This window comes from Leucopleurus acutus (assembly GCF_964270905.1).
Source record: "Leucopleurus acutus genome assembly, chromosome: 10".
NCBI lineage: Eukaryota > Metazoa > Chordata > Mammalia > Artiodactyla > Delphinidae > Leucopleurus > Leucopleurus acutus.
In genome coordinates, this window is record NC_139153.1 from 37,057,861 (window position 1) to 37,199,431 (window position 141,571).

Here is a 141,571-nt window from a genome sequence, read left to right on the forward strand (position 1 = left end):
GGACTGTTTCGGCCTCCATCCCTACTATTGGGGGTAAAGTCTTGAGGCCCTCTTAAGTTTTACCGGGCCCTGAACTATTTAAGGATTCTTAGTTCTTCTTCCTGTATTTGTTAGGATTAACGGTTCAGACTGTGCAGACAGACAGACTTGGGTTCGAATCCTGGCTCCCCATTTAGTAACTCTGTGCATCAGTTTCCCCATCAGTAAAATGGGCATAATATTGTACTACTCCTGGGGTTGTAGTTAAACCTTCACATGGCTTTTGGTGTACAGTGACCTTTGGTAAATGAAAATCAGTTATTTTATAGCTGGCACTATTCCAGGCTGGTTCACCACACCACAATTCAGGGCTCCCTGGAGGAGGGAAATCTGATTATCCTCTGGTTTCATGGGTACCTGGCCCTATCTTCCCACTCCAAATGCTCTGGGGGCAGGCAGCAAAATCTGCAAGGGGGCCTGAGGAGCTGTGGCCTGCATTCTTCTAGCTTGACCAATTTCCCTGGGTTTGGGCTGGTGTCACCAAACCCCCCTCAGGTGGGCAGTGGGACATGGGGACCAAGATTTGCTCTGGCTACTGTGGACAGGACACTGAGTTCCTTACCGGCCTCACCAGGAGACTGAAGTCCTAGAGGCTCCATGACTTGCCCAGGGCCACAGAGCCAGTCCATAGCCTAGGGCTGTGCAGTCCAATACGGTAGCCACTAGCCACATATGGCTGTTTACATTTCAATTAATTAAAATTGGATAAAATTTAAAATTCTGTTCCTTAGGCACGGTAGCCACATTTCAAGTGCTGGATAGTCACATGTGACCAGTTGGTCAGTGTGATTACAGAACATTTCCATCGTCACGGAAAGTTCTCTCGGTCACACTGATCTACAGGGGCTGTTCTCAGCGTTGGCTGTGCACTAGACTCACCTGGAGAGCTTTTAAGAAACGTTGGTGCCTGGCCCCACCTGCAGAGGTTCTGAATGGCAGCCAGGGCTGAGAACTGCTCCGAAGCCCTGTTTGCATTGTCTACTGGAAAGGTTTCTCTAAACGGTTCAAATTGAATTCAGACTTTTTGTGAGTGTCTGCATCCCGCTTCCAGCCCATGTGTGCAGAGCCAAGGTTGGGGGGTGGGGCTCAGTTTTGTGGAATTCCCTCTCTTACCACAGTTGGGCTGCCCTGGCCCCTTCCCGTCTCTCTGGACAGTGTGAAAAGGAGGCCCAGCATCTCTCACGGGCTTGCTTGAGGCTGTGGGAGAGAGGCCATGCATCTTGCCTGTCATGCTTATGGGAGGTGGGTTGAAGTACCCAGAGGCGTCCCTATCTGACTTCAGTGGATGGTGTGGAATGTGGCTACTGGCCAGCTCTGTGTCTTTCTGGAAACTGGTCCCAGGGACCCCTGGGACCCTTGACATCACTGTCCCAGGAATTGCTATGGCAACTTTAGTCATGCTACCCACTGTTTGCAACATGCAAGGACAGGTCCAAGCTGGATGCTTACTCAGACTGGCCACTGCTATGGGATGGAGGAGCAGGACTAGGCGAGGTTGAAGGCTTGGGGCTCCATGGGACCTCTCCCCACTTTGGGGTGGGCCTACCATATAGACGGCTGACCTGCAGGGGCACGCTAATTTCACAGCGGGTTCTCCTGAGGCCCAGAATTACAATGGGTCTTCCTGGGGAGGGTCACCCTGCAGGGGTCACTCCCACAACAGGGAGACCTGGTACCAGAGCTCCATCTATGAGCAGTCTCTTTTGGCTCACCTCAGCCCTAGGAGGGGACATGTGGCCCTTGGGCAGGGAGTCTGGGAGTGATGACAGGGTGAGAGGCCCTCACAGGGGGCCCTGAGTGTGGGCTTTGTACCAGGATAGAGACATCTCTGCCATAGGGGGGCTTGGAAAAGAAGCTCTCTTTGAGCCGCCTCAACATGGAGCCCCCCAGTATTAAAGCTCTTCCAGCACTGAGTGTTCCCCCCTCCATGGAGGCCCCAGTCAGAAATGGAGTTCAATCTGGTCGAGGTGGCATGGGGTGGGGACTGCTCCATCAGAACATGGAGGCACCAATCTTGGTTTATGCAGGCTGTGCCAGTGTTGTATCCTAGGTTGTCTATGTGGTTTTGGCAGAGCTGAACTCTGCGTTCTTATGGCGAGTAAATGAGCAAGAGGGAGTGGGGCATCCCCAGCTGCTCCTCCCTGAGGGGTAAGGATAGCAGACAGTGGGATCTGGAAAGACCAGCAAGGATGAGTAAAATCTTCCAGTGCCTCTCGCTTTGAGCAGACCTGACATTTGAAAATCATTTTACAGAAGGGTTTCATAAATTTAGTTATGTAGATTATGAACTCCTGTAAACCATGGGTGTTCTATAGCTAAAATTGACAACAAAACAAAACAAAACCAAAAACACCACCCAACAACAAGAATGATTGAACCCTTATGTGTAATAGATATATTTTTCTGTATTTAAATTTTTTTCTTCCTTAATGTTTTCACTTTAAATATTTGTCCAGTAGGCAAGAGAATAGCTGAATAAGATGCAAACATTGGTGGGAAGGCTTGAAAATTGTCATTTGAACAGTGCTGAACAATTTCGGGTGTGTGTAAGCGATACTATACATGTTTTAAGTGGAATTTCATATTGTATAAGTTATGTGAGCCTGACAATTTCTAACATACAGGAACCAGTTTTAAGCCAAACCACAGCGAAGATGGGATTAAATGTGTCTATTTCTTGGGTCTGGCCCCAAACCTTCCAGGTCCAAAGAAGAGACTCACTCCTCCACATGCCAGCTCCCCCCCACTGCCAGTCTCTGAGTTCACTGAATCGGGCTCTGGTTTGCAGGTCTAGGGACACACCATCTTAGGTCTCAGGATGTCCTGAGAAACCTCAGGGCCTGGCCAAATCTTAATCAGTGTTGAAGTATGGCCAATCCACACTTAACCAGAGAGGTGACACAAGGTTCCCAAATCTTGACAAATGTCCAGTCCAGATCAGGTCCAGGTTGGGAAGATGCCGGGGGGGGGGGGGGGGGGGGGGGGGGGAGGGGAGGGGAGGGGAGGGGAGGGGAGGGGAGGGGAGGGGAGGGGAGGGGAGGGGAGAGAGAGAGAGAGAGAGAGAGAGAGAGAGAGAGAGAGAGAGTGTGTGTGTGCGCGCGCGCGCGCGTGCGTGCTGTGGCGAGGGCGGGGGTGGGTGGGGTGGGCGGTCGAGCAGGAAGGTCTAGAGACCCAAGAAAGTGAGCAAGGACGACCTCTGGCGGCCAGGCCCTTGGATTGTCTCCTCTTTTAAACTTGTAATTTATAACGGCTGCTCAGGGCTGAGGGTCCTGAGAGGGCCAGGCTGCGTCACACCCTCTCATGTCACAAATGGGGAAACTGAGGTCCACAGAGCAGGGTTATTTTTCCCGAGGTCACGCAGCGAATCAGGGCAAGAACTGAGAATAGAACCCAGGCCTCTCCACTCCAAGGGTGTGATTCCGAGTGACTAGTGTTCTTTTAAATCGACACCTGTTTTAAGCGCGTTCGGAAGAGCGAACTACTTAAAGAATTCCCGAAGGGTGAATAATTGGCTCTTAATGGGGTACTGAGAGAAAAGCCGGCCTCGTGGGCGCTTGAAGAGGACTCAATCACAACGAGCCACAATTAACCCAAACAGAACGGTTTAAGCATCTCCACTTCCGGGATCCTTAAAGCGTTCACTTCGGGTTATTCACGGCCCCGCCCTCGTGGCATTCTGGGAAATGTAGTCCTACTTTCCTCCAGACACAAGGATGAGGGCGTCTTGGAACTGCATTTCCCAGAAGGCTGTGCTCGCCGTCTCGTTAGCCCGGCTACGGGTCGGTGGGGCGAACCTCTCATCCTGGACTTTTTAATTTCTCAGGGGGAATGAGTGACGGTGGACAGAGGCCTTTGGCGGCGCCGTCTGTAGGCTGCCTGGCCTGGGGGCGCTGGACGCAGAGACCATGGAGCCGGCCATACAGCTCTCCTTCCAGTCGGGGGGCAAAAAGCCGAGGCGCCGCGTCTCCTTTAACCGCGGTGGGCGGGGCGAGGCGAAGCCACCCGCGTTGCTATTGGCGGCGGTTGGGGGCGCGGAAACTGAACGGGACGAAACTGCAGCCGCTGCTTCTTCGGGCTCCTCTGGCGCCTTGGGCACTCCTGGCCCCGCCATGGCCGCACCCTGCCTGGTAAGTTCCTGCCAGCTGCGGCCGCCCGGGCTTTAGTCTCCCCGCCTAGCCGGACGGAGGGTTCCAAGCCGGTCTTCTCTGGCCCCAGTTTACCGTCTGTGCAGGGGGCACTTGAGTACGGGCACCTGGTGAACGCCTCCTGCGAGCCAGGCTCTGTTCGGGCTAACGGGGCTAAGAAACCAGCCTCTGCCCCCAGGATTTGCATCTACCCCTAGCGGGGGAGACACTTGTATGGCCCGACTGGAGGTGTGACCTGGGGCCAGCGCCGGGCCTCTCTGGCTTCTGTCTCCTTATCCTGAGCAGTGGATGGCTGAATGGGGGTTTGTTTGAGGGTGCACCCTGTTCCGACGTGTGGGAACAGCAGGCCTCCGGGATGCCCGGGACGGCCCAGGCCTGCAGTGTGACCTGGGCCAGACTGCCCTCTCTGAGTCCCAGGTTCTTCGTGAGGCCAGAGGGGAGCACTCCAAAGCCTCTCTTTTTGAGAGGTTGTTTTAAATCTGAACCTGCCTGGTCCTCTGGCTGGGTTGAAAGTCAAGGACGCTGGGTGGTGGCCTGTTGGCTTCCTTGGGTGTCTGGGCATGTGAGCAGAGGGCTCAGACTAGGAACTAGGCCTTTTGATCTCTAGTGGTGTTTGACCCCCCCACCCCAATATATAAACCACCTTTGGGGGAGATGAGGAACCAACAAGCCTGTGGGATTGGAAGAGAGGGTGTTGGGAGATTTCAGGCGTCCCCTGGTTAGGGGCGGATCTGAACTTGCCTCTAGAGGGTGCACTATTTTACCCTTATTCTTCCAACAAGTTCAGGTGGAGCAGTTTCTGCTCAGTTCTCTGCCCTCCTCCAGCTGCCATTCCTTCTCTTGTTGAAAGGAGGACTCAGGCTGGTGTGTTGGGGGGTGGAGCTGGGCAAGGGGCCACGGGAGCCTTTGTTCTGGTTACAGCTCCCTGCAGTCCTTGTTCTGCCCCAAGGCTGTTTTTTCCTCAAGAGGAGGCTTTGCTGGGCTCCCTGGTACCCCCAAAATGCTTCTTTGAGGTTTAAGATATTTGGGGTAGGGGGAGATGTCTGCATGGCTGGACTATAACTCTTCAACATGAATTGCTGTTGGATGGAGAGAATCTCTGGAATATTATCTCCATGTCTTCCTAAGCTACTGCTTCTCTGATGTTGGGTGGAGTGGAGATGGTCGTAAAGCCACTGGGGGCTTATTCAGGGCTGACCTTTGGGTTCACTGGCCGGTCCGCAGTGGGACTGAAGGTATAGGATCTGATTCCTGAGATGGGGGTGCTGAAAGTCCCCATTTTCTCTTGGGTCTTTCGAAAAATAACTTTATTGAGATATTATTCACATACCATAAAATTCACCCTTTTGAAGTGTAAAATTTAGTGGTTTTTAGTACACTCACAATATTGTGTAACCATCACTGTCTATTTCCAGACCATTTTTGTCACCCCAAAGAGAAACCCATACCCATTAAGCAGTTGCTTCCCTTCTTCGTGACTGCCCCCCCTCCGCTGCCCCCGCCCAGTCCCTGTCAACCACTAATCTATTTTCTATCTTTATAGATTTGCCTATTCTGGACATTTCATATAAATGGAATCAGACAAAATGTGGCCTTTGGTGTCTGGCTTTTTTCACTTAGCATAATGTTTTCAAGGTTTATCTGTGTTGTAGCATGTGTCAGTAGTTCATTCCTTTTTATGACTGAATAATATTCTGTTGTATGGATATACCACATTTTGTTTATCCATTTGTCTGTTGATGAACATTAAGGTTTGTCCACTTTTGGGCCATTATGAATAATCCTGCTATGAACATTTGTGTACAAGTTTTTGTGAGAAAATGCTTTCAACTCTTATGGGTATTTACCTACAATTGCTGGATCATTTGATAACTCTGTGCTTAACTTTTTGCAGAACTACCAAATTGCTTTCTACAGTGACTGGTTTTTGTTTTTATTTTTAAACATTGTTTTCTATTCTGGCTGTTTTACATTTTATGTGAATTTTAGGATGAGCTTGTCAATTTCTGCAAAAAAAAGGCATCTGAGATTTTGAAAGGGATTCTGTTCACTCTGTAGATCAATTTGAGGAGTGTTTCATCTTAACAATATTAAGTTTTCCAAACTATGAACATGGGATGTCTTTCCATTTATCTAGGTCTTTCTATACTTCTTTCAATGATGTTTTTTAGTTCTCATATGTCTTGCACTTCTTTTGTTAAGTTATTCCTAAGTATTTTGTTCTTTTTTATGTATCATAAATGGAATTGTTATCATACTTTTATTTTTCACATTGTTCATTGTTGGTGTACTTGATTTTTGTATATTGATTTTGTATCCTGTAAGCTTGCTGAACTTGTTTATTAGTTCTAATAGATTTTTTAGTGATTCCTTAGGATTTTCTATATACAAGATCATGCCTTGAGCATTTTTTTTTTTTTTTTTTTTTTTTGCTGTACGCGGGCCTCTCACTGTTGTGGCCTCTCCCGTTGCAGAGCACAGGCTCCGGACGCACAGGCTCAGCAGCCATGGCTCATGGGCCCAGTCGCTCCGCAGCATGTGGGATCTTCCCGGACCGGGGCACAAACCCGTGTCCCCTGCATTGGCAGGCGGACTCTCAACCATTGCGCCACCAGGGAAGCCCATGCCTTGAGCATTTTTAAATGCTGCTGGCTGTTATAGGAAGAGTCTTGGCCCTGGGGAAGCCCCTTCCTCATCTTGGCTTCACATATTTGACCCTGGCTCTCCCTCAGGAGGACCCCTCGCTGGAGAGGCATTTTAAGGGCCACCGGGATGCAGTTACCTGTGTGGACTTCAGTCTCAACACGAAGCAGCTGGGTAAGAAGAGGCATCTTATTCTAGGCACTAGGTTATGAGCTGAGAAGGTCACGTTTCTACCTGGGAGGTGTGGCGTGGGGGGAGCAGGGCACAGTGAGGACCCAGGTGCTTTGTCTAGACCTACCTCCTGCTTCAGCCGGCCTGCTCTCTGGGCGCTAGGCTTTATGAGCTCCATTCTGCATGTGGAGTGTGAGGCTCGGAAAGGTTGGGGGCCTTGCTAAGGTCACACAGCCTTTGAGGTTAGGACCCGGCTCTGGGCTTTTCCGTGCACACCCCATCCACCTCTCAGGCCTGGCCTGCAGAATGAGCCCTAAACAGTGGCTTTTTCCTTGGGTCTTCATTGATTCTGTTGTCCACAGTACCATGGGCACACCTCCTTGTTGAAGACGCCCACCACTGAGAAGGATGGGGGGCAGAGCCGGGTGCTCCCCTCCCCCCACTGCCCTTATGCTGCAGCCGAGTGCTCCCTCCTTGGCCACCTGGGGGTTCATACACAGCTGTCACGGCTGCAGCTTTCTTGTTTCTATGGACGAGGCTCCCCCTTCATCCAATGGTCAAGGTCCCCTGCCAGAAGCTGCTGGTCTCGTGATATACGCTGGAGATTAAGAGGAAACAAGTCATTTTTGGTCTGTTCTGGGGACCTCCGCTAGGCTTCTGATGGGTCCTCTTAATGGTAAAAAGGCCACTGGATTGAGCTGGCTCCCAGTTTTGCGAGGACTTGCTCTCTCGAGCCGCAGAGTGTGTCTGTGGGGAGACCCGGGACCCTTGGTTACAGCCCAGGTCTGGTTGCTGTGTGGGTCCGCTGCCTGGAGTGGTGACAGGCCCTAGGCTCTCCGAACTCCTGCTCAGCAGTCACTGGAGGTGTGGCCTGTCCCCATGGAGAAGGCAGAGCTGGGCTGTCCCTGCTGCCCGCACCCCACCCCCGCCCATCTCCAGCATCCTGGTGGAGGCTCCAGGCCTGCTTGAGCCGAGCGTCATGGCATCTGCTCTCTCCTCAGCCAGTGGCTCCATGGACTCATGCCTTATGGTGTGGCACATGAAGCCCCAGTCACGTGCCTACCGCTTCGCCGGCCACAAGGACACCGTCACCTGTGTGAACTTCTCCCCTTCGGGACACCTGCTTGCCTCAGGCTCCCGTGACAAGACTGTCCGCATCTGGGTACCCAACGTGTGAGTTAAAGACTTGGAGGGGCTTGTCTGAGTCTAGGCCCTAGTGCTGGACTGGTCACAGTGGGACATCTGCCCCACTTCCGAGGAGGTAACATCAGAAGCTGGGGCTTCAGTCGGGGCCCTCCCCTCAGGGCCAATAGGGAGATCCTGGGCTGACCTCAGCAATCCTGGAAGGGATCCCACCTGACGCTGCCTGCACGTGGGTGAGGCTCTGGCTTCCCTTTTTGGGGACTGAGGCACTCAAGCCTGGATTTACTTTGGGAGGGTTCTGAGGGGTGGGGAGGGCTTCGATGTGCCCTTCTGTTGCTCTTATGGGTTTATGGGTTTCCTGACTCTGGATACCCATCCCTGCAGCAAAGGCGAGTCAACCATGTTTCGTGCACACACGGCCACAGTGAGGAGCATCCATTTCTGCAGCGATGGCCAGTCCTTCGTGACAGCTTCCGACGACAAGACAGTCAAGGTGTGGTCAACTCATCGCCAGAAATTCCTGTTCTCCCTGAGCCAGCACATCAACTGGGTCCGCTGTGCCAAGTGAGTAGTGTCCTACCTGGAGACCGCTGGAGGGACCCCGGGGGTTGGAGGGCACAGAGGAGTTGGCAGGTGCTAGCACCATGACCTTGGACAAGTTATTAGCCACTCTTTATCTTCCTGAACCTCAACTTCCGTATGTGTGAAAAAGAACAGTAATAGTTCTCACATTGTAAGTTGTCCAAGCTTCACTGAGCTAATGCACGACAAGTAAGTTAGTCCGTTGTCAGCCACGACTGACCCCGACGTCTGTGCTGATGCAGCCCAAGGTGAGTCATCAGGGGCCACTTATTAGCAATAGCAACAACAACAAGGTAACGTCAGTACCACCACTAGACGTTTTCTTCTAACTCCTCATGGCAGTCCCGCAAGTAGGTGGCATTGTTGCCATTTTGCAGATGAAGAAACTGAGGCTCAGAATAGTGTAGTATCTTGCCGTGGGGCACATTGGGAGTAAGTGGCAGAGCTGGGGTTGGAAGCCGAGTGTCTGGCACTAAGCCTTGCCTACTTTCCTCTGAGGACGTTCTGCTCCTCAGAGGTTGATTTTGCTTCAGAGCTGCCAGATGGGGGCCCAGGCTTCTGAGAGGGGTTGGTCTGGAAGCCGGTTCTCCCTTTGGTGTGGGGGCCAGTGCCGTGGGGATGGGGGCCAGCTGATTCAAAGCACCTTTCAAGGTCTAAGAATTGCAGACACAGCTGTGCCTGCTTCTAGCTTATTCTGTTCCTTTCAACAGAGATCTCACGTGTCGAATCTCTGTGCCCTGGAGGAAGAAGATGGGGTGTCTGGGGACACTGGGAAACCATGGGAGTCAGAGGTTGGGGACTGTTGAGCTGTGTTCTTCTGGGGACCCCATGAAGTTACTTGTTCTCCAGGGCCCTCGTTCCTCTGTCCTGGGAGCTCCCTGATTACTCTGAGAGGCCCTCACCATTGGGCTCCTGAGAATAGGAGGGGCCCCGCCAGCAAACAAGTGTTAAACTCACACCAGGCCTTTGGTGGTGGGTCCCCAGAACCTCCACTCCTTTTTTGTTAGCAGGTTGGTTTTGCTGACCCATTCTCAGAGTTAGATGTGGATTCAGGGCACTTGGGAACAGGATAATGATGCCAAGTACCAGCAGTCAGCACGCATGTTGCCATGTGCAGTGCTGGGGGCCTCGTGTGCGACGCTACTGCCTACCTGCTTACCAGGAGGTAGGCACCCTTCTGACCCATCTTGCAGAGAGAAAGGCATTTGCCCAGGATCACTCAGGGTCAGAGCAGGGCATGTGGCCCAGGTGGGTTCCTGAGGTCAGGTGGTGGGCAGCTCAGGAAGGGTGACTGTGGAAGATGGTGTGTGGTGCCCGTGATGTCTGTTGACTGGTGATGTGACTTGTGCCCCGCCTGGTTCAGGTTCTCCCCGGATGGGCGGCTCATCGTGTCTGCCAGTGATGACAAGACTGTCAAGGTGTGGGACAAGACTAGCCGGGAGTGTGTCCACTCATACTGTGAGCACGGCAGGTGAGTCCCCAGACCCTGTCCTCCACCTGTAGGCGCTCGAGAAAAGCATAGACCTGGGCTCGAAGAGGCCCTAGTGGCCTCCAGTGGCGGCACTTGGGGCCCACCGCCATGTCTCTGCTGCTCCCTGGCTCTGTATCTTTTCGCTTGTGGGTGGAAGTTTCTGCCTCATCCCCATCCCCACAAACAGTAAGAGTGCTTAACCTCAAGGCATGAAACTCTTTTTGAACATCTTTATTGGAGTATAATTGCTTTACAATGGTGTCTTAGTTTCTGCTTTATAACAAAGTGAGTCAGCTATACATATATCCCCATATCTCCTCCCTCTTGCGTCTCCCTCCCTCCCTCCCTATCCCACCCCTCTAGGTGGTCACAAAGCACCGAGCTGATCTCCCTGTGCTATGCAGCTGCTTCCCACTAGCTAGCTGTTTTACATTTGGTAGTGTATATATGTCCATGCCACTCTCTCACTTTGTCCCAACTTACCCTTCCCCCTCCCCGTGTCCTCCAGTCCATTCTCTATGTCTGTGTTTTAGAGAAAAACAAATACCGTATGCTAACACATATATATGGAATCTAAAAAAAAAAAAATGTTTATGAAGAACCTAGGGGCAGGACAGGAATAAAGATAAAGATAAAGGCATGAAACTCTCGAGGCCTCTCTTTTCCCTTCACTTTCTAGTTCTCAAAATTGTGACACGTCTGTCTAAAGAAGTTGAACCCAGACCCCCAAAAGGATGTTCTCCTTGGTGATGACTTTATAAATGAAAGGCTAATCAGGTTCTTGTAGTGGATGGTGACTGTTCATATCATGCTGCATCACTGAGAGGGATGAGCCTGCATTTGAGCAGGGACCCACCCAATCTGGGTTCCTAGATGAACCTCAGCGTCTGCCCCTTGTTAGGCTGGGAGCCCCAGGTAAGGGTCCCTCCTGAGGGCTGGCCACGATACCAGCCTGGGTGTCACATATGAGTATATCGAGGGCCCTTGGCTTGTCTTCTAGAAATAGGTGAGCCAGTGGTTCTGGGACCCTGCTGGCCCTTGATGTCTGGGCCTCAGGTGGCAGGGCCTGCCCTGCCTCCTGCTCTGGTAGGGGCATCAGCTCTAACTGAAAGCACCCGAGCAGCTGGCTGACCTTTGGTCTGAAGTCCACTTTCTCTGCTCGCATTTAGAAATTGATGCTGAGACTTGCTCCCTGGTAAGTGCCCCTCAGGTCACTGCTAGCCTCTGTTCTCACCCTCTCCTTCTTGTTCTCCCTTGGCCGCCTGGTAAAGATACAGGGCAATAGGGAGGTATTCTGGGCTGAGGGAAGAGTGTGAGCAGGTGTGTGGGGATGGGGATGTGCTGGATGTTTGGGGGTCTGTTCTGAGCCGGGGCAGACCTCCTACAGCATGCGGTGGCCCCCTTTCCAGCTTTGTCACCTACGTGGACTTCCACCCCAGCGGCACGTGCATCGCCGCCGCCGGCATGGACAACACGGTGAAGGTGTGGGACGTGCGGACTCACCGGCTCTTGCAGCACTATCAGTGTGAGTGTCCCCGAGCGGCTGCAGTGGGACTGTGCCACGCCGGGTGCCCGGCTCTTGGCTGTGGGGCTTAAATGGGCCTGAGGACAGCTGTGGCTGGCTTGGGGTTAGGGGGGGAGTCCTGGGTCTGTTGGGATCTTCAGGGGTGGGTAGTCTATGGCGTGGCTGTCCTGGAACCTTGGCCTGGAGATAGAGCGTGGTGCTAACTGGCATCCACCAGCCCTTTGGTGCCCACTTACGAGGTGGCAGAACCTCATGCACACTGCGGTCCAGATGGGGGCTCTCAGTGGGGCTCTGGCCAGGGCTCCTCTTGAGGGGCACTTCTCAGGGGCTGCCCATGCCACTCACCTCCCCCTGTAATGGAGGCTCTGTCCTCCAGGGCCAAGGTGACAGCCCTAGGGTGGTGAAGGAGACAGGTCTGTCAAAAGAGGTCAGTGTTGGTGGGACCTTGGCCACCTCTGGTTCCACAGTGTCCTCCACAGATGTGGAGCCATGAGCCATATGGAGGGTCGACTTGGTAGGGGGCCAGGCTTGGAAGCCAGCCCTGGTGCTGTGCCCCCTTATTTATGTATATATTTAATTATAGCCCTTGGAAGGCAGGGCAGCGGGCTGTCTACGTGGGCTGGTATTGGGCTGCAGGAGGGAGGTGGGAGTGGGGGCAGACTTGGGTGAGCTTACGATGAGAGAGCTGAAGGTACTGGGATATGGAACTGGCCTCAGAGCAGGTATGACTGGGCAGAGTCCTAAGTCACCCCAGTTGTGGGGATGGGGCCCAGGGAAGGGAGCTGGTGAGGGGGTCACCATCAACTGGGAGTTGTGCAGGGGGCAGAATGGGTGGGCAGGCCTGGGGGCTCAGGGCTGAGACCAGGGAGAGTGAGAGCTGGCATTGTTTAAAGAACTCTGGTTGTTGACTTGGGATTAAGTTTCAAGCCCATGGGCTCACTTCCAAAATTCACACCTGAAAATGGGAAGGACATATCTGGAGAAAAGTGTGGGTCGTGGGGTTCAGAGCTCTCCCCTTAACACCCCCCACAAGCCCTTCCAATTCTCAGATGTTTGAGGCCAGGACTTTCTTGGGGTAACTGAAGGAACAGATCTTCCAAGAAGGGGGAGTGGATCCTGGTCTTGAAAAGCACATGGTGGAGGGTGGCTCTGCACCCAGCTTCAGCATTTTTAGCAGTGTGACTTTGAGCAGGTTACTTGACTTCTCTGGGCCCCTGGCACAATGATAAGGCCTGTTTCTCAGGTGATGTTGGGAGGGTGATGAGTTGGTCCATGACAAGAACTTACAGAGTGCCTCACACAAAACAGGAACCAGGCACAGTGTTAGTGACAATGACAGTGATGCTGGGTCTCAGTCAGGAGGTCTGGTCTCCCAGCAAGGTGGGCCCAGTTGGTCCAGGCTTGCAGTACTGTACACCACCACTAGGTGGCAGGGGCCAGCCATGAGAATGGTTCTTTCCTCAACAGGGAGTCCTGGGGTTTGTCACTGATGCTGTTTCAGACAGAGGCTTCCTGAACAGAGCCCCAGCAGGGTCTGCCCTCTACTTGGAGACCACGCCTCTCCCTCCTCTCCTTCACACTCAGAGGCCTTTCTCCTCCTGCTCTGGGCCAGGCCTGAGTTGGAGACTGGGTACATCTGCATAGCTGACTGGGCGGAAGGTGGGAGGTGCAGAGGAGTGCTGGGCGGAAAGGCCACCTCTGAGTGTGGGGTCAGGAGGGAGGACTTGGACAGGGAGAGATGGGAAGGGAGGTGATGAGGCAGAGCAGTAGTTAGGAGTATGGGCTCTGTTTCCTGTCTGTGAAGGGCTGGTGGTAGCCTGCCTTATGGGGTTTGTGAGGATCTGATGGGAGAATCCACATGAGGATTACAATACATTACTGGGTACATGGTTTGTACCACATAAATCTTGATACTGGTGAAGAGAATCTCCAGGTGACCCTGGGAGAGTCCAGGCCCACCTGTGATGGATCAGGAACCTAGGTCTGGTGTTGGTGAGGTGCAGCAACAGGTACCTGTGGGGGAGGGCCTTGAACGCCATGCTCTAGCCCAGGGTCTCGAAGATGCAGCCTGGCTGGAAGTGCTGGGACAGGTGAAAGGGTGAGGGGCATCTGAGAGGACAGCAGTGCTGAGAGCCTGCTTGGGTAGGAAGCCACGTGCCTAGGTGACTGGTGGGTGGGCTGTCAATGCCCGATGTCGGGTGAAAGCTGGGCATCAGAGTGGGGCAGAGGTCAGGCCCAGGGGGTGGGTTTTGGAGATTGAATAGAGGCAGAAGCTGATGCTATGGGGTGGAGGGGCCAGCTGGGCCTAGGGATCTGGGGTGTGAGAAGGCCACAGCCTGCATCCCTGTGATTGAGGGGCTGTGGAAGAAAAAGGTCCACAAGCAGCCAGAGTGAGCAGGGGCAGCCCGCTTAGAAAACCGTGATGGAGGGCTGAGGAGAGCAGAGCCAGGGGACTGAAGGAAAGCAGGGTCTCCTAAAGAGGGTGGTCAGGGGGCGGCATGATGCAGAGCAGTTGAGAGTGGAGGGTGCTGGGGAGAGATTCCTGGGGGGAGCAGGCTTGGCAGTGGGTGGGGGTGGGAGATCAGTGACTGGCAGGGCCCAGGGGTGGGGGTGGACTCGGATAGCATCAGAGGTCAAGTCCTGAGGGGACCTGAGGTGCATGAGGCTGACAGGCTCCACGGTGAGATTTCAGTCTGTTTTTGCTGCTGTCCTTTCCTCTTGTGATAGAGCCACTCAGCGAGCCTGCAGCATCTTATTCCTAAGCCACCCCTAATAGAGACCAGAGGCTTCAGGGGGCCTGGAGTACCCCATAAATAACCTGGTTCCCCCTGAGCTCCCTGCCCAATGCATGGCACACGGTGGGTATTCACAAGGCAGCAGACTCACCCACCACCTCTGGGCTCAGCCTCCGGGGCTCAAGGAGAGCCTGGCAGGTCTGAGCTCCTTGGTTGGGGGGGACAGCCCTCACCCTGTTTGCTGGGGAGGGACCTGGTCAGGTGTGCTCAGCAGCTCCCCTAGAGAGCTTCGTGGCAGAACCTTCTACCTGAGAGACCCTCCTAGCCCCTGAGTAGCAGCTGTCCCCCCACCCAGAAGAGGTGCCAGGGGATCTCTTGGGAAGCTGATTGCCCAAGTAGGGCTCCCAGCCCCCCAGTAGCAGGCACCTGAGCTGTTTTCTGTCCCTGACCCCTAGGACACCCAGGGGGAAGTGTTTAAGGACAGTGACATCCAGTGTCTTCCCTGATTGGGCTTTGGGCGCATAAGGCTGTTGGGCTCTCCTGAGAGAAATTGGTTCATGATACTGCAAACGTGTGGCCAGCAAGCGCAGCCAGCCTGTGGCCAGCCGCCATGGTCTTGCTCCGTGGAGGGCACTTCCGGTCCCATTTTGGGTTGTTGGCATCACTCTGGGCTACAGCAGGCAGCTGGCACCATTTGTCTCAGGCGAGGAGTTTCTTGCTCTGGCCTATCACTGCAGGGAGCAGTTCTGATTTCCCAATTCAGCAAGGAGTTGGTGGGGCACTGGAGCCCCGGGAGTGCCAGTCCCCACGGAGGTGGGTTAGGCTCCGTATGCTCTGAGCCCACATTAAGACTGTTCAGACATCTGAGCAGCAGCAGCTCTGTCCCGGATCCCTTAATGTGCTTTGCGGTTTCCAGGCACGTGTGGGTTCATTATCCAGGGACAGGCCTGAGTGGTCAGCAGGGCAGGGCTACTCCCCATTTCACAGATGGGGTGTTTGAGGCTTGCCCAGGTCAAGCAGCTGGGAAGCTATGGGTTCCTCTCACCGTGTTGATTCTAGTCATTTACTTGCCTATGGCCCCCAAGAGGGCTTGGCTTGGCTCTCTCCAGAAACTCCAGTTAGAGCTCAGAGTCCCAGCTTCTCTGTCCACTGGTCCTTAGCACGTCCCTGGACCCCCTCTCTACCCCAGACATGGTCACGGAGGGTTTTAAAGCCGCTGTGCAACCAGCAGGGCAGGCCTGCACCCTTTTTGGCGTTTGGAGACCGAAAGGGTTGATCAGGAGCCAGTGCACCGTCCCACCTGCTCTGGCCAACTCAGCAGCTCTCGCCCACCATCCCTGAGCGGGTGTTCCTACGACATTCGCGAGATGACTGTTTGGAGTGTCCTTTGCTGCTGGTGTCAGGGCACCTTCACTGTGTGAACCCACAGCCTCTCGTGAGCCCACAGCCACTGTGTCACTAGTGATGCCAGTTGTGCGTTGTGAGGGGCCACCGTGGCAGAGCGAGCCGAGCCCCTTGTGGTGGGCATGTGGTGGGGCTCGGCGCTAGCATGGCCTGCCCCAGAAGGAGACCTCCTGCTTGGGCACCTTGGACACCTGTGGGTCTCTGTGGGCCCCATGGCCAGTTTGGAACCCATTGGGCAGTGGGCCAGATTTGCTGAGGGTTCTACAAGCAGAGCTGTGCGGGCAGCTTGTGGATAGCCAGGTCTCTCCTTAGGCCACCTGCTGCCCGCAGGCTGTGGCCCGTTCCCAGTACTTGGGGGCAGGGTCTGCAGTGGCCTCAGTCCCACCCTCCCTGGCATCCTGGTGACCTATAGAACATTGACGCTGGTACATCTCTGACCCTGAGCTGGAGTCCCTTCTTTGGGGTCGTGGTGGGGGTGGGGTGTAGCCCACATCGTGCCCAAATGGCAGCCTGCCATCAGCTGTCACCCATGTCTGCCATGGAGATAGGCAGAGGGCCTGCAACTTTGAGCTTGGTGAAAAGTGGATTGTTTGTGTGCCGTCACTGCTCAGGGCTTCGTGACGGGAGGCTCACCCCCTCGTGGGGCAGCCGGGCCTCCGTGGGAGACTGTCATGCAGCGCTGATTCTATGAGGCCTCCCTGGTACAGCCCCACCCTCGGCAGAGCCAGAGAGGCTGCTCCAGGCTGGTGGGGCCGGTGGGTGAGGCAGGAGAGCGAGTGGGGAAAGGTGGGGCTGGCACATTCCCAAAAGCCTGGCTTGCCAGGCTGAGCCCTGTTTTGGAGTAAGTGGTTCCAGATATTTCTACCCCAGCCAAGAGGCCTTAGCTATTTCTGCCATTAATAGTGGAGCAGGGCCTCGGGCACCCCTCCCTGGGCCGGTTGGGGGGATGGGCGGCGGTTCCCTCCCTTGGGTGGGCTTGACCAGGTGGGAGAACCTGGCTGGTAACCACGCTCTGCCCCTGCCGCCCTGCTGGTGCTGGGCAAGCCCTGTGTTTCCTGAGCTTGCCTCCCCCGATCCACGCTGCTGCTGGCTGTCCCCTGCCAGCTTTGTCTCGGGGAGGGGCTGGGGGGCGTTCATGCCAGCACAGGCTGCCAGGAGCTGCAGAAGCAAGAATAGCACGCCCTTCTCCAGGCTCAGCGAGGCAGATGCGCCAGGAGCAGCATCTAAGGAGGCCCAAGGGGAGATTGGGGCGTGGTGAGATAGATGGAGGGCAGCTGCCTCTCAAAGCTGTCCTACTGTGGGCTGAGGGGCCAGGGGTGGGCGGGACTCCTCAGGGGGATCTCGCAGTGTTTGTGCCCGTCTCCCACCCCCACTCACCAGCGTGAGTGTGAACCAGCGTTCTGGCGAGCACAGCCAGCCCCTCAGGAGCACACACTAGCTCGCAGCCTATAGAAGCACAGCCTGAAGTGCCTGCAGAGCCTGGGTCTCCTCCCCAGGCGTGACACACTCGTTTGGGGGGAGGGAAGGATTCACTTTTTATCATTTGCTCAGTTGTATAATGATAGTGACTATATTCTAATGCTGAAAAAATATTTTCTGGAAGTACGTAGAGTAATAATTTGAAGTCCCCCTATTTCTGTCCTCCCCAGAGGGCACCCCTGCTCTGTGTCTGGAGCTTCTGTCCACACCTTCCTCTGGGTCTGCACACGTGGGTGTGCCCCCCACACGTGGGGAGTCACGGGCACACCCTGTGCGCCACTAACGTTCTTTCTGCTGCTGCTTGTGGCCGGTGCCTGTTCAGTTCTGCTGGGGTCGACTCTGGCTTTTTTTTCTCTCCTCTCCATGCCCCCATTTCTGGTAAACACTGAGGGTGCCGCCCCCTGCCTCATGGCCCTGAGTGTGGGAGAGTGTCTGGCCGTGGGGCTCTGGACTCCGCCTCCAGGAGCTGGCTCTGGAGACCCCATCAGCCCCACTCCAGGCCGTCTCTTGGAGTTCCTGGTGCTGAGAGAAAGAGTGTTTAGACCTAAAGATCGTATTATGTAAAGCCCTAGTGTCTCCCCTAAGTATGCTTGGGAACCTGAATCCACACTTCCCGACATGTCTGCACATCGGCTGACCTGGTGTCTGAGGGGCTCTGTGTACCTCTGTCAGCTCTACTGAGGGCCGTTTCATGGTGGGTGTGTTTACTGGTCCAGCAGTGGTTCTTGCAGTCTCACTCAGTGCCAGGATGAGGGGTTGATTTTAGAATTTGCCTTTATGTTTGTGGCAGTTCTGACTTGGCGGGGTCATGGTTATCCTAGCCCCTGTGGTTTTGCTCACGAGGCCTGTGTTAATGGGTACAAAGGCACCTGGGTCTTCCTCAGCAGCTACTCTACATTGATGTCCCCATGTGGCCTGCCTGGTCCAGTTCACCTACTGACCAACTGCTTTTTGAGTCCCGCTCAGTGTCAGGCACTGAGCCAGGAGCCAAGGACCCAACACAGCCCCCTGCCTGATGGAGCACATGGTCTCATGGGGGACCCAGCCGGGAACCAAAGAGCTGCACATAAATGTAAAAACCCTGCTGTGAAGAGACTCACGGTGCTTCAGGAGGGACCACAAGGGGGTGACCCTGATGGCGAGGTCAGGGGAGCCTTCCCTGAGGAGGTGACTGAGCAGTGAGTGAGCTGCAGGGTCTAGGGAAGAGGCGAGCAAGAGTCTTCCCGGGCCAGGGAGAACAAGGGCTGGGAAGGTCCCACGGCCAGGGAGCTGACAGGGCTGGTGTGGCCAGATCTTGGCGAGCGAGGGACACCAGCATGGATGGTGGGGCTTGGGCTGGAGCAGTGGGGAAGAATCGTGGATGGGCTTGAGCTGTCGAGTGGGTTAAATGGCAGGACCTGGAGTAGCATGGGATGCCTGGGGTAGCGGAAAGGGACATCAGGGCTCACTCTGTACAGAGGCCTCAGGCTTCACCTGGCAGCATGCCTGCAACACCCTAACTTGTGGGTGCTGTGCCACAGAAGGAGAAACGGGCTCAGTGTGTGAAGATGCTCGCTCAGGGTCCCAGGGTGGGTCAGTCAGGAGGCTGGGATTGGAACCCGGGCCTGACTGGCTCCTGAGAGCGGGTCTTAAGCTGTTTTCTTGCCTGCTCCCATGCCCATCCTTTCCCCCAGGGCAGGGGCATCATATTGGCATTTCCAGGGGTTTTCTTTTCCATTTGGTTTCCCTGACGTAGCAGCATGTGAGACAGATTGAGCGTTATGTTTGGGCACTCTGTTCAGCTCTAGCTTGACTGCTTGGTGAGGAGGGAGAGGCGGAGGAATAGCTTGATCTCTCTGGCCTTGCCACACGTGCTCCCGCCTGCCCTGCGTCTCCCGCTGCCTGCCCTCATCTCTGGATGAGTCTCCTCCTGTCCTTTGTTTGTGCTGCTCTCCTGGGAGGTCCTTGTGGGGCTCTTCATAGCAGCTCTGGGCAATGGCCGCCCCGGCCCAGACCTGTGCCGAGCCTTCTGGCCTGTCTTCTGGCTTCGTGGGCCTCCCAGCCCATCTGAGTGATGTCTTTCCTCCAGTGCACAGTGCGGCGGTGAACGCCCTCTCCTTCCACCCGTCGGGAAACTACTTGGTCACGGCCTCCAGCGACTCAACCCTGAAGATCCTGGACCTCATGGAGGGCCGGCTGCTCTACACGCTCCATGGACATCAGGTGAGGGCGTCAGCCTGGGCTGAGTAGCATGGAGTGGGGTGGAGGCGCTGTCTTGAGGTGGCCCTTCCCTTGGAGCCCGATGGAGGGGTTCTGTGGTCCCCTCGCAGCCTGCACATTGGGGTGAGGTGCAGAAGCAGGTTTCCCACCCACAAGACCTGTGACCTCTGGCAGAAGTGCTGGGCCTGGCACTGCAGCTGAGAAGGGAGTACAGGGGTTCAGTTGGGTAGGGGGTCGGAACGGAGGCCTCTGGACAAGGTTGACAGACTTTTCCCAGGGGCTGAATGGAATCTGTCCCCAGTGACCTCAGGCATCACTTGGTCCAGCAGTTGAGTAGAGCCCTGGAACTCGTGCCCTGAATTGCCATCAGGCCTCCTGGGGCCCTTTGGAGGCAGAAACAACAGGTGTCTTGCAGAGGCGGGTGTGAAGGAGGGAAATCTCCCCGCACATTCATGGGGGAATTCCTAGAATTGAAACGAGGGAGAGAGGCCTTCTCTCTGAGCATCTTTCACCAACACATCCGGTGCCCTGGCCCCCTATGTGGGCAGTAGCTGGGCACGGGGCCCAGTGGGCGGTGGACTGCTTGCGGTTCTCCCCTGCAGCCAGCCTGGGTATGGCTGAGCTGTCTCCTGCTGGGACGTGGTTGCCACACCCAAGTGGGTCACAGGTGCAGAGACCAGAGCATTTCAGTTTGTCCACTTCTCCACCCATGAGCAGGGGCAGATGGGATGGAGAGTGGGGACAGGCTCTTTAGGGCTGAGGGAGGCCCTGGGGTGCTCATGTCTCTTGGGCCAGCAGCTAGGTGTGAGGCTTCTAGCCCAGGGCTCTCTGGATCCCACTGCCATCTGAGTCAGAGCACAAGGGCCCTTGGCCATGGCTTGGAGTGGGGGCATGGGCCTTTTCTTCTGCTTCCTTGGGACCTGGAGGCCGCTTGCCCTCAGCCCATGGTGACCTCTGGTCCTCTGTCAGAGAAATGTCTGGTGTGCAGGACCAGCAGGCCTGTTCCCCTGGTGTCGACACATCTAGGTGTCATGTATGGCCATTGCACTGGCGTGATTGCTGCTCCTATTGTCAGCCTGTGGGGGCGCCACCTTTGTTAGCCCTTTGGCAAGTAGTTACTTAGATTCACACGTAACCACTTTCGGATCTTATAACCCAGAGGGCGTTTGAAAACCACATGAACGCTGCTACCTCTCCTGCTCCCACGGAAACGAAGGAAAAGCAATGCACAGAAACACCGTGCGGGCAGGTGCATACCAAGTGATCACCGAGCACTTTCTTCTTTCTTGTGGACGTTCTTTAGACAGCTGACTCACCTCTCAGCCTGAGAAGCCTTGAATGCGGCATCTAAAAGGCCATTCCTGTGTTCAGGCCCAGCATCAGCACATATGGGAAACCTGTGGACATTGTTCTCCAGGAGAAGTGAGACAGGGGCCAAGAGAAACCGCGCAGTTGCCTATCTGCTGTTGAACCTGGAAATGTGGGAGACAGGATGAGAGACAGCGGTGGTTTGGGGGTGTGGAGAACGGGAAATGGCTTCAGAATTCACTTCTTCCTCAGGGCACCAAACTCGCAGTGCCCAGAGGAAGGGGGAAGAAGGAGAAGCGAGCTCACCTCTGTTCATCTTGCCGTCCATTTGTCCATTCATCATCCGCTTTCCAGCTCACCAGGCTGGGTACCAGGGGTATGAAATGGATGTCGTGGTCCCACCCCCTGGGGCTCATGGCCTGGGAAGCAGGGGACTCTCTGGGGACATCAGCAGAGCCGAGGTGGCATGAGATGTGTTAGGAAACCAGGAGAGGCAGGTTGAGTCTTGGATTGTACTTGGAGGGTTGGGTGAAGCAGGTTAGGCTTCTCCCCGCTCAGATGAAAGTGGGAGTCAGAGTGTGAGGCTCACATTTGTTTCTGTTTTGACCCCCCAAAGTCCCTATCAAATACAGAAACTTAGCATTGGTGTGCCATGGGTCTTAGGGGCTCTTCTTCCTGGAGTACCCATAACACAGCCCCACTGTGGGGTGCAGGGTGTGGGAGCCCCAGGGCCTGGCTTCCTTGGGGTTCCGCAGACCGATTCTGGGAGGAAGGAGCTGGCCAGAGCCCCATGCTAGCTTTAACCCCTCTCCTCTTCCTGGAGAGCTGATCTCTCCCTTTCTCCTCCTCCTCTTTCTCAAGACCTGTAGTGAGACCACTGTGCACTCACCGGTGGCAGCTCAGTGCTGGGTTCTCCAACGGGCCACGTGGGCAGACCTGGCCCACTTCCTTTGCCCTCTCTGCCTCCAGGGCACTTTCTTTTGGGCACAGAGTCTTGAAGAGTCTGGTCTCTGGGCTGATGTCGGAGGGCAAGTACGTGGTGTGTGTGTGTGAGGGGAGCTGCAAAACCGAGCCCCGCCTCTGTGCCCCAGTCTGCCAGGGTTTGCTGTGTCTCCTTGTTGGGTCTGACTCTGCCCCTGGGTTTGGGGCGATTCAAAGTCAGCTAAGGGTGGCTTCCTAAGGAAGGAGAGTGCGGTTGAGCAGCTGATTCGGGCAGTTGTTAAAATCAGTCCGCCAGCTGGACCAGATACCTAGTGTGGGCGGACATCTGGGCCGGGAGCGGCTTTGCTCTCCCCGAGGGGACAAGTCTGTGGAAGTTGGGCCTGTGTTGTCACTGGGAGCCAGTGTGCTCCGAAAATGTCCCTGACCTACGAGGGTTTGTGACATGCTGTCGGGCCAGAGTGGCTCAGCTCCAGGAAGAAGTTCTTTGACACCCCTTTGGAGGATGTATTGACTCCTTTGGAGGATGTATTGCCCCTGCCAAGCCACAGGGAGAGGGCCTGCACCACGGGCTGAGGAGTGGGCTGAAGCCCCGCCCAGATGCTCTGTGCCATGTCTGGTCCTTTTAGGCTCCCCCGCTCGTGAAGTCCCCTCCCTGTCCCATCCTTCCAGGAAGATGCACAGCTGCACTCCTTGGTGACTTGAGCTTCCACATTCTGTTCCAGGAGGTAGTGAGGGCCTCACCAAACACAGCTGTCACCAGCCACTTCCTGAAGCCTGTGGCACCCACAGCTCCCAAGTGGTCCCAGATGCCCAGGGATTCTGTTCCCCAGATGAGAAGACAGATTTGAAAGCACTTTTGAGTCCTGGCGGGGGAACTGAGGTCCAGAGAATGATCTGGACTTGTAGGGGGTCTCATGCAGCTTAGGGTTGTTGACCTGGAACGAGTACCCACATCTGCAGTTTCCACCACACCCGTTGACCTCATATGTATGGCTTTTAGAAGTTGTGATCTCACTCTTGTTTTCAGATCACTGGTCTGTGTAGGAGGCCAGCGGGCCTCATAGCTTCTTGTGTTCCAGCCTTGCTGCTAGGTGATGGCGTTCTGGTCCAGCAGGAGAGGGATCCCCAGGAAGCTTTGGTTTGGACTTGGAGGACCTCCTTGTAACCGCCCTCAGGCATAGCCCCGAGGGAGCCGTAGAGGGAGGGCTATTGAGTTGTTCTGCCACGTGGAGCAGCCACCCCTTCAGGCCTCCAGGTCCACGCTTATGAGAAGAGATAGTGCAGGCCAGGGGTCAGAGGCCAGCCGAGAGGAGCCTGCCACAGGGAGCTGGTGCTGCGGGGAGCCAGACCTCGAGCAGGAGAGGGGGCTCTGTGTGTGGCAGGGAAGTGTCTCCGTGTTCTGTGAGAGGGCCGGCCTGAGCCAGCCCCACTGGGGGAAAAGTGAGGAAGGGTCAGGGGAGGCCATGCTGTTGGGTAGAAGCTCTCTTGCCTGAGTTGAGGCCAAAAGTCTCTCATTGTTTCCTAAAGGCGTAGGGGCACCAGGACAGGCACATGCCAAGTGCAAAGCTGAGATCAGGATCACCCAGTGTGGCCTGGGTCTCCTGGGCTGGGCCCACGTGCTGGCACTGAGGACAGCTTGTGCCCCCAGGAGTCTGACCATGCCGGCAGTTTGGTGGTTCTCTGGCGTGCATGTGATTGGTCACACTTCCATCGGCCCATGTGAGGCCGGCTTACCTGTGGGGCTGGGGCTGGACGGCAGTTACAAGTTTATTGTGAGCCTGAAGGATTCTGGTGCTTCTCCCCTGCAGTCCTGGCTTTGGGACTCTGAGCCACAAAGGGCCATTCAGGGGGTGTGGCTGGCGGCTGAGTGAGGCTCCTGCCCCGTGGGAGCTTGACGCCACGTGTGCTGTACCCGAGAAACAGCTCCTCGGCTGCAGCTGGGGCTCGTGTGGCTCTTCAGAGGCTTCCACAGGGTGGATGTCTCCAGGTGATTTGGGGAACAGGCCAGAGAGTTGAGCAGGCCCTTTGCTGGCTCCAACCCCACACGGGCCCTGGCCCCTCACCGCCCTGCTACCCCTGCTGTGCAGGGGCGGCAGGTTTCCAAACTCAAGCCGAGCAGACACTGGCACCTTTGCCGGGGCAGGGGGGTGGGACAGGCTGAGGAGCCTGTTGGGGCTGAGACGTTGGGTAGCCCTCTGCTTCCAGACAAATCTGCCCATCCGGGTGGAGAGTGGACAGAGCAGGCAGGCGCTGCCAGCCTGGATATGGTGCACTGTCTTCCTTCCTCCGCCACTGGGGACACTGGGGTGATTTCTCTCTCAGTGATTGGGCTGGAAAAGAGCCTGCACCGGTCACCTTTGCCAGCTGCTTTGACTGAGACCACCTGCTGGATACGTTCGGTTGGGGAGGGTTCACAGCCTTGTCTGATGCCCAGCTTTCTAAGGAAACACCCCAACATTTCCAGGGATGAACAGCTTGTACCCACCTGTTTCTGGTTTAGAAAAATGGTGGACACTCTTCCATCTTGTTCAGCCAGAAAAGCCTGAGCCTTGGGGGACCACAAATGGGAGGAAAGGGTTTGGACGTTGGGGTCAAACCATTCTGGCTCTACCTCTTAGCCTGTGACAGTGGGCAAGACCTTGACTTTGCCAAGCCTTTCCTCCTCTGTAAGAACGACGCCCATATCTGTCATAATGGGAGAAGACATGTCCTCACAGATGCCGGTCCCTGTCCTGCGCAGCTCTTGGAAAATGACCCCATGCTGTTCTAGATGAGAGCTCTTTAAAAGGCTGTTTAAAGTTTCTCTTATGGGCATGGTCCTGGCATCATGGATGGGTAATGTTTGTTAGGAAACTGAGTACATATTAGGGGGCTCTGATGACTTAACACCACTGATGGGCACAGGGCCATAGCCTTCGGCCCCTCCCCCTCTGGGTTGGGGCTCACCCATTTCCCCTCCTCCCACTTACCCACAGAGTCTCTGAAGGGTTTCCCTGGCTTCTTATTTTATTGAGGGTTGTTCTCATCTGCCCCAGAACATCCTCTTGCTCTGGCTTCTCTTTTGTCACACAACTCCTAAAATCCGTCCCACAGTGGGTGGGCTGTAGTGATTCCCCGACAGCTTGTCCCCACCAGCTGTCCTGAGTGGGTTCGGCCTGCTGCTGCCTTGGTCTACAGGTCTGCTTCCGTTGCCCGTTATTAGTCCCGCCCATCGGGTCTTTTCCAGGGCCTGACTCCTGGAGGACAGGCCGGGTATCTGATGATACTGGACTGGGTAGGGGTGCCAGCGCCCTCTCTGAGGCTCTGGGAAGTCTTGCTGTGGGGATCTGCCATGACCGGGACAGTTAAGCAGGAGGAAAGGGAGACCCTGCTTCTTGCTGGATCCTGTACAGACTTAGGGCGTCAGCTGCACGGGAGCTTCCTTACCCCGCTCACCCCACACTTTGCCGCAGGGAAGACCAGGAGAGGGGAGGGCTTTTCCACCAACAGCAGCTGTCTTTCGAAGCCTTGCGCCCCGAGCAAGGCCCCCATAGTTTTGTGTGGCAAATGTGGGGGCATCGTGCTAGAAATACAGATTTATTTTTCTGTATTTTCCGAAACATAATCTCGAGACATGCTCATTTGGTTTTAGTCCCCAGAGCTATTTGGGAGAGGAGGGTAGGCGGGGCGTGGGTGGGGCGTTAAATCTGGTGTTTGCGGCTGTGCAGTTGGCGTTCGTGTCTCTGTGGAGTGACTGAACCGCACAGGGACCAGTGGGCACGTGGTTCCCCGAACCTCAGCTGGCCCGCAGTGGAGCGAGCACCCATCACCCAGGGCCCAGAGCCCCAAACCCGGGGCAGCTGTGTGAGAGGCTGTGCTCGGTTGTCGAGAAATCACAGGCTCGGAGCACGGGGTCGGCCGATGCTACTGGTAGCTTGTGCCACGCCGGGGGCTGGGGCTGGGGAAGTGGCAACAAGGGGGACTCGCCCTCTAGGAGGAGAGACAGCAGGGGGACAGAGCGGCCTGGGCACGTGGGCCGCCCCTGGCTGCCCCAGGAGGAAGGAAGCTCTCAGAATGGGCCCCTCCCACCTCGTTTCTCTGCGCCCTGTGGCCCTTGTGTAGTTGTTCGTTTTGGAGACTCGCTTTGCTGCTTGAGAGGCTTAGATCTGCCTTGGATGGTTGGGCAGCTCCCGGGAGAAGTGAGGGGACATTAAGAGGGAGTGGAGCTCACTTACTCCAACTGAAGTAACCAAGAGCTCAGCCTGACCCCCTGTCCCCTGCCGGCAGCCCAGAGTTCAGGGCTGGGAACGGGTGTCCTTGGCCAAGGTCAGGAGCAGCCTAGGTGGTCGCTCCTTGTCTGTGGGGCCGCACAAAGGGACATAAGCACCAGCCCACAACAGGTCTAGCGCGTGAGTGCCAAGCCTCCCTCGCGGGGATTTGTGGAAGAATCGTCCTGGTGGACTGGGTTGCGGTGTCTTTGCCTGAGCACGGGCGTCAGAGTCCAGAGCACCCATGCCAGAGGCCTCCTTGGTCTCCGTGTATCTGTTTGATGGCCGCTCTTCTTTTACCTCTGACGTGGGGCAGGTGGTGTGACGTTGCTTTTTGTTCGCTGGCAGCCAGTGAAAAACATATCAAAACCCTTGCATGGTGGGGGTGGGGGTACCTGGCTGGGCCTTTGCCCCTGTAGCTGTTGTGGCCATAGCGGTCAAAGTTCAGGTGTGCAGGGACTCAGGGAGTCAGGCCGGAGGGGGTGAGGCCAGCGGAGAGGTCTGGACAAACTGCAGGGTCTGTGGAGTGAGAGTCGTCAGGAGCTGTGGGATCTAAACACCATGGCATCCTTTGTTTTGCCTTTTTTTCCCCCCTCCATTGACACCTTGCTGTTTGAGAGTGAAGGAACCAGCCAGTATGGGTCCCTTGGGTCTGGAGGTTGGCAAGGCAGAGGCGGTGTGTGGTGAAATGACTGGGTGTGAGTCCAGCTGAGCTCGAGGGCCACGTGCAGCTGGGTCAGGGGGGAGAGAGAGGTGGGGGACCGTGCTCACCATGATCATCTCACAAAAGGCTCCAAATGGCCAGATCCAGAGAGGGAGGGGGGAAGGATCTGGTTGAGGCTAGGCAGCGTCCCTGCCAGTGGACCTGGCCTGGAGCCAGATGGGGACCAGGGCTTCAGGCAGGTGGGCACCCCTGGCGATCAGGGGCAGGTCAGACCCACGCTGCCGAGGGCCCAGCTGAGAGCTGCTGCTCGGAGTCCTGCTCGGGAGGCGCTGCAGAGGCCCCGGGCCTTGCCTGTGGGAAGAAACAGCTTGGCCACATGCCTGGCCCTAGCCGGTGAACGAATGCATCAAGAGTGACTAATTGACTGAAAGGAATCAGCCACTGTGAAGGCGGGACAGTCTCAGAGAACACTCCTGATCACAACTGGTCCCTGCCGGTGATAAAGGAGACTCCCCCAGCCCGCAGGGTTTGGAAACTAGAACTCACTTCTAAATAACTGCTGGGCTAAAGAGAAAATCCCAGTGGAAATGGAACATTTGGAGATGAAGGACAGTGAAAATACTGCATATGGGAAACTTTGGGGATCCAAGCTCTAAGATGGCAGTCAGAGGCAAATTTGTAGCCTTAAATGAATTTATTTAAAACCAAGAAAGATCAAAAATAACCAAATTCAGAGCTCAATGTAGGAGGCTGCAGAAAGAACACGGAAAGAGGCCTTCTTGAGCTCACAGTTTTGCGGAGCGGCGAGCAGTTCAGTGGGGCCAGGGTGCTGATGGGAAGGGCAGAGGAGAGGGCCTGGTGAGGTCTCTGGGGGTCTGGGTGGTCTGGTGCCCCGAAGGCCCACCAGGGGTTGGGTTGAAGATTGTCAGCAGTGAAGAGCCGAGTCTGCATTGCAGTCCATGATGACTTTGGCCCACAGCAGAGCCCAGGGCCAGCCATTCTCTGGGCTGTGCTTTGAGTGCCCTGGACTGCTTCTGTGGGCCCCAGGGTGGATGGGTAGGAGCCTTCATGGAAACCAATCTTTCCAGGAACACCGAGGTACCTGGTCCAGGAGCCATGCAGTCCTCTTGGTAAACGGGCACTGTTGGGGAGGACTGTAGACCTCAATGCTCAAGAGCTCCTCTGAGCGCCCTTGTCGCTCATGCCCTCCCTGGAGTTTTCTGGGACTTGGACGCTGGGGAAGGCTCTAGTTCTTCTTGCCTGGAGGGCTCCTAGCACCTGCTTTCTGGTCCTGATCCCCCTGCCAAACTGGGCTGCCGGCCACATTCTTCAGTGGTCCTGCTGCTGCTTGGCCTCTAACATCTTGTCCCCAGCTTGGCATCTGGTGTTGAGTGTCAACAGGAAAGGAGACTGACCCACGAATATTTGTTTGGTTCCTTAGTTGCTGTGACTTCTTGGAAACCTGCCATTCCTCAATGAGCTCTGGGCAGCCAGAGAGCCTGGCTTTTTTGACACTCCACGTACTATGTTCCTTCCCTTTTCTGTCTTCCCTCTTTGTTTTTCCTCAAAATGAGAACAGTTTTGTTTTGTTTTTGTATTAATGTAACGGTGCTCTATACTCGTTAAAAAATTCAAAGTATGGGAAATTACAGAGATTTCTAAGACTCAAGTAAGTCACCTGAAATTGCCTCCCCCCACTTAAGTCCTGTCAGTGTGTGGTGACTGTCTGCCTGGGAGGGTATCTGCGTGACAGACGACCTGCTCCCATCCTACCCCCAGGCCCTGCGCCTGCAGCCCGTGATGCTGCGCTCCTGGTATTGCACACTCACCTATGCAGGTGGACATTGTTCCCCATCAGTGAGAATGGATCTCCTTTGTCCTGATGGATGGCTGCAGAGGACCCCCGGGCTGCTGTGAGCCCAGCCCCTTCGGGCCCCTTGTACTTCTTCGTCACCCCCACTATGGGCAGCTCAGAGAGGAGGAGCCGTGGGTAGATTCCAGAAGCATGGGCAGACGTGCTGCCTCCTGCCCAGTGTGCCTGGGCCCAGGGGGCAGCTCTGTCTAACCTGCCTGTCTCTTCTGGGCAGGCAGAAGCTGGCCTTGCTCCGTGTTGTCGGGTCCCTTTCCAGCCCACAACCTGTCTAGTCTTTTCTGCCACCGAGTGGAAGTGCTTCCCAGTATTCCTATTGTCCACGGGTCCACCGCTGTGTCAGCCCTGCTGCTGGAGGCCCCTCATATTTGCTGTTGGAGCTCCTGTTGCTCCCTGTCCTGCTCTGGAGGAACTGAGGTGGCCTTTGATGGAGCCCGCGCTGTCATCATCTAGGCGAGAACCTCTTCTATCTGGCTTTGCTTGGGGAATGCCAGGTGTTGCCGCATTAACAGTTTGGCCAAAAGGAAGCAATGGTTCCTTTTGGCCAAACTTTTAACGTGGTGGTGTGCCGAGCAGACTCTTGCTCTGAGCATCTTCCTGCAATGGGTTTCAGGCGTGTGGGGAAGAGCCCCCGCCCTTTACCAGGAGATCATGCCCCCTGCCCCAAGCCTGAACATGCGCACTGGTGTGGCCAGGTGCAGGCCTGACATCACCCTTCGGACAGTTCAGTGGACCTTCAGCGCGTGAGAAGCCAGAGTGGCATGTCTCCTCCCAAGGCCCCAACATGAAGGAAGTGATGTGCCCGTTAGAGGGAAACGTCACTTTGCTCCCCTGCCCAGGCACCTTCAGTAACCCCACCCCATCCTCCTCCTTGCCCTGGTTCTGGCCTTTTGGTTCGCCTGAGCTCCCCAAGTGCCCTGCCTCTGCTCGTTGGCTCCTCCACGGGGCTCCGTGCTTCTCTGGTCAGCTGCAGTGTGGTGTTGGTGGTGGGGGGCATGGTCTGGGTCAGGGGGACCTAGTTCTGGCCCCAGTGCTGGGCCTGGGATAGGTCAGTGCACCTCTCTGACTCCTTGGGAAGTGAGGACGTGATGTCCGTCTGGTAGGGCTGTCAGCGTGGCCTTTCCTGCTCATTCCTTTCGGCCCAACCCTCGACCTCATGGCCTGGCTTTTGTCAGTGGTGCTTGGGACCAGAGTCTCAGCAGTAGTGCTCATGCTTGGGCACCTGCCAGTTCCTCCGCCAAAGGTTGGGGAGGGCATGGGCTGGATGAGGTGCTCAGCCCTGAGTCCTGCTGCCACTCTCACTCACGAGCTTCTGGTTTCTTCCTGTGCGTTGAGAATCTAGAGTGACCTTTGGCGTTTGCTCTTTTTGGCTTGTTCTCCTAGGGTCCAGCCACCACTGTTGCCTTTTCAAGAACGGGGGAGTATTTTGCTTCTGGAGGTTCTGATGAACAAGTAAGTAAAGAATGATTTGAGGGGTCTCAGCTGATACTGAGCAGAACAGAACAGGGGGCCGAGGTGTCTTGGGGATGGACAGGCTGGGTTTCACCAGCTTCCTTGGTGGCTTTCAGCAACCTTGAGGCCTGGATCTTGGGGTGGGGCCCCCAGAGCTGGGCCCTGGCCTCCCCAGAGCAGGAGTGCTGCAGGTGCCAACGCGTGGCAGCATCTCAAAACCCTTACAGCTCAAACCAGAGTGGGTAGGAAGTCTGGGTTACTGTTGCCGTGAGAAAGTTAAAAGGTTTCTTTAGGAACTTCTTTCTCCTGCTTATAGGTGAATAATTAGATGACTCTTGGATGCTTACTGCGGGCCTGGTAATGAGGGCAACATGGCAAGAGCGTCACCCCTCATTCAGTCCTCAGGGCAGCCGCGTGGGGCAAGCCTTCTCTTCAGCTGTTCTGTGGGTGAGGAAACCGCGCCTCGGCTGCAGCAGAGCTGGAGCCTGCGCTAGAGCCTGCACTCTGTCGTCTGCCGTCCTTTGCTCCGGTGCTGTCTGAGGGGGCAGCATTTTCCAGCTCCAGGCTGTGGAGCGAGGACATGTGTGAGGAGGTCCTGTCCTGCCTTGTCACCCTGTCAGCCGCCCTGGTGCCTCCTGCCCAGACTGCTCAGCCCTGGTTACCTGCCTCCTGCGGGGCACCCTGTCCCTGGGGTCTGGCCCAGAGTCTGGCACCTGGGAGGCTCCAGGGCCGTTGAAGTGTCCACCCATTGGAAATCTTTCTCCGGGTTCTGGTGCAGTGCTACTTGTCCAGAAAACCACACTTCCCTGAGGCAGGGAGGAAGGGGTGGCTGTTCCGAGCCACTGGTGACCTGGTGTGTCACCTAGAATGTTCATCCCACTGCTCCCGGGCCTCACAGCTCTGACAGCTCTGCCCAGGAAAGTGCTGCTGGCCTCCCAGTGAGCGCCAGCCCCGGCCTGATGGACCGATTCTGGTTGAGTCTCTGCCAGTAAAGCAGAGGGCGGTTGGAGGCACAGCACGGCTAAGAGATGGCAGGCATCTTCCCATACCAGCACCGGTTCCTGTGCTGACCACACAAGGCAGGAGGAGGGCAGAGGGAACCCCTGAGCCTTCCCCGGGCATGGAGGCCTGGCTCCTTGCTCAGAAGACTGGGGAAACTAGTACAGTAAATTCACACCATAAATAGAGTCCTGGCAAAAGAAATTCACATAGCACAAGAGGCAACCTGGTAGGAAGTAGGGCTTCCCCCACCCTGGCCCCTGCTTGGGCAGCCGCTGCTGTCGGCTCCCTGGCTGCCTTCTGATTGTCTGCTCCGAGAGCCTTTTGGGAATGACATTTGATGTTCTCTCTTCACATTCCTGATAGCCATTCCCCGGCTCAGGACCATTCAGCAGTTAGACTTGTGCAGTACACAGGACCCTATAAACAAGGGGGTGTGTGCCGATGTTCTTTTTGTAAAGGGGACAGATGAGAGACCCCAGATGCTCATCAGTTGGGGAGCAATGAACAGTGGTGCTGCTCTGGGAGTGGCGAGCAGCCTCCCAAAGAACCAGGCTCGTGGCTGCATCCCGATGGGTCATGCATCCAGGGCACGTTGAATTTCCATCCTATGTGGATTCGTTGGTTTTTCTGTGGCCTCAGTTGACTACTGGCCACGATTCACAATTCCTGCCATCCTGGAAGTGGCCCTAGAGGAGTGCAGCCGCGGGTGGCCCGCACCCTCCAGCAGGGAGCGCTCTTGCCCAGCTTTTGTTGGAGGAGCCTCAGGGCATGAAGATCCCCCCAGTGGGATGCAGAATAATGGACATGTTACCGACTTCTCCCTGGGGGCCAGTGTCTGTGCCAGACTGTCTCCTGTGAGTTTCATTGCAGCCCTGTGAGGTGGGAACTATGACCATTCCCTTTTCACAGATGAGGAAACTGAGGCACAGAGAGGTTGAGTCCCTTGCCTAGAGCCACACAGTAAGGGGTGGAGCCAGGATCTTAACCCTAGTTATCTGGCCTGGAGTCTGTACCTGAACCACTTCTCACAGTGAAGCCAGCCAGGCCCCCACCCTAAGGAACTTGTATTTTAGTGGGGAGACAGATGGTAGACAAGGAAAAGGGACAAAGATTAACTAAATACCGACTCTGATGCCTTGAAGGAAAGAAGTAGAGGGCTATGATGACAACCAGCAGGAGGGCCAGGGAAGGCCTCTCTGAGAAGGTGGTATTAGAGCAGACACTTCAGCCTGAAGTGCCAGCTACACAGAGCTTGGGCCTGGGACATCCAGGCCCGGGGAGCAGCCAGTGCAGAGGCCCAGTGGTGATAGTGACTCTCCATCCTGGTGGAGCACCCGATCCTCTCGGGGCCTGTTCAGAGATGGGGCAGGTCCCGGAGGGAGTGGGGTGCCAGGTGGGGATCACAATCCCACCACTGGCCCAGAACTTTGGGGGTGACCTCTGGGCCCGTTTTCTCCATGGAGAAGGACTGGTAAGGGATTTTTCTCCCCCTGATTCTGTGTGCTTATTGGTCTCGGCAGGTAATGGTTTGGAAGAGTAACTTTGATGTTGTCAATTACGGAGAAGTCCTAAGAGTGCAGAGGCCCCCGGCCACGCTGGCCAGCTCCTCCAGGACTCTGGTAAGTGGCTTGACAGGCATATCCTGAGCCCTATGACTGGTGGGCTGGGTCATGGTGAATAGCACTGGGCTCGGGGGTGGTAGGGGTGCTGCAGGCTTAGGCCGGTCCCAGGGAAGAGACCCTGGTAAGATCTCATCATTTACCAAAAACTTAAGTGCTTGTGGTGCTTTGTTTCAAATCTGGAATGAACACATAAGACATGAAGAGGCTGTTAGCGCACACTGCTGGGTGCCTAGGCCCTGTACTGTCTGGCGGGGGACTATTTCCATGCTGTAAGCCGTTGGTTATTTGAGGCCTGAGGAAAGGAAGGACCCATCGTTTGCTGATCCTTGAGCTCGATGTCGGGTTCCTAGAGGGTGTGGGGCCTGAAGCCACAGCTGGGACAAATGGGAAGGGCCCCAGCCCTGTTGTTCTTACTTCCTTTTTTTTTTTTTTTTTTATTTTAACCATGGAAAGGAAGTTCCTCAGCCACAAACCATTTTTAGTACCTTTGTTGGTAAAAGGGCATTCAGTGTTCCTGAATTAAAATAGTTAATATTTTTTGGACAAATATTTGGGGGAAAAAAGATAACTGATACCATCTCACTGAATAAGGTCACATTCAGCTTTGGCTAAAATAAACGGTGAAGCCAAGGAGGTGGAACTGTGAGGCTTGTAAGCTCCAGTGGCCTCAGGCTGCTCAAATCTCTCCCTCCTGGACCTTAGAGGCAGTGTGGCCTCTCCCACACGCGGAAACTGGCCTGAACAACAGGAAGCGGCTTGCCCAAGGTCCCCAGCAAGTCAAGGTTGGCCCAGAATAGAACCAGGAAGCCTCTGAGTCCATCCCGGGGCTTTCTTTGGCTCCAGCAGAGGGCTCTGCCCCGCCCACACCCCATCCTGTGTGTTGGGGCTCCCTCTAGGAACATGCAGGTTGGGATTTAAAGCTTTTCTTCCAAGGGTTGCCCTTGGCCCAGAGGTTTTGTTCTCCCTCCGCATTTGCTAAGGAGTGGCCGGTTCTCAGCGTCTGGGTTTGCTGGGGGTGCGGGGAGGGGGTGGCTGGGGTGCACGGTGGTGTGCTGCCATTTCATCTCCACCTGGAAAGGCATCTTCCAAACTGGCGTTGGGATCCTCTGGGGTCCACGCCCACTCCCCGACAGCTTCCCGTCTCTTGGGTATTTACGGCGAGCCAGGCCCTGCCGAGGCCTTTACGTGTACTGCCCTGTATATTCCTTACCTCATTAGGATGAGTGGGTAAAGTTACTGCTCTCATTCACAGAGGAGACACCTGGGGCTTAGTTGTCTGCCTGGTGCCTGGACCTGGGGACCCACCATGCTGGTCCCTCTGAGCAGGGCTGAGTAAGCTGGAAACTGCAGGTGGCAGAGGGCTGCCTGGAAGCTCTTTCCCACCCTGGGGGAGGGCCCTGCCACCTGTCTCTTGGGAATGGTTAGTAATCACCAGCAAGGGGAGAATCCCATGCTCCTTTTCTTGTAGCTATTGAGAAAGTAACTTGGACCAGCTGCCTCTTGTCCCTTCAGCCCTAGCTCAGAGACGGGGTGTGGGGCACCCTTGCTTCCCATAGCTGTGGGGCCTGATCATCTAGGATGAAGGATGTGGGGTGGGGAAAGCCAGCAGGACAGGGCAGGGTAGGGCCTGGGTGCTCGAACCATCAGCCGCGCTCAGGAAAACCATTTGTTCCCCTCAGGCCCTCTGCCCAGTGGGCATCACCACGTGGGGCTCAAATTGGGGAAGGGGTGTGGGCCCTGGCTGTGTGGTCCCAGGTAAAGCACCCACTCTATGCAAGCCTCCGTTTCCACGATGGGACCCGAATACGCTCACAGGCTCTGAGGACCCCATGTGTGATGTAGGTGACCTCTGCTAACCTATGAAGTGACTTGACTTGTTAATGCTGAAATCATTCTTCATTTGGGGCTTTTTCCTCATTTGTCTCAGGCCCCTTTGAGACTCTGACGTGACCTATAGGTCCTCCTCCAGACGCACTACGTCCACACACGCATACCACTGGTGTACCCTTTCAGGGGCTGCTCTGATCTCAGGACTCCCAGGTCAAGAGGAGAGTTGGGGAGGCTGTTTTGTTTTGTTTTGTTTTATATACGTAACATAAAATTCACCATTTTGCCTATTTTTAAGCATACAATTGAGTGGCATTAAGTACATTCGCACTGTTGGGCAACAATCATCACCATCGTACACAGAATTTTTTCATCTTCCCAAACTGAGACAAGCTAGTCAGTATAGCACGGCTCAGTGGCTAGGTCTTCCCCTGAGTTGGGAAGGCAAGCTGACGAGTATGGTCTCGCCCGTCCTGCACCAGGGCTTCCCTGGTGCCGAGATAGTACTGGTGACCGATTCTGTGGCCGGCCGGGGTGTCTCAGCTCCTCAGGGAGCCCAGGAGCTGTAAGTTCAGGGAGCCCCCACCCGTCTAGCTCTGTCCACATTACCATCCTTCCAGCAACCCAGGGGTTCTCAGCCTCGGCACGTCGATTCTTTGGGCCAGATGAATCTTGGCCCAAAGAAATCCTGTTCATTGTAGGATGTTTAGGAACATCCCACTAGCTGCCGGTAGCATCCCCCGCCCCCAGTTGTGACAGTCACAAATGTCTTCAGACGTTGCCAAATGTCTCCTGGGGAGCAGCATTGCTCCCAGTTTAGAATCACTGCAGTAACTCCTGCCTCGGAGTGAGCCCAGAAAGGGGGCTGCTGCAGCAGCAGGAGGAGGGTGGGAATGCGGGCATGGCTGTCATGGTGGGAGGAGCTTAGGGGGGGCACTGAGGACTCTGGAGCCGTGCTCCTGCTTGATGGGCCAGATCTGGGCTCCCCCCCAGCAGCTGTGGCCCAGGTCTCTCAGCCTGACTTTCTAACACAAGCCCATTTTGTAGAAATGTCGTTTGGCTTATCACACTGTGGAATCTTCCATGGGTGATGATAAACAACAAAAAAGACCTTGAGCAACTTGGTTTTCTTCACTACACTTGGAGTGTATTCTTACCCTTCCTGCCTGCGGGCTTCCCGGGCTCTACGGTAGTACCTCGTGAGTGATTTGGTGGCTTGGCTTCTCAGAGAGCCCACGAGCACCACCACCGTGCCCAAGGAGCTCTCAAACCTGAAGGCCCCTACCCCTTCAGCTCTGTCTGCACGCTGGGTCTCGGATTCTAATGCCGCACGAGTCACTCCTGCACGTTTGGGGATTTTAGGAAGCACATTGGACCAGGCGCTGGATCTTGAATTCTGGACCACATGCCTATTAGAGTTTGGCAGTTTAAAGCCAGAGGGGCAGACCATGGCAAGGGCAGCCCTGTGAGCCTGTGACAGCCCCTGCCCTGGACCCCTGCCCTGACTGTGGCATTCAACTCCCACTCTTGGAATGAAGGCCATCCTTGAGCCCACTCTGAACAGAGCTCTGTTCACTGCCGGAGCTATTTTCAACCTCTGGTTGAAATTCACAGCTTATTTTTAGACACATTTCATGTTGAAAAGCAAAAGCCATTTCCCAGCCCTTCAGAATGAGAATAATGGGTTCCATTTTCCCTCTATTCTTGGCTGAGTTGCGATGAGGAGGGATTTCAGGGCTGTGGCTGGGGAGCTTTCTCTGCTTAGAAGCCTGCAGAGGAAGGACTCCAGCCCGTGCACTGGGCTGAGGGTGGGCAGGAAACTCCGTGGTCTGCCCCACGACACGCTGCGTGGCTGGAGGAAGGTTGCAAGGTTCCAAGCAGATGAGCCGCCTCCCAGAGGGGCTTGTGTGGGGCCCCATGAGCTGTCTGTGGCAGGGGCTTGTGCCGGCGTTTTCAAGGGGCTCCTGTTTAGCTCTGTTCCTGCTACAGCCCTCGTCCTCTCGCCCTCTCTGCACTCATCCTCACCATTCTCACTCCCTCCTACTGTCTCTGCTTTTTGGTCTGTCCCTGAGGCTATGGACCACTGTGTCTTGGCTGACCTTGGATTTGGCATGTGCCCCCCAAGTCCCAGCCGCTATAGCTGACTTCTACCTCAACCACAGAAGCATCGTAAAACCATTTTTAATAGCAAAGATGCATCTATTCTGATATAATCTTATTCTTGCCCTCTCTTCAAACATCTGAGAGCCTGTTATGCAATTGAGAAGGAAGGTTGTGCTGGGTGGGGCGGGAGCGGAAGAAGGCCGAATTCTAGGTAATTCAGTAAAACTAAAAAACCACTTCCTGAGTTCTCTGGGCTGGCTGCCCTCCAGTTCAGAGAACCTTGAGGTCTAGGGCCGAGGGCTTTTCTCCACTCACCTCAAATGGGGAGATGCCAGGTCCTCCTTTGGGAGATTTCACGAGGTGGTACGTGCCAAGCAGGCACTTGGAACCGTGCCCGGCATGTGGCAAGTGCTCACCAAGCTTTAGCTATTTTTAAAATGTTCCTTTTCCTTCCTCTGTCCAACAGAGCTAGGCGAGTCCCCTGCCCGGGCAGGGGGCTTAATGTGCTCCAAACCTGCTGCGGTGAGGGACAGCAGGCGGGGGTGGGGGCCCTTCTGACCGGGTCACATTTGAGGTTGACTCCGCTCAGCAGACTGTCCCTGTGAGGTCCACTGTGGCTTCTGGACTCTTGCGGGCGTCAGTTGTGCTTCCTGATGAGTAGCCCAAGTCCTCTCTGCTCGCAGACACAAAAGCAAATCCATGAGGTGGGTGGAAATAGGCCTCTTTTCCCCGCCCTCACCCCCTGCTCCTCAGGGCGTGCTGCCCAGGACCCCCTGAGCCTCAGTGCTAGGACTGTCCCCAGGAAGAGGAGGTCAGGTTAGCCGAGGATATCTGGTCCAAGGCCTCAGCCTTCCCTAAGGATGGCCTGTTTCTTCTTCCTAGTTTCTCTGGTTCTGAAGGGGGAGCCCCAGACACCCCCTGTGCCCCCCTTCAGCTCCCACATTTCCATTCTGGGGTGCTATACAGAGTGGACTTGACTTAGGGATTCTTGGGCCCTGACCCCTGGCCCAGAGAGGCTTGGCACTGGATCTTGCCCCACTCTGAGGATCTGGGAGTCCCAGGTGGCGTTTGCTCAAGATCTGGGTTCTCATGCAGGCACCTGGACTGAGAAGTCATTGGGTCAGGTTTGGGGAAGGGACCCGTTTCCACCTGCCTCATAGATTTGCTTTCTCGCTTGGGAACTTGGATGACTTGGGTCTTTTACTGAGAACACACATTTCTGGCTGGCATTTGCTTTTCGTAGTGAGGAGAAGTGTGGGTTGGTAGATGGGGCATTGTGAACCCCAAGTGTCTTAGAGGGGAGCCACTCATTTCTCCACTTGAGGCCAGTTCTGGCTCTGAGTTCTCCAAGCTGTTGCAAGGGGCTCTTGGCAGCAGATCCTCAGTCAGAGGATGCCAGGCACACAGGCATCTTGGAAAAGTGTTGGTTTCATGGGACCCAGACTCCTAACACATCGCTGACCTTGCCTTGGGCTCGGGGCATCTGTGGGGGTCGAGATTTGCTTCTTAATGTGCTGGGGGCTCTCACTCTGCTGCACCCTCTGGCTGAATAGCTGGCCTTCCACAGTCTCCTTCATCCATGTGAACGAGAGCCTGGTGAGAAACACAGGAAAGCAGATGCTCCCTGGCCCCTCCCAGTACCTTCTTGCCTGGTTTGGCCATTGTTGGGCCTGGCAGGGCCTGGGCCTTGGGGGCTGACTTAGGAACAGTGGGGACTTTGTTTTCATGTTTCCTGGGACCTAGTGGATGACTCCCATGGGATAATTCATTCCTGCCCGCTGTGCTGCACAGAGGAGAAACCTGAGCCCAAAGGTCACCTGCTGGTGAGTGGCCCAGGTACCAATCAAGCCTGTGCCCTTGGGTCCAGCCCTTTTGTTAGCAAAAGTAAGAGACCCTAGACTGGAAACGATCAAGAGGTATTCTCCCCATTTCTCAGTGGGCATCCTAGCCTCCTCAGCCCCTGGGACAGATATGCAAGCCCAGCACAGGACAGACCCTGGTGACTCAGAAACAGCTCTTCGTCACTTTTGTGTTTGTGCAGTTGTGTTGAGTCCTGGCAGCACCGCCTTGGGGCCTCTGGTGTCTGCATGCCCCTCACCCTTGGTGAAATTTGACTCCCCGTTGCTGGTCCCCATTATTCCCCCCACTAAGACCCCGAGGTTCCTGTTCTGTGAGGTGTCTCCAGATCACCTGGAATGGCCTGGGGCTGGGCACAGTACAGGGGAACAATAAGAGACCTGGCTGGCCAGGTGCTTCCCGCGGTGAGGACAGCAATCTTACGAGGATGGCTGTACTGGAGAGGATTCTCGGGCAGCCCTACTAGGGAGGTGGATGGTGCTGGAAACTTCTGGCTCTGGGAGCCACTTTAAGAGCTTGGCTGACAGTATTGCCCCTGTATCCTGTTCCAGGCTGAGGCTGGGGCCCGGCTGGATGTGGCACATCTCTCCTGTAACCTCAGACAGGTCATCTGGATTCTCTGTATCGTGATTTCTCCCCCCCTGAGTACATTACTTCTCTGGGCATTTTCCATTTCACCGGCTCACTCTGCAAAAGACCATCCTGCAGGGGTGAGGGCAGAGCAGGGCAGCCGCCACAGCCTTTGCTGACCCTGGGCGATAGAGGTGCTCAGACAGATGCCTCACTCCACACTCAGATTGCATTTTCCCCACCTTTACCTGAATGGAAGTCATGGAAAGTGCTCTAGGTTTCTTAGTTTCCATGGGAAGACAGAGGAGACTAGAAATATAGAAGATTCAATATTTGTCACCAAACTGCGATGTTTAAAGAAAGTTTCCTGCTTGAAAGAGAGCACCCTTGGACAGTAGCTGATGGGTAACGTGGCTGTGCATAGTCGAGGAGCACCAGATATTCGACGCCCTTAGCAGAGGGGCTTCCTGGGCCCAGGGATCAGAGTGAGGGGCTGAGCCCTCCCCGCTGACCTGTTGTATCCAGTACTGGGAGGCAGGAGGGACGCCCTCTCCTTTCCTTCCAGAGACTACAACTGACTTACTGGGAGGTGGGTCAGGGCTGCTACCAGGCACATGTTAAATAATTACTGTGTTTACAAGAAGGGAGGGGTTGCCTTTGACAAGCACGAGAACAATGTTTGCAGAAACGCATCAGGCAGAGTTACTGGGCTTCCTGGCAGTGGAGTGAGGAGAGGTCTTTTAACATTTGACATTTATTGCAGCAAGCCTCTTGCAGTGGTTCTCAAACTTTGGTGTGCATCAGAATCACTCTAAGGGCTTGTTAAAATTCAGCTTGCCCCATCCCCAGAGTGTCTGATTCAGTGAGGAATTTACATTCCTAACAAATTTCTAGGTGACGCTGATGCTGCTGGTTGGTTGGAAAACAGTCTAGCCAATCGACACCTTGGCATCGCGGGCAGGGAGGTGGCTGGAAAGAGAGAGTGAGTCTCTGTCCATCTTAGCAAGTTTCTATGGCTCACGGGGCTGCAGCTTGGGAGAGGCACCTGGAGAATTGGTGTCCCTTCAGCCCAGTTTGGGGCATTATAGTCCTCGTCCTTCCAGAAGAGGAAGAGCGGTGTGGTTGGTTCTGATCTTGGTGCGGTGTTCAAAGAAATCCCAGTGCTGCCCTTTAGGCTCTTTAGACCTGAAGGCACTCTTTAAACCCACTGAGCTCTGTTTACAACTGGGCAGGCAGATGTGTGGTTTTATTCCCAGCCAAGGACATCAGTTAGAGGATGGGACCCAGGGCAGCCTTCCGTGGGCCTCCGCCGGGCCTGTCATCCTCTCTCAGCTCCTGTCCTGGCCATTAGTGCTGCTGCATCAGTTCAGTCATCAGTGCTTGAATCCATGTTCTCCAGGCCACCTGCCTCCTGCATTGTCCTTAGTGTCCACCTCTTACCCTGCAGATGGCCGTGCCTAGGTCACCTCCCATCCTCCAGAGTCTGCTGGGTCTTTAGGGAAGCTGGCAGGTGAGTCTCTGACACTTGAGCTTGAGACGGCCTGGGTGCTTGTGGCCCAACATTTTAACCCCCAGGTGGAGGTCTTCTTTGTAGAGCCTTTTGGGGAAGTGCCTTCAGGTAGCAAGAGCAGGAACAAGCCCTGAAACAATGATGACAGCAGTGGCACCAAGAGGATGGGGCTGTGGGATGGGGCAGTAACTGAACTCCCTTCTCTGAGCTGCCCTTTTGAGGGGCTGATGGTAGTTTCCCGCCACTGGAAAATTCCCATCCCTTTCACAAGGTCCCTATCCAGAGGAGAATGGCACAATTCTTAGGAAGGAAGGCCTATGAATGACTTAAACCAACAGGGGAGGTAGTCTCAGAAATCCAGGGCAAGATGTATTAAGCTAGTCACAGTGTGGAACCCAGACAAAGCCTGGACGCCCTTGTGTCCAGCTCTGCGTGCATCGGGACACACCCGGTGTGTGAACCTGTTCGCTCACACACACCTGTGAGAGCTCTCATCCCTTTCAAGGGACTCAGAGCTGTTTTGCATTTCCTTTCCCCCTGGCAGCCAAAGCATGGGTTCAAGGTCAGTGGAGATTCCACAGTTGCACATGGGGAATCGAGCCCAAATCACAGGACAGTGGGGTCCTGACATTGTGGTGCTTTACTACAAGGCACACACAGCCCTGGGTGGGGCACACCGCATGCCTCAGAGTGCCTTTGTTTCAGCCCTGGGGCCACTGCAGTGATGCTACCATTTTGGTGACAGCGATGATAAACATCCACAGCCTGGTTAGGCCATGCTGACAAGTCCCCTCTCCACAGAGAGCCAGCAGGGGCCATGCATGCGAAGTAGAGGGTGGCATCTGAGAGCTAGCCTGCCTGCCTGCCTGCCTGCCTGCCTGCCTGCCTGCCTGCCTCCCGCCCTCCCTCCCTCCCTTCCATGCTGCTTTCAAACCTAGAAGCCTGAAAATGGAAGAAATGAGCCACAGGTGGAAATAGACCCAGCTGCTTAAATCTGACTGTGATTCTTTGGCTCCACCCCCCTGTTCCCCAGCAGAGCCATGCTCCTCCTTTTAGTCTCTTTGCAGATGGCACCTCCTCCGTGCAGCCTTCCTAGGAAGGACAGCAGCTTGTGAAATCTTCCTGGTCCACCTACCCAGAGCGCTATGCCCCTCTCTGCCACGGTCAGTTTTTCACAGGCCGAACTTGTTGCCCTGGAGGCCCGGGACCTTGGTCTCCATGTGGTGCCCAACATGCATCTGTACACCTGAGCAGAATGTTCAGGAAATCAGAGTTCAGTGGACACATTCTGCTGTCTGTGGGCAGCGTGGGTTGAGCGTGTGAGGCTAGAGGCAGGCTCTGGCGCTTTCCTTTCGCCGTGTTTGATGGTCCCAGGCTAAATGAAGGAAACCACTTTCTCACCTGGTTTGTCAGTTTGGGGGCAGGTGGCAAGGGGTGGTATGGGCAGTGGAGGGTGGGAGAATCTACATGTCTGGACTAGAAGTTTTAGTCCTTCTTTTCATTTTCAATGGAAAAAAATCCCTTTTCAGCTTGTATTTTCCAGATTGGATGGCAGCGTTGCCCATGTGGTGTAAGGGTGTTGGATAATGTGTGTGTTTATGTTCTCATTGGTTACCATGGAAAAAATCAGAATAGATGGTTTCCATGGAGATTATCTTAAAATTAGTTTCTTTGAAGGTCCGGACATTGCTGCAGGGTTCACTGAATGCTCTTGGTGCCATTGGGGCTTTCTCTATGGCAGGGCCAAAAGCTGGTCTGAACGTTTGTGGATTCAGCCTAATTTGCCTCCTGTGCTTGAAACACCAGAGTGGGGGTGATCCTGTGCCTCACCTTCCTCCTGGGGTCCCGCTTGCCTGGCCTCAGCTCCACAGCTCATTCAAGTAGCCTGGAGCTTTTATTTTTTTACCAACAACAAAAAATACCCTTTGTATTGTGGAAATTTTCAAGCTAGCACAAAAAGTAGAGAGAATAATATAATGAACCACCCCCCCAACGTGTCCTTTACCTAGCTTTAGCATTTTGCCGATCTTATTTTGTTCATCGCCTCCCACCCTTTTTTAGAAGAGTTGGAATATTTTTGTTTAATCCAGATATGTTACCCTAAATAAAGACTTTTCTGGGTTAAATAACTGCAGTGCTCTTATCACATCCAACAAAATTAATATTTCCTTAATACCAGATTCCTAGTCCATGTTCACATTTTTCTGCATTGTGTCAAGAATATTGTTGTGTGCTCTTTGTTCAAATAGGGACATGGGAGCCTTTGAGAGCCCACGTCTCCCCTTCTCACCACGGTCCTGCTACGTGGAGAGGTTGAGCGCTCTTAGCTTAGAGCTGCAGTTGGGCCGGGCCAGGCGGAGCCTTGGGGCTCCACCCTCCCACCCTCCCTCCCTCCCTCCCAAGGGAGAGTTGTGTACTCTGAGCTCCAGGACGCCCTTGTCCCAGCGTGGAGATGTGTCAGCGCAGGTGGGCCAGCTACTGCCAGCTGTCCTGGGGCAGGCGTCCGCTGGGGTGCGCTGTCCGTCTTCACAGCCTGCAGGGGGAGGGAGGGAGAGGGGTGATGTAACCTTGATTCACAACAGCTGTGTGCAACTTCATTTTTCCAGGAAAGGGAAGCTGTGAGACACCGGGGTTGGGGTGGGGGGAGGCAGCCTCCCTCAGCTCCTCCCTGGGCAGCACCAGGGTGAGGGCTTTGGCTCATCGGAGGCCCGCCGCCTCTGCGGGGTAGGCAGAGCCGGTCCTGGTTATCTGTCTTGACGGGCTCTGCTCCTGTCCTGAGATGCTGCACAAAATATGAATTGCCGAGTGGTGGGAGTGGTGCCCGGGGATGGTTGGTGCCTCTAACACTCTCCATTGAACTAAGTGCAAGGAGAGTTTAAAATAGCCAGCCTTTGTTCCCGAGGTTTTAAAAATTCAACTCCAGTAGTTACAATGAGCTGTCTTCAAGTGGATCTATAAATAAACTGCTACTGTTCCTCTTTGTCACCGAGAGCTTCGGCGGCTTCCAGAGACGTCGGCTCTGCCGCTCATCTTCATTAGATGCCTCTCATCTGTGGGGCAGCTGCGGCCATCAGCAAGCCGGGCTGACACGCAGAGTTTGTAATGACAGCCACACGTTCCCTTTTAAAGAGCCACAGTGCCAAGCCACAGTGCCCCATGATTGACTACACAGGGAAAGATGTAACTTTGCATTGGAGAAACCTGGCAGGGAGGTCAACATCACCACTGATTGAGGTCAACATCACTGATATATAAGACCTGTCCGTGTGAGCCCTGTGGTGTCATGCATATAGCTTTTGTGGTGCTCTTGTCAAAAATGCATAACCTCACCCCAATTGTGAGAAAACATCAAACAGATCCAAACTGAGGGACATTTGACAACAAAACTGACCAGTACTCTTCAAAAAGGTCAAGGTCATGAAATACAAGGGAAAACTGCAGGGCTGGACAGATCGCAGGAGACTATAAGAGAAAACTGAATGCAGTGTGGGATCCTGGATAGGATTCTGGAACATCAGGATCCAAGGACATTAATGGGTAAACTGGTGAAGCTCAAATGGAGCCCTTCCTTGGTTTGGTTAATGGAAAGGTCCCAATGTTAATTTCCTGGCATGACCATTGTACTAATGGTTATGTAAGACGTTAACACTGAGGGAGCCTTGGGGAGGGATATATGGAAATTTTCTGTACTATTTTTTGCAACTTTTCTCTAAGTCTAAAATTAGTTCAAAGCAGTTTAATTAAAAAAAACAAAACAAAAACAACAGTCAACACTTAAGCTTTATCAGAAGCCTTGATCTCCCGCCTAGGGTGTCTCGGTTCAGGTGTTTGTGGTGGGGAGGGCAGGTGTTTCTGTCTCAAGGTAGGAGGTAACAACCTGAGCTACTTAGCACCCAGCCTGGAGTGGGCCCTTAGTGACGTGTGTGGAGCTGAACTGAGCAGGAGCCGGCCCTACAGGAAACAGGTCGTGTTCAAAGGGAGTTCTTACAAAGGTATTGGTCAGCAGCATGGGGACCGCAGGGCGGCATTTTCTGCTTGTGGACGTTGTCGTTTCTCAAAATGCTCTGGAGGTGCACCCTCTCCAGGAACTCTGGGCAGACTGGCAGCAGATGCTCTGCAGCATCGCCTCCTCCTGAGGCTTCCCTGGGCTGTGTGGAGGACCCCGCCACTCTGCCCTGCCCTGTTCCTTCTCATCCGTGTCCCTGAGCCCTGGGCTCTGCCTTGCTACCTATCAGCGTGTTTCTGGCTGTACCAGGTGTGATGACCTGGAGGGCTTCCACCCCTAAAGCCTGGGTTGGTTTTCCTCCACGCTCAGCACCAGGAGAGCCAGGACCTCCCCCAGGCACAGGAAAGTTCTCGCTGCATGATGGTCTGCTTGCTTTCTCATGGCTGCCACCAGTTTGCAACTGCTTAGCCTTCCTCTCCCCGTTTCGTCCTCCCCCGCTTCTCCCCACAGCTTCCCTCATGTGTCGTTTCAGTAGGACAGTCCTCCCCTGCCCTACTTTTTTCTCCTGGGGGCATATCTGGACATTGGAATGACTTCCTGTTTCCTGCTTCTTACCAAGGCCGTCCTTTCACGCCTTTGAAACACATTTAGCTGTCTAAGTCAGCCCTCTTGCGTGGGGAGAAATACTTGGAAACCAAGTATTGGAGAGCACGTCTGGGGAGTCAGCAGGAGATGGCTGGGGTTGAGCCCAGGAGTGGCTGACATAGCCCTGGGGGTGGGAGCCTTGGTCTTGCTTTGGGCCTGAGTGAGGAGACGGGGGTTCCGTGGTTTGTGCATTTAACATCTCCCACGTGCCAGGGAGGCCTGTGACCCACACAGGTGTAATAGGATGACAGAGGCAGCTGTGGCCCCTGCCTCAGAGAGACCCTCGGGAGAGGACTGTGAGGTGAGAAAGTGGGCCAAGCTGCCTGTGGTCTTGGTGCCTGGATGGCACTGGTTCTGTGTGAGGAGACCTGGGTCAGGCACGTGGATCCCTCATCCTCCAGGTTAGACCCATCCTTTGACCGCTTCACAGTTCTTAGTTCAGAGGACACCCTGTCTGCTTCCCATTGGTGGGAGCCTGGGGTCACAGGGTGGCTCTTACACTGAATTGGGATCTGTCATCTTGGAGAGTCTGAGTTCAAAGGAAGCTGTCCAGCCCCATCCCCCTGAGCCTCTTGGCTCACTGTCCTTGGGAGCCTGGTGTGGGGAACACATGGAGGCACCCTGCACATTCATACTCTAGACAAAAGCCAGCAGCGGTAACCAAACCCCACACACATACTTGGGCTGGCTTGGAAGAACATTGGCAAGATTGCCAAACAATTAGATGATTTTAAGAAACTAGAATTTCCTCTTGGGTTCAAGGCTATGTTTAGAACCAGAAGTTTCCTCTCTTGTTGGACTCCAGGCCGGAACCCTAAATTATAGGGCAGACAAGGCTGTAGTAGATCTAGTCCACAAATATGTGCGGGGAATACAGTACCAGGTTTCTTTTGAGCTTTGATTTGAGAAAACAGCTGTGTCTATTTCCACTTGAGAAGCTGGCACTGAGCAGAGCCCAAGTGAGCTCTGCTCTGTCCCCTGCTCTCCTCGCCAGGGCCAGGTTTAGCAGACAGGGAGGCAGGCGAACTGGTTGCCTGTTAACTTTCTATGAGGCAAATTGTCAAAGCCAAAGGCCTGAGGTGAAAACCAAGGAACATCTGTGTCTGTGAATCTGTACCCTTGCTTAGCAGACTATGTGATGAGCAGTTCGATGAAAGATTAAGTTGAAAAGATTCAACCATGGTGTGTGTGTCTGTCCATTTCTTCGTTTTGTACTCAGGGTCTATACTAGGAGGGTAACTGGTGAGACAGTCCAGATCTTGGGCCTGGGTCACCTCTGGCTCCCCTCTCTGGCCAGAGCCAAGCCTTGGACCAGTTAGTTCCTAGATACTTTTGTCTGTTACAGAGTTTTAGTTTCTGGAGCAGGCTGGGCAGGGGGCAAGGTCCGGTGTTAGAGACTAAAAGAGAAGGAGAAATTTCCATCTTAAGCAGGTGTTAATAATTGACCACCCTGCCCAACTAGAGGGGGGCATTCTGTCAAGTCAGCTCATGACATCTTTATGGTAGAACTCCAGCCACTCCTGGCTTCTGGCCAGGTGTATGTAGACCTCACTTGCTCATGACTGTCAAACTGTGTATGGACCCCTAAGCCGCTGAGACCTGAAGTTCCATAGACTGGGCAGCTGCTGCTTGGAAAACCTTGCTTGAGACATCTGCTAACAACTGGGGAGTCACTGAAATGTGACTCTGACCTTCTGCATTTGGGAACCATCATCCCCAGACCAATGGTGGACCTCACGGGCCTGACCCGCGGTCTTTAGCCTTGGGTTTTGCCCACTGGTAATGTCCTGCGGCGAGGCAGTGATTTTCACCTTGAGTGCAGAGTGGCAATGATGGGTAGTGTCAAGTGCAGTGTCATTTGATGGGCCTGTTGGGCCAGTGTCAAAATCCTAGGGGCATTTTATTGTAACTGCATCTTTTTCTTTTTTAAGTCAGATTTATTAGTACACAAATAGTAACATTCACCATTTAAAAAAGTGAACCATTCTCTGAGTTTCGACAATCATGTAATCACCACCATGATCATGTTATAGAATATTTCCATCGTCCCTCCAAATTTCCTTGTGCTTCTTTGTAGTCAATCCAGTCCCTCCACCTCCAGCCCCAGGCAACTACGAGTCTTTTTTCTGCATTTTTCAGAATTTGATATAATTGAAATCGTATAGTTATATGTTCTTTTCAGTCTGGTTTCTTTCAGCTTAATTATTTTGAGATTCACCCATGTTGTTACATTTATCAATAGTTCATTTCTTTTTATTGCTGAGTACTACTCCATCAAATGGATATACAATTTGTTTGTCTGTGAACACTTGGGTTATTTTCAATTTTGGGGCTATTACAAATAAAGCTGCTGTTAACTTTTACATACGTATCTTTCTGTGGACATACGCTTCCATTCTTTTTGGGTAAATAGGAGTGGAATGGCTGAGATGTGTAATGGGTATGTGCTTAACCTTTTATGTTACTGTCAAACTGTCTTCCAAAGTGGTTGTTCCATCTTGCATTCTCGCCAGCAGTGTATGAGAGTTCAGGTTTCTCCACCTCCTCCCCAGCACTTGGGATGGTCAGTCTTTTTAACTCTAAAGCATTGTAATAGGTGTATAAGTGATATCTCGTGGTGATTTTAACTTGCATTTTCCTGTTGACTGAGGATGTAGAATATTTTTTTACGTTTGTTTGTCATCTTTATATGTTCTTTGGTGAAGTATCTTCAAATCTTTTGCCCGTTCTTTAAATTAGTTGTCTTATTGAATTATGAAAGTTCTTAGGTGTTCTAGATACAAGTTCTTTACCAGATATGTGACTGGCAAATATTTTCTCCCAGTCTGTGGTTTGTGTTTTCATTTTCTTAACAGTGTCTTTCAAAGAGCAGAAGTTTTGAATTTTGATGAAGTTCATTGTATTGGCTTTTTCTTTTACGGATCATACTTTGGCTGTCATATCTAAGAAATCTACCTATCCCAAGGTCACAAAGATGTTCTCCTATGTTTTAGAAGAAAAATTCATACCAGTATTACAGTTTTAGGTTTTACATTTAGGTCTATGAATCATTTTTGAGTTACTTTTTGTATACGGTATGAGATACGTACTGAAACTCATTTTTTGCATAAGGATTCCAATTTTTCCAGCAATTGTTGAAAATACTATCTTATTTTCTCTCTGGTAAGTGGTGTACCATTTAAAAAAATTAATTGGCCATATATCTGTGTGTATATTTCTGGACTCTATTTGTTCACTGATCTATGTGTCTGTCCTTTCACCAATGCCACACTGTCTTGATTGCTTTAGCTTTAGACTAAGTCATAAAATCGGGTAATGTGAGTCCTCTAGTTTTGTTCTTTTTTTCAAAAATGTTTTGGCTTTTCTAGTTCCTTTGCCTTTCCATATAAATTTTGGAATAAGCTTTTTGATTGCTATAGATGATTTTGGGGAGAACTGGCATCTTAACAACTTTGAGCCTTCAGTACATGAGCATGGTATATCTCTTCATTGATATTAGTCTTTTCTCATCAGTGTATTTTAGTTTACAGCATACAGATTTTGTACATATGTTGTTTGATTTATATCTAAGCATTTTGTAGTGGGTTGAATAGTGCCCCCCCTGCCAAGAAATATGTCTACATCCTAACCCCCAGAACCTGTGAATGTGACCTTACTTGGTGAAAGCATCTTTGCCAATGTGCTTAAGTTAAGGATCTTGAGATTAGATCATCTTGTATTATTAGGTTGGCCCTAAATCCAGTGACAGGCGTCGTTATAAGAGACACACTGGGAAGAGAAGGCCATGTGAAGATGGAAGCAGAGGGTGGAGTTATGCAGCCATAAGCCAAGGAATTCTGGAGCCACCAGAAGCTGGAAGAGGCAAGAAAGGATTCTTAGTGCCTCCAGAGGGAGTGAGGCCCTTTTGATATCTTAATTTCAGACTTCCAGCCTCCAGAACTCTGAGAGAATAAATTTCTGTTATTTTAAGCCACCAAATGTGACAATTTTTTTTTAGAACAGCCATAGGAAACTGATAACACATTTCATGTTTTTTGGTGCTATTGAAAAGATAATGGCCAAGAATTTTTGGAAAATGATGAAAGGCATCAAACCACAGATCCAAGAAGCTCAGAGAAATGACAAGCAGGCTGAAGAAAAAACAAAAACAAAACAGAACCCTACACAAATTATATTCAAGCTTCTGAAACCAAAGATTAAGAGAAATTCTTAAAGGTAGATAAAGAAAGGAGACATTATATACAGAGGATCAAAGGTAAGAATTACAGAACTATTCTCATAAAACTGCACAGACTGGAAGACATGGAAGTAACATTTTTAAACTATCCACAGAAAAAACTGTCAACCCAGAATTCTATACGCAGAAAAAAAATCTTTTAAAAATGGAGAGATAAAGACCCCCCCCCTTTTTTTGTTTCCAGACAAACCAAAGCTGAGAGAATTCATTACCAGTAAAGTTGTACTATAAGAAGTGTCTCTTTTCTCTTTCTTCTCCTTCTGGGATTTCAGTCACACATGTATTAGATGATTTGATATTATCCCACAGTTTACAGGTAGTCTGTTCTGTTTTTTTTTTCCCCTATTATGTTTCAGTTTAAGGAATTGGTCTGTCTTCAAGGTCATTGGTTTCTTTTCCTCAGTTGAGCTGAGCCTACTGTTGGACTGGCCAAGAAGATCGTTCGGGTTTTTCCAAAACCTCTTCCCAAATGAACATTTTGGCCAACCCAGTAGTAGCCCAACAAAGTCATTCTTCATATCTGGTATTGGGTTTCTTATTTCTAGCATTTCCACTGACTCTTTCTTATAATTTCTACCTCTCTGCTGAAATTCCCCAGCTGTTCATGCATGTTGTCCACATTTTCCAGTAAAATCTTTAACATATTAATCATAATTATTTTTTCTCCATCTGATAGTGCCCACATCTAAGTCATCTGAATCTAATTCTGCTGGTTGCTTTGTCTCTTGACAGTGGGGTTTTTTTTTTCCTTGCCTTTTTGAGTGTCTCATAAGTTTTTATTGAATGCCAGACATCATGTTCAGAATAGCAGAGACTGGGGTAAATAGTCTTATCAGGAGTTGATACCTTGTACTTAGGGTGAGGTCTGGGTGTTGGAGGATTTTTCTCAGTGTTCCTGCTCCACCCCCAGCTTTCAGCCTACCCTGGGGTCCTGCCCCTCAGAGGATGTCTGTGTCCATGGTCTTGTCCCTCCCCCAGCAGTAGACTGCCATTGCTTGTTACCTGCTGCTGCTAGCTTTGTTGGAGGAATTCTCTGCTGTCCTGGGCCAGTTTCAGTCTTAGGCCCTGTGTCCCTGGGTCTCAGAAGTAGGGCATTCTCACCTAGAAACAAATGACAGTGGAGACACGACGACCCAAAACCTATGGGATGCAGCAAAAGCAGTTCTAAGAGGGAAGTTTATAGCAATACAATCCTACCTTAAGAAACAGGAAACATCTCGAATAAACAACCTAACCTTGCACCTAAAGCAATTAGAGAAAGAAGAACAAAAAAACCCCAAAGTTAGCAGAGGAAAGAAATCATAAAAATCAGATCAGAAATAAATGAAAAAGAAATGAAGGAAACGATAGTAAAGATTAATAAAACTAAAAGCTGGTTCTTTGAGAAGATAAACAAAATTGATAAACCATTAGCCAGACTCATCAAGAAAAAAGGGAGAAGACTCAAATCAATAGAATCAGAAATGAAAAAGGAGAAGTAACAACTGACACTGCAGAAATACAAAAGATCATGAGAGATTACTACAAGCAACTCTATGCCAATAAAATGGACACCCTGGAAGAAATGGACAAATTCTTAGAAATGCACAACCTGCCAAGACTGAATCAGGAAGAAACAGAAAATATGAACAGACCAATCACAAGCACTGAAATTGAAACTGTGATTAAAAATCTTCCAACAAACAAAAGCCCAGGACCAGATGGCTTCACAGGCGAATTCTATCAAACATTTAGAGAAGAGCTAACACCTATCCTTCTCAAACTCTTCCAAAATAGAGCAGAGGGAGGACCTCTCCCAAACTCATTCTACGAAGCCACCATCACCTTGATACCAAAACCAGACAAGGATGTAACAAAGAAAGAAAACTACAGGCCAATATCACTGATGAACATAGATGCAAAAATCCTCAACAAAATACTAGCAAACAGAATCCAACAACACATTAAAAGGATCATACACCATGATCAAGTGGGGTTTATTCCAGGAATGCAAGGATTCTTCAATATACGCAAATCAATCAATGTGATACACCATATTAACAAATTGAAGGAGAAAAACGATATGATCATCTCAATAGATGCAGAGAAAGCTTTTGACAAAATTCAACACCCATTGATGATAAAAACCCTGCAGAAAGTAGGCATAGAGGGAACTTTCCTCAACATAATAAAGGCCATATATGACAAACCCACAGCCAACATCGTCCTCAATGGTGAAAAACTGAAAGCATTTCCACTAAGATCAGGAAGAAGACAAGGTTGCCCACTCTCACCACTCTTATTCAACATAATTTTGGAAGTTTTAGCCACAGCAATCAGAGAAGAAAAGGAAATAAAAGGAATCCAAATCGGAAAAGAAGAAGTAAAGCTGTCACTGTTTGCAGATGACATGATACTATACATAGAGAATCCTAAAGATGCTACCAGAAAACTACTAGAGCTAATCAATGAATTTGGTCAAGTAGCAGGATATAAAATTAATGCACAGAAATCTCTGGCATTCCTATACACTAATGACGAAAAATCTGAAAGTGAAATCAAGAAAACACTCCTATTTACCATTGCAACAAAAAGAATAAAATATCTAGGAATAAACCTACCTAAGGAGACAAAAGACCTGTATGCAGAAAATTATAAGACACTGAAGAAAGAAATTAAAGATGATACAAATAGATGGAGAGATATACCATGTTCTTGGATTGGAAGAATCAACATTGTGAAAATGACTCTACTACCCAAAGCAATCTACAGATTCAATGCAATCCCTATCAAACTACCACTGGCATTTTTCACAGAACTAGAACAAAAAATTTCACAATTTGTATGGAAACACAAAAGACTCCGAATAGCCAAAGCAATCTTGAGAACGAAAAACAGAGCTGGAGGAATCAGGCTTCCTGACTTCAGACTATACTACAAAGCTACAGTAATCAAGACAGTAAGGTACTGGCACAAAAACAGAAAGATAGATCAATGGAACAGGATAGAAAGCCCAGAGATAAACCCACGCACATATGGTTACCTTATCTTTGATAAAGGAGGCAGGAATGTACAGTGGAGAAAGGACAGCCTCTTCAATAAGTGGTGCTGGGAAAACTGAACAGGTACATGTAAAAGTGTGAGATTAGATCACTCTCTAACACCATACACAAAAATAAGCTCAAAATGGATTAAAGACCTAAATGTAAGGCCGGAAACTATCAAACTCTTAGAGGAAAACATAGGCAGAGCACTCTATGACATAAATCACAGCAAGATCCTTTTTGACCCACCTCCTAGAGAAATGGAAATAAAAACAAAAATAAACAAATGGGACCTAATGAAACTTCAAAGCTTTTGCACAGCAAAGGAAACCATAAACAAGACCAAAAGACAACCCTCAGAATGGGAGAAAATATTTGCAAATGAAGCAACTGACAAAGAATTAATCTCCAAAATTTATAAGCAGCTCATGCAGCTCAATAACAAAAAAACAAACAACCCAATCCAAAAATGGGCAGAAGACCTAAATAGACATTTCTCCAAAGGAGATAAACAGATTGCCAATGAACACATGAAAGGATGCTCAACATCATTAATCATTAGAGAAATGCAAATCAAAACTACAATGAGGTATCACCTCACACCAGTCAGAATGGCCATCATCAAAAAACCTACACACAATAAATGCTGGAGAGGGTGTGGAGAAAAGGGAACCCTCTTGCACTGCTGGTGGGAATGTGAATTGGTACAGCCACTATGGAGAACAGTATGGAGGTTCCTTAAAAAACTACAAATAGAACTACCATATGACCCAGCAATCCCACTCCTGGGCATATACCCTGAGAAAACCATAATTCAAAAAGAGTCATGTACCAAAATGTTCTTTGCAGCTCTATTTACAATAGCCCGGAGATGGAAACAACCTAAGTGTCCATCATCAGATGAATGGCTAAAGAAGATATGGCACATATATATAATGGAATATTACTCAGCCTTAAAAAGAAACGAAATTGAGCTATTTGTAATGAGGTGGATAGGCCTAGAGTCTGTCATACAGAGTGCAGTAAGTCAGAAAGAGAAAGACAAATACCATATGCTAACACATATATATGGAATTTAAGGGAAAAAATGTCATGAAGAACCTAGGGGTAAGACAGGAATAAAGACACAGTCCTACTAGAGAATGGACTTGAGGATATGGGGAGTGGGAACGGTAAGCTGGGACCAAGTGAGCGAGTAGCATTGACATATATGCACTACCAAATGTAAAATAGATAGCCAGTGGGAAGCAGCCACATAGCACAGGGAGATCAGCTCGGTGCTTTGTGACCGCCTGGAGGGGTGGGATAGGGAGGGTGGGAGGGAGGGAGACGCAAGAGGGAAGAGATATGGGAACATACGTATATATATAACTGATTCACTTTGTTATGAAGCAGAAACTAACACACCATTGTAAAGCAATTATACTCCAATAAAGATGTAAAAAAAAAAAAAAAGAAGTAGGGCATTCTCAGTAGTCCTGCCTCTCCCTCAGCCTTTGAATACCTCGATGATCTACACTCAGGATGGTTTCCTGCCTCTCCCACAAGGGAAGAGGGGCTTTCATCTCTTTTTGCTCTTCCCCCAGTAGCTTAAGGATTTTGTTCCGTAGGCAAGAAGGGTCTTGGCAGGGCTTCGTGCCTTTTCTGTGTCTACTCCCCTCCTCCAGGCCTGCACCCTCAAGGATATTTTTTTCCCCCCACCCGGTCTTTCTCATGAATGCCCAGCGGAGGTCTTGGAGAAGACCCTGTGAGCAGGTACAAACTCCCCTTGTACCTGTGGCTCCCAGGCGTTCTTCATTCTCACCCTGGCCACTCCCAGCCTCTGCAACTTGTTAACATGCATAACTCAGTTCTTCTCACCCACTTATGTGGCAGTCAGTGTCCCTTCTTCCCAGGCTTTGCCAGAGGTGAGCCAATGCTCACTTTCTGTTTTCCTTGGAAGAGTCTGCCTTTCCTTAGATTTCAGGCTCTGTGATCTCAGCTCTCTGATTTAAGAAAAGTTAAGATCCTTTTAGATTGTTGCTCTTTTTCTTGTTAGGATAGGATTAATACTTCCCCCAACTTTCTCTACCTTAGGCAGAAGCTTCTTATCCACACCTGCGTCTTGATGATGAAAAGGTGAGACCATAGGCAATCCAGAGACCAGTCAAGAAGTTATCCCAGATGGATTGATTTCTTGTCACAAGGAAGACCTGCAAGCTCTGCACTTTTGTTTTTTTTTTGTTGTTGTTTTTTTAACTTTTTTTAAAGATTTATTTATTCATTTTATATTTTATTATTGCTGCATTGGGTCTTTGTTGCTGCACACGGGCTTTCTCTAGTTGCGGCTAGCAGGGGCTACTCTTCGTTGCAGTGTGTGGGCTTCACATCACGGTGGCTTCTCTTGTTGCAGAGCACGGGCTCTAGGCGCGCGGGCTTCAGTAGTTGTGGCACGCGGGCTTCAGTAGTTGTGGCTTGCGGGCTTAGTTGCTCCGTGGCATGTGGGATCTTCCCAGACCAGGGCTTGAACCCGTGTCCCCTGCGTTGGCAGGCGGATTCTTAACCACTGTGGCCACCAGGGAAGTCCTGCTGTTATGTTTTTTAATGAAAATGTATGTGTTGGTTACCCATGTGTTTGAGTGGCTGAAAGCAACCACAGATATTTACGCAATTCCTACTGTGCGCAGTGCTGAGCTCATGGTGGCGTATGACAAGCTGGCAGCAACAGAAACTGAGGCAAGTAGATTAAACTACTGTGAGAGCCTGGGATCCCACACCAGGGTGGGACACCTACAGACCCCAAATGAGATTGCCACGAAGTTAAATAGATTCATCTATTCTGAGTTTGATCATTTTTTTTTCTTTTGATGTTAAGATGTTTATATTTGGTACAAGTGAAAGTTGTCCACTTGGTGTGACTTTCTAGGTATGTGTGTTTGGGTTAATGTTGTAATCTTACTTGTGAGAGAACTAATGAGGACCACCAGGCAGGGCCCCTAGTACTCTTGGATGTGGAACAGACAAAGCACTGATAGGATTTCTCCCCTTAAATACTGCTCCTGTTATCCCGTCACAGCCCTCGCAGTGCGTCTCTTCCTGCTCTTGTGCATCATCTTCTTATCTCTTGCTTTATCGCTTATCTGCTGAGCTCTCGGGGAAATGCCACATCTGCAGAGTGCTGGAGTGCAGGTGAGTGCCTGCGATGGTGTGTGGGGTGGGACTGCTGGCCCTTTGCCTTGGGGAGGTGTCATTTCACAGGAGTGTCACCATGATGGGCTTGGCTCTTTGAGGCATCGAGTGTGTGTGGAGGGCCTGCTCTTTGTTCAGCTCTGTGCCAGGCAGGCATTCCAGGGCAGGTGGGGTGGGGGAATGACGCAAAAAGTGTTAGAGCCAGGAGCCAGGAGCCTCCACAAGGATGGAAGAGAGGAGCTGGGGGTGTGGAAGCAAATCCGCAGGCCATGTCACCTGTCAGAGGCTGCTTCCTGTCAGGAAATGCCTGTACTTTGGGTTCAGATCCCAGCCGTCATTTCCTGTATTAGACCAAGTGATTTAACCTCCCTGAGCCTGCTTCCCCATCTGAAAATTAAGGTTAGTAATGCCTGCTGTGAGGAGTCATTGTAGGGAGTAAATGAAGTGACGTATAAAATGCTGGCACATGGGTGGCAAGTAAATCACAGCGATAGCCATCTTTACGTGCGGTGTGTCAAGTGCTGTAATGTCTTCTGGTAAGAGCGGACAAGGTTGCAGAGAAGGGCTGTGTCCTGGTGAAGGTAAGAGCAGGAGCGAATGCTGTGGCTGGAGGAATAGCCCAGGGCAGGCAGAACCCTGGACTTGTGAGCAAGGCTGGAGGCTGGGTACCTTCTGCCAGTCACTTGCTGTCTGAGCCTCAGGTTCCTGCAGCCCTCTCTTCCAGAGGCCACCTCCCTGGCTTGGGCATGTGGCTGCGGTCCTCAGTACTCTTGGAACTGGCTGGGCTTGGGCTCAGAAGGAGGGTTCCTGTTGGTAAAATCAGCGGCGCTCACCCCCCCACCCCTGCTTCCAGAGACTTGGCTCGGCACTGTCCATTTCTGGGCCACTCTGCAGAATCACTCAGAATTTCCATCCCCTCCTTCCCAGGCAGCAGGCAGTGCCTGTCTGGCTGTCAGGACAGAGGGCTGCCAGGTTCCCACCCTCCCTCTGGTGCCCTTTCCTGAGGGAGCCAGGGGGACTCAGTGTCCAGAGGAAGAGCGTGCATGTCTGGAAGGGGGTCCTTTGGAAGCAGTAGGCACTGGCTTCTCAAGAAAGGCCTGTGGGTGATTTGCAGATAAGTGCCTCTCACAGCCCAGCCCTTGGAAGGGCAGGCCCAGTCATCACCCCCATTTTATAGAAGATGAGGAAGTGGAGGCCCAGAGGGATTAAACCTCTTGCCCAGGGCCGCCTAGCTGGTCAGTGGTAGAGCTCAGATACCGACCACGGCCTGTCTGAGTCACTGCTCTTCCCCGCTGCACTCTGCTTTGTCTCCCGACAGCACTGCCTGGGTCTGGGGGCCGCTGCGGTGAGGTGAAGGCCAGTCAGGGCTTCTGGAACATTTCCTTTTGGGATGGGCTTTGAGAGCTGAAGTGTATCGATTCCTGGAGGACTGGAAGAGCCTAGCCCCGGTGGGCCGAGGTCTTACAAAATGGCCACAGTGCCTCAAGCAGACAGGCCGACGGTGGGCATGTGGACATGGCCCTGCTCCTGCTTTCATAAATCCTCCTCAGGCTTGTGTCTCACATTCAATTTCTCTTTAACCACCAGGGCCTGCATTTTTCCAAGTTCAAATCAACATGCACTTGAGAGTTTGTTATCTATGAGATTAGAACACTTTCCTAATAAAGGAAAATGTGCAGGTAGGGTCCACGTGCTAAACTGCCCTTCTATGATGGTTGGGAATCCTCTTCCGGGCTGATTCTTCTCAAGGACTCTGAGGCCTGCCCAGGTGAACATGTCCAGGGCAGAGCATCTTCCTGGGGCTAGGCCACTGGATTTATCCAAAAGATGGGCCAACTCAGAGGAGATGCAAGCCGGCTGCCAGTGGCAGGTGTGAGGCATCCTAGGTGAGCCCCAGTCGTAGCCAGTATTCTTCAGTGGCTGTGGCATTGAGGGGTGGAGGAGTGCTGGGTGGAGTACCCTGGCTCTGTGGTGTATGGGGAGTTGACAAGCTTTGAGCCTAGTGATGCCCTGGGTTTAGAGGGGAGAGGAGCGATGAGTGCAGGCAGAAGACAGGAATAGGGGACACAGGCACATGGGCAGGTGGCAGGCCCTGTGGGTGGTGTGGCATTGATTCATCCCACTCATGTGTCCTGGCCCTGGAGACGCAGTGGCTGGAGGAACAGGGCAGGGATGGGGCAGGCCCAGGTGCGGAGCACAGAGGAGCTTCTGATTGGGCATGGGGGGTTGCAAGGTGAGTGGAGGACAGGATACTCGGAGCAGGGGGAAGAAAGGGTAGATGAGGGGCCCTGGGAGCTGGGCACAGGAGCACTGAGGTGGGAGCGGAGCTGCGGAAGGAGGCAGGCAGGAGCAGGATGCCCCGTCCAGGGGGTTGAATTTTCTCCCAGTGCCGGTAGAGAGCCCTGGATGACTGGCAAAGCCAGGGAATGATGTGGTAACATTTGGAATGTCCATCAGTGAGGCTGTGGTTGAAAACACTGAGCCCCAAGTGTGGCTGCATTTATGGGTTACTGGGGTTTGGGGGCTGGCCAAGAGTGTTGGCCTCACTGAGCATGTCATTCCCACAGGGGGCGAGCCCACAGAGGAACTGTAGGTTCCTGAGCATCTGCCCACCGTGTCCTTGGGAGGCTCCCAGCATTCTGCCCTGCTGAACACGTGCACGATGCTTCTGGGGTCAGGAGAAGCCTTTGTCTGTGTGCAGAGCAGTGTCTGACTTTTGGGGGACACGCATTGGACTGGAATGAGCCCCCTTAGGAAATCACTTGCCCTCAGTGGTGGTGGAGGAGGAGGAGGATGGCTTCTGCATTTGGGAACTGAGGATCTTAGGCAGAAACACCAAGTCCCTCATGTTCCTGGAGTCTTGTCTGAAGCAGCCCGGGGTGCCTGTCCTGTGGATTCTGGCTCCCGCCAGCCATCAGGCCAGGACGTTCACGTAGAATCTGTTTTCCCAGGGGATCTGGCCAGGGCAGGGTTGGAACCTCCCGCTGGTTCTGGGCCATCCCCATTCCCGGGGTGGGGAATTGACCTTGAGCTAACCAGGAGGAAGGGTGACTTCAGAGCCAGGCTGGGCTTCAGGGGTCCCGCACTCTGACAGGCCTAGTGGAGGGCATGCCGTGTGAAGAGCTGGCAGCCCCCGGCCTCTCTGAGGGCCTCCAAGAGCCCACCTGCACATCCCTCCCAGGCCCCTGCAGCCCGGACTGCCAGGTGCTTTGATTCCGCTCCTCACTCATGGCCTCTGCTCAGAAAGGGGGGTTGGAAGGGAGCGCACAAGCCCGGATGTGGGAGTCCCGCCACACCGCCATTGCTCACCAACATTTGGAACTCGTCTTCTCGAGTTTGCTGGTGGTTTTCCACTTGATCCTTCAAGGGGCTCTTCCTCTCGGTGTTTCCTCAAGCACTGACTCAAGACTAAGGGGTTCTCTTTCCTTTCATTGTCTTTAGCCAGAAGTGGATTCCCCCGTCCCACCAGACAGGGGCAGGAGTCAGGAGTCGATGCAGAGCCAGCCCCAAGAGCCCGTCAGCATTCCCCAGACACTGACCAGCACGCTGGAGCACATTGTAGGCCAGCTGGACGTCCTCACCCAGGTAGGCCGTGACGTGAATTCACCCCATCGTCTGCACTTGGCCTGGCATTTGGACCATTTGAAGGTGGCCAGCGAGTGCTGGTTTGTTTGTTTTAATCTGTCAAAACTTTTAGTATTTCGTCTTTTTTTTTTTTCTCTCCTTAACCACATCACCGTCATCACACCCAACAAGGTTAACGATAATTCCTCAATACCATCCAGTATTCTCAGGGGTCACTTTTAACGGGTTCAGGATGCACAGAGGGAGAAAGAACTAGGTAAGGACCGAGGGGATGCGGGCGGCACATTAAAGAGCCGAGGCGACATCGCTCACGACTGTGGCCGTTGATCGGGTGCCCAGCTCCCCGGGCCTCCCCATTCCTGCTGTCATTAACTGCGCCAGGCCAGGTCGAGGCCCGCTCGGAGCCGCGAGCTCCTTGCCTCCTGGCTCCCAGGCGGCGACCCCAGCAGGCCCGGTGCAGCTGAACAACCCAGTGTCCCTAGACACCGGCGAGTTCCTGAAGGGGAAACGATTGACACAGCTGCCTGCACTGCACCCCCAGCCCTCCCCCGCGGTACCTGCGTCTCCCGGCAGGGCTGGGAGCTGCAACTGGCTCCCGAGCCCGGCCTACCCGGGTCCCCCGCAACCTGCTCTTCCTGATGCCTGTTCCCGCACCGAGCTTTCAGCACCACGACCTCCGGTTGCTGGGTTTTTAAAAAATATAATTATAATGTACCTATTTTCCAGCCCAAATTAATGAAATAGAAGTGCCTGCCCTGGGCTCCTGGCTTTCAGAGCCATCCGATCCCTGGCCAAGCCACTGGACCCCAAAATCACCAACACTGAATCCTGCCAGAGAGTGCCCACCCAGTGCTGGCCTGGGCCACAACAGAGCTTTGAAAGAAACGCTATCCGTTCATTTGACTCTTCGCTGGGTGGGCACTCCAGGGACGTGCCAGGGAACTGCGTGCAGTGAGTCAAGGCATCCGAGAGCCCAGGCTCTGGGTTCGAGCTTGTACTGCTTCTTATCCTCTGAGCGACCTTGGAGACATCCCTTCGGCTCTCCAAGCCCTGGTGTGTTTATCTGTGATGAGCCTGCCATGTTTGTGGTCAGCATTAAAGGAGATGAATCTGCAGGAAGTGTTTGACCTGTGCCTGGCCCTAGATAGCTGCTCAGTAGATGTTAGCTGTGGCACTGACCACCCTCATCAGGGAGCTCAATGTGGCCCCATCACCACCAGAGGCATAAGTGCATCTGGCAGCTCATAACACAGACTTGCATTGCAGCAATTCCAGTGAGAGCAAAGCGCCCTGACGAGAGGTGGCAGCCAGCACTGCGGGCGTGCCCAATGGGGCATCTTCTGCTGGGGTGGAAGAGCGGTCCTGCAGAGGGAACAGCCTGCCTGCAGGTCTGGAGGGGCCATGGGCACATCCAGGCAACAAGCAGAGCCCAGCACAGCTGACATGGGGCATGTAGGTGGTGGTGGCAGCTGGGCCGAGGCAGGACTTAAAGGTCCTCAGGCCCCTTCCCTCCTGGGCTCTGGGTGCAGACCCCCCCATCTGTGCTGGCTCGCGGCTAGAGGGGGAATGCAAGAGGGAGGCCGAGGACCCTTGGGTCTCTGACGGAGATGGAGCTGAAGTGGCGTGGCGTCCCTTCCCTACCTCTGGATCTGAGGCTAAGTGCGAAAACCTCCTCAACTTTGTGTCCCATGGTCCATGGCGTGTCACAGCATCCCAGCTGGTACTGCACACACTGGACCCACTGAAGGAAGGACATTTGAGGGGAAAGGTCAGGCATCGGTGACTAGGGGATGGTGGGACTATGCGCACATCATACAGACATTGCCGAGAGCCTCTTAGCCCTGGAGGAGGAGGCGTGTGCTGAGAGAGGGAGTTGAGCAAAGACGTAGAAAACTTCTCCCACCTCAGAGCCGTCAGAAACTGCCAAGCCTGCCTCATGTTCTTCACAGCCTCGTCAAGTGAGAGTTCAGGGGAGGTGGAATGAATTAGAACGTTATAGGATAAAATTGGAAATTAAGTCTGAGAAGGTAGTTAAAAATAGCCTCATTGGATCCAGAGGAGTATAACACTAGAAACATTTCCTGTCACTGTGTGTTAAGGGCGTACATGGAAGGTTTTTGTTATGTGTTAGCAGTCAGGAGTCTGGTAGTAACTTTGTAAGAAACTGGCATCACAGGGAATAAGTGAAACCTTGGCCTGTGGCCGGGGTCACACCGCTCAGCCCCTTTGCAAATCCAGACAGCACTGCCCCCCCACCAGCGGCCAAGCCCATCAACCAGTCACCCGCTTTGCATTCCTGAAAGCCACAAAGTGTGGCGTGTTCCTGATGGAGTCAACATATTTTGAGGCAACTTGGGTTCCACAGATGAAGCCCCCAGTTGAGACCTTAGAGTGCAACCTGTTTTCAAAATGGCATGGGGAAGCGTCTGCACGAATTAGCGTACTACCTCGGGCTTGGTCGCCAGTTGTTTTCCAGGCCCACGTCCCCTCCTGGAGTTGGGGCCCTAGCTGAGGTGTTTAGCTCCAGCCAAAGCTGCCCCTCCCGTTGGGACCAGCCTGGCTGCGGGCAGCCCCCTCTCTGGAGGCTCCCCTGAGGCCTAGAGCCGGGTGACCACCGCTGTCCACCCCATGCGGGTAGCTCAGCTGGGGCTCTGCGCCTACTTGGCCTGTGGGTGTTGGCCTCAGATGCTTTCCCCTCAGCGGCGCTCCTCACCCTCCTGGCGTGCGCCTGTGCTCTGGAGGAGCAGAGGTGTCGCGGCCACCCCGACACTGACACCTACTTCAGAGTTCTCTGTCTGAATCATGCTGTTCTCCTCCGTCCCGCCCCATCACTGCCCCTTCCCTCCCCCACAAGGAAGTCTATTTCTAAGCGGCCTCCGAGAGGGACACTGCCTTCTAGGTCCTGTGGGCCTCCGTCCTGAAGAACATCCTTCAGGGAAGAAGCCCAGGGCTACAGTGGGCAGTGGCCAGGATGTTTACTGAGCGAGTCACAGAGCCTCCAGTCCCAAGTGACAGAAGGCGCTCCGCTCTGGATGCACACTGTCCTCAGAGCCTGCCTTCCCGCTCAGCAGGCTGGATGCGGCCCAATGATCGAACCCTCTCTGAAGGTGTGTGGCCCATTTGGCACCCGTCTGAAGGCTAAGGACCCGGCCTCAGTCCTCGTCCGTAGCCGCTCTGTGCAAACCAGAGGCCCAGAGGTCAGGCGGCTGAGCAGGCCTGGGGGAAAATGTGGCTCAGAGCTTGTTTGGGTGCAAGTCCTGGCTTTTCCACTTCTAGCTCAGTGACCTTGGGCAAGTCACTTAACCTCTTCGTGCCTCAGTTTCCAGATCCGGGACACAGAGCTGATAATTGCATCCACTTTACGGGCCTCTTGTGCGGATGGGATGTGTCAGCCTGTGTGAAGCTCTTTGAACGGTGCCCAGCGATGCCATGTGCTGCTGACGTGTTCAGTGCTGCTCCTGCTGCTGACCTTGTCACTCTTCAGGGCCTGGCTGGCATGGGTGCAGGGGGATCCTCACGACGGCACCAGAAACAGCTCCCCAGTTCCCCCTGCCTCCCTGCCCAGGAGAGCCATTCCCCCGCCCTCACAGCAGGTGTGGAGGGTTCCCTCCGTGCACACGCGTTCACTGAGCCTTTTCTGTGTGTGGGGCCCTGGGCGAGACCCAATCCCACCCTTAGGAGGGCCCAGGACTGAATCTGCTGATGTCAGAGCCAGGCCTCCTAGGAGGAGCAGGCAACCAGGACCGTGGGAGACAACTGGGCAGAGTGTGCCAGACGGGAGTCCCGTGGGCCAGGTGGAGAGGGCCACGAGTCCTTTGGCCTGGGCTAACAGAAGAAGCAGCGTAGGCGTTTGCACTCCTGGTGCGGCCACTGAGCAGGGCAGAGTCGGGCCAGACCCACGCTGAGGGTCTGTCATGGAGTAGGGACAGGGACACAGAGAGGTTGGGACCTGGGCCGGGGGTGGAGCTGTCAGGGCCCTTCCCCCAAGAGGTGAGTTCTGCAGCTGCCCTGGCTCAGGTTCACGGCAGGAGGGAGGAAGCGGGTGAGGAAACGGGCAGGACAGCACAGCAGTCAGCCCCTGCGATGCCGCTGGGCTCCCAAGGGAGTGAGGCACTTCCTTTAGCCCCCATGGAAAGCAGACTGCCCCAGGGACATGTGCGGCATCTGAATCCAGCCCTTTAACTCCTGAATTGGGGTTGTGTGGTTTTATTTTTTTAGGAATACCTTTTTAGTAAAGTGCATACATTGTTTTTCAAAAGTGTATTTATTCAGGGAGATAGGATGGGATGACCTTGCAAGGTACACAGCCCTTCGTGCATCTCATGCCCGGACAGGTTCACTCTTCGGGCTGCCCTGGGCTGTCGGGTCTCCCCACAGTGTTGTTTTAAATGGGAAGTCCTCAGAGTGTGGGGATCACTTCCTCATCATAATTTTCCTCCTGATGTTTATCTGTGGCCCGCAACTTTCCAAGGGCTTTCCTCTGCAGCCCTGTGTTATCCTCCTGTCTGGTGCTCACAGGTCACCTCATGCCTGGTGCAGATAGGGTGTTGTGCCTAGATACGGCTTGTGCCTGGACCAGCTCTGGGGTCCACTCAGCCTGGGGCTTCTCCAGGATGCCAGGTGATCCTGAGCTCGACCTGCTGTAGGTCAGAGCTTCCCCAGCTTCCCTTGCTAACCATTGTGTAACCATTCCCTTGCTAACTGTGTAGTTAGGTATGGCTTCATTGAGAAGTTCATCTGCAAACCAAACTTGACCTTTCTGAAAGTTAAGGCCAGAAGCTCTTGCTCAGCCCTCTGTGATCACAGAGTCCAGCAGGCCCGGCCCCTGAGGTCACCAGCCAGAGAGCCCACCGCCTTGCCCTGGCCCTTCTTTGTGTGGGGGAACCCCCCCTTGCCCCTGTGAGATTGCTGTTTGGGGCCTCACTGAGCCCCTCAGTACACTGATCCCAGCTGGACCCTGTGTCCTGAGCAGCCAGGGTGTGTTTGGCCTTACACGTCCCTGTCAGCTGTGGGGAACAGAGGTACCTCCCTTGGGTGTCAGGGCTGCTCTGCTCAGCCCAGTGAGCCACTGCCCATTAACCTGGGCGTACTTGCCCTCCTGGTCTTGAGGGCCAACTCCACTACTCATCACCTGGGTGACCTTGGGCAGGTAATGTTGCTCCCCAGAGCCTCAGCTTCCTCGCATGTAAAGTGGGGACAGCCAAGCCTGCTCGTGTCCTCTGAGCACTATGGTGAAGCTCTGGATTACCTGGGTGTGCTAGGTCGATGTTCTCCAAGGGTCAGTGTGGGAAAACACCAGTGTGGTCAGGTGACACAGCAGTGGACATTCCACGCGTGTCTGTAACTGCTGGAGTCCCATGAATGCTTTTGAGCTGCCAGTGAGATGTAGTGGTCTGACTAGGCATTAGGATGAGAGGGAGACAAAGAGGAGGTCTTTCTCAACGTCCAGGAAGGCCCAGGAGGAGGGCCCAGGAGGTGACGAGAGGGACTGGGTGCCTGGGGACTGTTGAAAATCAGGGGTGGGTCGTGGGGCCCATTAGATGCGGTCCTTGAACCCAGACCCAGGCATTGGGGCCAGGATTGAAGCTCTTCAAAGATGTATATATATATCTTGTGACAGCCATCCTCTGAATTGAGTTACCGTAATGGTTGTGGGGGAAATAGATTTCCAAACGATGGGATTTAGGTTTTTCTTTGGGTGACTTTTTGGTTTTCAAAACCCCTCATGGGAATTCTCAAACGCAACTAGGGCTGAGGTCACAAGTATGGGTGATGGGAGCCGTGTGTGTGCCCCCCCTTCCTCTCGGGAGCCTGTCCTGGGCCCCACCTTCTCCTCTCCCCATCTGGGGAGAACACACACCTGTCCTGCCGCCACCCTGGTCACTGTCCTGCTGGGCCTGCCCCAGTCTTCTCCTCCTGAGATAGATGGCTCAATCCCAGAGCCCTGCAGGAGTCAGAGCAAAGCTCAGAACACGAGTTAGAAGCCGCAGATGCTCTGGCACAGCCTTGCCTCTTCCTGAGAAAGCCATGGTTTCCTCCTCCACTGAGGGGAAACTTGAGGCCCTGCCCATCTGTCTGCCCTCTGGGGTGGGCAGCAGAGGTCGGCGTCTCAGGTGGGGCCGGGACTGCTCTTAGGGCCTTCTTTCCATGAGTCGCCCCTCCCCTCCACCCCTGGCCGGGCCCCTCCCCTTGTGGCCACTCCAAGAGGAGGGGCTCCACAGTGGACCCCTGCCAGTCCTGCCTGCTTGGTGATGGGCATTCAGAGGCCTGACCTTTCCCCTGGTGTTCTTCTGGGGGTTCTGCCAAGTGATTTAGGGTCCCTCTCGCAGGTGCTGGGACGGTCACCAGTGAGCAGGGAGAGGCTGTTTTCACAGCCAGAGTCCCCTGGGAGCTCACCTCCCGCCTTGGCTCCCTTCACTTCCTTCACCAGCTCCTGAGTGACCGAGGTTGGGTGGTGTCTGGAAGTTGCAGGGGCCCTGGGTCTTCCTCGAGGGCGAGGGTGTGGGCGTGGGGCGTGGCACGGCAATGTGGGCGGTACCCGGGAGCTAGGGAGGCTGCAGTGCGGGGCCTGGGCCCGGCAGGCGGCCGGTGGTTTCGCCTCAGAAGCCCACAGCAAAGTTATTTTTGACTCCGATTTCACGTCTTGCTGCTTTTTAAAAATACCAAGCCATGAAATTCCTGCTCCAACTGTGTTTTCTCATGGCAGCTGTGCTTGAGGCTGGCCACAGCAAGGCTGTGATGTCACACATTCAGGTTCCTGTGACTCACTGGGGGCCGATGGGCTCGGGGACCGGAACATGTGCGCCGTGGGAAGCAGCCGCGGGCAGGCCACCCAGCCCTGTGGTTTAAAGGTCCAGGTTGTTGCAGCGCTGCTGACCAAACTCAACAAGGATAAGGATTTTGGCCTGTTTGCTTTGGGGAGTTGGATAGAGTGACCCATTGCTTCAAGACACCCTGCCCCAGCCCCCCAAGTTCCTGGCGGTTTCCTATCTGATGGGCTGCTCGGGTGAGGCATCCCACACAGGGAAGGTGGGAATACTGGGCAGGCCCGGTGTGGGCCGAGCTGCCTGACCATTCTCAGGGGCTCTCGGGGTCCCTCTTTCCCGGACGGACCAGCTGTTGTTTGTGGAAAGAGACTCCAGACTTTAGAGCAGTTCTGCCATTTTCCCTGGGGGCGGATACTCCCAGGTGTGCCCAGATGGAACTTGTCGGGATGGTGTGCAGTGAAAGCACCTCCCCGCCCTCCGCAAGTAATCCCCTTTTGTGAGGGGTGTGCAGCCCTCCCAACGGCGCTCACATACCCAGGCAGGACCGCAGGGGTGATTGTTGCTGGTTTCCGCAAGAGCGGGCCCTCCCTCCACAGCAGCCTATCTCGCCACTTAGCCTTGACCGTGTATAATGTATAATCCCAAGTGGGTTTAGCCAGCCTCCTCTTCCTGGATATTTAAGGGCTGCCCTTGGGCCAGAGTCGACTTCAGGACAGCCGGACCTCCTGCCACTTGGGGTTTGGAGACTTGTTTTTCCTCTGTTAAGAGCCTGCTTCCTAGGGACAAGGGACTGAAGACACTATGTTAGACACTTGGGGTCTGACTCTAGCCAGTTGCAGGGGGGCTGGGCCCTGGCCCTTCCCCAGCCCTGTTGCTCATTTTGACAGTTTATCCAGAGGCTTCTCCGGCTTTGCAAATGCAGAGGCATGGGGAGTACCAAGTCAGGGCCAGTGTGCTGGCAGCAGTCAAAGACGGGGCGAGCTTGTGTTTATTATTGCGTGAGGGGCTGGATGGCAGCTCCGTATTCTATCCTGTCTGCGGTCGTGGCAGAAAGCACCCCCTCCCCAAAGAAGCTGCAGATGGAAGGCCCCTGCCCACCAGATGGGCTCGGGATGGCTGCGGTTACCTCTGGGGCCTGGGAACATTCACGGTCTTATGAGATTTCCCCTGTGAGGCCCAGAGCAGGCCTGGAGCTGGGGGCTGGGGAGCAGAGGCTGGAGCGGGAGATCTAGGAGAGCTAGGCCCATGCAGGGACATCTCATTCAGACTGACTCTGGATGATTCTGAGAGGAGGGAGGAAGGGGACCCAGGCGATTTGCTCTCACTGCTCTGGGGACCCAAGGGCCCTCCAAAGAAGGGTCAAGCACAGGCCACAGGAAGGGGCCTACGAGTCTTCTGGTTGTGACAGGCAGCCTCAAACGGGCCTACATGGCTCTGAGATTAGCCAAGCCCCAGCTGCCCCATGGCCACTTGGCGCCCTTCTGCATGAAGCGCCGTGAGAGCTGGGTCGGGAAAGACTGCAGTCGGGCCTGCCATTTCCCTCCGCCCGCTCTGCAGAGGGCCCTTTCTGGGCCTGGACTGTTGGTACAGACCCTCACTGTACCCACGGTAGCCTCGGCTCTGTGGGAGGAGAAAAAACGGAAAGGAGCTTTGAACTCAGCAGAGCGTGGCATTTGGGGGAGCGATTCTGTTCCCCACATTCTGATCTGGGCCTAGGTGGTAGCTCCAGAAAACCAGCCAAGATGAGAGGCTGGGTCTCCCACTGTGGCTCAGCAGGCACTCTGCAGGGCAGGGGGAGCCTGTGAGCCTTCGTCCCTGAGGTGGGACTGTTGGACAGGGGCCACAGTCTGACTTGCCAGGCTGCACTGAGTTTTTCCGGGCCTCCAACAAGCTACCAAGCAGTCTCTGACTTGTGATGGTTGTGTTTTATCAGGTGCTGGCAAATTAACTATTTTATATGGATTGCTGAAAAAGTGAGCATCTGAAGAAAGGGGATACTGAAGGCGGTCAAGGCCAAGGTTCATGCCCCGCTGTCAGCCCTGTTTGGACTTACCCTGGAGCCAGAGTACAGCTGAGCAGTGACTGGCATCCTGCACCTTGGGGCCTGTCCCTGTCAGACACTTGCCTTCCCTGGTGGCGTGCCCATGGCTGGCAGAGAGATGAGCTTGAACCCAGGCCAGGGTCGGTGTGGCGGGGGCTGTGGCTCAGGTCTTCCTCCTGGTGTGGGTAGCACCCCACGGGGCCCTGCAGCATCCGGTTTTAATGGATGTTGGTGAGTGGCCCCACTTTTAATAGCTTCTCCTTTGGGGGTAAGCAGTAATATGGAAAAGCCTGCATTTATTTAAAAGGAGTTGCTATAAAGCCATAAGGAAAGTAAATTAGCCAAGATTCCTTAATGTCATAGCTAATCCACCAATAGAAAATAGTGTCCCATGCACTTCCCGAAGAGAGCTAATCCTCGTTAGAGGTGGGGGCTGGGGGATGCAGAAACGCCCAAGAAATCCTATATCCCTGAGACAATGTGAAGCAGAAACATGGACCTCTGGGCTCAAGGGACAAAAGCTCATTTGTGTTGTTGGCAGCAGACTGGAGGGTGACGAGAGGTGGTTAAAAAGACAGTTACTGAGCCCAGAGAGGTTGCAAGGAATTTCTGTAGAAACTTGTTTTTCTGTGCATCAGCTGTGTGTGATGCTGGACAAGTTAACATGTCAGACGTCAGCATGAGCGGGAATCTCCACTCCTCCCCCTCTGAAGTTTAGGCCCCGAAATTTTTAGTCCTCATCAAATCGGCATGAGGTGGGGAGGGGAGGAACTGGGCTGCTTCCTGGATTCCTACCCCACTTTGCGCACCCCTACTTCCTGCTGAGGCCAGGAGGCTTCCTCCCTCCCAAGGCCATCTGGCGGTGGCCCTTCGGGCTCCAGCCTGCCCACCCTCCACTCCCTCCTCTGCCAGCCCCTCAAGCCCACCAGGCCCAAGGCCCAAGCTGGGGGGAATGTTCCTCACCAGCCAGCCAGGCTCACCCCCAGAGTAGGGCTGCCCCAGGCCCGGGGAACCTGGACTGGCCGGTGCAGGACCGGCCTCCTCTGCATTCCCATGGCACTCAGGGTCTGGCTTGTGTCCATCCAGCACTCATTGTGCACATGTGATGTGCCAGCAGCTGGGCCTGGGAGCAGGAAGACAGTGGTGAGCGAGAATAGACAGAAACCCCTGTCCTCGTGGGGCTGGCACTCTGATGGCTGTCAGCAGGCCGCTCGAGGGCCAGCGTTCACAACTCTGACTCGAAGGCCCCTGTACCACAGACCTTCAGGCGCTGGGCCGAGGCTGGGGCTGAGAGGCAGAGCCTTTGGTGGTAGGAAGAGCTGGGTCCAGACCAGCAACCCCAGGGAGATGGGCTGGCCCCTCCGGCCCCCATTCACCCCTGACATGTGGCAACGGGCTGGCCAGGGCACCATCAGCAAGCCAGGGCCCTGCGTGTGTGTACACACACGAGCACGAACACCGAGAGCCAGAGCCAGAGCTGCCAGGAGACAAGGCAGAGCCAGGCAGGCGCTGAGCCCAGCAGCCCCACTTTGTTTTGATAGCTCACAAGACCCCACAGCAAAGAGATTCCCCTTTTGTTGCATCTGTTTTAGATCTTTAGAATCTGAGTGAAGTCAAAACCCTTCTACAAGGGAGATTAATTCCACACTGTTCCATCTTTGCAGTGAAACCATAGGAAAGTTAGACATTCTGTGCGGCACTGTCGAGACGGGGGCGTTGAGCCAATGGCCAGCCCCTGGATGTTTCCCACAGCCTGGCACAAGTGCCCCCAGTGGCATGGCTGGGTGACTGTGCCCTCGCCCTGAGACCCAGGGCACCTGGGACCCCCTACCCCCCAGGAATCTGACTCCTGTGTTGGGGGAAGGGGGCTGGGGTGCCCCAGCCCCTCTGGGGAGACCGCCTGGAGGAGCCAGAATCAACCATAAGCCTGGAAATGATTAAAAGGAACTTTCCGTCACAGGAGAACTTGAAGAAGCAGCCAGACCACCACGTGCCCTGATGGCTCAGGCCCTCCGAGGCCTGACCACAGGCCACCTTCTTTGGAGCCTCATCAAGCCCCACCTGTGCCTAGGGCCGCCCCCTCAAACAGCCATGGCCCCTGTGAGCTGGGGGAGCCATGTTGCCCACGGTGCATCCCTGCCCAGAGCATGTGCCATGTAAATAGTAGCTATTAATAAAGTGTTGGGTTGGCCAAACAGTTTGTTTGGGTTTTTCCATAAGATGTTATGGAAAAACCCGAACGCACTTTTTTTTTCGCCAACCCTATTACGATGGCTCTACAAGAGGTGCGTTGCACAGATGAGGAATCTGAACCCCTGGTCAGGTAACTTGCCCAAGACCACTCAGCAAGTTAGTGATCAAGTTCAGATTTGAGCCCAGGCAGTACAGCTCCAGAGCCTGTGCTCTTACCACCTGGGACAAAGGTGGGGACCAGGAGTCACTCTGACAGCATTTTCTAAGGCCCACACCTGTGTCACAACCATGACGTGGTGAGAGAGGAGGAGGGCAGGGACCCGAGCACTGGGGGGTGGGAAGGGGGGGATGAGGGGGACTTCTTGGGGGAGCAGGGCCAGAGTGGGGCTTCGAGTAGGTGGGCTTTGGGCAGGGAGAGCAGTAGTGACGGGCAACGCAGGCCTTGAGTGCCATGTGAATGCCACATCCAGGAGTCTGGCCTTTCTTCCTGAGCTCTTGAACAGAAAAGGAATATAGCAGAAGCAGCGTGGAGGGCAAGGAGGTGAGGAGTCACCAGGAAGCTGAGGCAAAAGGATGGGGACTGAGAAGAGGCAGTCACCAAGTGGGACGTGCCTGGGGTCCTCAGCACTCACTGTATATTGGGGGCCCTGGGGTCCTGGGTCAGGCGAGGAGACTCCTTGGGCAGAGCTGTGATGCGACTACCGCGCCCAGCCTGACACAGCAGCCAGAGGGGGCTTGGACATTCCCTGCACCCTCGTCAGCCCTTCCTGCGGCCTCCCCGACCCGCTCCAGTGCCCTTCCATGCTCACCATTCCCACTGCCCTCCGCCGGCCTTCTCCCAGGTGCTGCCTCTGCCCTACATGCGTCCCTTCTTTCAGCCTGACCTTCTCCCCACGCTGTAGCAGGTGTATGCTTGTGTGGCACTCCTACCCCCAACCGTTTCAGCCCTCTTGCCCCACTGCCCCTTTTGCCCCATTCGGACACTGAGGTCCCAGTCTCCTGGCTTCCTGAGACTGCCATCCCAGAGCAGTTTTAGTTCCCCCTTGCCACAAGGCAGAGTGCTAGAGGGGGCACGTGGCTGGATGTCAGCTCTCTGCTTCCATCGTCAGTTTGTTTCTGGCCCAGCCACCCTGTTCACCTCTGTGCAACCTGTCTTCCATGTTCCAGGGAGGCCCAGGAGGGCCTTTCAACCATAGAAACCAATACCACTCACCTAAGAGGGGCCCCATGCACCCTGTGGGGCTCTGCTTAGAGCAGGAAGTGGCCATGGAAGTGCGCTGGCTGGGGGAGTGGGGTCTGCTGGGAAGAAGGGTTGCCTGCAGAGCTGGACAGCGTTGGGGAGTGTGGTGGGAAGGCCTGGAGTGAGTGAGGCCTGCACACGTGGCAGCATTTCATAAGGAACTAGCCCAAGAGCTGAGAAATGTGGAGAGAACGGCTGGCTGGTCACCCTCATTCTTTTCCCTTCCTCCAAAATGTTTTTCACTATCAGTCGTGGCAGCTTTGCCAAAAGCCCGCCCAGATAGGACTGGTACTGCATCCCATCAGTGCCTGGAAGCCCCTCAGAGCCAGAGTCTCTCGTTGCTGCATGTGATGGGCACCTGACAAGTGTGAGAGTGGATGATGATGTCAGGAGGGCTCGTGAGGGTTCTGTGGCCCCTCAGAGCTTTGTAGAAGTTATGGCTCCAGTTTTCCTGCTACATTTGCACACCAGTATGTGCAAGAGACCTTCAATAAAGGTGGCGGCAGCAGTGGCTCTGGAAGGAGGAACAGCTGCTGGAAGGGACCTGGCTCCGGGGGTGCGCTTTGGTCCGTTTCTGAAGTGCCAGTTCACCCTCTGTGGTTTCACCACCTGTTGTGAAACTAGGTAGCCATGATCCGTTCCCAGGCTGAGCCCCTTCTCCCAGAGTCCACTCTGGATCCAGTGCTTGGAAAAGTGGCCACGGGCATGCAGGAGCACCATCCTCCCTGGCTGTCCCTGCTCAGATTTGTGAATCTGGTGAGGCAGTGCTAGGGAGTGGAGGCGTCCCATTCCTGTCCCTTTTTGGATAAGGGCCCTGGGACCCCTCCTACATCTTCCTTGTGACCGCTGTACTCTCTTCCCTGTTCAATCACTCCAAACCAACCACACGGGCCTCCTGACAGTGCCAAGAGTGTGCTGTGTTCTTCTCTGTCTCAGGGCCTTTGCACCTTGTGCTTGGAACACACTTTCTTTGGCCTGTCCTGTGCTATCTCCTCACAGAGGCCTTCTGGGCCTCCTGTCAGGGTTGGAACCCTCCTTCCCAGGTTTGCCGGCCCCAGAGCACGTGAGCCGAGTCAGGGGCCTGGACTCCACGCGGAGCTCAGTCCCTGTGGGCCAGACCGACACATCCTGCTGCTTTCTCTTTGCCTTCTCCCTAAACACAAAGTGAAAAGGGGATGAAAAGGAGACAGAAATGAGTACTGGGGGGGAAAGAGCTGAGGAAAAATGGAGGACAAGCCCACCTCAAGAAGAAACCAGGCTGAGGAGAAAAAAGAGGTTGGCAGGGCTGAAAGAAGGGGAGGACACACCGTGAGGAAGTGGGGCCCTGGGAAGTGGGCGGTCAACAGGAGAAAGCGGGGGCAAAGGAAGGGCCCACAGAGCCCAGGGAGAGCATGTGGGCCTGAAAGAACTGTGCGCTGCTCCACAAGGCTGTGGGCAGCTTGCATCGCCCACCTTCTGCTCTGTTCCACCCCTTCCGAGGGTGGGGGATTTATTCTCCCGGGGAGCCCTGGACTCCCGCCGCCTCCGTGCATTGCCCGCAGAACTCTTCCCTGGACCCGCGTGGAGCCCACGGGAGTATCGCGGCCTGGCCCCTTGCGGCTGTAGAGTCAGGCGGAGGCCCCACGTACCTGCTTTGCCTTTTCCGAGCATCACAGATGCGTGAGGCCCCGTCACAGGACTCGGGTGGAGGCTCTCCCCTTGGCCACCTCGGAGGCCAGTGGAGATACACAAACCCAGGCTCTGTCCCACGCAGGCCACTTTGGGCCCCGTGGGGTGCAGACACCTGATGACTCGATGCCAGCAGAGAAAAGGCATCTGAGGCAGCGAAGTTTGGACCTGTGGCTCTGTCAAAATGTCCCCAGTGCTGTGTTCCCTCCCACTTGGAGTTGGGGGCCCCAGGTACCAGACTTATCGCTGAGGACAGGCATTTTGGTGCAACTTCTCTGAGCAGCACTACAATTCAGAGGGGACTAAAAATAAAAGCCTGTCACTTTAAAATTGGTTATTTTTACACCACTCAGAAGGCCCTTCAGGATGTTTCATAAAACGTCTTACACTGTTGAACTGTGAGCGAGAGAAGCCTCTCGCCCTGTTAATGTTGCCCCAATAGGAGACAGATCACAATGTCTTCTCCCCACTCGGCAGGAAAGTCAGGATCTGAATTAGATGACCTTGCTGAGCCTCTCCCAGGGGGATTTTCCTCGGAGAGCTCCAGTGGCGAGTCATGCTGGGAACCCCGCCCCCTAGCCTGAGCTGGCCTCTTCCGTGCTCTTGGGTTTGTTCCCCAATGCCTCCAGCATCCTCCTCCCTATTGGGTCCCTGGGTTGGGCCGTCCCTCCATCAGTGCCCATTGAGGGGCCAGGCTGCTTTCCAGGGGGTTTCAGCAGCATCACTGACATGGTCCTGATGAGCCCTGGCCGGAGCCCCCAGTTCACCCACACTGGATTCTCCTCTCCAGTATCCAGGGGCTTGTGGATTCACTGCCCTCTCCCTCTCCCTCTCCCCCTATTAATGAGGATGATCTGAGAAATCCAGAATAACCAGGCTTTTTCCGACACCGCCACATGCCTGCCTGACCCTCCCATCCCTCTCAGAGGGGCCTCAGCCTGTCCAGTGTGGTGCCCATCCCTGGCCTCTCCTGCGGGGCCCATCCTCGGCCTCAGGAGCGTGTTCTCTCTTGTCCCCCATCTGACTCACCACCAGATGGTGGTGGTTCATACCTCATGGATATCTCTGATTTTGTCCACTTTCCTCCTTAGCCCTCTCCCCCAGTCCAAGCCACCATCATTCCCTCTCATTCTCTCTTGCCTCCATCATGCCTAGTCACAGCCACACAGCCACGCCCCAGGCCATCCCCATGGAGCAGTCAGAGGGGTCTCATCCCCGCTTGGCCTTGAACCCCCAGCACCTTCCTGCTGCTCTGCGGCTGAATATGAGGCCGCCAGGCATGGCCTGCAGGGCCCGGCCCCATCTCCTGCCTCCTCTGAGGCCCCTCTCCTGCTCGTTGCCTTCCCTCCCACCTCGGGGCCTTCCTGCCCCTCTCTCCTGGTGAGCTCCTCCTCAGTCTTAGCTCACTCCCTTCCTAGGGCCACCTCCCCTGGCTCTGACCAAGCAGCGCCTTCCATTTTCCCAGCGCACCCCGCTGGTCTGCGCAGCTGCTTAGCGCTTGCCTCTTCAACCTGCTGCGCACCCTGCGGGCCCAGCTGAGTCTGTCTGCTCTGGGCCATTGTCACCCCGGGCCTGGCACAGGCCAGTACGGCGTGGTGCCTGGGGAGGATCTGAGTGAGTGAAGAGTCTAGGGCCAAGGTTGGCAAACTTTTTCTTAATGGTAAATATTCTAGGCTCTGGGGGCCATAAGAGTCTGTCACAACTACTCAACCTGCCACTGTAGCCAGGAAGCAGCCATAGACAATATGTAAGCAAATGGGCACAGCAATAAAACCTTATTTACAAGAACAGACAGCAGGCTGAGTGTGCCAACCCTTGGTCTAGAGAAACAACAGAATTCATTCAACAGCGAAGGGAGTGTTTCTAAGGAAACGATTTTCCATGAGAAAGGGCTGTGGCTTCCTGGAAATCGCTGGTAACAGCAGGAGAAGGTGGTTCTGAAACAAGCCCCCACCTGACCCTCAGACAGGTGTGACTTTGAAGGTGACAATTATGGATCCCCTATGACCTTGCCCCAAGGGGCTCCCGTGTGGCTTGCAGGTGAAGGCCATGACCCTGGGAGGCAGACAGTGTTGGGCGAGGGCTAACAGTGTCCAGGCGTGGAGTCTGAATTCTGCTTCCTGTTGCTCCCATTCAGGGAGGGAGGTGCCTTGTTTGAAGTCAAGCCCAGTCTTGGGAGGTGTGGGGCGCCAGCAGTGACCAGGGCGAGTACCAGAGCATGTCTGGGGGCTGATCTCTTACGCTGTAGCAGCATAAACGCCCCAGTGAGAGAAGGCATCTGAAATTAAGGTGTTAGGGTCGTTTCTCATTGCATATCTATTAAAAGGTTGTTGGTATGTCCCTTTTAACCCTATAATATTGCCTTTCCATAGCTGTGACTTCTGTGATAATTCCAAACCTAAATGTTTAGCCAGATAAGAGACTCTACTTCATGGGCATTGGAGGTGTCTGAGGCCTGGGAACTGCCTTGGAGGGTGGCCTGATGGTGTGAGGGCGCTGCTGGGTGACCCTGAGGGATGGCCCTTCCAACCACTCCTGCTCATTTAATCCAGAGCCACCAGACCAAGTGGCTTGGACAGGACAGAAGGTGGCTGCCGCTGCGTGAGCACAGAGGTCCAGGAGCATGTTCTCAGGCTGCTTGAGCTTGGCCATAGGGTGGGGGACAAGCAGGTCTGCTGGGTCACAGGGCCAGTAGCCCTCAGGTGATGCCAGAGCGAGCGGTGGGGGCAGGGGCGACGGGGGAAGGAGTAGGTTAGGCCTCTCCTTATATGTGGTGGATGGGGACAGAGTAAAGGTGCACAGTTCCCGGTGCCTTAGCCAGCACTCTGAAGCCAGGCCACCAGGGTTCACAGTCCAGGTTTGTCATTTATATGCTGTGTGACTTCTGGCAAGTTAGTATCACTTGGTTGGTGCCTTGGTTTCCTCATCGGAAAAAATGGGGGTGATACAGGCTCCCACCCTGAGGGGTCATTGTATGGAACAGAATGCTTGGCATACTGTGAGCACTCCGTGAGTGTCAGCTGTCGAGCAGCCCCTGGAGCAGAGTGTGTCAGGAATCAGGATGGCCCCCCAGAACCCAGTCCTGGGTCTTCCCTCGAGTCTGGGCTTCACACCCAATTACAAAGGGGACCTCGTGTCTGGATGGCACAGGGCCAGGGAGAGGGCATGAGCTGCCTGGTTTCTCCAAGGTCAACAGACAGGAGGGCCCTCTCTGTGGAAGAGTTTGGACCCCAGAATGAAGGAGTTCCGGCTAATGGCCGTCTTTCCCAGACGCGTTGCCCAGACAGGTCTGCCCAGCAGCCAGAACCCTAGACTCCTCAGCCCCTTCTCCAGTTTCCCTTCGCCCTACTTAAAATTAAGTCAGAGGCCCATGGACACCCATGTCAGGCAGGGCCATTTCCTTTTTGGACACCTGCCACCACACCCAGCTTTCAACCCCTTGGGGACTTTGTGAGAGGCTGGGACCAGGTCATTCACCCTTGAATAAAAGGAAAGCAAGGTGACTGGGCTGGGAGTGTGGACTTAGAGGGACTGCAGAGGTGTCTGCCTTTCCAGTGCTTCTCCTCACCTTCCAGGGCAGGCGGGCCTTGTCTCCGGGCCTGGGGAGTATGGGCACCATGTAGCAGGACGAGAATTCCCAGGGCTGGGCCAGAGTATGAGGTGGGGTGAGCCACGAGCAGCCTGCTTGGCGTGGCCCCGAGCCTCAGGAGGGTACGGCTGCAGGCTCTGCTCTGCCCTCTGGGTGCTGAGGCAGCACATACTCACGGAGGCTTGCTGTGCCCCTGACACTTGGTTGTGGGGATATTGCTCTGAACCAACAGGTAAAGGTCACACTGCAAACACAGCCACATGACACGGCCTGGAATCGGTCCCTGCTAGCGATGCTGCTCCCTCCTCGCATGGGGCCCCAGCAGCTGGGGAAGCACGGTGGCGGTGGCGCGCGCTGTGGTGGCCTGGCTGACTCCCTGCAGGTGGCCGGCCTGCCTGCCCTCTCGCTGTGTGCATCGCCAGCCCTGAGCGTGTCTGACCTCTGCTACTTGGCTTCCCCGATCGGAGTCTTTTCATCAGTGGGGAAGCCCTTTCCCGGTGGAGGGAAGGCATATCAGCAAATCGGAGATCAGAGTTTCCAGGCTTCACTTTATCCCAGGAGGGATAACCGTTTCCCATGAAAATGAGGTCCCATGCTTTAGTGGAATGGGATTATTAAGACAAATTTGTGAAGCAGAGACTGTGTTCTAATGCACGGAAATCCAAAGTGTCCGTCCTCCTCTTCCTGGCCCATCCTTCCAGCTCAAAAGGGGTTTGGACGGGATCATACGTGACGGGGAAGAGCTGGGTGGACTTAATCTCTGGATGGTGGCCGCCACTGAGCATCTTGGCAGAGAAGGCTGGGGGTGCAGGGAGTAGGGAAAGTGGACACCAAACACAGAGATGACGTGACTCTTCCAGAAGCTTGCCTGGGAAAGGGGAGAAGCTGCAGGTTTGAGAAGGGTGGACTTTTTTTCAGCCTGTTTGTCTCTAACGTGCTATGAAGCATCCCCTCATAGCTCCCAAACGAAGGACCCCCAACACCCTCCCTCCATTCAGGGGGCTGGAGGTGAAATAAGCGATGCTTTTCTGTTCAAAGAAATTTAACATCATCAGATTTAATGCCATATTTCTACCGAGCTGAAGTATGGGCCCCCCATGGAACTAAGTAGAGGCCTCGTGAAATGCGTGGCACCCCTGGTATTGACATTGGCCCAGCACCCGCTGCCTCCACATTTGGAAATTCTGTCCCTGTGAAGAAAAAAAAATTTTTAAGTGCGTGCGTGTGTGTGTGTGTGTGTGTGTGTGTGTGTGTGTGTGTGTGTGTGTTGGGAGGGGGATGGTGCTGGGCAGAAGAGGAAAAGCTGGCTGGCTCCCCCACTGGGGCCTGGAGTCCAGAGCCATCGGAAAAAGTCTGGATGAGGAATGATTTTGGAGCTTGGCTCAGTGTGAGTTTTGCAGCAGCCAGTGGAAACTTCCAGGAATGCTGCTCTGGGCCAGCCGGGGGCTGTTTCCGCCGCCACTTTTATGAGCTGCAGACCCCCTCCATGGCTGACCGGCCAGCAGAGGGGAATCTGACCGTCTCTTTCAGCTCAGCTCTACCTCTCAGGGTGCAGTTCATATTCCACAGGCAGTAACTTTTCAGGCTCTGTCCTGTGCCCCAGGGCTCAGAGCCTTTGCAGCCCGGCCAACTCATCTAGAAGGGGCCAGCCGCCAGGAGGAGCAGCCTCCATGAGCGTCTGACATCCATGCGGGATGCTGCAAAAATTTATAGCAGTCTTAGAGGGGAAACTCCCTCCCAAAATGTTTCAATGTTTTATTAAATATGTGAAAGGAAAGTTTCCTTTCTACTGGACCAAGGCCCAGAGCCTCCATGGAGCCTCAGGGAAGGTGGCAAAACCTCTTGGGAAAGCCCACAAATGAGTAAAATTAATAGAAAGTTTTGTTTCTTAATCTGATCCCTTTCTGATGCCGGTAGGCTGCATGGCACAGGAACCAAGCCTGCTTCATTCACAGTGGACTTGCCCAGGGCCTGGTGTGGGCCTGGACACCACTGCCCCTCTGTCAACACTCTGTCCAAAGCCAGAGGAAGGGGGCAGCTTTCTGCAACCTTGTCTGGAAGCCAGGTTCACAGGCCAGCCGTCATGCTGGGTATGCAGGAGAGGCCAGGGAGCAAAGGCTCTGCCTCTGGAAGTCAACATGACAGGCATTGTCATGGTGGACAACATGGGCACCATGCTGTCACCTCTCAGTCTCCGGGACTGCTGTGAGCTTGGCATTATCCTTCCCATTACAGAGGAGAAAATGGGCTCAAAACCGGGGAATTAGGGCCTAACCCCCAAACAGCACATTCCTGCAATGGTCCTCAGTGGACTCGGACAGGCAGAGACCCTCCTGGGCTCAAGGGCCTGGGAAGCCCCTCCAGGTGTAGAGATAAAGGGCCTGAGGTGTGGGCAGGACCCAGGTGGGGCGCCTTCTTTTGTGGTTGCAGTTTTCTCACCTTTGGAATGGAGATGCTTGACGGTCTCTGGTTGGTTATGGACAGAGCCTGGCCCACATGAGCAAGTGGTTCTGCTCTGGAACTCCAGTCTAAATGCCAGACCACCGGGGCTGGGGATTCCTCACCCTTGGCTGTCTTGGGCAATGATCGAGGACTATGGGACCTGCTGCCTACTTTCCCTCACTATGTCCTTCCCGCTGCCCAACAAACATCAGAGAACAACCATCCCGAACCAGCAGGAGTGGACATGAAGACCAGAGACAAGGCGCCAGGAAGGAGCCCTGGGTGGGAAGAGCTGGCATTTGTTCAGCGGGCTGAGACGGCTGAGCGGGACTGCCTGAGGGCATCCCCAGGGCAGCCTGATAGCCCCTCCATCCTCTGAGCTTGACCGTTTATTTTGCAGACAGTCTCCATCCTGGAGCAGCGGTTGACACTGACAGAAGACAAGCTGAAGCAGTGTCTGGAGAACCAGCAGCTAATCATGCAGAGAACACCACCATGATCAGGGGAACAAGAATCAAGAGCTCGGTCGATTTGGGGGGTGACAGGCCGGGGATTTGTGCTAGGGAACTTGGGTAAATAAATAGAGGGGATTCAGCTCTGGGAATCACATCCATCCCAGAGCCCCAGGGGTCCTGCACCTCTGCCCTCCACCCAAGCTGTCCGCACCTGGAGACTCTCCACTTGGCTGTGGGAGGCCCCACATACCCACAGATGACCACGTTTAGTTTAATGTGAAGGAGCCACTTGAAAATGTTTGCTACCTTGGAGTCCTAAGTGGAGTCCACTTTTCCCTTACGAACCTTTCTACCGTATGACTGGCTTCCCCCACCGACCTTTCCCAGCGTAGAAATGGACTACTCATTGGTTGGATGAGCCAGGAGTTTCCTATAAATCTGACAAAAGGCCCAAAGTGGGCCCATCTGTGTCTGATTTACCCAGGAACAAGCACTCTGGAGAGGGGGGTGGCTTTGCAGTGGCCTTGATTTCTGCCCCACACATGTTCAGTGGGGCCTGATGGCTTCCTCCTCTGCATGCATGAGGGCAGAGGAAACTGAACATTAAAACGGACTTGATGGAGCTCGTCAGTGAAATGGCTTGTTCTGAGTGAGACCTAGTCCCCCCATTCCCAGGACCTATAAAGGGAGAATGAAAATGGCTTCTTGGGAGGGCCCCTGCCAGGATCACCTCTGAAGCCCAGCACACCCTGTTTGCAGCCGTTCGGGGTCTTCAGGAGCAAGGACAGCCAGAGCCCCTGCCTACACCCTGTCCCTCTGGCTGGCCTGGCTGGCTGCTTCAGCTGAGACCTGGAGGCCTCAGGCACCTGCCTTTCCTCTTGCTCGTGAGGGTTCCATAGTCAGCTTCCGCTGCATCCTTGCAGGAAAGCCAGGCAAGTGTTTCCCATATGTCTGGGTGTCGTCCATGCCTTATGCATTCAGCTTCTTGGGGCCCAGCCAGCCAGAGAGGTATTTACCCTCCAACACACCTGCCCTGCCCTGGGGCCTGGGGGCAGGGCGGTGTTAGATCTTCCCGGGAGCTGTCAGTACCAAGCAGCTAATGAGGTTCCCAGCCTCTGCAGCTTCCAGGTGGGAGCAGAGTCTGAACACCTAAGAGCCTGGGCTGACAAGAGGCAGCCTATGTTGAGTACCGATGAACGACAAGCCTGGAGGAGCTGCCTCTTCCACCTGGATGAGGAGAGAGCTGTAGTCTGCAGTTAGGCCTCAGGCTCTGCCTTTGGTCGAGCCGTGTGACCTCAACGTGGTGACATAACCTCTCTGAGCCTCAGGTTCTTGTGTCAGGTGGTGGTGGTAACCACCCCACCAGGTGGCGATGAGGTAGGTACTTAACAGAGGCCTGTGGCTCCCCGCCCCTATCAGTCCCTCTAGGACGATGTGGGAAGAGGCTGCAGGCTCAGGACGCTTTGGAGGCCCCCAGGAACCTGCTGCAGTCTTCCCACGTGGCCCTGCTAGTGTGTAGAAGAGCCTGGAAGTCCTGCTGGTCTAAATTGGCAGGTAAGACCCTTGGCTGTCTCGGGAGGTCATGGGCTCCCCGTCCCTGGAGGCTTTTAGGGAGTCTGGGCAATGCTAAGTCAGCTTGCTCAGAGGGGACACAGCTTGTGGGGCCAGGCTTGTCATCCCCTCCCATGCTGGCTGCCCTGCCACTGATGAGACATTGGCTGCCATGTTGCAGCCAGTGGAGCTGGAGCTCCCAGGTGTTGGGGCTGTGGTGATCCGAGCAGCCAGGCCAGGCGAGATCCTCTCCAAAGACACAGATGGTGCAACAGGACAGCAGCAGGGTCTCCAAGGCATTGTGTAGCAGCTCTGCTCACAGGCCAGGCAAGGGTTGCCACCCATCGTGTCTTCAGTTTACACCAGGATCGAGTTTCGAATTTTTCTCTGAAATCTCCCTTTCTCTGTGGGAGAAAATGAGGATTTTTGAGGGTCTGCTAGGGATTTGGGAAGTGGGCTGGGAGGTAGTGGTGTACTGTTTTCCCCTGGAAGTCCCATCACCATTGTCAGATGTAAACAGTCTGGAGAGGGGTACTCACCACCACCCCCACACACAGCACACCCCTTGTCTGGTAGGACAGTATTGTTATGTCCTGGGACAGTCCGACCTGGACCCTCCCAGATGGAGGTGGGCCAGAGCTGTGGCCATGGGCTTCTGGGAGGGCTTTGCACGAGTGGCCCGGGCCAAGCCCTCCTGAGGGGTTTCCTGCCACTCACACCTGCCTTGACGGAGCCACCAGACAGATCTGGAACTGGGGAGAAGGATGGTTCTTGGAGAGCTGCATATGTCTTTAAAACAGCACAGAGACCTGCCATCTCCAAGCCTGGGGGTCAGTGTGTGTGACCTCGCCAAGGCAGAGCTGTGAGGGCTCAGGCTCACATTTGGCCATGTTGTTCCCCAAAGAGTTCCTTTTTTTGCTCATGTGGGGCCTGACCCAGGACCTCACTGCTCTGAGAATCTAGGGGCCAGGTTGCTCCTGGCGGGAGGGAGACAGAAAACCCTAGGGTGCTCTGACCGCTCTGGGGACTGTCTGTCTAGCCTCAGTTCCAAGCCCCGCCCCCGTGAAGGTGCTGCAGGCCTCCGAGCTGGGCAACAGGGTCTGGGCTGGTGGCAGGCAGGACTGACTATGGGGCGGTTGGGGAGGGGCCCTTATAAGCACAGGAGGAGTGGGGAGGCCTAGCGGGGCTTGAGGTGGCTCGGCCCAGTTGAGGGCCACATGACAGGGCCTGTGGCGTCTCCCCACATGACACTCCCTACTAGCCCTCCCAGGCAGCTCCCCTGTGGCCGGGGGCTCTTCCCCATCCCCCACCCATGCTGCCAAGCTCAGAAGCAGCCCCTGGAAATGTAAATGCCTCAGCTCAGCCGTCATCTCTCCTAATTTTGGATTTTGGTAACTGAGCTCCCAGAAAACCAAATTGCAATTGTGTGTGTGTGTGTGTGTGTGTGTGTGTGTGTTAGGAAGATGTGTTTAGGTTAGTGGGGTTTTGTTAGGAAGTACACCTCAGTGGCAGTTCCCAGCCCCCACCCCCATCCCTTCACCCCCTAATTTTCCTAACATGTGAAGTGAAAGAACAGGTGTCTGTGATTTAAATTGCAATCCCCCACCTACCCTGTGCCAGATCCTCAGGGTTCCAGGGATGAATCTGTACTCCCTGCCGGAGAAACTGAGGGAGGCAGCTCAGGTAGGCTGGAAGACCAAGCCAGAAGGCAGCAGCTGAGTCCAACCCCTGCCCATGGCAAGCCTGCCGCCCTTCATTACTGAGTCACCACTCCCAGGGGTACCTGACAGACTAAGTGCTGATGGATCCCTGCAGGCCTGTGTCCCTCCAGAGACTTGAGTAGCATGAGCCAGCCTGTCCTGGAAACTGCCATTCTCCCGCCCAGCACCATCCTTGTCCTCTGTCCCATGATCTCAGCGGGGGCGCGCTGCGTGACGGCAGGCTGGCAAGAGGGCAGAGCAGGGGAGTCCGGGTCGCTCTGGGAGTCAGGGGCACCACCAGAGTCCAAATCCCGGCTCTGCCCCCCGCTAGCTCCATGACCTTGAATGAGCTCAGTAACCTTGTGGAGACCATTTGTGAGCTAGTGCCCGTCTCATCAGGCACATGAGGCGCTCAGAGGGAGAATGTGCTCCGTGTGTGACTAGAGGGAGACTTCTGGCGGGTCCGACCCCTTCCCTGGGACTTGGCCTGTATGTCCATGGGGATGGAGTCTGGTGGTCCCAGAGTCCTTCTGGCTCTGCAATTCTGGGTGGCCAGGGTTACGGTCTCTTGACCCCGTGGCCCGTGCTACGGGGATCCCCAGTGGTGAGGAGGGAGTTGGGCCGGCAGACAGCCTTGCCCCAGCTGAGGAGGCAAGCCCTCCAAGCCCACCTCTTCTGCTGTCACCAAGGCCGAGGCCGCCACTAGGGCCAGCACAGGCTTGCGGGTGGGTGTTTGCGATTGCCGGGAATCCCGGAAGCCCAGCCCGCTGAGCAAGCGCAAGCATGGTGAGTCGCACTATCCCAGCTCCCTGTCATTACCCTCATCTTCCTCAACGATCTGCTCAAGAGGGGCCCCTAATGGCTCCTGCCTTAACTGGTGGGTGGCCATTTAAGCGGGACAGAACTGGGCCCCGGGGTTTTCTCCAAGCACCCCCTCTCCACCCCACCCCGCCCCATGCTGCCGAGGAGGGAACCACCTTGCCAAGGCGTCAGTGTCAGGCAGGCGGGCCCCTGCTCACTTCCTGTGAGCATCACCGCCCTGACACAGGGCCTTGTTCCATTGCTGAGTGGCCTCCAGCCCTAGCACCCCGGGCTCACTCTGCCGGCCACTCTGGGGGAAGTCTCTCTAGAGGCCCAGAACGTGGGCGCTCACAGCCATACTCGTGCTCGAGATGAGACTGGAGCCAGGCCAGACAGCCTGGGGCAAAGCCATGAGGAAGCTTTCTGTGCCGGCCCCTCCTCCGCTGTCAGCTGCTGTGTGGAAACACTCTCCCCGACCCTATTTACAGAGCAAGGCTGGGGAGTGGTTTCACTTCAGGTGAGGCCACCTTGAGGCCCTTCTGCCTGGGCGATGCCTGTAGCAGGAGGCCTCCCCCCGCCCCCACTGTCTCCTACCACCCATGAGAAATCTGAGCACTGTTGGATGGGGGACCTGGGCAGGAGAGGAAGTCACATCTTCCGGCAGCTTTCCTTTCTCAGTCCTAAGCTGCTCTTGCAGGCACAAGTGCCTGTTCCTGAAAGTGGGACTTTGATATCTCTCATGGGTGCTCCGTGGGCAGAGGCTTGGCCTGCAGGAGTTGGGCCCATGTCAGCAGTGTCACTCAGCCAACATACTGACATCAGCCCCTGGCCATCTCCATCCTTCCTCAGCTGGGCACCTGGACTCAGCTGAGGAATGGAGACTGACTTCAGACCTGTGGCCGTCCCTGAGCACCTGGGGCCCACGTTCACCCAGTCCATGTTGTTCTCCTGGTCTCAGGCCTGGCCAAGGGCACAGGTGCCCTGCAGCTGCTCTGCTCACCTGGCCTCTCTTCCAGATCTCTGCCCTGCCCCTGCCCTTCCCTGGCTAGGCTCAACCCAGGGCCTTGCCTTGACCTGGCAGGCCTCTCTGGAACCATCCAGCTCCCCCAGAAGCTCCTGTGATGCCCCACCCCACCTCTGCACCGAGCCCCTCAAACTGACCCCAGCCAGAGCCACCCGAGGACATGCCCTCATGCCCAGGGTTGGGATGGGAGTGCTGATCGTGTTCCCCGGGGCCAGCACACCCCCCACCCCTACCCTCACCCCCAGGATCATTCTCCATGACAGCTGCTGCTGGATTGGCTCCCCCAGAAGCCTCTGGAACTTGGAGCTAGGGAAGCAATGTAATTAGTCTTCCCAGACCCTCCAGGCAGCAGCTCACATGTGCCTGCTAACTGGAAACAGAAGGTGCTTTCTGTTGCAGAGGCCTGGGCTGGCCCGCGTCTGGGCTGCTGCTGTGGGACTTCTTGGCTGCAACTCTGAAGTTGACCTTTGCTCCCAGGATTGCGCTGGTTCTGGGGTTGGGTCCAGTTCCCCTCACAGTTGGGGTGTGCTAGGGTCGTTTGTGAGGTTCTACAAGGATGCCCATGCCCTTTGAGACATGTCCCAAAGATTCCTTTTTTTCCAGTTTTAATATTTTTTTATTGAAGTATAGTTGATTTACAGTGTTGTTAATTTCTGCTATATGGCAAGGTGATTCAGCTATACATATATATATACATTCTTTTTTTAATGATCTTTTCCATTATGGTTTATCATAGGATTTTTGTTGTTGTTTGGGGCTGTGTCAGGTCTTAGCTGCGGCACGCGGGATCTTCGTTGTGGCATGCGGGATCTTTCATTGTAGCATGCGGGCTTCTCTCTAGTTGTGGCCCACAGGCTCCAGACTGCATGGGCTCTCTCGTTGTGGTGCATGGGCTCCAGAACACGTGGGCTCAGTAGTTGCACTCCGCGGGATTAGTTGCTCCGTGGCATGTGGGATCTTAGTTCCCCAACCAGGGGTCGAACCCATGTCCCCTGCTTTGGAAGGCAGATTCTTAACCACTGGACCACCAGGGAAGTCCCATATCATAGGATATTGAATACAGTGCTCTGTGCTATACAGTAGGACCTTGTTTATCCACTCTATGTATAAAAGCTTACATCTGCTAACTCCAAAGTCCACTCCATCCCTCACCTAACCCCCTCCACCTTGGCAACCACAAGTCTGTTCTCTATGTCTGTGATTCTGTTTCTGTTTCATAGATGGGTTCACTTGTGTCAGATTTTAGATCCACATATAAGTGATATCATATGGTATTGGTCTTTTTGTCTGACTTACTTCATTTAGTAGGATAATCTCGAGTTGTGTCCATGTTGCTGCAAATGGCATTATTTTGTTCTTTTTTATGACTGAGTAGTATTCCATTGTGTATATGTACCACATCTTCTTTATCCATTCATCCGTCGATGGACATTTAGGTTGTTTCCATGTCTTGGCTATTGAATAGTGCTGCTATGAACATAGGAGTGCATGTACCTTTTTGAATTCTAGTTTTGTCTGGATATATGCCCAGGGGTGGGATTGCTGGATCATATGGTAATTCTATTTTTAGTTTTCTGAGGAACCTCCATACTGTTTTCCACAGTGACTGCACCAACTTACATTCCCAACAACAGTGTGGGAGGGTTTCCTTTTCTCTACACCCTCTCCAGCATTTATTGTTTGTAGACTTTTTGATGATGGCCATTCTGACTGGTGTGAGGTGATACCTCGTTGTAGTTTTGATTTGCATTTCTCTAATAATCAGCGATGTTGAGCATCTTTTCATGTGCCTATTGGCCATCTGTATTTCCTCCCAAAGCTCCTGTTGGGATAATTGCCTCTGGTTTGGGGGAACCTCAGCTATGGAGGCCCCTCTGGTGAGGGAAGGGGGCTTAGGCTGGGGCAGGTCAGGTGAGAGCCCTTCCAATCTGCCCACCACTCAGGCCATCCTGAGCTAGCCCCACAAGGAGCCAGGACCTGCTGAGATGATGCCTGCTCCTTTCCTGCCTGGTCTACTTCTGCCCTTGGCCCACTCCCTCTGTTCTCAACATAGCAACCAGAGTCGGCTAAGCTGTAAGATTAAAAAATAATAATAAAAAGAAAACTTGTAAGATAGTTCATGCCATCCCTGCTCAACCCCTTCCAGCAGTTCCCCAGCCTCCTTCAAGTATAGGCCACAATGCTCACCACAGCCAAGAGGCCCTACTCAATCCTGCCCATTCCCCCACCCCCATCTCCTACCACCCTCCACCCTCCCTTCATGCCCCTCCCACCACGCCAGCCTCCTGATTATTCCTTGGACACACCAGGAACATTCCAGCCCCAGGGCCTTTGTACCTACCGTCCCTACTGCCAGGAATGCTCTGACTTTACCTTTCTGTGCCTTGGCCTCCTCATCCACAGCAATGGGGTAAGAGTAGCACTGGCCTCACAGGGCTGAGGGAAAGATGTGCTCTCACAATTCACACAAAGCTCTAAGAACAGACTTTGTGCCTGCAGGGCTCCAATCCATGGCCTGGGGAGGTGGCTGGAGGTGGGTGGGGGCTGAAGGTCTGGGCCCCCAGCATCAGAATGCTACAGGCCAGCCAGCTGACTACAAGGCCTACTCCAGGCTCAGCCTTGGTCAGCTGACTAGAAACCTGGGGTTCAACCAGTGTTCCTGGGAGGGACACCCTTTGTACCCCATGAGGCCCTCAGTCTGCTCCCTAACCACCATGGGTCTCTCTCATTGGACACCCCACTCCACATGCCAACATGGCTCCTAGACAGCCTTTTCCTAATGAGGCTTCCAGCCACCAGGCCAATCTGAATGGCCAGGCATGGCCCCCACTGGACAGGGAGGGAGGGTGGGGCAGCCAACCCACATGCCAGGCCTCCCTGCCCACCTGCTAGCCGAGAGGGGCAAAGGTGGGGGTCAGGGCTGACAGGTCAGTGGCCTCGCTGCATCCAGGGCTCTCTGGTTGGGTAGGGGTAGCTGGGCTGGATCTGAATGAGGATCTTGCTGCTGGCCAGCTGGCTGGCTGTGGAGGGGCTTCATCATGCCCCCATGGGCCCTCCCACCCACCTGGTTCTATCCTGCCTCTAATGGCTCAGAACCCCAGTCAAGCAGGGCCAAGGATTTGGGGCTTTTTCTGCCTGGAGAGGAGTGGGCCCTCTAAGGGGTCTCCCCCCAAGACTGCTGGCCTGGGGGCCTCCTGCAGGGGCTGGGAGCCTGGCAGCCACCTTGTGGGGGTGGGCACAAGACTTCTGGGGAGAGTCTTCCCTCCACTCCCCCTCCCCCTGGCTTCCTCCTCCAAACACATGTTTCCAGTCCCCTCTCAGGCCCCTCTCCCCATCCCCCAGCCCCTTCCCATTTCCTCTCAGAGGCCCTCACTCGCATGTGGAACTCATTAGGAGACCCTCAGAGCTTGTAACCCAACTCTGGCCTGGGCTTGAGGAGGGGGCCCTGTCCACAGCCCCCATGCTGAGAGGACCAGCCTCCCTGTCTGGCCCCTGTCTGGCCCTGTGCAGCCTTGAGCTAGAGACCACAGGAGCTGGTCATGGCCAAGAGCTGGCTGCTGCTGGTTGGGGGAAGCTGGCCAGGCTCCGACTCATCTCTGCCCGGTGCCCATTTAATCATCCTAGCCTCCCAGGAGCCGGGCTGGGATGGCAGTCGGACCTGCTGGTGAAAAGCAGACCTCAGGGCGCCTAGAGCCGGCCAGAGGGAGGGTGTGGGGTTCTGAGCAGCTACTTGATGATCCTCAGCTTCTCATCTGAAAATGAGAAAGGAAGTCCAGGGAAGAGAACATGGTATGAGCAGCCACTGGGCAAGACAAGGCTATTTTCTCTCCTGAAGGACAGGCTGAGTGCACAGTCCCACGGGCTGGGAGTGGAGATTATGCAAGAAACTGATGCTGTGGTCACCAGAGTTTGGGAAATGCCAGATGAACAAAATTAGGCCAGCTATATCCCTGCAGGACTTCTCAGAGCCTTTAACACACTCCTATGCTATGCAGCTGGGGCCACAGAGTTCACAGTGTTTTTCAGACATTTGACCACATGACCCTCTCTATGAGGTGGGCCTAGTGTTCTATGGATCCCACTTTGGACAGTTCTACAGGGAGAGCCCTGAGGAGGCAGGAGCCATGGGTCAAAGACCCCTGATGGGAAAGCTCCCTGAGGGTCAGAGCAGGGGCTGTTGTCTGCTGGGTCTGAGCGAAGGGTGGGAGTCAAATGGTGGTGACAGCTAAGGAAGGGTGAGCAGGAGGCAGCAGGGGGCTGGTGTGGCTGAGACTTGGAGGTAGGACCAGGCTGGAGCTTGGCCAGGGCCTGGTGACTCCGCTTCCCTCCCTCATGGCAGGTGGGTAGGCAGGGGTGGACACAGAGGCAGAGGCATGAGGCTGGTGGGCAGGGCCTTGCCCCATGGGGTGTTGGGCGTGTCCATGGCCCCACATCAGCCTCAGGACAGGGCAGCCACCAGCTGCAGGTTCAGAAGAGTTGCTGTCTCCTCTCTGTTTCTCTTCCTGTTGGAGCCAGCCTCTGCTCAGAGTCTGTTCTGCCCACACTCCCCGGCACAGCTGCTTACAAGCCCCCTTCCCAGGCCTCCCCTCCAGGACTCCTTCCCACAGGGGTCACTGCCTGCCCCCGGGGCCCTCTCCCCACTGTCCAGGCATAAGAGGGCTCAGCAGGGGGACATGAGCTCAGCCCTGGACTGGAGCCTTCACACAGCATGTTTCCTCCTGCCTCAAGCAGCCTCGCATGGTGTACAGTACCCCATTCTGTAGAGGAGGAAACAGGCCTGGAGAGGGGAGGCCGGTGGTGGAGTCAGCATTACAGACAGGCTCCCCAGTCTCCACCTCTCCCATCTTACCCATGCCCTGTCCCAACACACATGGCACACTCACACCTTGGTCATCTGAGGGCCACAATGGGTTGTCCTGCTATGTCCAGCGCAGGGTCTGGCAGGTGGTCAGCACTTGACCTCGTCTGGTACAGGTGTCAGGCCAAGGCACTCCTGCAGTGCATGGGGGTGGTTGGGAGTCTGTGCCCAGCCCCTTAGGCGAAAGAGACCCTTCCCTCTGACAGTTCCGAGGCAGAACCTGCCTAGCTGCCCCGCACCCCCGGGAGTTAGGGTAGGCAGAAGGTATTGCCCCACTTTATAGATGAAGAGGCTGGGGCACCTCCAGGGGCCACCCAAGTCCACAGCAGCACCCCAGATCCGGGGGTTCCAGCTGCCTCCTACGTGGGAGCTCTGTGTCCCAGTAGTGCTCATGGCCTGGGGAATTCAGCCACTCCCCAGCCTGAGTTCTTGGGCCTGGCCTGTTGTTTCCGGGGAGGTTTTGACAGAGAGTTCCAGCTCTGGCCAAACTGCCTTCTCAATGCCTCACCCCCACCAGCCCTGGTCTCGGAGCCACCCCTATGGCTCAGGCCAGAGGGCTGTCCCATCTGGCAGTGGGGGTCAGGGCAGTGCTGGCTTCTAATGGGAGACTGCATGAGCCATGGCAAGGGGCAGGGAGGTGGGAGGGGGGCCTTAAGCAGAGCTGATCCCTGGTCTTCCCTGTAACAACTTCAGAGGGCCCCACTAGGAGCCCTGAGAGTTCACTGGTCCCTCTTCTCTCCCAGAGGACCCTAGTCTTTTCAGGGAGGGAGTATCCCAGGTTTGAGGGCATGTGCCCCTCTGGCAGGAATAGGGCTGGGTGAGGCCACATCAAGAAGGGGAGTTCCCCAGACTGTTTCCTAGTGCTGCCACCCGTGCCTGCCTACCTGAGAACATGGCACATAGAGCTCCAGGCGACCGCTGGACAGCTGAGCCCATATGGGATGGTGTTGGGCATGAAACCTAGAATAGGGCTGAGCGCTGAGGCCTCAACACAGCAACCTTGTGTCAGGGCCAGGCCAGCTGGTTCCCAGGCCATTTCCCCAACCTCATCTTGGTCACATGATCACCATCACTGTCACCATCAATGCCTTATAGGAGGAATTCCTGAAAAACGGCTGTGTGGACTGATGGGGAGGGGACCAGACAGGCCCAGGCTGGCAGTAGGCAGATGCTAATGAGGCAATTAGGCCTGGCAGCTACAGCGAGACCTACCAGGCACCGCCCTTTGGCCCACCCGAAGCAGACCCAGCCCAGACCCCTGGCACATCCGCCTGCCAGGTGCCCTGGGAATTCCCAGCCCCCTTCGCCCTCCCAGCCTCAGAGGTTGGATTGGCTTTACTGTCAGGAGCCTGCCACAGCTGGCTCTCCTAATCAAAAAACCATAGCTGGTTTGGCGAAGACGGACCAGGGCACCACCCCGGACTCCATCATTGCTCCTTGCCTTTGCTCTGGCTGGGAATCCCTGCCCGAGTCACCCTCCTGCCCCCCACCCCTGCTCAAACCACTGGGGCTCCAGGCCCTTCCTGGCAGAGGTGGCTTCAGAAGGATCAGAAGCTTCGAGTGGGAGGCCAAGGGTGATACGGTGGCTAGAGGCCAGCAGCCAAGGACCCCTGCTCCTCTAAAGCCCTGGCTTCCATCCCTCAGAGCCCCAGGTGGGCTCATGAGGTGCTGCCCACAAGCCCTAAAGTGTCATAAAATGGAGGGAAGATCAGCCCAGGGCAAAGATTCTGGTGAGCGGCATGCAAGAGGAAAGGGCTTGCCTTGACCTATGACTTTGGGGCAGGGAGCCAGCCCAGCCAAACTTACCTGAGTCCTTTTCCTCTCTCCTCTGCCTTCCTCCAAACCCCAAGGAAATCAGAGCCAGCTGCCTGGTTTCTTGGGGCTGTTGAGCTGTTTCTCCTGGCCCTCTAGGGATGACCTCAGTGTCAGCAGATGGGGCTTCCCCCACCCATCCCAGCCCCTCTTCCAGGCTTGAGAGTGGTGGTATGCAGGACTGGAACCCAGGCTTGGGACCTGAGGGACCCTTGGGTCCACCAGGAGGTGGGAGTTTGGGCTCAATTTGCAGAGGAAGGATAAGCTGCACCAGAGTTGTGGGTGGAGTGCTCTCTCTGAAACAGGGAAATTGAGGCCTGCAGCCCAAGGGCAAGGATGAGGCCCTGCCAGACATGGTGGGAGCGGGGAGCCATCCCTTCATGGTAAGAAGCCTTCTGACTCTGGGCAGGTCATGCAGGACTGGCTGAGGCCCAGGTGGAGAATGGAAGTGAGAGGTTTCTGGAATCCTCCAGTGTGGCAGAGAAGAGCCAAAGGCATTTTAAATCACAGGACCATGTGCTCATGGCTGACAACACAGAGTCCAGAAGAAAGGCGGGATCCCACTTCCCGGTGCCCGCCCCCCCCCCCCCCCCCGGCTCTGGAGGATGAGCTGGTTTGGGGGTAAGGATAAGCAGGTAGTCAAAGGAAAGAGCCAGGACAGGAGGGCTCCAACAAGCAGACCAGTGAGTGCAAAGGCCCTGAAGAGAGCAAGATGATGTAGGGGCCTGGGATGGGCAACCAGAGAATCCTGGACCCTGATGGGAGGCGAGGAGGTGGGGAGAGGGGCCGTGCCAGATCACTGAGGGCCATGCTGGCCTGTGCCCGGATGGTGGGAAGCTTCAGAGCAGGGGTGGACCAGGTCTGATTCTCAAAATATCCCTCTGGGGCTTCCCTGGTGGCGCAGTGGTTGAGAGTCCGCCTGCCGATGCAGGGGACACGGGTTCGTGCCCCGGTCCGGGAGGATCCCACATGCCGCGGAGTGGCTGGGCCCGTGAGCCATGGCTGCTGAGCCTCGGAGCCTGTGCTCCGCAACGGGAGGGGCCGCGGGGGTGAGAGGCCCGCGTACCGCAAAAAAAAAAAAAAAAGATCCCTCTGGCTGCTGGGTGGGGAGGCTGCGAAGAAGGCTAAGGAGATGGTCCACGGGAGAGATAGGAGGGCCTGGACTGTGTAGTGAAAGTGGACAGATTCTGGGTAGGAAAGGATTAGCCATGGAAGTAGAAAGAGCATTTGATAGCACACATGCTATGTGCAGGATACAGCCCCCTCTCCTTATGGGGCGAGTAGCTTGCCCATGCCCCCACCCTGGCAGTGTTGGCCCCCTTCCACCCCAGTGACGGGAAACAGCTGGTAGAGCAAGGGGTTCCCTGTAGAGCCTGGAGCCAGGTAAGAGCCAGCTGGAAACCCCTGGGCTGGGGGAAAGGAGCTCTGGGTTGTTAGTCTGGGGCCCAGCCCCCTGCCACAGCTGGGGTTGTAACCATGGGCCTTAGTTTCCCCACCTGTCAAATGAGTTGACAGCCCTCCCAGGGCTGGTGCAAAGCCTGGACACGGGGCCAGAAGGAAACAAGACTTGAAACCGTCAGGTGGGCTCCTGATCAGTAAGACCACAGGGGCCTGTGTGTGGGAGCCCCAGGCAGGCATGTCCACCCTCCTACCAGACCGTCCTTCCCACTTGCTCGTGTTTATGTGTTTCCTTCCCATCACCTGGGCCACGATGACTCACCCCAGGCCCCATGGGTAAGTGAGTAACTGGCTGGGGCTGGAGCCAGGCCCTTGGGCAAGACATTTCCCTTCCTAGGCCTCAGTTTTCTCATCTGTAGAATGGACAGACAAGCCCTGCTCTGCTCACCTCACTGGGGACACTGGGGCAATGCGGGGCTGAGTTGGCGAACACTGCACTGGCATGAGGGCCATGGGGTAGGGCCTTTGTGCTGGGATCAGGCCTGCCTGACATCAGTCCCAAGTCAGCCAGCCCCGAGCAGGCCTTGAAATGTTCACTTGCCCAGGCTGACCAGCCCAGCAGACCCCCATACTCTGAGGGGAACCCCATGCCCAAGACAGCTTGGAACAGAGGGCAGTTGGGGTCATGAGAAAGGCCTGGCTGGGCCCCAGGACTCTGCATGACCACGTGGGGGACTCCAGTGATGAAGGGAGGCTCACACAGGGGAAGTCGCAGAGGGGAGGCTCCACTGGGTAGAGAGTGGAAAATGCTGGGCCCTGCAGGAGAGGACTCGGACCAGGAGCAGACTCTGCTGAGGTTAAGCAGGGCAGGCTTCCTGAGGCCATGGCCCCTCAGAAGCTGGAGATAATTTCGGGGGTAGGCATGGAATGAGGAAGTGTGTGGAGGCAGGGGTGCTGTGTCTGGGCACCGAGTAGGAAGCAGGAGGTGATCAGAGTGAAGTGAGCTGGGGGTGGGGACAGAGAAGCATAGCTGGTCTGGCTATGAATTGAGACGTTAGCAAAAAGGTTTTACCTCCCGTGTCTACCACAGTTGATCAACTGGTCCTGCCTGCTTGGAAGGGTTTTCAGGCCAGAGGATGGTTCAGCAAGTCCTGTGATTGACTAGTAATGCCTGCCAGGGATGAAACGTGGCCGAGTGGTGAGTCTTCCACACTGAGGCAGGCCCCAGTGGGCTGGTGTGTGGCTGGGAAAGGCATGCTCTCAAGTGAGTAGCCCCAGGGAGTCCACCTGGGGAGGTTGGCCAAGGGCCTGCAGTCACTGCTGGGTGGGGAGCAGGGAGAGAGGAATTACATATGTCTAGTTCCCCCTCTGAGGTCCCACTTCACTGCCCTGCACACTCCCTTGCTCAGGGCAGGTGCTCAGAAAATGAGCCTGAATGGGAGGGGAGGCTCCTCCAGAGGCAAGGCTGTCTTCGCTCTTCCCCTCCACCTTCTCCAGGTGGCTTTGGGGAGTTCCCAGATCTTCTAGGCCCTGGCTTCCATCCTGCCAGGTTTTGTTCTCTGATTTTCCTGGGTGTGGCCCTCTCTCCTGCTCCCCAGGGCCCTGACCTCCTACCCCCTCTGCCCCAACACCTGGGCAGGGCAGGGAGAGGGTGGATAGGCCGGGCCCCCAGCAGCAGAGCTGTCCCAGGCAACAGCTTCCCTGTGCCATGCTGCCATCACCCAGGGTCTGGCAGCCCCCTGCTGGGAGGCAGGCCGGGATGGACTTCTGTCCCATCCAGAACTAGTCACCACAGAGATCCCAGCAATGGCCAATATGGAAGGGTGAGCCCAGGTGACTGGAGGGCTGTGGGAGAAGAACATGGATTCCATCAGCCTGTAACAGCCTCTCTGGGTTATCTGTCTGTGGGCACCCCTCCAGCAAGAGTGGCAAGTGCCCACACATACAGGGTCTGTTGGCATGTGTGCATATCACAGTGAGTGTGTGTGTACATGTGTACTGTACATTTCTGCACTTGTGCATAGGTCTGTATTTGTGTATTTCTATGTACACGCTTATGTGCCTGTGAGCATATATGCATGTATAGGTAGATCTATGGGTGTTTGGGCCTGTCTTATGTGTCCTTACGGGTGTGTGTGTGTGTGCGTGCGTGCACATGCATGGATGTGTACAGCCAGGAGTTCTGTGCAGGGCAGGAGAGCTGCCAGGCTCTTCACAGTCCACTCCTGGCCTGGCTTAGACACTACTTGTTCTGACTGTAACCCAGGCAGGCACCTCACCAAGGGATGCGGGAGAAGCTGTCCCAAGGGTCAGGGGCAAGCATAGTGACCCCTAGTCTGGGTTTCAGGCAGGGCTCTGATGGCACATCTCCCCCAGCCTAGTGGAGCTGCCCTTGGCAGAGACTAGCTCTGTCACCAGCAGCAGGCATCACGGACTGGAGTGCCCTGCCCCAGCCCCTGCTCCAGCCCCTGCTCAGCTCTCATAGTGGGAAATAGACCTTGATTGGAAAGCTGCCCTCCTGGAAGCAAGCAGGAGCTCATCCCAAATTTGTGCTAGCCTCTTTAGGGTAGGAGGGCAAGAAACTGACCCTCCTCCCCTCCTGCCCCTCCAGCATATGCCACTCAAACATGCTGGCCCATCTCTAAGAAATCCAGGGGCAACAGTGAGAAAAGGAAAGTCTGCTTCCAAGATGCTTAAACTATTCTTGGTGACACGGCTCCTAGGTCACCATGCCATGTGGACATGTGTTTGGGGGGGGTGGTACACACCAGTTCATATCTGTTCAGTTCACATCAAACATCCCACCATCACAGCTAAGCCTTGCCGGGCTGGGAAGCCCCCTTCTCTGTGTGGCTCTGGGGCTGGATATGTGCAGACAGGGTAGGTAGCTCCAAACGTGCCTCATGGGTTTGGGCCTGGCAACTGGGGGACGAGGGATGAGACAGAGATGGCAGGAGGAGAAATGGCCTTGAGGAGGGGCAGGCATACCATTGGACATCCAAAGGGAGAAAGTCTGGTGGGCGGTGTAACCATGACTGTGATAGAGTCCAGAGCAAAGTTGGGGGGCAGGGGTCCTGGGATCACAGATCAGGGGGGCTAATCTAGCCTGGAGGATCAGAGGAAGCCTCCCTGAGGGTGACACCTGAGCTGGGATATTCTAGAAGGCAGGCAAAAGGTGAGGGCGAAAAAATGTCCTGACTGAGGGAAGAGCATGTGCAAAGGCCTGGAGGGGTGTGGGAGAGGGGTACAGCCCGCAGAGAGTTCAAACACACCCCACCCGCAGCTCCCCTCCTGAGACCCAATCACCCCCAGGGACTCACACCTGTTCTGGGGCCCCCCTGCCCCTCAGGGAGACCCTAGTGAGTGGGGCACCTCTCCCAGGGGCTGCAGGTGAGGGAGGGTCTGAACCTTGAAGGGCAGGAAAGGCCACATTCCTGAGGAGGAGGAATGTCTTTGATCCCAAGCTCTCACCCAAGGTACCAGGTCCCCTCTTCCAGTATCCTTGAGGGAGGGTCACAGGTGCAGAGCAAGGCCCTGGGCAGGGGCAGCTCTGGCCTCTTGCTGTCTGACCATAGGCAAGTTCTTGTTATGCTCTGAGCCGTGTATGTCAGAGGGTTCTGTGTCTGTCCCTTGCCCCCTTCCCTAAAACCCAAGGGCAGCCCTGCTGGGATCCACTTTACGCATTGTGTCTAGCGGTTCAAGACTGTAGGCAGGGCTTCCACTCAGGAACCAAGGCTTTGGGGCTCTCCTCCAGCCAGGGTGATGGGGGCCCAGGACCACTGCAGCATCTCCCATGGTCAGGCTAATTCTCTTCCACCCCTTTGCTCCCCCTGGCACCCCCTCCCCAGATGCTCTCCCTTCTCCTGTACTCAGTCAAACCCTGCCTCTTTTTACATCCCTGCGGGAGGATGCCCCCCAACCCCCAGGGAGTCTTCCCAATTCCACACATCCTCACAGGTCTCTCCTCCAGGGTAGCTGTCCCCGCTAGAGGAGTCCAGAGGGTGAGGGAGACTAGGGAGCCATCACAAGCTAATGTGAGGGGTGGTGGGCCTCCTCCCCTCTTCCGGGAGGGGCTTCCTCGTGCACGGGGGATGGAGACTGGGGGGGCACGGTGGAGGGTCCCCTCGCAGTTTTGCCCCCACTAGTGAGAACAATGGTCAACACCTCATCAGGCACTGCTCTAGGCGAAGCTCCAACAGGCCCCCAAGAAGCCCGTTGAGGAATGACTCACTGGCCAGCAGGTCCCCTCCCTTGTGGGTCTGCTCAGGCCTTTTGAGTGAGGTGCTGGTTGTCTCCATCCCTGACAACCAGCACCTGGACTACCGGCTAAGGGGCCTGGCTTCAGAGAACCACCCTCTCAGGCTGACAGATTTGTGATGGACTGGTTGGGCACTGTCCAGACCAGCACGATCCCACGTGGGGAAAATTGAGGCCCAGAGAGGTGGGAACCATAGTCGGGCCACACAACACGTCAGCAGGTGGCAGGGCAGAATCCACATCTAGGCCCCTCAGGCCCCGGGAGCCCTTTCCACTCGTCCTAGGTCCCCAGGGAAGTAGGCTCTGCCCAGCAACCCTAGGACAAGCCTGCGCGGGAGGCCAGAGACCTGATTCTCCTATCACCTCTCTGGGCATCGAATCTTGGGTGATAAGGCCACCTATGATTGCAGTGCTGTCATCTTGCTGGGAGTGTGACTGTGGGAGAGATCCCTGCTTCTTTTCGACACAGCCCTGCAGCGGGATGAAACCCTTCACATAGACTATCCTTCGCATGGACAAAGGGGGGTGGGGGGAGGGAGGTGGGCAGCGGGGACTAACCCAGGGCCGCCCCTCTTCGTGCCTTCCTGTCAGCGGAAAGCTCAAATCCTGCGGGTTCCAGAAGCACTCCCTTCGGCAAATCTCAAGCGCCACCGCCCTTCATCTCTGACGCTAACCTCCCTCCAGCTGGGTGTAGAGGCAAGGTGGCGGGGAGCTGACCAGCCTCGGGCAGAGTGGGAAGGATAAACCCCAAGGATGTGGGAGCACTCCGCCCAGCAGGGGACGGACCAGACGAACCGCAGGATCAGCCGCGAGCTCCCTCCCGACGCAGACAACCCTGACTCAGTAGGGAAAGTGCGGCAGGCCCTGCGCACGCGCACCGTTCGAGTCGAGCCGCTTTGTTCCAGCGCTACCTGCGGATCCATTCACCTACTCCGCCTAGGCAGCCTGCGAGCCGATACACAGCGCTCGCTGAGACCCCGCCCACTTCCCGCGCTGGGTGGAACTTTCGGCGGGCCCCGCCTTCCTCTCTCCGCCCCACCGTCTCCTTCGGCCGCGATTGGCCATCTGCGTGGCGCACTCCCGCCTACCGCGAAAGTTGATTGGTGCGTTGGGAGGTGGGAGGAGGAGAGCCGATTAAAGAGGATCCCCCCAGCACCCGCTCCCGTGGAAAAGTCACGTGGCGCTTCACTCGGCGCCTGTCACCACCCCGCTTGTGAAGCTTCCTTAAAGGGCCCGCTCTCTCTTCCCAGGTCGTTTCAGGATTTCTTCACCCCTGCCCGTGGAGGGTGGCACGGCCTTGGGCCGTCCTACTCCGCCAGTTGCCTAGGTGCTGATCTCCCCTCAGGCCTGCTGGGGTGAGACTACCTTCAGGTCTTTAAGCGTGTAGCCCTCATTGGGACTATGCAAGTTGCCAGAAACGGTGACCGCCTAAGCACAGGTCATGGCACGTAGTAGGCGTTCAATTTCCATTTGTTGAATGAACTCGCTGAGAATGAATGAATGGAGTTGACAGGAGGAGGGGGCTTTGGCTCAGCCTGATCGCCCCTTCCCTCCGCCCCATCCCCGGGGAAACTCTGCTTCGGTGAACGTAGGAAGGGGATGCCACGCGCAGGACGCCCCCAGGGCAGCCCTTCAGGGTAGGGCACAGAAGAGCTGGGAGCGCAGGATAGGGGAACCGAGAGGGTCTTGGCCGGGCCCCCAGACGAGTCATAATCAGTTCTGGGCCAGGCGAGACGGCGGCAGCGCTGAAGCGGGGCGAAGGCCGGGGCGCAGGTCTCCGGGCACGCGGGACCGCTCGCGCGCCCGCGTACCCCGTGGGGAGGGGCGGCGGAGGTACGGCGCCTTTAAGCTCGGGCGCCGGCCCCGCGGCCCCGCCCCCCGGAGGACGCCTCGGCGCGCGGCCGTCCGAGACGCCGTTTAATTGGGGCTGTCAGGCCGCGGCGCGCGCGGAGGGCCGGGCGGGACGGAGGCCGGGAGGCCGGGGCGGCGGGCGTGCAGCTCGGCGGGAGGCGGGCGCCCGGAGACGCGGCTGGGGCCCGCGCGGCCGGGGCGCCGTCCCAGGGCAGGGCTGCCCGGCCCCGGCCCCGGGCCGCCCGCGCTCCCCATGAAAAACCAGCTCCGCGGCCCCCCAGCGCGGGCGCACATGTCGGCCTCGGGGGCGTCGGCGGCTGGGGGCACCGGGGCGGGGTCGGAGCCCGGTGCGGGGTCTGGTTCCGGCGCTGGTACCGGGGCAGGCGCGGCGGCGGGTGCGGGGGCCATGCCTTGCAAGAGTGCCGAGTGGCTGCAGGAGGAGCTGGAGGCGCGCGGCGGCGCGTCCCTGCTGCTGCTCGACTGCCGGCCGCACGAGCTCTTCGAGTCGTCGCACATCGAGACGGCCATCAACCTGGCCATCCCGGGCCTCATGCTGCGCCGCTTGCGCAAGGGCAACCTGCCCATCCGCTCCATCATCCCCAACCACGCCGACAAGGAGCGTTTCGCTACGCGCTGCAAGGCGGCCACCGTTTTGCTCTACGACGAGGCCACGGCCGAGTGGCAGCCAGAGCCTGGCGCTCCCGCTTCGGTGCTTGGCCTTCTCCTGCAAAAGCTGCGCGACGACGGCTGCCAGGCCTACTACCTCCAAGGTGAGGGCAGCACCGAGACCCTGTCTGGGATTGGGGCTCTCCCGCGGCTCCCGGGTGCCCCAGCCGGAGGCCGCTTTCTCTCCCCGTACCCAGCCTGCCCGGCCGGCGCCACGTCGCCCCCGGCCCGCATTCTCCTCTCCCGGGCGTCCGGCCCCAGCTGTGCGGGTTTAGGCTGATACGCAGGCCTCCTCTACACCTTTCTGGGCACGATCTAAGTGGGTCGAACAAACTTCTCCCCGCCTGGGCTTTCCTTTTTTCGTGTTGTTGGGGCCATAGCAGCTCCTAGGTTCCCCGTGAGCCCCTCAAAGGAGAGAGGGTCCCCTCCTGGGCACCCAAGTTCAGCTCCTACAGACTGGAATGCGTGTTCCTGGAAGGCCCGGGTTAGGACAGGAGTTTTTCATAATCGTCCCCGCCCCCGCCAGGGAATAGGGATCATTTGGGTTGGGGGACTCCGGGCATCCCCGCGTGGGTCTCATCACTTGGGAATCACCGCCTCTTGGAGGCGCTTGGGGCACGGCTGTAAGCAGTGTTCCTTGCCCCAGCTCTGGTTTTCTGGGACCCCCAAGTCCTTAGCCTGCCACCCCAGAGACTGTGGAAGGGGGAGGCAGCGCTGGGAGGCGAGTGGCTGCAGCCGGTGTTTCCAATTAACATTCCAAAATGGCCTCTTGCTGGCAGCGGGGCGGGCAGGCGGGAGGGGAGAGGAGGCCTGCGGCACCCTCGGGCGCAGGGCCCATCCTTAGCTGCAAGGCGCTCCCCATTTCTTGTCCCTGTAAAGCCCCCAGCAGCTTCCCCTTCTGTGGGTCCAAGGCTTGAGAGGGACCTTGTGTTATAAGGGGGTGGGTTCTGGAGAGGTGGAATTGGGACCCCTTTTATGAACTTGCCCCTGCCGTGGGAAACAGATACCTTCACACTACTTCCCGTGTGGCTGAGAGTGGGGCTCAAGCACCCTATTCCCAGTCAGGGGGCCCAGGCCCTCTCTGCCTCTAGCTGACCCAGATGCAGCTCTGGCCCCTGCGGTCTCATCTGTAAGAGGGGTTTGCAAACCCACAGGTGTTGGCCTGAGATGGGGTGGTTTGCTCTCCTTTACCGCTTAGCAGTTACTGAGCACCCATGGGTGCCAGGTGTACATGGGAGCTGTGGAAGAGGAATGAGCTGGAGTCTGTCCTCAAGTGCCCTAAAGCTGGTTGTATGGCTGGGGCCCTGAAGCCCTATGGGCAAGGGTATGGAGCTCAAGCATGTTACTTTATTACTTGGGGCCTCAGTTTCCCCATCTGTGAAGTGGATCACAGGATAGTTGTGGAGAAAACAGGAGGAGGTACATGTGTAAATATGTAGCACCGCCCGTGTTGTCCATTGTTGGTGTTACGGTGCTTGCCGTGGGGAACCCTGGCTGCTGTTGGTCTCGTGCAGCCTGTTTGGTCTGGGGGTCACTGGCATCGTCAGTCTCTCATCCAGGCCCTGTCTCATCCTGTCCACAGGTGGTTTCAACAAGTTCCAGACAGAGTACTCAGAACACTGCGAGACCAACGTGGACAGCTCGTCCTCGCCGAGCGGCTCACCGCCCACCTCAGTGTTGGGTCTGGGGGGCCTACGCATCAGCTCTGACTGCTCAGATGGTGAGTCGGACAGAGAGCTGCCCAGCAGTGCCACCGAGTCAGACGGCAGCCCTGTGCCATCCAGCCAACCGGCCTTCCCCGTCCAGATCCTGCCCTACCTCTACCTCGGCTGCGCCAAGGACTCCACCAACCTGGATGTGCTCGGCAAGTACGGCATCAAGTATATCCTCAACGTCACGCCCAACCTGCCCAATGCCTTCGAGCACGGGGGCGAGTTCACCTACAAGCAGATCCCCATCTCTGACCACTGGAGCCAGAACCTCTCCCAGTTCTTCCCTGAGGCCATCAGCTTCATCGGTAAGTGCTGCTGCGCTTCGGCCAGGGTGGGTGGGCTTGCGCATCAAGGTGTGTATGGGACTCTGGGTGTTGCCCGTTGCTGGCTGGGTATCTCTGGGCCTGTCAAGACCTGTGTGTGCCCTGCATGTGCCAGCGTGTGCCCATGGGTGTACCCAGGCCCACTGTGAGTCACCGAGGCCCTCGGGGCCTGAGCAGTCCCCCGATTCGCAGGCTCCCTGCAGCTGTTGGAGCCTCGTGGACTCTGCTGTCCAGCTTGGGTTTTTCTGGCTGTGCTGTTTCAGGCTCAGCAAGCTGAAACATCCCAGCTCTCAGACCTCCCACGAGTCTTGCTTGCTTTGCGTCACGCCTCAGCGCACATGTCTCTTTAGGGGCTGTCACGGAGCCTCTTTGGGCTTTACTGTGTACCTGAGGGGGCTAAAGTGTGGCCTGGAGCCAGAGGCCTCCCCCTAACTGGCAGCTGTTGGAACGTGATGACCCAAAGGGCCTCGGCGGGGCCTCAGATGCTCCCAGCAGCCTGTGGGGCTTGCTTGGCATATAGGAGGTATTCAGAGAGTATGGGGAGAGGCTGAGGAAGTCCTCCCCAGAGCAGTGTGTTCTGCTGTCTGGCTTAGCGCCCTCTGAGCCCCCTGCATCTGCAGCCTCAGCTGACTCGGGTTCCTTATCTTTGACCTCCCATCCTGCTTTCTCCTTGGCCAGCTGGAGGCTGTTTAGATGGCAGGTCGTCTTTGGGTTCAGCTCTCACCCAGGATTCAGGAAAGGGACACAAGATCAGGGTGAATGTAAACCCTGGGCTCTCCGAGCCTAGTGACCCAGTGTTCTGTCCAGCCTCCGGTGGCAGGGAGGGGGTGGCCCGGCAGTCTTTTCCCTCTGGCGGCTGTGTCCAGTGGAGGGCGTTTTGGTGTCAGCTGGGCTGGGCTCGCGTTAATAACAGGAAGTGGGAGGCTTCCCCGCCTCATCCGCTTAGTGGGAACCAAAAGTAGGTGCCTGGCTGGGAGGAAGGAAGGAAGCTGAGGCCTGGGGGAGGGGCTGTGTCGGGGGCTATCCAGAGCTTCCCAGCTCTGCTTGGGAGGACATGGCCCAGAGGGCTGTGGGTGCTGCCTCAGCATTTGTGCTCTCCCCAGTGAAGAGGGGGGTGAAGAGGGGGCCCCCGGATTTCCCAGGGCTGAGCCTGGTTTGTAGGTGTTTTTATCCTTCTTGGAGGTCCCTTTACATCTGGGGAGGGGGACAGAACAGGGTGTAGAGGTGGGAGGAACCATACTCCCTTTTTGACAAGTGAAGGAATTGAAGCCCAAGCATCCCATAGGACTCAGTGGGGCAGGATCAAGCCCCAGCACCCCCGAGGCTCAGCCACACCCTTAGAGGGCTAAAAATAAAGCCAGCGGAAGCGGTTTGACTTTGGATTACCTAGGAGTGGGTTTGGGGACCAGGCCTTCCCCTTATCGTGAAGTGTCACCACTGGAGGCTTGTCTCCACTACCCTCTTCTCCTGCCCCAAATCTAAAGGTCAGACAGCGTGGTTCCACGTGAATCCATGACGTCGGTCTCTTCCCCCGCTGGTCTGGCCCCCAGTTGGTCCCCGAGTCTGGATTAAGCACCTACTGCATGCTTTGCCCTGGGAACCCTCATGTGGGCTTAGGGAAGGGAAGTCCTGCCAGGCCAGAAGCAGTGAGTGCCATACGAGGAACAGTTTGTGAACCTGTGGCCTTTTGTAGGAGTGCATCTTGAAGGAGTGTACCTGGCTCCCAGTGAGCTCAGGCGGGGACCTTGGGGACCCCAGGCCTGCCTCTTGTTAATCTGTGCCCCTGGCACAGCTATGGCACGGAGATGCAGCTGTGCTCGGGTCTAGGGGAGGAGAGATTACAGGACTGAGTTGGCCGGTGGCTCAGCCGGTATTTGAGCTCCTACTGCCTGTCAGGCATAGGCGTCTGAGCACCGCACTGGGGGAATCCGGGAGGAGCGGTGGAGGGGAGAGTTGGCAGAACTTGGTTGGCTGTGGTGGGAGATGTCACTGGCACATGGGCCAGGGAAAGTCTAGTAAGTGGTCTGGGTAGGCCCCACATAAGCAAACCCCACTCGTGAAACTAGGCGTGGCCCTGGTCCCAGTCCCTGGCTATTCCGGAGCAGGACTAAGGCCCCGGGGACTGGCTGGGCCGAGGGCAGAGCCGAGTGCTGCCTGCCGTTCCCTTGTGGAGGAGCCTTCATGAGGCCTGCTTCTGAGGAGGCTCTCGGGGGCACCCATGGAAGCTGCCCCAGGAGAGCAAGCTCAGCCCTGAGCCCCAGGTCGTGGGCTAGCGGGGGGAGGAACCTTTGTGTGACCTTGTGCTCGTCACTTGGTCTCTGTGCCTGTGTCCTCATTTATAAAGTTAACTTGGTAGCCATGGTGCAGATGACCTGAGAGGATGCAGGTGACACCTCGGCATGTAGTAGCACACGGTTATAGCAGCAGTAGGACTAGCAGTGATCGGTGTTTGTGGCGCCCTCCCTTGGCTCACGTCCCTCTAAGAGCACTGTGAGTAAGCAGGCCCTGACAGGAGAAGACCAAGGCGCAGGAATGTCCAGTGACTTGGAGTTACCGTGTGGCAGAGCCCTCTCCACAGTCATGCTCTTGACCTCGGCCCCAAGTTGCTGTCCCACCCGCGTGGGACTTCACCAGGTCACTCGGGAGTCGGGAGGCACCAGCCAGTCACCATGCTGCCCCCAGCCCCACCTGCGGTGGCTCCCTGGAGGAGGTGCTGCCCTGACCCGTGCCTGTGTGTTTCAGACGAGGCCCGCTCCAAGAAGTGCGGTGTCCTGGTGCACTGCCTGGCAGGCATCAGCCGCTCGGTGACGGTCACGGTGGCCTACCTGATGCAGAAGATGAACCTGTCGCTCAATGATGCCTACGACTTTGTCAAGAGGAAAAAGTCCAACATCTCACCCAACTTCAACTTTATGGGGCAGCTGCTGGACTTCGAGCGGACGCTGGGGCTGAGCAGCCCGTGTGACAACCACACCCCCAGCGAGCAGCTCTACTTCTCCACGCCCACCAACCACAACCTGTTCCCACTCAACACGCTCGAGTCCACGTGAGGCCGGGGGCATGGGGCAACGGGCCAGCCCCTCCCGGGCCTCCACAGGGCCCGCAGGGAGGGCCCACGCCTGCTGCCTCTGGCGTGAGGAACCCGGACATCGCCTGTGCCCAGAGGTGAGCTTCCCTCACCGTCCCGGGGAGGGTGCAGCCCACAGCCAGGCCTCCCCCGGCAGGACTTTCCGGAGGGGCCCTCAGCTCTCAGACATGTGGCTTTGGGAGTCCAGTGGGGCCTCGTCCTTGTCCCAGGACACTCCTTTCTGCTGATGGCCCAGCCAGTTTGGCTCTTTTTTTTTTAAAGACACATCCATGGACCTGAGTTTACTTTTTATTTTTGGCAGGTAAATCCGAGCTCCCTGGAGCAGAGAGTGTTCAAGCTCTTCTTGATTTTTCTTTTTTAATGAAAAGTGTTATTTTCAGGCTACATGCAACAGTGGATTGTATAAACCAGTATTTCATCCCTTTCTGGATCCTGCGAGAGAGAGAGAGAGAGAGAAGTGTTATCAGTTTGTTTTTCTTCTTATTTCAAAAAGCAATTCTTGGGTTTTTGTTTTTAATGGAAAAGACAAACCCCGCGTTGATCTTGACCAAAAGCGTTTTGCACATGTGTGAAGCCTCCGTTTCCGCAGCGGCCCTTAAAGGGGTGGTTTGCTGCTCTCGCCAGCTTTGGACTCCCAGGCCTGCCCACACCTCCCACCTCGGCCCAGCCCGACCTGGCGCTGCATTTGCCTGTGATGACTGCCGCGAGTGGTGAGTGGTGGGCTGGACAGGTGGCCTTTGCATTCTCTGCCCACCCAACTGCCCTTCTGGTGGTCCCTGCCAACTGCCCCAGGCAGCAGAGGGAGGCCCTGCCACTGTCCTGCTGGAGGTGGGGCCACAGGGGGCTGCCACGCAGTAGCATTAACCCTCCGGGCTCAGCCCCGAGGGGGGCCTGGGCCCCAGGCCCTTTTTATATGTACCCACTACTTGCTTGTTCCTCTGTCTGTCTGTTGGTAGCTGAGGGTGCAGGCCCAGTGGCTGGGGGGGGCGTAGGTGGTGGCACCCAGCCCTGCCTCCCCCGAGTCTCTGCCCTCACCCTGGTTGTTGCTTTGGTACAGCTGCCACTCCCAGGCCCCTCAACCCGTGAAAGCCTGCCCTGTGCTCATCTTGCCCCTGCCTTCTATTAAGAAACGCGCACCCATTTCAATCCCAGGGCAGGGGTGGGTGGCGAGGATGGACAAGGAAAGGGGTGTGAGGCTCTGTCCATCCCTCCACCCCCATATCCACAGAACAAAGCCACGGATTCCGTTATCCTCCTCCAGTTTTGTTCCTTCTCCAACCTCAGTTCTCCCAGGTGTCAGGACTGCATAGGGCCTGGGGAGGGGTGAGCAGTCGGGCTGGGGTCCCTGAGCGAGCCAGCACTCAGCATGTGAGCAAGGCCACGGAAACTCTGCCCCCACTGCATCTTACCTCACAGGGGTGGTTTTCAGGGATTCTTTACGGCAGCAGATTAAAATCTTGCCACAGTCAAGAAATTGACAAAAAGCTTCCATGCTGTACATGGTTCTCTTTCTCTCTTTTTTACCTTTAAAAAGAAAAACCCAGAAAGATGCATCAGATTTGTGTAAATGAGGGTATGCCAAGAGGGTGGCCAGTTTTGCTTTATGAACTTATGAAGGAAAATTTGTGACCCTACATATATATACACACACATACATATATATATCCCGATCCAGCAACGGGACTTTGTTTATATTGCAAATAAATATTATTTTTTCTTTAAAACGAATTGTGTCTGATAAGGGCCAGGGGTGGAGGCAGTGAGGAGGGGCACTGTGGCCAGTATCCCAGTGCCTGCTCTGCGAGAGGCAGCAGCCTGATCCTGCCTGGGGCCTGTTGGGCACTTGCTGTGACTGGTTGGAGGTGCCCAAAGCTGGGAGGAGCAGCTGGGGTGTGGGCATTTCCCCAGCCACTCAGGTGCAGGCAGGCTGGGGCATCTGGGCTTTCTCCATGTGCTTTGGCCCACTGGTTAACAGGTCAAGGCTTGGAGAGGTTTTATGGACCAAGGTTACAGAACTGAGCCCCTGCTCGCCCAGAACCGCCCAAGGCTGTCCACTTGGACATTGCCCAGACTGCCCAAGCGCTCCAGGCTCCTGACCTGCCCCCCTGTGGCCCCGGCGCCCTGACCCTTTCTCTTGCTACTCTTGTGGACGGGACATGGGGTGTGTGTTTATCAAGCTCCCTCCTTCCCCCTCTGTCCCTGGGATGCTTACAGGACGTGAAGCCTGGTCAGTGAGCAGGTCAGCCCTTCTTTGCTCCTCAGGAGCTGGGTGGCCTCAGACAGGTCCCTCAGCCTCCCTGAGCCTCAGTATCTATATCTGTACAGTGGAGCCAGTCACACCCAAATACCCAGTGCTTTTCACGTTCGGGCATGATGAACACCTGATGTTCGTTTCCTGGTCTGGACCTGGGCCTGCAGGGAGGGCTAGGCTGTGCCCAGCTTCTCCAGAGCAGATGAGCGTCAGCCCTCCATGCAGGCCCCTCTGGAGGCATAAGGCCAGGCCCTGGGGGGAGCAGGGGGCAGGCAAGGGTCCTGGAGAAGAATGATGGCCGTGGCCTGGGGAGCGAGGCCCCCAATGGGCCCCACAGCCCCATGTTACAGATGGGGAAACGGAAGCTCCGCAGGGGCTTCACCTCTGACTGGACTGAGCCCCGGTCATGAACTTAGGGGGACCTGGGGGCTGACTCCATTTCCCCATCTCTGCCTCTCCCCTGGCTTTATCCCTTCTGCTGTGACCAGCACTGGACTAGCCCTGGGTGGCAGGTAGGTGGGCAGGGCCGGAAAAGTGAGAGCAATTCAGCCCCTTCCCCAGCACTCCCCTTTGGGCCATCTAGGCTCTGCCATCTCTGTCCCTGCCCCATCTCTCCCCGTGAGTTACATCCAACGGGAACAGTCACACCCTCACGCGTTATGAGGAGGGCTAGGTGGGCTCGAATCCCAGCTGTCTGGCTGCCAGCTCCTCAGCCCTCTCACTCAGCCTTCCCATCTCTAGAAGGGGGGACACTGCAGTGCGGCCAGCAGGCCCGTGGGAGGGGGAGGAAGGGGGTTCTCAGTGTCGGCAAAGGGGCGGGGGCTGCTTTGGCTCTTGGGCTCCCTCAGGGCCCTGGTCCTTCTGTGCCAGGGGCGGGCAAGGGGGTGGGGGCCTGAGCAGGCAGAGACTGGACCTTTGTTCCCTCGCTGCCCTCGGCCAGGGCTGGGGAAGCCCGCGGGTGCTGGGCGGGGGGCTGGGCCCTCGACAGACCGAGTAAGTGCCTGGCAGTGCCACCGTGCCCAAGCACAGGCTCGGGGGTGGGAGCAGCAGTCTCCTCCTGAGCTGGCCCCTCCAACCAAGCACTGAGGGACTTTACCTCCTATGCAACCTTAGGCCAGGTGGCCTCTGACCCTCGGTGTCCTCATCTGTAGAAACTCCCACCTCACTACCATGCCTGGCTGAGGTTCCCTGCAGCTTCCTTCTGGTGGGGGCAGAGGGATAGGTCATGGCTGGGTGGCTGGAGCCCTGGGTCCTTGCTCTGACCTTGGCCTAGGTCATGCTGGACTGCTGTCCCCACCCTGGATCCCAGGTTCCTGCCTCATGGTCCCTCCCTCTGAGCTCCTGTTGTTCCACCTTGTTTTGGTCGTGCTGTCCCCCTGGGCCCTGTCCGTCCCAGGCCTCACTCTGAGCTCCTGTTGTTCCACCTGTCCCCCCCCCCCACCCCGGGCCCTGTCCGGCCCAGGCCATCTTTGGCTGAGGCCTTGGATGCCAGTGGAGCTCGAGGACACCTGGCTCTCGGCTGCACCTGCTTCGTCTCTGCCCTCAGTCCCATCTCTTTCCTCCTGACCCTCTTTCTGCCTCCCTTTGGGTCCCCGTTTCTGTCTCCATCTCAGCCCAGGCCCCCAGGACCCCCTCATCCACTTCTTAGCCACTTCTTAGCATTCTCATGGGAGGAGGATCTGAGCCACTCAGTCACTCACTCACTCACTCGCACATTCATCCAGCAGCCATTTCCTGTGCCGACTGGGCTGTCCCAGTAGTGGGAACATGCCCGAGGGAAGTTCAGTGATGTCAGACTGGGTGGCAGGATAATAGGGCCCTCAACTTGTCCTCTGATAAATGAATCAGGTGCAACAGCAAGAGTGACTAAGGCTGGACACGAGAAAGAACTTGTAGCACTGTGGAGGAGTCACCCTGAAGGGGGTCTGACAAGGACACCACAAAAGAGATGAACATTTCCCTAGAGTGGTCCTGCTCCGAGCCCGGGGGAGGGGGAGGCTGCCCTCAGGAGAGGGGCCACCTCCACAGGACCCCTCCCCAGAGTGCAAACATAGTCATCCCTGACGAATGGGGCAGGGCGGGGGCAGGCAGCAAGCCTGTGCTGGAACCCGCTCCCACCCCTGCTGCCGCCACCACCTGGTACACGCAGGCCTGCCCCTGGATACTATGTGTGCAGCGGGCAGACCCTCTGCCTCAGCACGGATGTGGCCAGGAACACCGGCACCCACACCCAAACCCTTAACAGAAGCCAGAGACGCTGAGTAGAAGCAAGGCCTCCCTACCCTGCTGCCCTGAGACTTTTCACCCAGGTCCTGCCTCCCCCATCGGGCTGGGAGCCTTCTCACTCTGGCCGCATGAAGGACCAGATACACGAGCGCACACACACTGCCCCCTCATTCTTCAGACAAGACAAGCCCAAGCAGGTCTCACGGTGATGGAGGAGCCGCCTGCCTCTGACTCCAGCCTCCTCTCATCAGGGTGTGGCCCGGTGAGGTCATCCCTTCCCAGGCAAGGCCATTAAAGACCATCATTAGCAACTCCCTAGAGGTAAGATGAGGCCTCAGCACCATTGTCTCTGGCTGGGCCAGATGAGCCCTGACAGGGAACAGGGGACTCCAGCCCCTGCCAAACCCCCTTTGCTCAGGAAGGCAGCCCCCTTCCCAGGTCTGCTCCGTCACATACCTCCAGGGGGCATCATCTACCCTGTGGCTTCTGTGCATCTGTAGGATGTCCATCCACCCCTCTACGTCCACACCCCCTCCTCCAGTCCCAGGGCCCTTCCATCCCTGCTGCAAGCAAAGAGGGGCTGCAGCCCCTTCTCCAGGGCTGGATGGGCCAGCAGGGGGGTGGGGGGGTGTGGTCCAGAGGACAGGGGAGCCCCTAAAGAGCTTTAAAAGCCCATGGCTGTCACTAGACATGACAGTTATAGTTGTCACTATAGACAGTTATAGTTAAGTTATAGTTGTCACTAGAAAGATCCCCCAGAATGTAAGTTGGTGGAAAACAGTATGGAGGTTCCTCAGAAAACTAAAAATAGAACTACCATATGATCCAGCATTCCTACTCCTGGGCATATATCCAGACAAAACTAGAATTCAAAAAGATACATGCACCCCTATGTTCATGGCAGCACTATTCACAATAGCCAAGACATGGAAACAACCTAAATGTCCAACAATAGATGAATGGATAAAGAAGATGTGGTACATATACACAATGGAATACTACTCAGCCATAAAAAAGAATGAAATAATGCCATTTGCAGCAACATGGACACAACTAGAGATTATCATACTAAATGAAGTAATTCAGACAAAGAAAGACAAATACCATATGGTATCACTTATATGTGGAATCTAAGATATGGCACAAATGAACCTATCTATGAAACAGAATCACGGACATAGAGAACAGACTGGTTCTCTTCAAGGGAGAGGGGGTTGGAGGAGGGATGGAGTGGGAGTTTGGGGTTAACAGATGTAAGCTTTTATAGAGAGAGTGGATAAACTACAGGTCCTACTGTATAGCACAGAGAACTGTATTCAATATCCTATGATAAACCATAATGGAAAAGAATATTAAAAAAAAGAATGTATATATAACTGAATCACTTTGCTGTACAGCAGAAATTAACATAGCAGTGTAAATCAACAATGCTTCAATTTTAAAAATACTGATTAAAAAATTAAAAAACACTAGTTTCTGAGTGGAGAATAGGCTGAGGGGCAAGTGTTCAGGACAGGGGACGTTGAGGAGGCTAGCATGGTCACAGTGGGTGGTGGGGACTGGACCATTGTAGCATGGGAGGAGAGGCAGAGAGAAGGACACAACCGCAGGACCAGCAGCACTTGAGCCTCATGGGAGGCAGCACCCATGGTGTGAACACAGGGTCCCAGTGTAACTTAGCAGGAGCCTATGGGGCCTTCCTGGGACAGACCCCTCCTCCATATCCTCTGCTGTAGGCCCTCTCTGAAGTACCCAGATAGCTTTGCGCAGTGGCAGTATTGTAGCCAATGAGGTTTATCTGAGGCGCGATTATTGCTAATTGAAGTACCCAGATAATGGTATCTGATGCACATTTCGAGTTCTTTTACAGATATGAAAACCATGACCTGGCTATTGTAAATAGAGCTGCAGTGAACACTGTGGTACATGATTCTTTTTGAATTATGGTTTTCTCAGGGTATATGCCCAGGAGTGGGATTGCTGGGTCATATGGTAGCTCTATTTTTAGTTTTTTAAGGAACCTCCATACTGTTCTCCATAGTGGTTGTATCAATTTACATTCCCACCAACAGTGCGAGTCCCTCTGGCTCTACATGATGAACTCCTTTAATCCTCCCTGAAGCCCTAGGAGGGGGGTGCTGATTGTCCCCAGTGGGCAGATGAGGAAAGCAAGTTGAGAAGGGTCTGCACTGGGGTCTGGGTGCACGTCTGGCTGACTCTGGAATACTTGCTCTTGTCATAGTGAAGAACAAATCTGCCTCCATATTGGACCTGTTTCTTTTACTCTAACCTTTGTCTTCTATTACTTTTGCTACAAGAATGTTGCCTGTAGCCTGAAATATACAGGACAGCCCATTCTCAAGGCTCTGACTTTCAAAGGTATAACACTTTTCCATTCATGTAGAGATAAAAGGTTGCAGAACAGAGAATAACATTTGTCTTGTTGGAGGTTTACAGGAACATCATGACCTGGGCTAAGTTGACAGACGCAAGAAGGAAGGATTCTGACACCAAGAAGTTTGCACCAACCAACCACACCCCCTCCCCCTTTTAACATGAAAAAAGCCTGAATTCCAACTCTGGTAAGGTGGTTCTTTGGGACATTAGTCCACCATCATCTCAGTATGCTGGCTTTCTCAGTAAAGTCATTATTCCTTGCCCCAACAACTTGTCTCTTGCTTTACTGGCCTGTCATGCAGTGAGCAGTACAAGCTTGGACTCAGTAACACTCTCAAATATCCCAGGCCTGAGAGGTCCATGGTGGCTTTGGGGTCTTTGACCCCTCCCAATCCCAACACCACCTGGGCTCCCACCGGTGCCAACCCTAGGAGCAGCATCTTGAGGGAGGGTGCCTGTAACCCCCTTTCTGAAGGGATTACAATTCATCTGTGGGTTCCCTGGGCCAGGCTGGGCAGGGGAGGCAGAGGAGGAGAGCTGGCATCACCTCGGGAGGCTTGGGAGGGAGTGTTGAGTCCGGGCTGTCCCAGATTGCAAAGGCTGGAGGGGCAGAGACTCAGGGACACCCAATTCTAAAAGGTAAGGTGTCAGGGAGGCTTCCCAGAGAAGGGGACATCTTGTGGTAAAGATGGAGCTTCTGCTGTTCCTGCCTCCAGGCCTTTGCCCCTGCTATTTCCTCCCCTTGAATACTCTTCATCACCCACCGCTCCCTTCAAATGGCTACCTCTGCCTACTCTTTCCCTGAGCTTGGCTCAAATGCCTCCTCCTCCAGGAAGCCCTCCAAGCCTCTTCCCCCAGCTGAGGTTCTGGCACCTCCTCTGGCTCCCATGGCCCTCTGTGCAGCCCCATTCCCTGGAGGCTTTGCTTGTCAGGATGCTGGGTCCAGCTGGGCATCATCATCCCTCTGGCCACTGTCTGAGGCACCTCTGGGAACTTGCCCAGCTCTGGATGTCAGGCCTGTGTGACCTGCGCACACAGAGATGTTGCATGTGTTCCCAGAGTACACGTCCTCACGTGTCCAGGTGTTGCTGATTCTGCATCTGCCTCTGGAGATGCTGAGGAGGTGGGACTGACAGGATCTCTGGCCTCTGCAGCCCCTGTTCTCCCTGCCTCTGTGCCCACCATGGTCGCCTGCCCTCCCCTCTAGTTCCAGCCAGAGCTCCTGTTTATAAATATCTGCCACCACATTGGCTAAGCGGAGGGGTCTGGAGGCCACGCTAATTGATTAATTAAACCCTCTCGGTTAATTAGCTCCGTCCCTCCAGGGAAAAAAGCCTAGAGCTGGAGCCAAAGCCTCCTCTGGGCTGGGGGAGGGTTTAATTAGCCTGGGTCAGGCTGAGCCTGATGCCAGCTGCTGGGGGCAGTGGAGAGCCGGGGAGGAGTTCTGGGCACTGGAGCCAGCGGGGCCACCTGGGGTGGGGATAAGGGGCCTCCAGCTTGGGCCTGAACCAGCCATTGATCACCCTGCCCAGCCTCCTGGCTCTTCACCTGAGCCGCAGAGGCCAGGGGCAGTTGGACCTGGAGGAGGAGGGGAGAGGTGCACCGCAGGGGGCAGGACCTGTGGGAGCAAAGGAGTGGAGGCTGACCCCCGGAAGATAAAAGGGCCTTTACTTGGTTAGCATCCCCACACTGGCTGAGGGAGACTCCAGTCTCTACAAAAGGGCCTCTCACCCTTGGCTGCTATAGCACAGTGAGGGCCTTGAATGCCAGCACAAGAGCTGAAACTTTCTCTGGATGTGGGAAGACACGGCAGGTTTGAAGCCAAGGAGGGACCTGATCAGGTTTGGGTTTTGGAAAGATCGTGGGCTGGGGTGGGGGATGGATTGCTCAGGCGAGAATGGATTAGAGGGGCAGGAAAGGGGTGGGAGCTGGCAAAGAGGGAGCTTCAGGTGTCCAGAGAGAGTGGAGGTCCATCAGGTGTGGGGACTTGTGGGGAGGTAGGTTTAGCCTGGGTGTTAACAGACTAGCTAATGCTGTGTGGCCTAGGGCCACCCAGTTCCCTTCTCTGGGCCTCTCTCCCCTAATCTGCAAGGTTCAGGGAGGGGTCCCCGAAGGCCAGAGCCTTGCGATGTGAAGTCAGGCATGTTTCCTCGCCCCAGGACAAAATACCTGCTTTCCCCCCCGCAAGCTCTCCTGGCACCCAGGCAACCTGCCCAGCAGCGTTCACGTGCATGAAGAGCAGAGCCCAGCCCCCAACACTGTAACATCATGGTTCCAGACCAGAGGAGAGAGGGGGAGGGAGGGGGAGGGAGGGGGACACCTTTGCTGGGTACCTGTGGCTCTGGATGGCCCCAGGGAGGGAGCTGGCCATGGGTAGGAGGCCGGGAGCCCAGGACACCATGACCGACACAGCAGCAGGCAGGGCTGCAGCCTTGGCAGGAAGCCGACCCTGGGCCGGTCCTCCAGCTCCCTGAGTGGCTGCCCAAGTGGGAACAATGACCCTTTCACGTCACGCCTCCTCCAGTCACAGAAACTTTGGCGCCGTGGGACAAAGGGGCCATTTCATCATTGTTGGGCTGCATCAACAGCCCGCCGGCCTGAGCCCTGTTGCCCCCACCCAGCCCAGGCCCCGGGCAGGGAGGCCGGCTGCCCAGCCCGGCCAGAGCCCAGCACTTTCTCCCGGTTCGGCCCAGCCACATCCATCCGGAGACCCTCCTCGCCTTCCTTACCTTTTGGGCTCAGCAAAAGCTGCGCCAGAGCCACGCTCTAAGGACCTACGAGGACAGCAGGCTCTGCCCCCATCCTTCCCCTCCTGAGTCCTGGTCTTCCTATCTGTGGGAAGGGGGCTGGGTGAGGTGATCTGCTACCCTGACCCTGAGGGGTAAAACTTGCCGCTTCTGCTCCTGCCCTCAGCCAGCGCCCAGCCCCTAGTGAGAGCACCAAAGTGGGGAGGAGCCCCTGGCCCATGCGGTGGAGAAAGCAGAGGAGGTCTCTTGGTCTGAGTCCTCACCAGGCGCCTGCTTGGCCTCTGGTTGCAGTGACCTTCTGTGGTGGGAGCTAGCTGAAGGCCACTTCTGTTCATCCTTGAGCTAGCCTCCCCCCCAAGAGCACTTGGCCAAGAGGCCAGGGGGGCCAGGGCTCTACCCAGGGCAGACTCTCCCCACACACAGTCCTGTCTTCTGCCTCCTTTTGTTAGGGACTGGGGAATTGGAGCCCTGAGCCGGCAGGCTTCCTCCCTTCTCCACTTGGCCAGCGTTTGCTGGGGCTTCCTAAGAGGGAAAGCAGTGGAGCCTTAGGGAAGAGGTCCCAGTCTGGGGATCAAGACAGAAACTGCACCTCCTACCCCCTGAGGTCAGAGCTGTCTCAGAGAGAAGCCCGAGAATCCAGACATCAGGGGCCCCAGGCACAGCCTCAGAAGCAGGGCTGTGGGACAGGGTGGTGGCCTTGTGGCGGGTGCCTACAGGCAGCCATGGTGTTGGTAACTCATCCCCCAGTGGAGTGCATGGGGGCTCCAATTGCTGGGGGCCACCAGAGGGGGGGGAGGCAGGTAGCTCAGCCAAGGCCAGAGGGCTTGGGGGGTCACCCCTGGGGACGTCTGCGTGACATAAACCATTCAAGCAGCCAGTCTGGGACTGGAACGCCGCTTCTGCTCAAGGAGGAGATATGCTCTACCCTGGTGGGCTCCTTCCCCAGGACCCAAGAGTGGGACAAACTGGGAGGGTGGGTTCCTGATGCTGGGGCGGGAGAAAGTCAGGGGCACGTGGGTACCACAGTTTTCCCCAGTCCACAGATGAGAACCCTGAGACTCAGGGTGAAGTGACCACTCTAAGCCACATAGCAAGTGAGCAGCAGAGCCTCAGCCACTGGGGAGGAGGGAGCCGGAGGCTGGGGCTGGTCACCACAGGGGTCAGGTCTCCAGGTGACCCTACTGGGTGCTGGGCAACAGGCTGGCTGTCGAGGGCAGATACTGTGTATATGGCCGCAGGGGACCTGCAGGGCCGGGCCTGCTCTCTGGTTCCTACAGCTGCCTGTCCGCCCAACCCTGCCCCACCGGGCCCGGCGGCACTGCACACACACTGCCCATTTGCCCTGCCTCACTTCCTCTAAGACTGAAGAATCACCCCTTCAGGGGACTGGAGCCTGGCACCCGGCAGCAGGAAATGCCTGGCCCTGCCCTCCCCAGAGCATGCCTGCCCTGTACACCACCCACCCCAGTCTAGACTCCCAGGAATATGTGGGGGTGGGGCCACTGCCCTGGGTAGAGGCTGCCAGGCTCAGCCTGGGAGTAGAGGTGGATGTTCTCCCTCCCAAACCTGGCCAAGGGCCCCTTCTGTCCCAGCTGCCCATCTTGTTGACCTCCAGTCTCAGAATCCCTGGTCCCCCAGCCCACTCAAGCCCAGGACCCTGGGAGGGGGTTAAGGGCTGAGCCCCTGCTATAACTCCAGACCGAGACCTGGGCTCTGATCACAGTTTCAACCTCCTTCGATTCCAAGGCAGCCTCTGAACTGTGTCCCTCCAGGGAACGGAGGTTGAGGCTGCCTCAGGATGCCTGAGGACAGAAGTGGGAGCCTGGCCTGATGACACTGGGGGTTCCTAGAATCCCTACATGATCCGCTGCAGCTGCCATCAGGGTAAGGCGGGGGTCGGGGGGATGGGGCTTCAGGCAACTTCTGGCTCTAGGTGGGGTCGCAGCTCCAACACAGCCCTCAGTCTCCAGGCTCTGCCCCAGGCTCAGGCCCCAGCAGTGGTCAGCACCTGCCCATGCTGGGCCTATACTAAGCTACTGAGACTCAAGGGAGAGGCACAGCCGCCCGAGTGTTCCTCAGCAGGGCTGGGAGGCTGAGGCTCTGGATTCTGGCTCCAGCTCTGGCCCCAAAGGCCAGCGGGCCTGCAGCTAGGTTCCTACACCCTCTGGACCCCAGTCTCCCAGCTGTGCACACTGGCTGGACTCACTGAGGGCTGCTCCCAGTTCAGACACCCCGAGTTCTTGTGTAACACCTGCTAGGCCAGACATACCATGGTCTATTAGTCAACAGGATCCCAAATAGTCACCTCATCTGACTCAAGGGTTCTGGGAGGGGGCTCCACTCTGTCCTCAGCCTCTGACCTCCCATGAAGGGTCACTCTGAGGAGGACACACAATGCTCTGATAGCACCATCCCTCGGCCCCAAGACTCCTGAGAGCCTCCATGTAGGTGTGCACCCACTGCTGCCCTGGGCTCGGTGAGTGGCTCTAAGCTGTGTGATCCAGGGACAGCTCTGTCCTCTCTGGGCCTCAGCTGCCACCTCTACACCATGAGTCCATTCCCTCCTTGGGGGCTGTGGCCATGATCAGAGATGTCTCATGAACCACAGCTCTGGTAACAGCTGAGCCAGGGGGGTATCACATACAGCCACGTCCCAGTGGGGTGAGTTCTGTGGCCTAGCAGAGAGTCTGGCTTTGCAGACTGGTTTGCAGTCCCACCTTCAGAAGTGACCCCTCACTTCTCTGAGCCTCACTCAGTGGGGATAATAGAGATACCTGTCTCACCAGGTGTGGAAGTGACTTGTCTGAGCCACCAGGCCCCGGGGAGAATGGGAGTAGCAGCTGTTATTGGGTGTGCCTGCTGGGCAGGGCAGGGGGCGGGGGGAGCTCCCAGACACCCTCAGAGCCGCTGGCCCTGGGCTGGGAGTGGATTCCAAGGACCTCACCCCACTGGGGTAAGGTCCCCGGGATGCACTTTCAGGCACTGCCCAAGCAGCCACACTGCAGGGTGTGCCCCAGCCGGAGGAGGACTGAGGGGGTGGACGTGCTGCCTTGAAGGTGGGGAACACAGTCTGGTGACCCTGCAGGTGGGTGCGAGGAGCAGGGTGCTGGGCCACTCTGCCCCGGGGCTGGGTCTCAGGGGACAGAGGGCAGAGAGAGGGGAAGGGGGTGTGGGGAAGCCCTCAGGAAGGTGGTCTCAGGCCTCTTTCCTCTGACAGTACAACTCTGAATACTTCTATCTGAGCCTGAACTCTGGATTGGGGGGAGTCCTAGGGCCTCAGGCAGCGGCCAGTGGGCTCAGCCACGCTCCCCCGCCAAGGGGAATTCTGCCTCCTGGGTATCTGGGGCCAGTAGTGACCCCTGCTCAAAGCTGAAGGCCTCACACAAGCTCTCCAAACTCCTCTACCAGGTTCCCATTTTACTGTGAGTGTGGAAACTGAGGCCCAGGGAAGTTTAGTAACTTGGGTGTGGGGAGGGGCCGCCCACACCCCAACCCTTGCCTGGGAAGGAATGATGGAATTGGAGTGCTTCATTCTGGGATCAGGCTCAGCCTCAGGGAGGCTTCAGGACAAGGCTACCCCGAGGCCTGACTGCACCGACTCTCCCTTCTGTCCCCAGCCAGCTGCCTCCTACCTGGCCTAGCATTGCCTCTTCCAGGAAGCCGCCCCTCCCCAGATTGACTTAAGTACCTTCGCTGTGCCCACTACCCCCTAACCAGTGCTCTGAGGGTTTGTCTAGCTGTGGGGCCCCCATGAGACTACAGGAGGGCAGGGCTGGCTTGCCTACCCCTGAGTCCCCGCAGAGGGAAGGGTGAGGCCTGATGTGTGTACAGGTGAGTCCTTCTATCTCAGGGGGATTCCAGGGGGCTTTGACCCAGGCCGCAAGTATAACGGCTTCCAGAGTAGGGCTGGATCACAAGTATAACTGCCTCACAACCCGCCAAGGATGTGGACCTGGAGATGCTTTCTGAAGGCGTTTTACCTGCTTATGTTAAAAGGCCTAAAAATATGCATGACCTTCGACCCGGCAATCCTGTTCCTGGGAATTTGCCCTAAGGAAATCACCACGTGAAGGAAAGGAGAAGCAGTGAGTCTCTAATTTGCTCTGTGGTCTTAGGAGAGTTGCTTTCTGGACCTCAGTTTCCCCAACTGTACAACGAAGGGCCGCAAACATACAGCCATCACACCTCATCTGTCCCATGTTCCACCCATGGCAGACATGGCCAGCTGATCACAGAATTCTTCAGTGGTCTAAATCCTGCGTCTTCAGGCTTCCCTGGTGGCGCAGTGATTAAAAATCCACCTGCCAATGCAGGAGACACGGGTTCGAGCCGTGGTCCGGGAAGATCCCACATGCCGCAGAGCAACTAAGCCCGTGCGCCACAACTACTGAGCCCACGTGCCACAACTACTGAAGCCTGCACGCCTAGAGCCCGTGCTCCGCAACAAGAGAAGCCACTGCAATGAGAAGCCCACGCACCACAATGAAGAGCAGCCCCTGCTTACCGCAACTAGAAGAAATCCCACGTGCAGCAACGAAGACCCAAAGCAGCCAAAAATTAAATCAATCAATCAATCAATCCTGTGTCTTCTAACGGGCTCCACATGACCCCTACCAATGGAGCAGAATCCCCCTCTTATTTACAGGATACTCCCTCCAGTGCCCTGTAGCTGGGGTGACCTGCGAGGTCTAGAAGCATCTAGGGGACTCAGTAGACCAGGCCTTCTCTGGGGCTAGCTCTGCAAGCTATGGGAAGAAAACTATCCTTCCGGAAGCTGCCTCTCTCATGCTCAAAACTTAATTCTGCAACACCCCCTTGAGGGGGTCTATCCACTGAAGTCCCTAGCTCATCATGACATCCTATCCAAAAATGTAGGCAACTACAAACACCCCAAAGAACTCCCCATTAGGATGCATATTAGCTAACTGGGGTGAATTTAGACAGGATGGTTTAAGAAAAAAGAAATCAATTTTCTTTTGCAATACTCCATGGCCCCAGTACAAACTGGGGGATCAAGAGATCTGGCCAGAAAATGGGTCATTGAATTACCATACCATCCTAGGACTTCCCTGGTGGTCCAGCGGGGAAGACTCCGCATTGCCAATGCAGGGGGCCTGGGTTCAATCCCTGGTCAGGGAACCAGATCCCATATGCCGCAGCTAAAAGCCCACATGCCGCAACTAAAGATCCATCATGCTGCAACGAAAGATCCCGCATGCCACAACTAAAAGATCCTGAGTGCCGCAACTAAGACCCAGCACAGCAAATAAATAAATATTTAAAAAACAAAACAAAACAAAACAATACCATCTTGCAGCTGGATGTATTTTGTAAAAGGAATGGTAAATGGGGGGAAGCCCCACACATCCAAATGGTCACGACCCTATTCCAAGATCCAGATCTAAAAAACTCCTGCTGGGTGTGCCTGGCTCACACCCCTTCAAAGTGCCTTTTTCCCCCACAGGAGTTTGATGTTTTAAATGATTCCCTTATGAGTCTACCTCCTCGAGGTCCACAACCAGGAACTCCTACCCACCCCACCCCCCCCAGTTCTGAGAGGGGACAGTTTCCAGACCATCTGCCCCAAGCGCCCCTCCTGGGCTGTTGGAAATCCCACCACTTTATCCCTCAAGCTTTGTCCTGTCCTCCATTACTGGAGGTGAGTCCAGCCAGTACTACATGAAGCAGGGCTACCTACCAGCCTCCAAATACCAAACTCTGTCCCTTAAGGGAAGTGCCAGCTGGTGGTGGAGGAACAATCAGAGTCCACGTCCCTTTTCCTATGGCTGACCTAGCTACTTGCAAAGAGAAACTCGGACGTTTTTCCAAAGGACCCCAGTTGGTTCATAGAGGAATTCACCAAGCTGACAATGTTCTATGAACTTACTTGGGGGGACACACAGGTCCTCCTTTCTACCTGCTGCACCTTTGGAAAGCCAGATCCTTGGTGCAGCCTGGGCACATGCCAACAAACTGGCAGCCCAAAATCAAGGATATATAATCTACCTTACGGAGGGGATGCAATCCCTGACCAAGATTCCCACTGAGACTACCAACAGGGAGGTAGAGGGCTTGAACACAGGAACCACATGATAACGTGCTTCATAGAAGGGATGAAAAGGTATGTTGTTAAGACTGTTAGTTATGATGAAGAACAACACAGGAAGTAACGCAGGGAAAAGATGAAAATCTGGCCCTCTTCCAGGACAGTTTGGTGGAGGCCTTTAGAAAGTATACCAATATTAATCCCGACTCCCCTGAAGGGCAAGTCCTAGTAAATACCCATTTTATCACTCAATCTGCCCCAGACATTAGGAGAAAATTAGAGAAGGCAGCTATGGGACCCCAAAAATTCTCAACAAAATATTAGCAAACCGAATCCAACAACACATAAAAATGATCATACACCACGACCAAGTGGGTTCATCCCAAGTTCACAAGGATGCTTCAACATACGCAAATCAATGTAATACACCACATAAACAAACAAACAAACAAACACAAAAACCACACGATCATCTCAATAGATGCAGACAGAGCATTTGACAAAATTCAACATCCATTCACGATAAAAACTCTTACCATACTGCGTATAAAGGGAACACATCTCAATATAATAAAAGCTATTTATGACAAACCCACAGCCGATATAATACTAAATGGTGCAAAGCTGATAGCCTTCCTGCTAAAATCTGGAACAAGACAAGGATTCCCACTCTCACCACTTCTATTCAACAGTATTGGAAGTCCTAGCCACAGCAATAGACAAAAAAAGAAATAAATGTACCCAATTGGGAAAGGAAGAGATAAAATTGGCATTACATGCAGATGATATGATACTATATATAGAAACCTCTAGAGACTCCACACAAAAACTACTAGAACTTATAAACGAATTCAACAAGGTAGCAGGATACAAGATTAACATTCAGAATCAGTTGCATTTCTTTACACTAACAATGAAACACTAGAAAGGGAATGTAGTGCTCGCTTCGGCAGCACATATACTAAAATTGGAACGATACAGAGAAGATTAGCATGGCCCCTGCACAAGGATGACATGTAAATTTGTGAAGCGTTCCCTTTTTTTAAGAGAAATTAAGGAAACACTCCCATTTACCACTGCAACAAAAAGAATAAAATACCTAGGAATAAGCCTACCTAAGGAGACAAAAGACCTGTATGCAGAAATCTATAAGACACTGATGAAGAAATTAAAGATGATACCAACAGATGGAGAGATATGCCATGCTCTTGGATTGGAAGAATCAACATTGTGAAAATGACTATACTACCCAATGCAATCTACAGATTCAATGCAACCCCTATCAAACTACCAATGGCATTTTTCACAGAATTAGAACAAAAAAATTGCACAATTTGTATGGAAACACAAAATACCCCAAATAGCCAAAGCAATCTTGAGAAAGAAAAACGGAGCTGGAGGAATCCCAGACTTCAGACTATACTACAAAGCTACAGTAACCAAGACAGTATGGTACTGGCACAAAAACAGAAATATAGATCAATGGAACAGGGTAGAAAGCCCAGAGATAAACCCATGCACATATGGTCACCTTATCTTTGATAAAGGAAGTAAGAGAGAAAAGACAGCCTCTTCAATAAGTGGTGCTGGGAAAACTGGACAGCTACATGTAAAAGAATGAAATTAGAACACTTCTTAAGACCATACACAAAAATAAACTCAAAATGGATTAAAGACCTAAATGCTAGGCCAGACACTATAAAACTCTTAGAGGAAAACATAGGCAGAACACTCTATGACACGAATCACAGCAAGATCCTTTTTGACTCACCTCTTAAAGAAATGGAAATAAAAACAAAAATAAACAAATGGGACCTAATTAAATTTCAAAGCTTTTGCACAGCAAAGGAAACCATAAACAAGACGAAAAGACAACCCTCAGAATGGGAGAAAATATTTGCAAACGAAGCAATTGACAAAGGATTAATCTCCAAAATATACAAGTATCTCATGCAGTTCAATATCAAAAAAACAAACAACCCAATCCAAAAATGGGCAGAAGACCTAAATAGACATTTCTCCAAAGAAGATATACAGATGGCCAACAAACACATGAAAGGATGCTCAATATCACTAATCATTAGAGAAATACAAATCAAAACTACAATGAGGTATCACCTCACAACGGTCAGAATGGCCATCATCAAGAAATCTGCAAACAATAAATGCTGGTGACGGTGTGGAGAACAGGGAACCCTCTTGCATTGTTGGTGGGAATGTAAATTGATACAGCCACTATGGAGAACAGTATGGAGGTTCCTTGAAAAACTAAAAATAGGGCTTCCCTGGTGGCGCAGCGGTTGAGAGTCCGCCTGCCGATGCAGGGGACACGGGTTCGTGCCCCGGTCTGGGAAGATCCCACATGCCACGGAACGGCTGGGCCCGTGAGCCATGGCCACTGGGCCTGCGTGTCCGGAGCCTGTGCTCTGCAATGGGAGAGGCCACAACAGTGAAAGGCCCGCGTACCGCGAAAAAACAAAACAAAACAAAAAAAACGAAAAATAGAACTACCATACAACCCAGCAATCCCACTACTGGGCATATACCCTGAGAAAACCATAATTCAAAAAGAGTTATGTACACAATGTTCATTGCAGCACTATTTACAATAACCAGGACATGGAAGCAACCTAAGTGTCCATCGACAGATGAATGGATAAAGAAGATGTGGCACATATATACAATGGAATATTACTCAGCCATAAAAAGAAACGAAATTGAGTTATTTGTAGTGAGGTGGATGGACCTAGAGTCTGTCATACAGAGTGAAGTAAGTCAGAAAGAGAAAAACAAACACTGTATGCTAATACATATATATTGAATCCAAAAAAAAAAAAAAAAAGGTTCTGAAGGACCTAGGGGCAGGACAGGAATAAAGATGCAGATGTAGAGAATGGACTTGAGGACACGGGGAGAGGGAAGGGTAAGGTGGGATGAAGTGAGAGAGTAACATTGACAATATATACACCACCAAATGTAAAATAGATAGCTAATGGGAAGCAGCTGCATAGCACAGGGAGATCAGCTCGGTGCTTTGCAACCACCTAGAGGGGTGGGATAAGGAGGGTGGGAGGGAGACGCAAAAGGGAGGGGATATGGGGATATACGTACGCATATAGCTGATTCACTTTGTTATGAAGCAGAAACTAAGGCACCATTGTAAAGCAATTATACTATAATAAAGATGTTTAAAAAAAAAAGGGAATGTACAAAAACAGCACCTTTTAAAATTGTGCCCCCCAAAACAAAATACCTAGGAATAAACCTGACCAAGGAAGTGAAAGACTTATACACTGAGAACTATAAAACATTAATAAAGGAAATTAAACAGGATTCAAAGAAATGGAAAGATATCCCATGCTCTTGGATTGGAAGATTTAATATTGTTAAATGGCCATACTACTCAAAGCAATCTACAGATTAAATGTGATCCCTACCAAATTACCCATGACATTTTTCACAAAACTTGAACAAATAATCCAAAAATCTATATAGAGCCATAAAAGACCCAGAGTTGCCACAGCAATACTGAAGAAGAAGAAGAAAAAAAAGGAGGCATAACTCTCCCAGACTTCAGATAATAGTATAAAGGTACAGTAATCAAAACAATGTGGTATTGGCACAAAAACAGACATATGGATCAATGGAACAGAACAGAGAGCCCAGAGATAAACCCATGCACCTCCAGTCAATTACTCTTCAACAAAGGAGGCAAGAATATACAATGGGAAAAAGACAGTCTCTTCAGCAAGTGGTGCTGGGAAAGTTGGACAGCTGCATGTAAATCAATGAAGTTAGAACACACCCTCATACCATACACAAAAATAAATTCAAAATGGCTTAAAGACTTAAACATAAGACATGACACCATAAAACTCCTAGAAGAGAACATAGGCAAAACATTCTCTGACATACATTGTACCAATGTTTTCCTAGGTCAGTCTCCCAAGGCAATAGAAATAAAAACAAAAATAAACAAATGGGACCTAGTCAAACTTACAAGCTTTTGCACAGCGAAGGAAACCAACAAAACAAAACAAACAGAAGAAAAAAAAAAAAAGAAAAAACAACCTATGGAATCGGAGAAAATATTTGCAAACGATGTGAACAACAAGGGCTTAATTTCCAAAATATATCAGCAGCTCATACAACTCAACAACAACAAAAACAAACAACCCAATCAAAAAATGGGCAGAAGACCTAAATAGACATTTCTCCAAAGACGAAATACAGGTGGCCAATAGGCACATGAAAAGATGCTCAACATCACTAGTTATTAGAGAAATGCAAATCAAAACTATGAGGTACCACCTCACACCGGTCAGAATGGCAATCATTAAGAAGTCTACAGGGGGTCTTTCCTGGTGGGGCAGTGGTTAAGAATCGGCCTGCCGAGTCCACCTGCCGATACAGGGGACACGGGTTTGTGCCCCGGTCCGGGAGGACCCCACATGCCATGGAGCGGCTGGGCCCGTGAGCCATGGCCGCTGAGCCTGTGTGTCCAGAGCCTGTGCTCCGCAACGGGAGAGGCCACAGCGGTGAGAGGCCCACGTACCACAAAAAAAAAAAAAAAAGAATCGGCCTGCCAATGCAGGGGACACAGGTTTGAGCCCTGGTCCCGGAAGGTCCCACATGCTGCGGAGCAACTAAGCCCGTGCGCCACAACTACTGAGCCTGCGCTCTAGAGCCCACGAGCCACTACTACTGAGCCCATGCACCACGACGACTGAGGTCCGCGCGCCTGAAGCCCATACTCTGCAACAGGAGAGGCCACCACAGTGAGAAGTGCGCACACTGCAATGAAGAGTAGAGAAAGCCCGTGCATAGCAATGAAGACCAAACACACCAAAAAATAAATAAATAAATGATTAATTAATTTTAAAAAAAAAGTCTACAGGGGACTTCCCTGATGGTCCAGTGGTTAAGAATCTGCCTTCCAGGGGCTTCCCTGGTGGCGAAGTGGTTGAGAGTCCACCTGCCGATGCAGGGGACATGGGTTCGTGCCCCGGTCCGGGAAGATCCCACATGCCGTGGAGCGGCTGGGCCTGTGAGCCATGGCTGCTGAGCCTGCGCGTCTGGAGCCTGTGCTCCGCAACGGGAGAGGCCAAAGCAGTGAGAGGCCCGCGTACCACCAAAAAAAAAAAAAAAATCTGCCTTCTAGTGTAGGGGATGCGGGTTCGATCCCTGGTCGGGGAACTAAAATCCCACATGCCACGGAGCAACTAAGCCTGCGTGCCGCAACTACTGAGCCCGCACACCACAACTAGAGAAGCCCATGTGCTGCAATGAAGAGCCCACACGCCACAATGAAAGATCCCACATTCCACAACGAATATCCCATGTGCTGCAGCTAAGACTCGAAGCAACCAGAATAAATTTTTTAAAAAATAGATAACATGGGTACCTCTGATTAAAAAAAGAAAAAGTCTACAAAGGTGATTTCCCTGGTTGTCCAGTGGCTAGGACTCCATGCTCCCAGTGTGGGGGGCCTGGGTTCAATCCCTGGTCGGGGAACTAGATCCCACATTCCACAACTGGGAGTTTGCCTGCTGCACCTAAAGATCCTGCATGCCGCAACTGAGACCTGGCATTGCCAAATAAATAAATAAATACTTTTTAAAAGTCTACAAATAACAAATGCTGGAGAAGGTGTGGAGAAAAGGGAACCCTCCTACACTGTTGTTGGGAATGTAAGTTGGTGCAGCCACTGTGGAAAACAGTATGGAGGTTCCTCAGAAAATTAAAAATAGGGATATCCCTGGTGGTCCAGTGATTAGGACTCCCCACTTCCACTGCAGGGGGCAAAAAACCCCCTAAAAACAGAATTACCGTATGATCCAGCAATCCCACTTCTGAGCATATATCCAGATAAAACTATAATTCAAAAAGATACATACATGCCCGTGTTCATAGCAGCACTATTCACGATAGCCAAGACATGGAAACAACCTAAATGGCCATCAACAGATGAATGGATAAAGAAGATGTGGTACATATACACAATGGAATACTACTCAGCCATAAAAAAGAATGAAATAATGCCATTTGCAGCAACATGGATGCAACTACAGATTATCATACTAAGTGATATAGGTCAGAAAGAGAAAGACAAATACCATATGATAACACTTATATGTGGAATCTAAAATATGACAAAAGATTGGATCAAGATGGCGGAGGAGTAGGATGTGGAGCTCACCTTCTCCCACAAAGACATCAAAAATATATCTACATGTGGAACGATTCTCAAAGAACATGTACTGAACGCTGGCAGAAGACCTAAGGGCAAGAAAATCTCTATGTAACTGGGTAGGGCAAAAGAAAAAAAAAGGGAGAAAGAAAGGAATTGGGACAGGTCCTGCATCCCTGGGAGGGAGCTGTGAAAGAAGAAAAGTTTCCACACACTGGGAAGTCTACTCCCCAGCCTCAGACGCTTGCATTGTGGTGGTCAGGGGCTGCGTGCTGAGGCTCAGACTTCCAAGGTCAGACCCCGGGGACAGGGCTGGGGTTGGCTGTGCAGAGACAGCCTCAGGGGACTAGGGTGTGGTCACCACAACTGAGGGAGTATGGGAAGAAGCCTGGGCCCACCAGAGAGGGAAGGTGCTATTGTTGGGAGGTGCACGAGAAGAGGGGCGGGACTGCCATAGGAGCTTCTTTCTCGTGCGCCGCTCTCAGGCAGCAGAACACCACCTACACATGCTCCAGGGGTGGGTGTAAGCGTCCACTGCCGTCTCGGACTCCAGAGGCAGGTGCAGACTGCTCCTGCTGCCGAGGGTCCAGGAACCGGGCACCAACAGCTGCCCCTGCCTTCCAGGAGCGTGTTCAGGCCACACACCTGCACACCCACTACCAAGGGGATAACAGCCAGCACATACCGAGGAAAGAGACGGCAGGCATCCAAACCAACAACAGCCCTCGGGCCAAAAAGATATTAAACCCACACATTCTACACAGGGATGCTCCTGCATAAAATAGCCCTCCAAGACTACAGTAGATAATTGTTTCTCCTAAACTCACAGAGTAAGAGAAATATAAGCAAAATGAAGAAGCAAATGAACCACCCCCAGTTAAAAGACCAAGAGAATTCCCCTGAAGGAACAATGAAACAGACCTCTTCAGTCTAATAGACACCAAGTTCAAATAGGAGGTAATGAAAATACTGAAGGAATTAAGAAAGGCTATTGATAGAAATGCAGATTACTGTAAAAAGGGACTAGAAACTATAAGGAGGAACCAAGAAAAATTAGAAAATTCATTTGCCTTTAACTCGGAGAAAGCTGAGTTAAAGGCAATGAATAGCAGAATGAATAATGCAGAAGAAAGAATAAATGACCTGGAAGATAGAATAATGGAAATTACCTAATCAAAACAGCAAACAGAAAGCCAAATCAAAAAAAGGAAAGCAATATAAGAGACCTATGGGATAATATAAAGCATGCCAATCTATGCATGACAGGGATTCCAGAAGAAGAGAGAGAAAAGGGGATTGAAAATGTATTTGAAGAAGTTACGGCTGAAAACTTCCCAAACCTAAAGAAGGACACAGATATCTAGATACAGGAAGAACAGAGGGTCCCAAACAAGATGAACTCAAACAGACCTACACCAAGACATATGATAATAAAAATGGCAAAAGTTAAAGAGAGGATTCTAAAGGCAGCAAGAGAAAAACAAAGAGTTAATTACAAGGGAACCCCCACAAGGCTCTCAGCTGATTTCTCTACACAAACACTGCAGGAGTGGCAAAATATATTCAAAGTCTTGAAAGGGAAAAATGTGGAACCTGGAATATTCTACCCAGCAAGATTATCATTTAGAATAGGAGGAGAAATAAAGAATTTCTCAGAAAAGCAAAAAGTAAAAGAATACAGCAATACTAAACCTTTCCTAAAAGAAATATTGAAAGGTCTTCTCTAAATAGAGAAGCAGGAAAATATAGGAAGAAGGAAATCATAATCTGAAAATAAATCACTTAAATTAGCCAGTACGTAGATCAAAAAGAAAAAAAAAAAACCTACTTGTGAAAGTGATGATAAACACAAGGAACAGCAAAAGGATAAACATGAAGATGTAAAAAAGGACATCTAAATCATAAAATTTCGGGAAGGAGAGTAAGAAAATGCAGATTTCTTTTTTTTTAATGTGTTTGAGCCTATATGACTCGGTCTAAAGCAAGCAGATATAGGAAGGGACTAACATACCTGAAAAACAGGGAAACCACAAATCAAAAACATACAATAGATTCACAAAAACCAAAAAGAAGAGAACACAAGCATAGAATAAAAGGAAATCATCAAACCACAAAAAGAAAAAGAATGGGGCTTCCCTGGTGGCGCAGTGGTTGAGAGTCCGCCTGTCAATGCAGGGGACACGGGTTCATGTCCGGGACATGGGTTTGTGCCCCGGTCCGGTCTGGGAAGATCCCACATGCCGCGGAGCAGCTGGGCCCGTGAGCCATGGCCGCTGAGCCTGCACGTCCGGAGCCTGTGCTCCACAACGGGAGAGGCCACAACAGTGAGAGGCGAACCACAAAAAAAAAAAAAGTAAAAGAAAAAGAAAGGAACAACCCAGAAACAGAATCAAATGGAAAACAAGGTTTAAAATGGCAATAAATACATAAGTATCAATAATTACCTTAAAGGTCAATGGACTGAATGCTCCCATCAAAAGACATAGAGTGTCAGACTGGATAAAAAAACAAGAGCCTACAATATGCTACTTACAAGAGACCCACCTTAGGGCAAAGGACACACATAGACTGAAAGTGAGGGGATGGAAAAAGATACTTCATGCAAACGGAAATGACAAGAAAGCGGGAGTTGCAATACTCATATCAGACAAAACAGACTTTAAAGCAAAGGCTATAAAGAATGATAAAGAAAGACACTATATAATGAAAAAAGGATTAATACAAGAAAAGGATTTTACTCTCATCAACATATATGCACCTAATATAGGAGCACCCGAACACATAAAACAAATACTAACAGACATAAAAGGAGAAATCAATGGGAATACAATAATAGTAGGAGATTAACATCCCACTCACATTAATGGGCAGATCTTCTAGACAGAAAATAAAAAGGCAACAGAGATCCTAAATAATACAATAGAACAGTTAGAATTGATATTTTCAGGACATTACATCCAAAAAAAAAAACAAAAACAAAAACAGAATACACATTCTTTTCAAGTGCACACGGAACATTCTCTAGGATTGACCACATACTGGGGCATAAAATTAACCTCAACAAATTTAAAAGTATAGAAATTATTTCAAGCATCTTCCCTGATCACAAAGGCATGAAACTAGAAATCAACCACAGGAAAAGAAATGAGAAAAAAATGATTATATGTAGACTAAACAACATGCTACTACAAACCAATGGGTCAACGAGGAAATAAAAAAGGAAATTAAAAAATACCTTGAGACAAATGACAATGAAAACACAACGATACAGCGACTTCCCTGGTGGTCCAGTGGTTAAGACTTCGCCTTCCAATGCAAGGGGTGCAGGTTTGATCCCTGGTTGAGGAGCTAATACCCCACATGCCTCATAGCCAAAAAACCAAAACATAAAAAAAAGAAGCGGGCTTCCCTGGTGGTGCAGTGGTTGAGAGTCCACCTGCCAATGCAGGGGATACGGGTTCGTGCCCTGGTCCAGGAAGATCCCACATGCGGCGGAGCGGCTGGGCCCGTGAGCCGTGGCTGCTGAGCCTGCACGTCCGGAGCCTGTGCTCCGCAATGGGAGAGGCCACAGCAGTGAGAGGCCCGTGTACTGGTTTTAAAAAAAAAAAAAAAAAAAAAAGAAGCAATACTGTAACAAATTCAATAAAGACTTTAAATATGGTCCACATTAAAAAAAAGTCTTAAAAAACCCCCACAACCATACCAAATCTACGCAACGCAGCAAAAGCAGTTCTTAGAGGGAAGTTCATAGTGATACAGGCCTTCCTCAAAAAAAACCCCAAGAAACAAGAAAAATGTCAAATAAACAACCAATCACCTAAAAGAATTAGAAAAAGAAGAAACAAAACCTAAAGTCAGCAGAAGGAAGGAAATAATAAAGATCAGGGAGGAAATAAATAAAACAGAGATTAAAAAACAGTAGAGGGCTTCCCTGGTGGCTCAGTGGTTGAGAGTCTGCCTACCGATGCAGGGGACATGGGTTCGTGCCCCGGTCCAGGAAGATCCCACATGCCGTGGAGCAGCTGGGCCCGTGAGCCATGGCCGCTGAGCCTGCGCGTCCGGAGCCTGTGCTCCGCAACAGTAGAGGCCACAACAGTGAGAGGCACGCGTACCGCAAAAAAAAAAACAAAAAAACAAAAAAATCAGTAAAACCAAGAGCTGCTTCTTTGAAAGGGTAAACAAAATTGACAAACCTCTGGCCAGGCTCATGAATAAGAAAAGAGAGAGAACCCAAGTAAACAAAATAAGAAACAAAAAGAGAAACCTCAACCGATACCACAGAAATACAAAAAAACCTAAGAGAGGGGCTTCCTTGGTGGTGCAGTGGTTAAGAACCTGTCTGCCAATGCAGGGGACATGGGTTTTGCCCCAGTCCGGAAAGATCCCACGTGCCACAGAGCCACTAAGCCCGTGCACCACAACTACTGAGCCTGTGCTCTAGAGCCCGCGAGCCACAACTACTGAGCCTGCATGCCACAACTACTGAAGCCCGTATGCCTAGAGCCCATGCTCCGCAACAAGAGAAGCCACTGCAATGAGAAGCCTGCACACCACAACAAAGAGCAGCCCCTGCTCACCACTAGAAGAAAGCTCATGCACAGCAACGCAGCCAAAAATAAAAGAAATAAAACATTAAAAAGAACTAACCTCACTTCCATAAAGACAAGCAAAAAAACTTACCTTAAAAAAAGATCCATGAGAATACTATGAACAATTTTATATGCCAACAAATTTGACAACTTAGAAGAAATTGACAACTTTCTAGAAACATACAGCCAACCAAACCTGAATCAAGAATAGATAATTTGAACAGACCAATCACTAGAAGTGAAATAGAATCTGTAGTTAAAAAAAAAAACAATTCCCTACAAACAAATGTCCAGGACCAGATGGCTTCACAAGTGAATTCTACCAAACATACAAAGAAGAACTTATACTGATTCTTCTCAAACTCTTCCAAAAGACTGAAGAGGAGGGAACACTCCCCAAGACATTCTATGAAGGCACCATCACCCTGATACCAAAACCAGACAAAGACACCACCAAAAAAGAAAATTACAGGCCAAATCTTTGATGACTATAGATGCAAAAGTTCTCAACAAAATATCAGCAAACTGAATCCAACAACACATAATAAAGATCATACACCATGACCAGGTGGGATTCATCCCAAGTTTACAAGGATAGTTCAACATACACAAATCAATCAATGTAATATACCACATTAACAACAGAAAAGTAAAAAACCACATGATCATCTCAGTAGATGCAGAAAAAGCATCTGACAAAATTCAACATTCATTCATGATAAAAACTCTTACCAAAGTGGGTGTAGAGGGAACACATCTCAACATAATAAAAGCCATTTCTGACAAACCCACAGCCAAAATAATAGTCAATGGTGAAAAGCTGAAAGCCTTCCCACTAAAATCTGGAACAAGACAAGGATGTCCAGGACTTTCCTGGTGGCACAGTGGTTAAGACTCTGCACTCCCAATGCAGGGGGCCCAGGTTCGATCCCTGGTCAGGGAACTAGATCTCACATGCATGCCACAACTAAGAGTTCGCATGCCACAACTAAGGAGCTGGTGAGCCGCAACTAAGGAGCTGGCAAGCCACAACTAAGGAGCCCACCTGCTGCAACTAAGGAGCCTGTGAGCTGCAACTAAGACCTGGTGCCACCAAATAAATAAATGAATAAATATTAAAAAAAAAAAGACAAGGATGTCCACTCTCACCACTTCTATTCAACATAGTGTTGGAAGCCCTAGCCACAGCAATCAGACAAGAAAAAGAAATAAAATGTAACCAAATTGGAAAGGAAGAGGTAAAATTGTCACTAGATGCAGATAACATGATACTATATATAGAAAATCCTAAGAATTCCAAACTAAAACTACTAGACCTAATAAATGAATTCAGCAAAGTAGCAAGATACAAGATTAACATTCAGAAATTGGTTGCATTTCTTTACACTAACAATGAAATATCAGACAGGGAATGTAAAAAAACAGTATCTTTTAAAATTGCACCATGGGGCTTCCCTGGTGGCGCAGTGGTTGAGAGTCCGCCTGTCGATGCAGGGGACACGGGTTCGTACCCCAGTCCGGGAAGATCCCACATGCCGCAGAGTGGCTGGGCCCATGAGCCATGACCACTGAGCTTGTGCGTCTGGAGCCTGTGCTCCACAATGGGAGAGGCCACAACAATGAGAGGCCTGCATACCGCAAAAAACAAAACAAAACAAAACAAAAAACCTAGCATAAAATTGCACCATGGACAGCTACATGTAAGACAATGAAATTAGAACACTCCCTAAAATCACACACAAAAAAAACCCCTCAAAATGGATTAAAGACCTAAATGTAAGGCCAGATATTATAAAACTCATAGAGAATATAGGCAGAACACTCTTTGACATAAATCACAGCAAGATTTTTTTTGACCCACCTCCTACAGTAATGGAAATAAAAATAAACAAATGGGACCTAATTAAACTTAAAAGCTTTTGCACAGCAAAGGAAACCATAAATGAGACAAAAAGACAACCCTCAGAATGGGAGAAAATATTTGCAAACAAACCAACTGACAAAGAATTAATCTCCAAAACATACAAACAGCTCATGCAGCTCAGTATCAAACAACCCAATCAAAAAATGGGCAGAATACCTAAACAGACATTCTCCAAAGAAGACATACAGATGGCTAACAAACACATGAAAAGATGCTCAACATCACTAATTATTAGAGAAATGCAAATCAAAACTTCAATGAGGTATCACCTCACACTGGTCAGAATGGCCATCATCGAGAAATCTACAAACAATAAATGCTGGAGAGGGTGTGGAGAAGAGGGAACCCTCTTACACTGTTGGTGGGAATGTAAATTGATACCGTCACAATGGAGGACAGTATGGAGGTTCCTTAAAAAACTAAAAATAGGACTACAGTATGACCCAGCAATCCCACTCCTGGGCATATACCCAGAGAAAACCATAATTCAAAAAGACACATGTGCCCCAATGTTCACTGCAGCACTATTTACAATACCCAGGACATGGAAACAACCTAAATGTCCATTAAGAGAGGAATGGATAAAGAAGACATGATACATATATACAATGGAATATTACTCAGACATAAAAAGAAACAAAATTGTGTCATTTGCAGAGACATGGGTGGACCTAGAGACTGTCATACAGAGTGAAGTACGTCAGAAAGAGAAAAACAAATATCGTATATTAACACATATATGTGGAATCTAGAAAAATGGTATAGATGATCTTATTTGCAAAGCAGAAATAGAGACACAGACGCCTCTACATCTGGATACAAATGTATGGATACCAAGGGGGCAGGGGTGGTGGTGGGATTAACTGGGAGATTGGGATTGACATATATACACTACTATGTATAAAGTAGATAACTAATGAGAACCTACTGTATAGCACAAGGAACTCTACTCGGTGCTCTGTGGTGACCTAAGTGGCAAGGAAAAACAAAAAAGAGGGGATATATGTATACGTATGGCTGATTCACTTTGCTGTACAGCATAAACTGACACAGCAGTGTAAAGCAACTATACTCCAATAAAAAATAAAAATAAAATTGCACCAAAAAAGGAAAAACAAACCTAGGAATAATCTGATCCAGGAGATGAAAGACTTATATGCTGAGAACTATAAAACATTGATAAAGGAAATTAAAGAGGATTCAAAGAAATGGAAAGATATCCCATGCTCTTGGATTGGAAGATTTAATATTGTTAAACGGCAATACTAACCAAAGCAATCTACAGATTGAATGTGATCCCTATCAAATTACCCATGACATTTTTCACAGAACTAGAACAAATAATCCAAAAATTTACATGGAACCATAAAAGACCCAAAATTGCCACAGCAATCCTGAGGGAAAAAAACCAAATCCTGAGGGAAAAAAAACCAGACCTCAGACGATACTACAAAACTACAGTAATCAAAACAGTGTGTTTTTAAAATTTATTTTATTATTTTTTGGCTGTGTTGGGTCTTTGTTGCTGCATGCGGGCTTTCCTCTGGTTGCGGTGAGTGGGGGTTACTCTTCGTTGTGGTGCGCAGGCTTCTCATTGTGGTGGCTTCTCTTGTTGGGAGCACAGGCTCTAGGTGCACGGGTTTCAGTAGTTGGGGCACATGGGCTCTGCAGTTGTGGCTCGTGGGCTATAGAGTGCAGGCTCAGTAGTCATGGCACATGGGCTTAGTTGCTCTGCGGCACATGGGATCTTCCCGGACCAGGGCTCCAACCAGTGTCCCCTGCATTGGCAGGCGGATTCTTAACCACTGCACCACCAGGGAAGCCCCAACAGTGTGGTATTGGTACAAAAACAGACATACAGATCAATGGAACAGAATAGAGAGCCCAGAAATAAACCTACACACCTATGGTCAATTAATCTTCAATAAAGGAGGCAAGAATATACAATGGAAAAGAGTCTCTTCAGCTGGTGGTGCTGGGAAAGTCAGACAGCCACATGTAAATCAATGAAGTTAGAACACACTCTCATACCATGCACAAAAATAACTCAAAATGGCTTAAAGACTTAGACATAAGACAGGACACCACAAAACTCCTAGAAGAGAACAGAGGCAAAACATTCTCTGACATAAATCGTACCAATGTTCTCTTAGGTCAGTCTCCCAAGGCAATAAAAATAAAAACAAATGGGACCTAATCAAACTTACAAGCTTTTGCACAGCAAAGGAAGCCATAGATAAAACGAAAAGACAACCTATGGAATGAAAGAAAATATCTGCAAATGATATGACGGACAAGGGCTTAATTTCCAAAATATATCAGCAGCTCATACAACTCAACAACAACAACAAAACAAAAAACAAACAACCTAATCAAAAAATTAGCAGAAGACCAGGCTTCCCTGGTGGCGCAATGATTAAGAATCCACCTGCCAATGCAGGGGACACGGGTTTGAGTCCTGGTCTGGGAAGATCCCACATGCCGTGGAGCAACTAAGTCCGTGTGCCACAACTACTGAGCCTGCACTCTAGAGCCTGTGAGCCACAACTACTGAGCCTGCATGCCACAACTACTGAAGCCCACGTGCCTAGAGCCTGTGCTCTGCGACAAGAGAAGCCACCGCAATGAGAAGCCCGCACACCACAACAAAGAGTAGCCCCCACTCACCACAACTAGAGAAAGCCTGTGGGCAGCAAACAAGATCCAACACAGCCAAAATTAAAAAATAAATAAATAATTTTTTAAAAATGAGAAGAGCTAAATAGATATTTCTCCAAAGACAAAATACAGGTGGCCAACAGGCACATGAAAAGATGCTCAACATCACTAATTATTAGAGAAATGTGAATCAAAACTATAATTAGTTACCACCTCACACTGGTCAGAATGGCCATCATTAAAAAGTCTACAAGTAACAAATGCTGGAGAGGGTGTGGAGAAAAGGGAACCCTCCTACACTGTTGGTGGGAATGTAAGTTGGTGCAGCTCCTATGGAAAACAGTACAGAGGTTCCTAAGAAAACTAAAAATAGAATTACCATATGATCCAGCAATCCCACTCCTGGGTATACATCCAGACAAAACTAGAATTCAAAAAGATACAAGCACCCCTATTTTCATAGCAGCACTGTTCACAATAGCCAAGACATGGAAACAACCTAAATGGCCATCAACAGATGAATGGATAAGGAAGATGTGGTACATATACACAATGGAATACTACTCAGCCATAAAAAAGAATGAAATAATGCCATGTGCAGCAACATGGACACAACTAGAGATCATACTAAGTAAGTCAGAAAGAGAAAGACAAGTACCATATGATATCACTTATATGTCGAATCTAAAATATGGCACAAATGAACCTATCTATAAAAGAGAAACAGACTCACAGACATAGAGATCAGAGTTGTGGTTGCCAAGGGGCGGGGGATGGAAAGGGATGGACTGGGAGTTTGGGGTTAGTAGATGCAAACTATTACATTTATAATGGATAAACAACAAGGTCCTACTGTATAGCACAGGGAACTATATCAAATCTCCTGGGATAATCCATAATGGAAAAGAATATAAAAAAAGAAAAAAAAAGAATGTGTATATATATGTATAACTTAATCATTTTGCTGTACAGCAGAAATTAACACAACATTGTAAATCAACTATACTTTAATTAAGAAATAAATTAAAATAAATTAATCTTAAAATTGATTTTCACTAAGCAAAATTTAATTATGAAATCAAATAAACTTTATTAAAATATTAAAAATAAAATATGATACAAATGAACCTATTTATGAAACAGAAACAGAATCATGGACATAGAGAACAGACTGGTGGTTGCCAAGGGGGAGGGGGTTGGGGGAGGGATGGAGTGGGAGGTTAGAATTAGCAGATGCAAGCTTTTATATATAAAATGGATAAACAGCAAGGTCCTACTGTATAGCACAGAGAACTATATTCAATATCCTATGATAAGCCATAATGGAAAACAATATTTTAAAAAAGAATGTATATATGTGTATAAGTGAATCACCCTGCTGTTCAGCAGAAATTAACACAACATTGTAAATCAACTATCGTTCAATAAAAAAAGATATTGATCAAAAAAAGTATACCAATATTAATCCCGACACCTCTGAAGGGCAAGTCCCAGTAAATACCCATTTTATCATTCAATCTGCCCCAGACATTAGGAGAAAATTACAGAAGGCAGCCATGGGACACCAGACCCCCATGAATCAGCTCATGGACTTGGCCTTTGGAGTATTTAACAATAGAGATAGGGTTGAGGAGGCAAGGAGGATTCAGGACAACAACGAAAGGCACAACTCTTGGTGGCAGCTCTAGTCCCCACACCACCTCGTGGTTATCCTCCCCCTCCCCCTTGCGAAAGCCAATGGCAGGGGCAGGATCTAGAAAATCTGGATCAGAGCCCCTCTCTGTCGGGAATGGACCCGTTTTAAATGCAGCCAGGAGGGCCACTGGAAGGACGAATGCCCCCTGTATGGGAAAAATCCACCAGGACCCTGCCTGACATGCAAACCAGAGGGCCACCGGAAGCAAGGCTGCCCCCAGTCCCGAAGGGGACTCGGGGCTCCCAAACTGATGCTGGCCAAGAGGACTGAAGACTGACAGGGCCCAGGACTCTCCCTGCCTCCCAAAGGTCACCTGGTCATTTCCCCGGAGGAGACTCGGGTAACCCTTGACATGGCAGGTGGGAAAGGTATTTTTTTTATTAGATCCACCTACTCTGTGATGACTGATTTCCCTGGACCCTTGTCCTCCCAATACTGTATATTAATGGGGATCGATGGACGGCCCAAAGCCAAGTGATTCACACCGCCCCCCGCTCAGCTGCTTACTAGGAAATGTTACCTTTGCACACCAGTTCCTGCTCATGCCTGAGTGCCCCATCCCCTTGTTGGGAAGGGAGTTGCTCACTAAATTCCAGACAATAGTTCAGTTTGGAGACCTCCTCAGAGAAGGCACCCATCAGGAGAAACGACTGTTCTTCGCCATGGGAGCCTGCCTCAGTCACCATCAGAGGAGGTCTCCCCTCCACCCCATATTTTTTCTCCAGTAAACCCCTCTGTCTGGGACACTGAGGTTCCTGGCAGAGCTAATAATGTGCCCCTAGTTCAGGTTTCACTGAAACCCAATGCTGATGACCCATGGAAAAAACAGTATCCCTTGAGGCCCAAGGCCCAGTGAGGTATCCGGCCTTTAATAACCAAGTTCTTAAAATATGGGCTGTTATGATCCTGCCAATCTCTGTGTAATCCCCCCATTCTGCCCATAAAAAAGCAAAGTGGAGAATACAAGTTTGTTCAAGACCTGAGGGCAGTTAATGAGGCAGTGGCCCCAGTTCACTCAATAGTCCCTAACCCATACACTGTACTGCCCAAGTTCCAGAAAATGCAAACTAGCTTACAGTGCTAGACCTGAAAGATGCCTTCTTTTGCATTCCCCTGCACCCAGACTCCCAATATTTCTTTGCCTTTGAGTGGACAGATCCAGACACATGTAACACTTCCCAGCTAACTTGGACTGTGCTGCCCCAAGGCTCCAGGGATAGCCCCCACCTGTTCAGAAACGCATTAGCAAAGGAATTAAGAGAATTACAGTTGGTTAATGGGTCTCTCCTACAGAATGTGGACAACCTCCTAATTTCCAGTCCCACTAGGGAAGATTCAGATAAAGATACCACTCAGGTCCTCAATTTCCTAGGGGAACAAGGATATTGAGTCTCTCCTCACAAGGCCCAGATTTCCACCCAACAGGTTAAGTACCTGGGAAATGTGCTCACCCATGGGATGAGGGCCTTTGCCCAAGACCAAAAGGAAGCCATTGTAACCCTCCAACCACCCCCACCCTAAGAGGCAACTGAGGGACTTTCTGGGGATGGCAGGATTTTGCAGGATCTGGATACCTGGATTCAGGCTCATAAAAAAGCCTCTTTTTAAGGCCCTAAAAGGAGGTGACCACAAACCCCTCAACTGGGATGAAAATTGCCAACAGGCGTTACTGGCTCTAAAACAAAAATTAGGAACCACTCCTGTGTTAGGTCTCCTGAACTTAGAAAAACGCTTTCTCCTCTATATAGCTGAGAGATAAATAGCCAAAGCAATCTTGAGAAAGAAAAACAGAGCTGGAGGAATCAGGCTCCCTGAATCCAGACTATACTACAAAGCTACAGTCATAAAAAAAATACAGTACAGAAACAAAAACAGAAATATAGATCAATGGAACAGGATAGAAATCCCAGAAATAACCCACACACCTATGGTCAATTAATCTATGATAAAGGAGGCAAGACTATACAATGGAGAAATGACAGTTTCTCCAATAAATGGTGCAGCTACACGTAAAAGAATGAAATTAGAACATTCTTTAACACCATACACAAAAATAAACTCAAACTAAACTTTCAATCCATCTCCTACAGTAATGTAAATAAAAACAAACAAATGGGACCCAGTTAAACTCAAAAGCTTTCGCACAGCAAAGGAAACCATAAACAAAACGAAAAAACAACCCACAGAATTGGAGAAAACATTTGCAAATGATGCGACTGACAAGGGATTAATCTCCAAAATTTACAAACAGCTCATATAACTCAATATCAAACAGACGAACATGCTTCCCTGCTCCAGTGGTTAAGACTCTGTGCTTCCACTGCAGAGTGCGTGGGTTTAATCCCTGGTTGGGGAAGTTCCTCATGCCGCAAGGTGCAGCCAAAAAACACCAAAAACAAAAACAAAACAACCCAATCAAAAAATGGGCAGAAGACCTATATAGACATTTCTCCAAAGAATACATACAGATAGCCAAGAGGCACATGAAATGATGCTCAACACACTAATTATTAGAGAAATACAAATCAAAACTACAATGAGGGCTTCCCTGGTGGTGCAGTGGTTAAGAACCTGCCTGCCAATGCAGGGGATACGGGTTTGAGCCCTGGTCCGGGAAGATCCCACGTGCCTTGGAGCAACTAAGCCTGTGCGTCACAACTACTGAGCCTGCGCTCTAGAGCCCGCAAGCCATAACTATTGAGCCCTAGAGCTCGTGCTCCACAAGAGAAGCCACTGCAGTGAGAAGCCCGCGCACCACAATGAAGAGTAGCCCCTGCTCACCGCAACTAGAGAAAACCTGCGCACAGCAACAAAGACCCAGTGCAACCAAAAATAAATAATAAATAAATTTTTAAAAACTACAATGAGATATCACCTCACACCAATGCAAATGGCCATCATCAAAAAGCCTACAAACAATAAATGCTGGAGAGGGTGTGGAGCAAAGGGAACCCTCCTGCACTGTTGGTGGGAATGTAAATTGGTCAGTCACTATGGAGAACAGTGTGCAGGTTCCTTATAAAACTAAAACTACGGAGAAAACCATGGTCCAAAGGGATACATACATCCCAATGTTCATTGCAGCGCTGTTTACAATAGGCAAGACATGGAAACTACCAAAATATCCATCAACAGTTGAAAAGATAAAGAAGATGTGATACGTATATACAATGCAGTATTACTCAGCCATTAAAAAGGATGAAATAATGCCATTCACAGCAACATGGATGGACCTGGAGATTATCATACTTAGTGAAGTAAGTCAGACAGGGAAAGACAAATATCACATGATATTGCTTATATGCAGAATCTTAAAAAAATAAGATTCAAATGAACTTATTTACAAAACAGAAACAGACTGACAGAAAACAAACTTATGGTTACCAAAGGGGAAAGTTGCGGGGGAGGGATAAATTGGGAGTTTGGGATTGACATATACACACTACATTTAAAATTAAAAAAAAAAAAAACCAACAAGGACCTACTGTATAGCACTGAAAACTCTACTCAATATTCTGTAATAACCTAAATGGGAAAAGAATTTGAAAAAGAATAGATATATGTATAACTGAATCACTATGCTGTATACCTGAAATTAACACAACATTGTAAATCAACTATACTCCACTATAAAATAAAAATTAAATAATAATCACTTTATGAATTAGTTAATTAAAAAATAAAAACAACAGTTTACCGATGGAGGCAGCTTTATACATGAAGGGGTAAGGCCGGCAGGTTATGCCAGAGTCAGCCTGTAGACAATTGTTGAGTCTGGAGCTCTACCCTCTCACACTTCCACCCAAAAGGCTGAGTTGATTGCCTTGACCAGAGCACTCCAACTAGGAAAGGAATTAAGAATCAATATACAGGGCTTGGGCTTCCCTGATGGCGCAGTGGTTGAGAGTCCGCCTGCTGATGCAGGGGACACGGGTTCGTGCCCTGGTCTGGGAAGATCCCACATGCCGCGGAACAGCTGGGCCCGTGAGCCATGGCTGCTGAGCCTGCGCGTCGGAGCCTGTGCTCCGCAACGGGGGGGAAAAAAAAATACAGGGCTTCCTTGGTGGCGCAGTGGTTAAGAATCCGCCTGCCAATGAATGGGACACGGGTTCGAGCCCTGGTCCGGGAAGATCCCACATACCGCGGAGCAACTAAGCCCGTGTGCCACAACTACTGAGTCTGCGCTCTAGAGCCTGCGAGCCACAACTACTGAAGCCCGCGTGCCTAGAGCCCGTGCTCCGCAACAAGAGAAGCCACCGCAATGAGAAGCCTGCGCACCACAACGAAGAGTAGCCCC

General features: G+C 53.3%; 2 protein-coding genes across 3 annotated transcripts; both read left to right on the plus strand.

The window, feature by feature from the left end:
- Window positions 1–3,944: 3,944 nt before the first annotated feature.
- On the plus strand, window positions 3,945–79,553 carry POC1A (POC1 centriolar protein A; the record flags this gene model as incomplete). 2 transcript variants are annotated; one of them, XM_082847806.1, is made up of 11 exons in its annotated part: window positions 3,945–4,166; window positions 6,917–7,001; window positions 8,000–8,171; window positions 8,526–8,705; window positions 10,087–10,194; window positions 11,604–11,719; window positions 19,406–19,539; window positions 29,951–30,019; window positions 32,542–32,640; window positions 58,971–59,114; window positions 79,455–79,553. In XM_082847806.1, the coding sequence occupies 11 exons, from the start codon at window positions 3,945–3,947 to the stop codon at window positions 79,551–79,553; spliced, it is 1,428 nt and encodes a 475-aa protein (XP_082703932.1). The 2 variants fall into 2 exon arrangements, with proteins under 2 accessions (XP_082703932.1, XP_082703933.1); XM_082847807.1 differs by lacking the exons at window positions 3,945–4,166; window positions 6,917–7,001; window positions 58,971–59,114.
- Window positions 79,554–98,870: 19,317 nt separating this feature from the next.
- Window positions 98,871–104,850, plus strand: DUSP7 (dual specificity phosphatase 7). Its single transcript, XM_082848622.1, has 3 exons — window positions 98,871–99,531; window positions 101,010–101,444; window positions 104,205–104,850. The coding sequence occupies exons 1-3, from the start codon at window positions 99,015–99,017 to the stop codon at window positions 104,510–104,512; spliced, it is 1,260 nt and encodes a 419-aa protein (XP_082704748.1). The 5' UTR covers window positions 98,871–99,014; the 3' UTR covers window positions 104,513–104,850.
- Window positions 104,851–141,571: the final 36,721 nt, after the last annotated feature.

Bases quoted from the DNA above. Each gene is read 5' to 3' on its own strand.
- DUSP7 (XM_082848622.1), top strand. From the start codon at position 99,015: ATGAAAAACCAGCTCCGCGGCCCCCCAGCGCGGGCGCACATGTCGGCC. The intron at 99,532-101,009 runs GTGAGGGCAGCA...TCCTGTCCACAG, and splicing joins CCAGGCCTACTACCTCCAAG to GTGGTTTCAACAAGTTCCAG. The intron at 101,445-104,204 runs GTAAGTGCTGCT...TGTGTGTTTCAG, and splicing joins TGAGGCCATCAGCTTCATCG to ACGAGGCCCGCTCCAAGAAG.